At 37.8% G+C, this 125,777-nt stretch overlaps 2 protein-coding genes across 2 annotated transcripts; both read right to left on the bottom strand.

Moving 5' to 3' along the window:
* Nucleotides 1–14,533: 14,533 nt before the first annotated feature.
* Nucleotides 14,534–27,507, bottom strand: LOC121374439 (cytochrome P450 10-like). Its single transcript, XM_041501541.1, has 11 exons — nt 27,373–27,507; nt 25,080–25,301; nt 24,264–24,460; nt 22,794–22,987; nt 21,296–21,516; nt 20,089–20,235; nt 19,215–19,381; nt 18,144–18,222; nt 17,338–17,509; nt 15,854–15,897; nt 14,534–14,914 (listed from the first exon to the last, which is right to left on the bottom strand). The coding sequence occupies exons 1-11, from the start codon at nt 27,505–27,507 to the stop codon at nt 14,798–14,800; spliced, it is 1,695 nt and encodes a 564-aa protein (XP_041357475.1). The 3' UTR covers nt 14,534–14,797.
* Nucleotides 27,508–54,359: 26,852 nt separating this feature from the next.
* On the bottom strand, nt 54,360–116,201 carry LOC121374438 (atrial natriuretic peptide receptor 1-like). The gene is made up of 20 exons (XM_041501540.1): nt 116,166–116,201; nt 99,965–100,073; nt 98,908–99,058; nt 98,155–98,492; nt 97,030–97,181; nt 89,269–89,842; nt 80,888–81,017; nt 78,710–78,796; nt 77,110–77,253; nt 76,857–76,978; nt 75,501–75,700; nt 71,090–71,197; nt 67,642–67,761; nt 67,143–67,236; nt 63,463–63,690; nt 61,357–61,506; nt 59,437–59,535; nt 57,833–57,924; nt 56,684–56,819; nt 54,360–55,470 (listed from the first exon to the last, which is right to left on the bottom strand). Exons 1-20 carry the CDS (start codon nt 116,199–116,201, stop codon nt 55,439–55,441), a joined length of 3,102 nt encoding a protein of 1,033 aa, XP_041357474.1. The 3' UTR covers nt 54,360–55,438.
* Nucleotides 116,202–125,777: the final 9,576 nt, after the last annotated feature.

Raw genomic sequence — 125,777 nt, 5'->3', positions numbered from 1 at the left:
GTGCTGCCCCAGTTTGAAACGTTACTCCTAACACCAGTGTACCCAACTGAAAAGATGTATTATTATGCACTAACTTGTACATTGTTTGCAGGTGTCTGTGATATATATATATATATATATATATTATTAATTACTATTGTTAGTGTAACCGTTAGTGACTAGGTTATTTTAGTAACAAGTAATGTATTGTAATTATCTGTTGTTTGTAAATCACTCATACAATTAAAACAGTTTGGACACACTTAAATATATTGTTAACAAGGTAACAGTACTGAAAGTAGATACTAATGCTTGAATGATATATATTCTTGCCAACACTTTATGACTCTGGATAAATATTAGAATAATTGACGACTGTTAGTGGTACATTAATTAAGAACACAAAGATTTAGCATTTACTTAATTTTATATTTTATCATAGAACTTCACTGGACTGATTCATTAACTTCCATGCATTTGATTATCATAAGTGTTGTATTGTATTAATGCCTATGAAAGCTCATATACGTGTGTGTTTTCAGTACTTGTAATTGGTTCATTTGGGCATTGTAATGATTTTAATATTAATTAAAAAGGGCATTTTAGATTGAGAAAAACTAAAAACATTGGGATTGGTTATACAGTCAAACCTATCTTAAGCGGTCACACAAGGGAGTAGATAAAAGTGGCCGCTTAAAACAGGTGACCGCTGATTACATGTTGCCATATATATAGTCTTTAAAACATTTGTTGTTACTTGTTTTACCGTCTGTACTGCTAATCAACGGATGTGTTCTTCACAGTTGACTATAAATCAACTTATGGCATGTCGTCTTCAGAAAAAATGCAAATGGAATGTCTTAAATTAACCGTTCTCAACAAGTTTGTTTTCTTTTTCTATTTAATTATTTAATTCCTACTTTATGCGGTGTATTGTCATAGTAAGTGAATCTACAAATGTCCAGAGTAGCCTGCCCAGAGGCAGTTAGATGCATTGCAGAGTCATTCTTTCTTAATTGATACACAGTAGAGATGTCGGGACTGAATGGGTACTAGTATTCCTGAAGGTGTGAAGATCGGTTATTTGTTTCACCTTATCGCTGTTGTTAAAATATCCCTTTTATATAATAGTAAACATTTAATGTGGCCGTTTAATACAGGTATTTTAGCGATTTAGGATCTGATTTGGGTGACCGCTGGCCGCTTAAGGCAGGCGACCGCTGGCCGCTTAAGGCAGGCGACCGCTGATTACAGGTGGCCGCTAGGCAAGGACAGGTTTGACTGTATGTATTTATCATTGCCCAGTGTTTTTGCAGACTGCCAGTTTGTTGTAAATAATCCTACTTTGTAGATACGTGATCAGACTCTTCTGTTGAGGTTGTTCATATTACATGGTTGTCTTCTCTTTGAACGGTTTTTATTATTTCTTTTCTTTTTAAAACCATAATTCGACCATTTTATTTGTTCAGCGTTTCAAACACGACTAGTTTATATGATGTATTTTAATATAAAAATAATTGTTTTACTAATTTTTAAAATTATTTTTCAAGTTTATATTTGGCGCATACATACCATTAGCAACGTGCCCCTTGTCTTGTTTCTCGTACACAAAGAATATAATTTCAGATGTGATTATTGGTTTGGTTTGTTTTGTTTTACTTGTTTGTTTGTTACATGATAGGGGATGGGTGGGACATAGCCCTGGGTTGAGCGCTCGCTCTGAGACTGGAATCAATCTCAGTCCCATAGGGCTAATTCTCGTTCCAGCCAGTGCCGTGGTATGTGCTATTCTGTCTGTGGGATGGTGCATATAAAAGATCCCTTGATACTAAGACTATATATCAAAATTACCAAATGTTTGACATCCAAAAACCGATAATTAATATATCAATGTGCTCTAGTGGTGTCGTTAAACAAACGCTTGTTAGAGGACGGTATGTGGGTGTGACATTAGGTCTGTGGTTGAGCTTATAACCGTAAAAGACAAGGTGGTGGATTGGCGGCAATTAGTTAAATACAGTGGTTTTATTTGGGACAAAGATACCTTTATTAAATGGGTTTGAAGATCTTCGCAAACCAAGGTACATACAGAATGGTACCTTAGCTTTCAAACATGACGTCTTGTCACGGAACATGCTCTTAAATTTGTTTCGCCTGTGGCGATTTTAATTGTGTTAGAGGGCCGTGTGCAGTTTATTGCCCGTAGCCCAGATGGGCAACTTGTTACGTAATACTTCTGCGCGACAGTCCTCGATCGGTACGCCTAATACACACCCAGCCAGGTACGTAATATCTCCGGTGGTGCTGTTTATGGCCAGGAGATTGCTCGCGGTTGGCGACAGCCAGACTGACGATCAGAGAGAAATATACCGACTCTAGTAGATGTAGAATATGAGATGATACGTGAGGTACCGCCTTGTACCCCCAGGCAAAATCCTGATTTATAATAAATAGCTAGTGCTTTAGAGATATCGAGGAGAACGAATAGGAAGGCTCCGAGGGAACGTTAGTCCGTTTGGACTTTGGTAAATATATTTTCTGCTCTGTGTATAACCTTGATGTGATTGATGTGACTTTAAATATTTTAATACTGTATTATACCAATATTCTTTAGACAGTGTCTTCGGTCATCTGACGAAGTAAATCGTAGACTTCTTGTTCTAACATTATATGAGTATTTGGTAATATAAAGCTTAGCCAGTCATCCTAGAGGACCTAGGTACACTGTAGGTTATTGTCTTTATTGTGATAAGTATTAATTCTGTGTTACAAGGTTACTGAATGAGTAGTTAAGGGTTAATTAAAAATTAACCCGTTAGGAATAGAGCTGTAATTCCTTTATTAATTAAGTTCCACTGGAAGCGTTTCTAAATTCTCACACGTTACTGAACGAGTAGTAAGGGTTAATTAAAAATTAACCAGTTAGGAATGGTGGTGTAATTCCTTTATTAATTAACTTCTCCTGGAAGCGTTTCTCAATTATCACACGTGTTGGTGTGGTGTAACGGTGAAGTGATTCGCATATTGTGTAACTAGACACCTAGAGATTAACTAATTAAGTGATCAGTTCTGGGTTGTTATTATTGCTGTTATTAATTAACTACTACGGCTGTACATATGTCAGCGTAGATTAATACAGATTCCAAAGTGTATTGTGTTTTGTTGTGTTTTCTAGAGAACTAACGTGCTATAATAATATATACTTATATAAGATCGTATCTCTGATCATACCTAGAGACGAGCCATACTAGGGTTTAACAGCCTGTTACAGAGAGATCTAATAGATATACAAGTAGGAGAGACATTTTGATAATCGTGTTTTATTCGGTTACGGGAATTATAGAATCCCCGTGACACGTCTGTATGTAAGGCGATAAGAGTTGTCCACCCTTTGTTTACAAATCGTCTGTTTTTGGCATTGGAATGTTGACACACTTAAAGAGACATTCCCGAGTTTGCTGCCATTTTAAAGATGTTATCGACTAACAGAGACTTTTTAACGACTGTAATTACATATCAAATGTATTTTTCTGCATAAAATATTAGTGGTTATATATTAAACGTGTTTCCTGTCTAAAACTATATGCCAGAATTACAAAATGTTTGACATTCAATAGCCGATTATTAATAAATCAATGTTCTCTAGTGGTGTCGTTAAATAAAACAAAGTTTCAAATAGTATGCACAATGTTTACAATGCATAGCCTTTTTTAGATGGGTTCTATGGTGAAAAAAGAGAACTGAAAGGTACGATGAAAAAAACACTTTTAAATGGTGTTTTATTCATACAGAATCTAATATTAAACACATTCCCGGACCTTTGTAGAAGAATATATATTTGCTAGGCTTTACCACAGAAAATATGTTCGTCTTATATGATCAATCATCGACAGTGAGATGCCGACCTCGGCGGAGTGGTTAAGCCATCGGACTTAAGATTGGTAGGTAGTGTGTTCAACTCCATGGGTTGGTGTAACACCACTACACCGACTTCCTTCTCACTAGGAAGCGCAAATAAAAGACCCCTTGCTGCCTGTCGTAAAAGAGTAGCCTATGTGGTGACAGCGGGTTTCCTCTAAAAAACAGTGTCAGATTGACCATATGTTTGACGTCCAATCGCCGATGATAAGATAAAAAATCAATGTGCTCTAGTGGCGTCGTTAAATAAAACAAACTTTACTTTACTTCCTTCTCACTAACCACCAACCCATTGTCCTGGACAGACAGCCTAGATAGCTGATGTGTGTGCACAGAACAGCGTGCTTGAACGTTAATCGGATATAAGCACGAAAATAAGTTGAAATGAATATTGAAATGAATGAACAAAGAGATAATGCCGAAAATTATTCTGACCTACCCATATATGATATATCGATTTCTAATTTATCACCACTCCAAACTGCTACAGTATTTCAAAACTTAACCACCCACCCACCTCCCGAATGACCTTTTAATGCAAGTTGTTCACCAATTTGAATGGATTTCATTGAAAAATATTACCTAGTTAAATCGCAATTGCAATTGTCTGATAGCGTCGCCGCCATCTAGACACAAAAAAGTATACGTATCTTGAAACTTGAAACTTTATTTCTGTACACTCAGGCCGTCAAATGACAGCATATGAGGAATTATTGTACAGTGGATATATTTATAGTGACAAGATAACAGGAGCTATTCGTAGAATATAAACAAACATAATTCAAAATAGCTATATACATTTTTGAAAATGAAAAAAAAAGAAAGAAATGTTTTATTTAACGACGCACTCAACACATTTTATTTACGGTTATATGGCGTCAGACCACACAGATTTTGAGAGGAAAACCGCTGTCGCCACTACATGAGCTACTCGTTCCGATTAGCAGCAAGGGATATTTTATTTGCGTTTCCCACAGGCACGATAGCACAAACCATGGCCTTTGTTGAACCAGTTATGGATCATGGTCGGTGCAATCGGTTTACACCTACCCATTGAGCCTTGCGGAGTACTCACTCAGGGTTTGGAGTCGGTATCTGGATTAAAAATCCCATGCCTCGACTGGGATCAGAACCCAGTACCTACCAGCCTGTAGACCGATGGCCTAACCACGACGCCACCGAGGCCGGTCATTTTAAAATGAAGACACATGGTATTATTAATATCACAGGATATTGTGATGCATTTGCTTTTACCAATCTTTGTATAATAGTATGGAGCAAATGTAAGCACTTGTGTTATTAACATGTTGTGGATCCTGACCCGTGTCATCATTTGGCTGAAGAAAATTAAAAGGTTCTCCAACAAATAACCTGTCACCCCTAAAATAGTAATGGACTTTATCAATTTCTTCTTTTTTTCTTTTGTTTAACAACACCATTAGTGTACACTAATTTATTACTCATTGGGTGTCTAACATTTAGTCATTTTGACATAAAGTCTTTTTTCATTTCTTAAACTGTGTCGGTGGTCCAAGTATGCATCATTTCAACACATAAGGATCATATTTGATCTGTTTTCATACAGTACACCTCCCCAATGACGCAGATCTAACGCTTAAGCCAGACTGTCATCCAGTGTATCCAACCATCCCAATTCACGAAACAGATTTCAAAGAGTGTTGGTTTATTTCACTAATATACATGTATACTAATAAAATAAACTATATATTAAAATATAATACACATGTAAAACAATTGCGTATTATGCAATTTGAAAACAGCACAGAAATCACACAACACACAATCAATAATACACTATGTTTCTGAGCTATGAATACGCAATGCTTTGTTTTAACCTGATTACGCAAAGCATATTGTGTGCGTATTTCTGTCATGAAGTTAAACCAAATGCTTCGTTGTATGTTTACGCAAAAACGCAACTGCGTATTCGTAGTGTATTGGGACGAAATACGTAAGCGTATTCGTGGCTTATTTGTACAGTATTGACGTGAATAGGTCAAAAATACGCCAATCTAATTAAAATTAGCTCCACTATTACATGTGGATCTAACAGCAGCCAGTTGATGTCCACGAATCAAAACCTTACTTGCAGAATTATGCCAGTGACATACTTGACTTGTGTTAATAAAGGTGTGCCGGTCCCTACATTTTCTAGTGGAGAGAGCTAATTGTTGCTAATTATTACGGTGACAGGAAGGGGCGTCGTTCAACGGTTTGTTATTATCCAAAGGTAGCAAACTAAAACATCATTGCATACGGTTTACTTTGGTTGAAACATATTTTATTGCAATTAAAAACAAAAGGGTTAAGCACAAGGTTTCCAACTTACTTGGCTTTCCATAATAATATCATATATGTAACAGAAAAATCAACCTCCACTGAGAGGATTCGAACCACGGACTCTCAGAACGATAGTCCAGCGCTTTGGCTAAAAAAAAAAAAAAAAAAAAAAAAAAAAAAAAAAAAGGGCCAGTAGGAGCACTTTATACTAACACTACTACATACTTCCCACTCCCCACTCAAGTGAAGCTACGTCCCGGAGTTGAACTGTTACAGTTCGTAACTGGGTTATAATTGTATTCTTGTGTTGAGAACACACCCAGTCCCTACGTCGGCTCCAAATGTAACATCGATGATATTGGTTTGGATTAAAGAAAAGCACAGCGATGGTTTCGACCTAATAAAGTTTTGATTTGCTCCAATGGCAAGGCGGGACGTAGCCCAGTGGTAAAGCGCTCATTTGATGTGCGGGCGGTTTGGGATCGATCACCGTCAGTGGACCCATTGGCCTATTTCTGTTCTAGCCAGTGCACCACGACTAGCATATCAAAGGTCGTGGTATGTGCTACCCTGTATGTGGGATGGTGCATATAAAATATCCCTTGCTATTAACAGAAAAAATGTAGCGGGTTTCCTCTCTAAGACTATATGTTAAAAATTACTATGTTTGACATCCAATAGCCGATGTTTAATAAATCAATGTGTTCTGGTGGTGTTTTTAAACAAAGAAAACCTTTCTGGGTTTTTTTGGATCATAGATGACTTCTAAACATCATTTCATTGAGGTTGGACTCTTGGTACACGCAAAATATTGCACATGCTGAGCTCTACTGCAGTACTGGTCTGACCAGTGGCGCTGATTTAATCAGGTGGAATGTTTCATGCATTAATAAAAATTACCGAAATGTGCATTTAATAAAAATGAGGGGCGGGACGTAGCTCAGTGATAAAGCGCTCGCTTGATGCGCGGTCGGTCTGGGATCGACCCCCTTCGGCAGCGGGTTTCCTCTCTAAGACTATATGTCACCATTACCAAATGTTTGACATCCAATAGCCGATGATTAATAAATCAATGTGCTCTAATGCTCACAGAGACGCATACAGACAGACAGACAGATTGAGAGACAAAGACAGAAACAGACAGACAGACAGAGAGAGTATATAGAATTTGTTTCCAGAATCCTTTCCAGAAATGTTAATTTTCCTTTATCTCACAACTTGATATGCAGGTAGTTATGCACATAAATAGCATAATAGTCACTACACAATTAGAAAACATAACAAAGAAAAACAAAACATATTTCAGTTATGAGTTCTTTATTGAATATTATTGATGTCAGACATGTACTCTGTGACAAGGGACCACACTACATTTATATAGTTAATTCCACCATTAACAACCACTATTACAATATCATTATTATCACTGTAAACACGTACATTAAGAAACTGCTCCACTCAGTGTACTAAAAGACCATCCTCAAAATGTTTTGTATGTATTAACCCGATACATCATAGCAGTAACGGAAAGCTATGACAAGTCCACGAGCAAAATCCAATGATCAAAGTCACATTTTACCGTTTTGAGAATTAACTGATTTTAAAGTTTGAAACTGCTCGAATGTGTTCACATTCACTGCACATTAGTGCCGCTCTTGTTGTCTTCTTCTTCTTTTTTTTTCTTTTTTTTTACTGCGGTGGCATGTTATTGATACACATGATTTAATGTTTTTATTTATTTAAAAAAAATAGTATTCTCGTATTTAAGGAAACAAACGTTAGTCTTGTGGACATTGATCATTATTTCATTACACTGAATCCAGTTTTTCAATAATGTAGGCTAGCTGAATAATATGTCCCGTTGTACAAATACACAATGGAACCATGCTGTCGATAGATTAGGATAGGGAAAACAAAAATCTCCATTTCATCAAAATGTGACTGATCGTTTTTGCTCGTGGAACAAAAAAAACAAGGTGTAAAAATGTTTAACGTCTCTTGCTGTAGGGAATAAGATAAACCCAATGCCCTAACTAGTAACATTCAGTTCCTGTAAAATAATGGAAACGAGGCCTACTATGGCCGAGTCCCATTATTTTCCAGGAATGGAGAGTTAGGAGGATACTCCGCTACTTAAAATACACTAATAAATAATTATGTGTCAGACGGATTTTTAATGCTTTCGCTAGCGCAGGTGTATTTTAATACCAATTAGAATCAGGGGGAGAAAACAGTACAGACAGGATCTATTAATTTCAATAATGAGTTGGGGGCGGGACGTAGCCCAATGGTAAAGCGCTTGGTTGACGCGCGGTCGGTTTGGGATCGAACCCCATCGGTGGGCCCATTGGGTTCATTCTCGTTCCAGCCAGTGCACCACGACTGGTGTATCAAAGGCCGTGGTATGTGCTATCCTGTCTGTGGGATGGTGCATATAAAGGATCTCTTGCTACTAATGGAAAAATGTCGCGGGTTTCCTCTCTAAGACTATGTGTCAAAATTACCAAATGTTTGACATCCAAAAGCCGATAATTAATAAATCAATGTGCTCTGTAAGAAACTTTCAATGATGAGTTGTGAAGTGATTCAAAATTTTTCACATGGTCGGTGCGTGCGTGTGTGTATGCGTGCATGTTTGTGTGTGTGTGCGCTAGCGACAAATTTTAAAATATATATCCACAGACAAAACCAAATTTCAGTTTATAGGTCTAATGAATCCAATCAACGCAGACAATCTTCGAAAGACCTCACCTTCCCTGATCTGTTGCAGACGCGACATGGATAGTAAATCGTCTGCGATTGTGTTTTCATAACACATGTTGATCTGCGTCGGTTGCCGACAAGTTACATATTTTATAGAACGCAGGTCACAGATTGCGATAATCGGTATGTGCTTGTGCGAATTTTTAGAACTTATGTTTTAAAATGGGTTATTTTTGTGTTGATAGCCAATGTGAACTGTATTAGTAATTCTAAAGAGACGACATGATTGCTTTAATTAGGTGATGCAGTTTTTGTTAAAGAAGCAATCTCAATTAAATATTTTAATAGTAACTAACATGTGGTATTTGCTATAGATAATCCATGCAAAAATTTAATTCACAATGTCTGCGCCATAGTTTTGCTATTTGAGTTTACAACAATATGCACTACGTATTATACGACGCAAAACATAAAAGTTTTATAATTAACTAATTTTCAAAATTGTAATGTTCTAGCATTCGACATAAACAGAGGCTTCCCTGAGACACATAACTTTAAAAAGTAGGCTTAAAAAGAATTATAGGTGCAAAAACATGTACCTCGCAATTGTGATGTCACGGAATTGTGAGGTCACGACTTTAACCTTTCAGTCACCCTCAACAGATTTTAATTAAAATTAATTCTTTCCCATTGATAAATGAATTTTTTGTTGTAATGTTTTATAGGCATGTAGTTCAAAAGATAATATTTGCAAAAATTAATAAATATGAATAAATACCGACACTTTGCAATTTCAGTAGAGTCCCTTTAAATGAGACTTGCTATGATGAGGTCCCTTGTCACGAGTACACAGTTTCCAGTATTGTGCTTGGTTGATCATATTCTGGTGTACTACGGGAGTCTGATCCTGGACGGAAAGGAATAGCATCCCAAATTCAACAACACCAGACACGGCACGTGAAAATTGATTTTGAATTGAAATATTAGGTGTCCGCTGCTCAAAAGTACATTTCATACAACATAAAAATATTTAGTATTCAAATGATGTTCTCAGTTCTACATTATATATATATAGAGAGAGAGAGATATATAGAGAGAGATATATAGATATAGATATATCTATATCTATATATATCTATATATATATATATATATATATATATATATATATATATATATTATTACGGTACACATCCTTGTTCAAATCTACTTTAATTTATTGTTTTTAAATCCAATAACACCCAGAAGGAAAACATGAATTTCTATATATACAGGTACCGTTTATCGTGTTGTATAATTTCGTATAGGTGCTATACCAAGCTATTCAAATGGGAGAAAGACGCCAGACATTCCATGTAGTATCACCACGAAATTTAGCAAGCTCTTCTTACAAAACTAACAGACATTCCAGACATCATAACAAAGGGTAAGGGTTGGTGAAGTAGACGGCCAAATTATTGTGTTTTGGATAAAAAAAAAAGACTGGCGAATGAATTGAATTATTATTCTAAAAAAATGACTGTGCATGTATTGTTCGAGGTATATATTTAACGGTATTGAAGGAAAAGCCAAATCCTTTTCAAAGAAATTATTTGTTGGTCATTCGTAAATATTATGAGATGATTTGCACAATAATTATGATGTGTTCACACGTGACAATCATTTACAAACTTACCATACGGTTATACATCATTTGTTTTGGTGCACATGAACGTTTTTTTCGCGAGTATGTATATATTTTTAATAATAAATTGTGGGTATCTCGAAAAATATTGAAACTTTACAATTAACTTCAAAATACATTTAGTACGATACTCGTGTCAAAGACTAAACTCGTTCGTAACAGGGGCACATTTCACAAGACACCGTGTCCCGAATTTACGAAGCCTGTTTTTCTTAAACGCTGATGTTTAAAAGCATAGTAAGTGTAAGTCTACGCGTCTAAGTCTCAAACAGGTTTTGTCAATTCAGCCCCGTAAGTTTACGTCTGTGACTAGCAGTTATATCGGTCATACGTTTACACGTGTATGGCATCTATTTCACGCATAAACTTTGCAAGGACAAAACAGAAAAAAGGAAAAAAAGAAGAAATATGTGTACTTCAAACTATATTTGTTGTACTGTTACTAGTAATAAGAATTGTCGATTTGTCGTAGATTTACGTTTACGTGCAAAACTAGGCTTACGGTGTTTTGTGAAATTCGGTCCAGGTTATCAATATATCTGTGGTTACTCTCTTGGACCCCTTCTCCACCACCACCCTTTTCTAGACGTTCCAGCACCCACTGCAAAAATAGGTGTTGGCTTTGTCCCTTATGTTACCATTTCTGGAACCTCTGTAAGTGATTTCTTGGGCAATGTTACAACGAAAGTTATCAAACTTGTCGAAAACAAGTGATGACCCCATTAGGTATCACTTGGATATTTATGTTCAAGTTGTTCTTGCGAAAAGTCATTGGTACGGGGTAAAACCGAAGAGCGTCGAAAGTTTAATTATAAACGACTGTCACTGTATTCCTACACGTGAGTTGAGAAATACATTTGTTTTGCGTAAAAGGTGACATAACACATTTCCGAACATACAAATAAAAGAGATCATAATAGTTAATTAACCTTACAGTTAACGAAGCAACTATTATCAGAAAAATGAAAAAACAAATTTAAAAAAAGACAGAAAAAATCCTTAATTGCGGCATTACTGGATGCATTTTTACATAAACAAATTAATACAGTGTGTCGTTATTGCCACTGGAATATACGTAACAGGTGAAACATTTTGCAATGCATAATTAAATTAAAGACATATTACTACATCATCACAGATGACATTTAAATAAGACAAAAATCTCACAGAACTGGTATAGTATTATTAATATAAAATTATAGCATTTCGTGCCAATTTAATACGCCCCTCATACAATGAACCTAGAACTGACTTATTCCTGAAATAATATAATCTATTGTAAACAAGTAACAATAGATATGGATATTCAAGCACTTAGAATACAATATAGTCCATATTAATTACGTCGGCTGCCATTACTCAGTCTAATCGTACACTGCTAGTGTTTGGGGGCTAAATGTGTTATATGTTTAATTATGCAATTTATTTTTTAAATTATGCACTGATGAGTTTATTAACACTGAAGTGTTATTTGCGTTTTATGTTACATATAAAGTTTATAAAGGCGAGAATGCAGTTTTAATTAAAAAAATACAATAATAATAATAATAATAATAATAATAATAATAATAATAATAATAATAATATAATAATAATAATAACAATAATAAACCCAACCCCCCAAAAACAAAAAACAAAACCAAAAACCAAACCAACAACAAAAAGTCACAAAACAAAACAAAAACAAAAACAGCATTTGTGAAACGTTAGAATACCTGAACATTTGGTCACGTGGTATAGTTGGGTTTTTTCTTCATATTTGTTTTCATTTTGAAATAAAGTGCCGAAATGAATCGTAATATTTCTATGCGTACAATTAGCGGTACAAACATTAGACATTTACAAACATGTACTGATTTCTTTGTTACTAAACAATAAGCAATATAAGTTTTAACAATATTTCTTTGTTTAAATTCTGTACTAAATCTAATTAACGCACGGTTATATCCTAAAACTCCTAAATGCCAAAACTTCTACAAGCCGAGTTCACCCATTATTACAGTAAAACAGTTTAGAAGATATTGTGCTGAGTTATGATGAGAGCTTAATTAAAAAACACAGAGATCAGGGGCGGATCCAGGATTTTGTAACGGGGTAAGGGGAGGAGGTCCACTGAATTCTAAAAGAGCAAGTTTGAGTTTGCCGAGAAATATAGGGATTCAGGGAGGTGTGTGTGTGTGTGTGTGTGTGTGTGTGTGTGTGTGTGTGTGTGTGTGTGTGTGATATTCTCCCAAATGTTTTTAAATAAAGATGCTCAAAGACGCGTTTTCCGCACAAGATAGTGCTGTATAAATATATATATTTTTAAACTCACAAAGAGGGCCACTACAAACTGACGGTGGAAATCACAGGGCCCCTTTGACATCTCCCTCTGGATCCGCTAACGTGAGATCGAGCACAGGCTATATGGACTGAAGGACCAGCTTCACACAGGTGTGAATACAAATCGTAGTTAACTCATTAAACTTGCTTAAAACAGATATAAATTTTAAAACATCTCTGTGTATTTTTGACACATTGTGACAGTTTATAGTTTATTTTAATATAAATAAACAGTTTGTGCTAAGCTGTGAATTAATAACCGCTTGTAAATTGTCAACTGCTAGACATGTGAAGGTACTTGGCAACGAATTGTACTCACACCTTACCATCAAATGTGTTGTTTTAAACTGTGGCAGATTCACATGTAGAAGATTTGGGAACAGAGCAACGTTTAATAGTAAATACAGTAACAAGGGGCAGTTCGCCAGTTATCAGAGTTTAATGAGCGATGAGGGGTGGGAGGGTTAACTTCAACATACGCTTTTAAATCATGACCCTTCAAAAACCATCAATAACAAAAAAAAATACAAAAAAAATACATACACATACCAAAACCCCCAAACAAACCCCCACACCACATCCCACCGCACACCCGACCCCACCCTCACCCTCACCCCCAAAAAACAAAACAAAAAACACTGCAAAACATCGATAAAAATATTCCATGCATATTCCACATTTTTACGTATACTTTTAGCAAGGAGAGTTCTCTTTCCCTGCATGTGAAAATATTGACAGTCGAGAACGACCACTAAGGAAATCCAATGACAAAACATGTTTCCATGTATTTTAACTCCATGTCCATTTATATATTAAGAGATATACAAAAACATAGTTACCAAGTTAACTGTTAGTGGCTATTTAGAGCATAAATAAGATGAAAGAGAAGAAGAAGATGATGACGACGAAGAAGGCAGCATAAGATAAAAAAGAAAAGGATGGATAGGACAAAGAAGAAGAAAAAGAAGAAGAAAAAACAAGTGTGGGAGGAAAAGAGAAAAAAAGAAGAAAAAGATTATGACAATGGAGGAAGATAAATGATAAGAAGAAAAAAGAGGAGGAAAATAAAGAGGCGGAAGAAGATGATGATGAGAAAGGAGGGAGGGGGGGGGGGGGGTGAAGAGGATAGGGAAGAAGATCAAGAAAAAATATATAAAGAAGATGAACGAAGAGCAGAATGAGTAGAAGAAAAAGAAAATATAATAGAAAAGATGATGAATAAACGCGTCCGAAGAGCGGATGGAGACAAGTAGGCCTAGCCTATGGTGATGATGATGATAAGAAAGCAAAGATTATTAATATTGTAGTTACTAATAAATATAAAGTGAACATGTCAGTTGACTATAAAGGTAATTAACTGAAGTCAAAACATGTAACAGAGTTGTAGCATACAAAAGTTTTTAAATTATCCATATTCTAATTAATATATTGAACAGCAATGACCACCTTAAGCAAAACATGAGTCTTGTTTTTATTATTGGACATTTTGATTTTATATAATAATAATAATAATAATAATAATAATATTATTATTATTATTATTATTATTATTATTAACATTAAGTAAAATTATCCTGAAGTATACTGTAGTGTGTTACATCTGTTACTTTTAATTTATACAAAATTAGCATTTATTAATTAACGCTTAAGTGAGATTTTCAATGCTGTTCGATATGATTATGTTTAAGATTTGTAATTTTTCTCTTCTATTATATATAGTTTGCACAAATATTTGCACTAAACGAGCGTGTAAAAATAATAATTGAGTTGAACAATAGACTCTCTCCGAAATAATTCCTAAATCTTCTTATGAAAAAGCAGTGCTGTATCCTTGTCGAAAGACCGGTTCATCACAGTTGTGTAGCAAGGGGCGCTGTGTTGGTGACGTCACTACGAGGACGCCCTGGGAGTAAAGCTGATTTTGACTGGCTGATCCGGAGTCATGACTGTCATAAGAATAGGTTCTACGTCATCGTGATTGTACCCCAGCTGGAAGTTCTGCACGATCTAATGAATGACAAAAACAAAAACAAAATAAAGTGATTCTTCATTCACAATGGCGAATTCCAAGTTGGGGTATTTGAAGAGTGCCTCCCCCATCCCCCTTTTTTGTGGCACATTCTCAAAACGTTGGCTACATTTCAAAAGACCAATAAAAAAAAAGAAAGAAGGAAATATTTAAAGGTGACATACAGTGATACATCCTTCCAAATGTTATTCCCCCAGCGGTTCATTCATTAATGCATCTTAATGTTTCCTTTATTTTTCACTTCCTTTTTGGAAGTTAAAAGCCATAATTTTAAATATATTTTAAATACACTAGTAATATATTTATTCCTGTTTTATTACTTTATCCTTCTAATTTCGTACTTATGTCACACCAAACAAGTTCATTACCGCACGTACGTAAAATGTAGTCTTGTAATCGGAAATAGCAACGTTACTTTGATAAATGTTACATATATTTCTGATGTTGAGTGAGAGAATGTGCCATAAGATAATAAATCGAGTACTTCATAGGATGATTTCTCAGCCAAATATAAAACCGTGTTAGATCATCTGGATTTTAGTAGTAGTAGCATTTGTAAAATGGAATACAATAATACCGAGGTGTCATGTTTTACCATTAATTTCTTTCTAATGCAAACGTCATTTTTTGGCCTAGATTGAAGGAGGAAGTTTCAGCTTCCTACACTCACTACAATACATTAAAGTACCCTTGGTGTTTTATGGTTTCTTGAACTTTGATTTACTTTCATTTCAGTATTGACAAACAGATTTCTGCCAAAGAAAGTTCAACCAGAAGATATAAAATAGCTGCATTTATTTATATGCATTTGTTCTATTAGGACAAGTAGTTAATACACATATGGACAAGCTATGTTCTTTGCAGCACCACACTCATCTGTATATATTATGTCCGTGTAGCCACGGTCTTCAACTTACCTTTGATAATGCCATATGCATTTCGTGTTCAGCGAAACGTCGGCCTGCAAAATAGAATACACTGTTTTGATATGACCACTTGCAGTGTTCCACAAACGTTTCAGAAAGTCACTAGCCCTCACAGAAGCTTTGGTTAATGCTCAATGCATTATAGTAATGTCGTTGATAATTTCAACCATCCCACACCAAACGATCTAAAAAAACTCACTTGCATGTGAATGATATGTATAGAATACTAAACTAGCTTGCTTGTCATACCCATTTTTATGAAATGAGTGAACAGTTTTGGTATCTGATTAGCGAAAGCGAGTCAGATACCAGCACTGTTCACGAGTTTCATAAAAATGGTATGACAGGCAAGCCAGTTTAGTATTTGATTTATTACAGACCAACTGCAAACAAGCCGCAACGCAGAAGTAAGCAGATGTCGAGACCTACTACACGTTATTTGTCTACGAATTGGGTCAGCAAGTGATCTACGTCACGCTCACGTCACTAGTTAGATATTGAGTGATTATTATGGCATGGACACTATTTTTACTCTGGTGTGTAATAAAGACAAATAAGGTATGTTTGAGGGTGAATGCACTAGTCACACCACCATTTATTTCTTACTTGTAGCAGGTTAATACAGTCTGGTTTAGGATATAGTTTTTCATTAAAAACATATATAAAATACTGAAATGCCTTTTCAATTTGTTTTTATTGATTACATGTAGGTTGGCCTCTGTAGTAGTTAAATATCTTATTTGTTTGAAGTTACTTTTAATACTAAATGATAACAACTGTGCAAGCATAGCGGGCTGCCAGTTTTGTAGAGGGGTGGGGGAGGGGGCAGGCTGGCTGTTGCCCGAATTAAACAAAAATGCCAGAATCTGCACAACAACGTTTATTAATATTAGAATTAGTACCAAACAGCTATATAGGTTTGCAAACGAATCATTACGCATTTTTACATGGATTACAACTAATTTTGAGTGTAGAGTGATGGAAATACATGGCAAAAAGGTCTCGGGTTAGCACATTTTGCCCGAATATCTGCATCATTTTTGCCCGAATTTGAAGTTTTTCTCCAGCATTCTTCTGCCCCCTGTCTCGTATGCCTATGTGTACAAGTATGCCGCCATTTACTGGGGAGATACGCTGGAATAAGAATGGATATCTTAAAATATCCGTGACCAACCTATGTTTATTTCTTGCATGGGAGTTATCAAGGGAGAGTACTTCCTAAGCAGTCACATAGCCTTCGCGATAGTTTTTTTCACAGAATATATTCTGACATAAAAAATGTTTGAAATGCACATAAAAGTAAATGTTCCTGTAAAACATGACAGGACATGTTTTTGTAGTGAAGTGTAAGGTGTATCTTTATATCTTTAAAATAACGTTACCAATTTAATTGTGTATCACAGTCTATATATTACACCTGTTCGATAAAGATTGATCTTTCTTAACGAGTTAAATGAATTCTGAATATGCCTTACCAAGGCACATGCGGGAACCGTGTCCCCACACGAGATTCAGCAAGCCATTTTGTTTTGTCAGGTTGGCGCCAGAGTTTTCACTTCTCAGCCATCTCTCAGGTTTGAAGGACTCGGGGTCGGAGAAATACTGCGGGTCTCTGTACATCTTCCACAGATTGGCCTGTACGTGTGTCTATAAAAGAAACAGCAATCGACATACAGACCCTAGTTTCAACCCGTGAAAAGGGACACTTAAGTTTAGTTAATCAACAAACGTGCGACACACAATTGGACGAGGTTATAACAGAGAGAAGCTAAAATCTGTGATATTAAACAGGGAAAATAACGTTTAAAAACAATTAGAGCTTGTGTCGAGATGAGTATTACTTCTCAGACGAACGTATATTTTTGGAAATTAGGGTCTGTCACTTTAAGATATTCTAGCGCCTGTGCACAGGGGAAGGGGTTCGTGGGTTGACTCCCCACCCCCCCCCCCACCCCCCACCCTCCGTTCATAGCGAATATTCTTATTTTTCAATATATGATTCAATGTAGCATGACTCAACCCCAATAAAAAGTTCGCTCGCCATAGTACAGACTCGCTAAACGCCAGCGGCAGATGCATCGGACGTTACAGTCGGACCGACCGCACGCACGCGCCGCATCCACTCCATATGAACATTTACTGTGTCGTGATTGCGGCCGGATTCTTTTTATTATTACCCCATTAATCTATCGGCGAATCATTAGACGAATACTTTACTTGCCAATTACAATAGTCACATCCTTACCTCGTTAGTATGAAAACATTTTAGTAATACTCTTACCCCCTTGGGAATGTTGTAACCGGCCACCTCCAGATCTGCAGGTAACACTCTACTGGTGGCATAAGTAATCGGGAATAACCTGTAAAAGTAATGTATTACATTGTATGCATGTGACATACGTGATCGAGAACAACCTGCAATTACAATCTATTATATTGTATATTTGTGGAAACTGTGGCATACCTGATCGGAAGTAACCTGCGAGCAACAATTAATGTACACCTGCGGAATACGTGATCTTGAATAACCTGCAAGACCAATGTTTTGCTAGTATATTGTACGCGTATGGCATTCGCGGTTCGAAATAACAACAATATACTATGTTGCAATTGTATACTTGTGGCGTATATGATCAGGGCCCCGTTTTTCGAAGCGATCTTAGCGCTAAGCTCACCTTAAGTGCATAATATAGCTATGCACTAAAGGTGATCTTAGCGCTAAGATCGCTTTGTAAAACGGTGCACAGGAATAACCTGCAGGTGAAAATACTTTATATTGTACTAGCTTAATCCGCGCTTATCACGACAAAACTTGGACAGAGTGTGGTGCCATTACACTGGGCTTTCCCTAAAAATAGGATCGTCATCTCTCATTAGCCGAGGCTATAATATAATCGGCCGCCTTATATATAACTACGACTGTCATGATCACAAAAATGACGGCGCCCATGGATGTTGTATTTATGGAATTCATCTTTGTACACAATATTTAGCGTGATGTGTGCACTGTAATCAACTGAACATCAGCGCAAAACTATCCTTGCGTTATGAGGCATCGAGTAAGTACAAAAATGACGGTGCCCATGGATGTTGTATTTATGGAATTTGTCTTTGTACACAATATTTAGCATGATGTGTGCGTTATGCGGCATCGGGTAAGTACAAAAATGGCTGTCGGCAGTGCAGATCGAAAGAGGAGAAGCGATTAAAATGATCAAAAACTGTTAAAAAGGCCTTGCGTATAATACTATAGATACTTTTGGCGTAAGTGATTATAAATATAACCAGTGGCCAAAGGGTATTTCACTGTACCCATGCCGCACTAAATGACTACAGCAAGTTCATTACCCACCTCAGCGTTTCTTTCAATACAGATTTCACGTATGGAAGTTCAGACAGTTTGCTGGCCGTAAGAGTTTCATTATTTGGCAGAGCTTTGTTGATTTCAGTCACCATCTTTGACTGGACGTCTGGGTGTTTTGCCAGGTTGTACAGGCACCACACTGTGGCATTAGACGTCTGAAATAATAAACAAAATTAGTACAATTTGCTTAATGACTCCACTGGAGCTAATTGATTACGGTAATGAATCATTGGCTAATGGATATCAAGCAGTTGATAATTCTGACACACAATTTGGAAAGAAAAATCGCTAAAAAAATTGCTCTACTTCTACACCAAACCTCTTAAGTTCGTTTTGTTGACACAACTAGAGAACATTGATTTATTAACCATCAGTTATTAGATGTCAAACATTTGATAATTCTGACACATAGTCTTAGAGGAAATTACCAGCAAGAAATCTTTTATATGCATTTTTCCACAGATTGGACAGCACATATAACGGCATTTGATATACCAGTCGACCGGTACTGGTTGGGATGAGGAAGACTCCCAATCAGGGAATGGGTCCACCGAGGGGCTTCGATCCTACAACCCAAGTACATGAGGTGAGCGCTCTTCCGAATGAGCTACATCCCGCTCCTGATCAATCAATCATATGAGAGAGAGAGAGAGAGAGAGAGAGAGAGAGAGAGAGAGAGAGAGAGAGAGAGAGAGAGAGAGCGAGCGAGAGAGAGAGAGAGAGAGAGAGAGAGAGAGAGAGAGATAAGGGAAAGAGAGTGGAGGGGGGGGGGGGTCCGGGCGGGAGAGAGAACTTGACAGGAAGAGAGAGCGAAACACAGAGAGAGAGAGAGAGAGAGAGAGGGGGGGGGGGGGCTGTTTACCGTTTCGACAGCACTCATGAGTAGTTCCACCGCCGTCTCGACCGCTTCACTCGGTGACAGGGACTGCTGGGAGAGCAGGTAGGTGAGGAACGACGCTTTGTCGGGTGTCTCACCGTTTTCTTCTGAAACCTGCATAGCTCGCACTTTCTGAAATATTCACCATTCATGTGACGTTATCTAGCAATACAGTCAAACAAAAGCAAGCCATATTAAATCGCAAGGACGAATCAAAACTTGGAGTGGGGGTGGGTGGGTGGGGAAAATGAGAAAATCTTTGGATAATAACAAAACTCAGACTCTACTTTCTAGAATGACAGATATTCCAACCTTAGCAACTAGAAATGTAGGGATTGTCTGGAATCTGTTAACACATCATAAACTTAATATCACTCAATACATACTAGCACACCTTAAATGTCAAGTAAGTGTTAATTCCTAAGTGTTGGTTGGAACATTCGACATCATGTACATCAATATCTATGCAAGAGGATTGTCCAACAGCCTACAGCCTTGGCTCGAATAAGCGCCTCTACACAAACTGAACAGAAAACAACCAGGTTATAAGAATGGTTGGTACTGGGTTCGTGTCCCGTAGAACCTCTATTTTTGTTAGAGACTAGTTCCCCACGATTGGCGTCTTAAAACCGTATATAAAATATGGAATAAGCACAGAGCTGTGTTCAGCCAGACCGAGCAGGAAAACGTCCGCTAGACTGGTTTACGCGCTTCACGTTAAACCGAATAACCAGTCAAAATGTATAGTTCGCAAACGTTAGACAAAAACGGCAGTCTGAACTTATATTTGGGTTGGTTTATTGGTCGCATTGACTTCGGATGCATAGTAGTGAGGTAATGAGCCTTAAGGTTGGTAGGTATTGGGTTTGTATTTAGTACAGATTCCACCGAAATGTTCAGAGAGGTGTAAAAGTACTAACACAACTTCTGTCTCACTAACAACTATTATCCTATTGTCCTAGACAACCTAGCTAATCGAGGTGTGTACCTAGAAAAGCCTGCTTAAACATTAATTGGATGTAAGTACAAAATAAAAATTGGAATGAATAAATGAGAGAGAGAGAGAGAGAGAGAGAGAGAGAGAGAGAGAGAGAGAGAGAGAGAGAGAGAGAGACACACACACACACACACACATACTCATACAGAGTGAAGTGAAATATAAATATACCCTCATAATAGTTTTTTGACGTACCTTGTCCACAAAATGTGTTCCAAGGGTCAGGACATTGTCGAAATATTTTTCATAAGCCTTCCACAGTTTGGTGGGGAAATATTTGTACAGTGGCAGATTGTACATCAACGGTTGTTGAAGCACAAAGCAGCCTTGTAAATTGTCTATGAAAGCATGGGCCTCCTTCTGTGGCTGGTTACTCAGACAACCGATTCTTTCGTCAAACAGCAATGTTCCGATTGCTGAAAAAAAGGTGAAAAGTATGCTTGAAAACGTTCATTGAAAAACTGCGATGCTTGTAAACAGGGTTGTACCGGAAGTCGGGGGGTGGGGGGGGGGGGGGTGGGGGGGGGGACTGTATAAAAGAATCAGGGCAGAGTAATAGAGGTGCTTACTCGAGTATGATTAGTTAGGCACCTTTAAACCAAAAAGTGAGCTTTTTCGTAGGTTTCGGGAGAAGGTAACAGAAGCTGTTCTTGTGCCCACCTGGTACGGTTTTGGGGTCTGGTTTTAAGAAGTGATCTTAGCACTAAGATCGCCTCTAAAAGTGCACAAGGTAGTTATACACTTAAGGAGTAATAAAACTCCCTTAAGATGGATTAACTACAAATATCGATTTTCCTCTTTGTGATTTCTACATGTAAGTAATACGCGAACAAGCCTCTACATCTATACAACACGGGGGCGGGACGTAGCTCAGTGGTACATTGGGCTATTTCTCGTTCCAGCCAATGCTCCAAAACTGGTGTAACAAAGGCCGTGGTATGTACTGTCCTGTCTGTGGGATGGTGCATATAAAATATCCCTTGCTGCTAATCGAAAAGAGTAGCCCATGAAGTGGCGACAGCGGGTTTCCTCTCTATATATCTGTGTGCACCATAACCATGCGTCGTTAAATAAAATATTGCCTTTCTTTCTTTTACAACATCCACTTGTCACGGTCACTATTTGCAAGGGTGGATCCAAGAGAGCTCCCCTTTTGAACAATTTTACGTTGGGTGCTTTTTAAATGTATTCAACTATCTAGTATTAAAGGCACTAACATTAGAACTTCTAGAGTGAAAAAGCTCACAGAGACGCAGTTGTATGTAGTGCATCTGCGGCTTGTGTTTTGGGCATATTAAAACCGTATACAATTATTTCATTGCGGCTGGCCGCATATGTTTTGTAGACGCACAAAATGCACGCATCTTGTCTAGACGCTCTCATTGAAGCTAATATATTTCAAATTTCGTCCGCACGTACGCGCCGCATTCAGCCGATATAAGCTTTTAAAATATTTTCGATTGTTACATAATATTTTTTAAGGGTTAAAATAACATATTACATACAAATGGTAAATTAACTAAGTTGGTAACTCCAATGTGTTTTAGATCGATCTGGTGTTTGTAGTATTCCAAAGTACATTTTATGTGAAACAGAAAAAGGTGTGCATATAACTAGGAATCAAGTCATTAACGTTTGACGTTTTAAACTATAATACTGTAAGATAAATTGATTAAACACATTTCGTTCTCACATTCCATGGCCCATTTGAAGATTTCTTTCTCCAGCTGCGGCACCTCGTGATTGACGTCGTCTCTGATGTAGTTGAGTCGCGTCACGAAGTCGTCGCTCACCTCGCCCAGAGAACCGCAGTACTCCGCGATGGTTTTCGGCACCATCATCTTTTTGTTGACGGCGGATCTGTACTTGTACCATTCCTCACCTTGTCTGAAAACAGTCAGTGAATAGATGAATGGATGGAAAGATGGGTGGATGGATGGATGGGTGGATGAATGGATGGTGAATGAAATGCATGAATGGCTGTCTGGCTGGATGACTGAGTGACTAATTGGATGGTTGGATGGGTGATTGACCGACCGACCGATCGACTGACTGACCGACCCGCCGACTGATCGACTGACCCGCCGACCGATCGACTGACTGACAGACCCACCAATCGACCGACCGACCGACTGACTGACCAGTATACTATGCAAATGCAGTATACTATATCGAATGGTTCCTTGGCTTGCAAAAATGTCGACTGTGTGAATTGATGGATGAATATGGATGGATGAATGAATGAATGAATGAATGAATGAATGAACTGGTTATGTCCACTCATTTTGAAAATAAGAGTCCACAATTTTGCATTTGTTCTTCTGTTAATGTATTTTTGGGTGGTGGTGGTTACATGTTACAGGAGTGATATAAAGCTATTTAATTTTTTAAAAATTGTTTTGTTTTCTGATTTTTCTGTTTGTTATTGTTTGTTTGTTTAGGTTTTGGGTTTTTTTTTTTTTAAACCATGTCTTTGGACACAGCCAGTTCTGGTTTAATGTGGTTGTATGTTACTTCGGAGTTGACACTGAATTTAATATGGTACCGTCTTCCTTGCTGTAGTGGTAAAGCCATCGGACATAAGGCTGGTAGGTATTGGCTTTGCACCCAAATACCGGAGCGAGTTTAACGACTCAACGGGTAGGTGTAATACTACAACACCGACTTTTCTCTCACTACCACTAAACCCTAGATGTCTGGGGCCCAATTTTACAAAACATCGTAAGCCTAGTTTTACACGTAAAGGTAAACCTACGACTAAACATTATTATAGTACAAGAAATATAGTTTGAAGTACACATATTTTATTTTATTTTGTCCTTAAAATGCTCCATCTTCCGTAATGATGTAAATGTCTGCGTAAAATAGATGTCAAACACGTGTAATGGTATGACCGGTATAGCTGCTTGTTACAGACGTAAACGTACGATGTTTTGTGAAATAGGCCCCTGAACACACAGCCCAGGGCCCCGTTCCACGAAACGATCTTAGCACTAAGATCACCTTAGTGCATAAGGTAGCTATGCACTTAAGGTGATCTTAGGGCTAAGATCGCTTTGTGGAAGGGGGCCCAGATAGCTTAGGTGTTTGCCAAGAATCTTAATTGGAAACAAGTACAAAAATAAGTATAAATAACTGACTTAATTATTATGGTTTCACTTACGAGTTGACGATGCCCAGACCAATGCCTTTCTTTGTTCTGTAGTGGGCCATAGGTTCCATCTCTCGCCTGATGGGCGTCTTGGTTTCCGCTCGTATCACAGCGCTGTAGATTTCCGGGTCGCTGATCACCACGTTCTGAAGGGGTCCAATCTTCTCCTTGTAAATAGGCCCGTATTCTAAACTACGTTGTCGGTAAGCCTAGAGTACAACCAAAGGAAGAAATGTTTTATTTAACGACGAATTCAACACATTTATATTGCGGTTATGTGGCGTCAAACATATGGACAATAATGACCTGGGCGCCGTTCCACAAAGCGATCTTAGCGCTAAGATCACCGTAAGCGCATATGTTAGGTGTGCAGATACGGTGATCTTAGGGCTAAGATCGCTCCGTGGAACGGGGCCCTGGGCCCTGTTTCACGAAGCAATCTTAGCATTAAGATCATCTTAAGTGCCTAGCTACAGTAAGCACTAAACGTGATCGTAGCGCTAAGATCGTTTCATGGAATGGGGTCCAGAAAGATAATTAGAGACGGAATCCACTTCCGCCACTACTCTTTTAGATTAAACTAGTTTATATGCATCATCCCACAGTTAGAATAGTAGCCTACATACCACGACATTCGATACACCAGCTGTGGAGCACTGGCTGAAACAAGATCTAGTATACAAGACAAGAGAAATAAAAAGATTCTGGCTTCCAAAGTTCAGGATTTTAACATTATGTTATTGTTGTTCTCATTATTTTCTCCCTTTTCTTTGTATTACACTTTTGAATTAATAAGATTGTGCTTACAATTTCAAAACACTACTGTACCTCAAACATTTTATCGAACCGGAGACCATCCTTTTTAAAGTAATCAAACAGAGTTCCGATTATGGGGAGTCCTTTAGGCCCGGGGATGGCTTCGAACGGTTGAGCAGCTGAGGTCGACTTCGATTCGATCTGGCAGTCCACTGGTTCCGCGTGCCGTTCCGCAGATTGTATGGGAGATTGTACGAGTTGTTCTATTGATTCCATTGTTCGATGCAGTGGACACTGAAATTTGGAGAAAATCGAAAATTAAAGACATAAAAACCAACTTTTCTCATGATTGAAATGGCAAGGTCCTCGATCAATTTGAACACTCGACAAGCAGTAAAATAGCGTTCCAGTTCTGAACCAGTTAACCAATATTTTATACCAGTGTAACGGGTATATAAAGCGTTTTTCCTGCATTGTCTGGCTGAAATCGTCCTTTAGCAAAAATAACGCTAGTATTTGTGAACAATTTGATTGGTTCCTGGTGTAGTCACTCGGTATAACAATAAAAATCACTGTTGCGAGCGGGGTTTTTCTGCTCTGTTGGTTAAACACAATTCTGGGTTGCGTTCAGCAACGCAGAGCAGAAATTAGTTCGCCATAATTCGCCATATGCGTTTCACGTTAAACTGATGGATCCACAGTCCACATCGGTAACCAGTAAAATAGTTCGCGAACGTTAACGTCTCTCGCTGTTGCTGAACTCAGTCAGATTCTGAGCCCGAGTAACCTGACCGTACGAGAACAAGGAAGACATTTGAATATTAGTAAAGTAGTATCGTTTATTAGCTTTAAGCCTTCAGGCTCTTAGGCATAGATTTCATATACAAATTAAGAAAAGTTATAATGCTGTCCAAATGTCAATCTTGCTAACTTACGGTCAGAGTATTCGGGCTGCCAGACTCTCTGCTCAACAGAAATGTTTGAAACAACTGCTACTTTGATATTCCAAAGCCACAGTTGATGACGAACTGCATCTTATCACCATATTCATTTGATGACCTTTAGGTAAGGTCTAGACCCCTTTCGTACCTTCCTTCATAAAATCCAGGATCACACATGATGACTAGCTTTAGGCAGAGATGAAGAAGCGTTTTATTTAACAGCGCACTCAACGCGTGTTTATTTACGGTTAATATATACGAAATGCATTATGGTATACGGAATGGTGCACTGGCTTGCGAAGATGCGGTTAATATAACGTCAGATATGTAGTTAAGGACTACACTGTCAGTGGGTGAGGAAACCCGCCGCTGCCACTCCAAGGGCAACTTTTTTTTTATTAGCAGCAAGGGATAGTACAAACCACGATCCTTGTTAACCCAGTTGTGGAGCACTGGCTGAGACAAGAAATACTTCAATGGATCGATCCTAAATTGACCGCATATCAAGCGAGCGCATTGCCACTGGTGTACGCCCCAGCTTTAAGTAGAATGGAAATGATCCATGTAAACTGCATTTAAGTAAGGCTGCTGCAGATAGTCTTCATGGGGTAGGGGACGGGGTAGAAAAGAGGATAGAGAAGAGAGGACACAAAGGGGAGTATCCAGTAGCCGTCGATTAATTAAATCAAAGTGCTCTAGTGATGTCGTTAAACAAAACAAAATTTAAATTTATAATTTCAACAGAGAAGATATATTTATAGATTAAAGTTAAAGTTAATGACACCACTTGAGCACATTCATTATTTATACCCGGTTAATGGGTGTCAAACATTTGGTCATTTTGACATATCAATGGCGTAGCCAGCATGAGGCAGACGAGTAGCTTGCCTCGTTTGGAATTTCCCCAGAATTATTTTATTTTCCCCACTATTTTACAGGTCTAGGTTTGTCTCAGCGTTTTTTTTTTCCTCTCTGGCTACGCATGTAGTCTTAGAGCGGAAACCCGTTACATTTTCCCATTAGCAGCAATGGATCTTTTATATGCACTATCCCACAGATATGATGGTCCATAGCCCGGCCTTTGGTATGCCAGTCGTAATGCACTGGCTTTAACGAAAAATAGCCCAAAATGCCCACAGCCAAACCGACCGCGCATTAAACGAGCGCTTTACCACTGGGCTACGCCCCGCCCCTCGTCCAACAGAGAATATATAGATTAATAACATATGAGATACCCCTCTGTATGCTATTCTCTGAATCAGCTCTTGGAGAAAATAATTATTAAGACTCACTCTTTTGATATCCAGAGTTTCTACTGCCGCCACTCGTCCAACAGAGAATATATAGATTAATAACATATGAGATACCCCTCTGTATGCTATTCTCTGAATCAACTCTTGGAGAAAATAATTATTAAGACTCACTCTTTTGATATCCAGAGTTTCTACTGCCGCCACTCTTGCGCTTCTACTGGAACATGATGTGGATACGACCCGTTTGGCAAGCGACACTTCAGGTAAGATTCTTCTCATCAGTCTAGCTGTTGTACTAGTAGACATGTTGTGTTACTGGAAAATAATAATAACAAGCTTGTTAAACAATCAGTCTAGCTGTTGTACTAGCAGACATGTTGTGTTACTGGAAAATAATAACAACAAGCGTGTTAAGCAATCAGTCTAGCTGCTGTACTAGCAGACATGTTGTGTTACTGGAAAATAATAACAACAAGCGTTTTAAGCAATCAGTCTAACTGTTGTACTAGTAGACATGTTGTGTTACTGGAAAATAACAGGCGTGTTAAGCACAGAATACATATAAAACACAATTATTAACTGATGGCAAATAAAGCATGGGAATAAATATGATGGTGAGTTTATTCTGCAATGTGATTTGTTAGTTACATTTGTTTTTTGGTATCAAATAGACAACACCTGCAAAGCTAATGACGTCATTAGGAAGTGGGATTGGCTAAGTTAACAAGTATATGGTCTACTGTTAGATTGTAGTTGAGTATTTCTTTAAAATAAAAACAAAACAAAAACCCCAACAAACATGCGACATTTGATTGGTTCCATGGGGAAAAAAACATTTCAGTTTACAATCTACATAACCAAATGGAGTTTTTTTGTGGAGTGGATGAGGGGGTTTGGGGTATAGTTTGCGGGTGTTACGGCTCAAATAGACGCATCACTTGCATCCAGTCTAGACGCTCTCAATGAAACTAATGCATTTCGATTTGTTTTCTGCCGAACCGCACGCACGCGCCGCGTCTATATGAGAGTCTATACGAGCCTTTATTGTCTATTTGATGTCCGCAAATGTTTAATTGTTGCTAATGCAAATCCAAAAACTCCTTATGGTTATGTCCTAAATAACAAAGAAGGCAATGTTCGTAAATGCTGGTCTGATAGTAAAATAAAATAAAAACGTATTGACAGTGAAACAGTGGGATGGTACATATAAAAGATCCCTTGCTATTAACGGAAAAAATGTAGCAGGTTTCATTTCTAAGACTATAATATCAAAATTACCAAATGTTTGAAATCCTATAGCCGATTATTAATAAATCAATGTGTTCTAGTGGTGTCTTTAAACAAAACAAACTTTAACGTTATACTTTAACTCTTTACTGGGAATACAAAGTATACAGTAAAATAGATTTAAATCGTACGGTTTGCGTAATGCCTTGGTCACAAATGGCCTGCGGCGTGTTGGCGGCGGCCATAAGTCCCAACAATTGCCATAACCGTGCGGTGGCCGCACGGTGGAATACGGTAGCCGTGAGGCGATCTCAAGGTTTTTTGCTTGTCGCAGGGGCTTACGATTTTTTTTAAATTTAACATTAAACTTTTTTTCGGAAATCACAAGGCCGTAGGCCGCAACCCCGCCGCATGTAGTATCGCAAGGTCACCTCACTGTTTTCACCCTGTCTGGTGTGCCTAGAAAATCGTACGGCAGCCGCAACAACCGTGAGGCCTCCTTACTGTCACCTAACGGTGGTCTTGCGGCCTCCGTGAGATGGCCGTACGATGTTCTAAATATCGTACGGCGGCCGTGCAGTGACTTCAGGGCTGCCGTACGATGGCCTAACGGCAACCGTAGAGTTGACGGCCGCCGTACGATCATCTTTCTGAAGAGGTATATATTGCCTGCTGTGAAACTAGCCAGATAACGAGCTACTCTCGACCCACTAACGAGTTACTCTCGATTCAAAACCTATACTAGCTCGACCATTTACCTTTCGACCGACCGTTCAAAATTGCGCCAAATTTCCTCAACAAAACTGCGCACCTTTTCTCTTTGGCATTAACGGCTCCATTCAAATTCCATAGCACCACCACCACCCCCACCCGCCTGCTACCGATTCAATCGGGCTGCTGGTGCTCCCTTGCACCTGCCAGTGTAGGCGGTCCCTCCTCCCCCCCCCCCCTTCTTTTCTTGGACAGGCGTGCGCTACAACAGCTTGCTCTGAATGTGCACGTAAAACCCTATGACCTGACCTGACCTGACTAGCCAGTTCGTCAAGATGGCCATGCGATTGCGATCACCGTGAGGGCGCCTCGCGGTTTGTTAACTAGAGCCTTGCGGTCTCCTCACGCATTTTGATTTCATGACTTTTACGATTGCCGTGCGGACCCCGTAACATTTGTGAACACTGCTTCCGCAGCCCGCAAAGCGGTACGATTTGTAAAAATCCCATCTACAAACCGCAGACCGCATAACCGTGCGGCGGCAGCATCATATGTGACCGAGGCATAAGCATGGCAAATCGTCTCACAAAATACGCAGTAATGATTCAGGGCTCTTCCACCGTAACATTACCACAATACGAGATTCTTGAGGTAATAAAGGTTTTCAAAATTATATGCAGGAGTCATTAGTGTTTAATCAATAGTACTGTTATTAATAATCAAGCAGTTCTTAATTAGGGACCACTTGACCATTTGTCGTTTTTCTTATAACTTGGAACCACTTACAGTTCTTGCCATATTTTATATCTGAAATCGCTTATTTTGAAAACACATTTGTTATTGCAAATGCCATAGATTATCAGTCGTCATTGTTAATAACTAATGCCAGTAATACATACAAGTGTGATAACAATGTAAAGACACACGACTGACTCCAAAGAGATGGCTAGGTCGCTACTGCCATACCATTTGATGAAGAAAGCAATCGATTATGCTCTGACGTTAATATAAGTTAACTGAAACTAATTTTTCTGTGACGCTTAAGTTAATTGCATGTGGTGTGTGTGTGTGTGTGTGTGTGTGTGTGTGTGTGTGTGTGTGTGTCTGTGTGCGTGTGTGCGTGCGTGCGTGTGTGTGTGTGTGTGTTTCACCAGTTAGATACGTTTTAAAACAACTATTTGTATGATAAATAGTATTTAATGACCACTCATGTGGAATTCTCTATTTAGGGTCTTAGACGTACACACATTATTTTATTTTCATGGTGCAACAATTGTGGCCAAATCTCTTTCTAAATGTGAAAAATGTATAGACCCTAGAGTATAGGTAATTCGGTTGTTATTTCGGTAAAACTAAGTAAAACTTTTTAAAGTGTATTTAAAATACCTTATAATAATTATGTGAATCACACATACCCATTACTTCCATTGAAAGGGTTTGGAAAACTTTAAACTTATTCAGTCAATACAATGTCTATACTATATATCTATCGAAATCAACCTTACCTTTTTATCTTGCTTTTGTGAGTTAAGAAAAGTTCTTGGTTGTTATAAAAATTCTTGTCTTTGTTTTCTGTTCCTCAGATTTTATAAAATATTGTTGCCAAAACCGGGTCCACCTCCTATCCAATATCCACACCAAGCACTGAAGCCCTAAGAGCGGTTATTAAATACTCTTCATCCTTTTATATTGCTTGTGTATTACGCACCACAGCTGGAAACAGTGCCTAGATACCCAATCACATGATTTTCTGGTCAGCTGAAATAAATGATGGCAGATGTGCTGAAAAACGACTCTTTTGATTGGTTGTTAATGTGTCAACTCCTGCGCACTCAGCATCCCTCGATTATGAAGGGGAATTGTGAATGGAAGATTAAAACTGCTGAGACAAAACAACGCGATGGACGATGCAAGAAACCATGGGGAGATTGAGCTAATCTTTATTTAACATTGTAACATTTGGATCACCATAAAAATAAAACAAATTAATTTGCGTTGATTGTTGTTCAAATATGGGAACGGTATTTTCTTTTCTTTAAGACTTATTAATGAGCTTAAGTTCTAGGATAATAATACATTATTTTTCACGCTCATAACTGACAAATAATAATCATGTGCTTATCTTTTCCTTAAAAAAAGAGAGAAAAAAAGTTTTCCTTAAAGATGGGGGACGATAAATATTCAAAAGATTGATGGGGTATCAAAATTAGGCGAGTTTTCTTTCTGCCCACCTCATTACGCATTTTAACGTAACGTAACTGTTGACCAACCCGGTGGTCTTTATGTATAGGCTAAACTACATTGTCGAAGTACCATTTATACCTTACGAGTTTCGCAATATGCTAGTAACGTATTTGTTCTTATATCCATCTAAGTACAAGCACGCTTTGGTGGAGCATGCAACTCGTCTGTTTGAGCGGTCATTATTGGTACCACAGAGGAACTCAAGTGTTTGTCACATAGGTTACTCTTCTCAACACCAAGAGACCATTTTTCACAACCAGGATAACATTGGTATTTGATATATCAGTATGATGGATCACTGGTAATTTGCTGGTTGTGGGTACGGGACATTTGTGGCGTGCTTCCACCTATAGAATATTCAAATCATCACATTCATATCTTTTTCATTTACCGGAGAAACTATGGACAGTCTACATTCGATTCAGGACTAGTAATCATTATTTACCATTTGAAACTGGTCGATGGCAAGACATTAAAAGACAAGACAGAGTGTCCTCTTTGTAACACTGCTTTAGGTGACGAATATTATATGTATCCCGTCTAGAGTACAGTAAACTGCTCTGTCAAAATACAATGTATATGTCTGTAAACCACCTCAATGTATCGCCGTTTGGTGATCTGAGAGAAATAAAGTTCTGTTCTGTTCACCAGAGAACTGTTTCAGCTATTTGTTTCAAATGATGTCTTTTGTAGTAGGTTCGACTGTAATAATAAGAAAATTTAAATAACAAAGTGGCTGCATTGTGATACTTGACGGCGTTGTTTGCCTCGGTCTCGGCCAGGGCGATGTAGTGGTTAATTCACCGGATTTAAAACTGATAAGTACTGGGTTCGCCTCTCGGTACCGGCTTCCACCCAGAGCGAGTTTAACGACTCAGTGTGTAGATCGACTTTTCTCTCATTAATCACTAAATACTAACCAGTAATCCACTGTCCTTGACAGGCAGTCCAGATAGTTGAGGTGTGTGCCCAGGCCAGTGTGGCTGAACCTTAATTGCATGTAAGCACGAAAATAACTTTAACTGAAAATGCATTTTTCAGTTGTTAACTCTCATTATGTCTTCCGCCTGTAAACCAGTTCGCTAGAAAGTACTACAAAGTAATATGTTAATAATTGCGGTGTTTTTTGTTTTTTTCAGTGTTGATACCAAATTAAAATATGTGATTGCTGGTGACGTTAATTATATCCTGTTGACACTATACTTTTAATTTTTATACTGATTAAATATTTAGTAATCACTTTATTGATGGGGTGTCGTTAAATATTTATTTATTCATTCATTCATTCATTCATTCATTCATTCATTCATTCTCCGACGCCATATAACCGTAAATAAAATGTGTTGAGTGCGTCGTTAAATAAAACATTTCCTTCCTTTCCTTTCATTCATTCATTCATTCATTCATTCAACAAATACAATATTGATACAAAAGAAGGATTTATTAAAATTTTCGCGAAAGTGCACATATCTTATCATACAGTGATAAAGACAATCAACCTCAAACATTGTAATATTACATTTAGTTCTTAAATAATAACTATATTACTATATCATATGATTTGTATTACACGTATTACTTTTAGTTCTGACTTTTTAGTTTAACGACACCCGACCTACAGTTTAAACATGTTATGCTATTCTTTTATCCACGTCAATGGGCCCATTGGGCTATTTCTCGCTCCAGCCAGTGCACCACGACTGGTACATCAAAGGCCGTGGTATGTGCTATCCTGTCTATGGGATGGTACATATAAAAGATCCCTTGCTGCCAATCCAAAAGAGTAGCCCATGAAGTAGCGACAGCGAGTTTCCTCCTTCAATATTTGTGTGGTCCTTAACCATATGTCTGACGCCATATAACCGTAAATAAAATGTGCCGAGTGCGTCGTTAAATAAAAACACATTTCCTTTCCTTTCCTATTCTTTTATGCGAATTATTATATGTCGTTTGGATGCACTTCCTCAAAGACAATAAAACATACCACAACCAAAAACTATACGAGTCATGGGACACTGATTGAAGAAATATACTTCTGAAACATTTACTACTGCCACCACCGTTATTGGTAATGCTGCTGATACTACTAATACAACCATCACTGTTACTGCCACTGCTGCTACTGTTGTTATTGCTGCAGCTGATACTACTACTACTACTACTACTACTACTGCTGCTGCTACTGCTGCTGCTGCTGCTGCTGCTGCTGCTACTACTACTACTGCTACTGCTGCTGCTGCTGCTGCTGCTACTACTACTACTACTGCTACTACTACTACTACTACTACTACTACTACAATTAACTACAACTACTAATATTACTGCTGCTACTAAACTAGCATATTAAATATTTTACAGTTACAATTTTCAACAGTTTTGATTGTTTAATATGATATTATTATGTTATATTCTTACCTTTCCTAAAGCTTATACAACATACAAGCAATCACAGACATTTCATGATGTCCCTTGGAAACCAGTTTGTGTCGTACTACTTCCCCACAAACCGATTGTGATAAAGCGTTAAGTACGAGTATTTCACCCGCGGCTTGCCACCGTATATATTCATAAAGAGGGCAATGACAACACATTCTCTGTTTTATTGTTCTCTATTCTACTATTTTTGTTCTAGGAGATTTCTTTCGCTTATACAGTTTTATCGACGAATTCTGTCATAAAGAGAAACGCCTCGTTCATTTTGTGGTATGTGTCCGTTTGATCGACTGAAGCCATAATTCTAGATGGACATGAACAGGACTAAATAATCTCCTGTAAGACGAATTCGCCAGTGTCAGAACGATGTTGCTAAACATTTGACCAGTCTCAAAATAGATAGAGGAAGAAGAAATTTGTTTTGATTAATGACGCTACTGGAGCACATTGATTTATTCATCACTGGTAATTTCGACGTGTAATCTTAGAGGGGGCAGGACGTAGTCCAGTGGTAAAGCGCTCGTTAGATGCACGGTTTGGGTTCGATCCCCGTCGGAGGGCCCATTGTGCTATTTCTCGTTCCAGCCAGTGCACCACGACTGGTATATCAAAGGCCGTGGTATGTGCTATCCTGTCTGTGGGATGATGCATACAACAGATCCCTTGCTACTAATGGAAAAAATGTAGCGGGTTTCCTCTGTCAAAATGACCATATGTTTGATATCAAATAGCCGATGATTAAGAAATCAATGTGCTCTAGTGGTGTCAAACAAAACAAACCTATTTAAAGTCTTAGAGAGGATACCCGCCGCGCGTGCGTGCGTGTGTGCGTGCGTGCGTGCGTGCGTGTGTGTGTGTGTGTGTATGTGTGTGAAAGGGAGCACAATCTGTAAATAATCTATATGTTTGGGTGCACAGCCTCTAGTGGGGGACAAGTCATATTTTAGGTTTCATCTCTGTCTATCTGTCTGTCTGTCTGTCTGTCTGCCCCACATTTTTTTCAAGATGTTGATTTGAAATTTTATGTATAACATTTTCAAATGCTGTTACAGATCAAGTTTGACTTTCATGGCGATTTAGCCATTTTTGACTGAACTTAGGAGATACGATCATTTGTTTTCCGGACATTTTTTTCAGAATGCCTCAAGATATTGAGCAGAGATTTTGTGTATACCTTTATCGTGTACTGTTGCAGATCAAGTTTGTATTTCATGGCCCTTGAACGTATGATATATACAAACATTCGTTGGGCCCGGTAGTAGTTGACACATGTTGTTTTAGCAGTACTCTCACAATCAATGCTTGTTGTTTTTATTTATATACATTTGGACAAAAAATACACGTTTTCGTCCTCAAGTGTGTGTGTATAGGGGGTGGGTGGGGGGGGGGTGGAGGGGGGGTGGAGGGGGGGGGTGGAGGGGGGGGGCTGGAATAAGATCAATTACAGTTGTGCTGTGTGCTCTCTGTATCTTTTAGTCTCCTATCTCTCTTGGTATTTCTGTCTGTCTGTTTGTCTGTCCGTCTGTCCACTTCTCTGAGTAATAGGTTTTCATTAGACATTACACACAGATCGAGATGTCAAAGTAAAAGTAAAATTTTTTTACTTTGTTTAACAACACTACTAAAGCACATTGATTAACTAACTATTCATCCACTATTGAAAGGCAAACATTTCGTACTTCTGACACCAGTCTTCAAAGAGGAACCCCGCTACATGTTGCCATTAGCAGCATGAAATCATTTATATGCACATCCCAAAAGATAAGACGGCACATGCCATGGCCTTTTGAAATACCAGTCGTGTGTGTGTGTGGCGGGGGTGGAAGGTGGGGGGTGGGGGGACTGAACGAGACGGGTGGGTGGAATTCAGAGAATGGGTCTGCTATTTTGTTTATTTCGCAACTGACTTTCGTGACCTAAGGACTCTATCGTAATTTAGGGACGGTATTTAGTTCAGTTCTTAGGATCGAACTACGTCAGTGGAGCCAATCCCTCTGATTGGGGTTTTCCCCATCCCAAACAATGCCCCACGACTGTTATATCAAAGGCCTTGGTATGTGCAGTCCTGTCTGTGGAAAAAATACATATAAACGAATCCTTGCTGCTGTGTCATAATTACCAAATGTTTGACATCCAGTAGCCGATGATTAATAAATCATTGTGCTCCAATGGTGTCGTTAAACTATACAAACTTTGAAGCAAGATACTAAAGTGTCCAATATGGTCGATAAAAATGAAACAGTTTGACAATGAACACCTAATACCTCTACTTAAAAAAAAATAATTGAACATTTTATTTTGTTTTCGTTTACTCTGATATTTATTGTAACATGGCAAAACAATAAGAAAGATCTCTACAATAAGAAGTGAGCAGCTGTTTATTACAAAACCATCTGTCAACAACAAGGACGAAACAAAAATGATGTAAACAACGCTATGTTAGTTAACACTAGCTCCATGGTAACGCTTGGCCCGAGTTGAGATGGACACCTGTCCAACCTACTTCAGTGAACCTGTATGATTGCTTCCGATTTCAGAAAGTTTTCTATAATACGTGCCACTATCGGTTCAATGGGTTGATTTAAAGCCTGAGATATGTTTGTTTGTTTTGTTTAACGACACCACTAGAACACATTGATTAATGAATCATCGGCTATTGGATGTCAAACATTTGATAATTATGACTCATAGTAATCAGAGGAAACCCACTATATTTATTCTAATGCAGCAAGGGCTCTATTGTATGTACTTTCCCACAGACAGGAAAGCACATACCACAGCCTTTGACCAGTTATAGTGCACTAATCAGAACGAGGAAAACCCCAGTCGGCTGAATGGATCCACCGAGGTGGTTTGATCCTACGATGTAAACACCTCAGGCGAGCGCTCAACCTACTCAGCTAAATCCCGTCCTGCCTGAGGTATGTGCCACAGACAGGATAGCACATACATCAACATTTATTATACCTTTGGATGGGTCCACCAAGGCCATTACACTGACTTCTCTCTCATTAACTTCTCTCTCTCTCTCCTGGACAGACAGTTCAGATAACTGAAGTGAGTGCCCAGGACTGCGTGCTAAAACCTTATTTGGATAGAAGCACGAAAATAAATATAAATTAAACTGAAAAGAAGTCTATAGCGTTAAAACTTGTTTTATTTAAAGATACCACTAGAATACAGTGATTTAATAATTATCGGCTATTGGATGTCAAACATTTGATAAATCTGATATATACTTAGAAGAAAGCTAGACATCGTTTATACGCATTTTTCTATAGACAGGACAGCACACACAGCCACCTTTCATATACCTTTGAATGGGTGCACCTAGGGTTCAGTCCTCAAGATAGATCCCACACATTAGCCCATGCGACAGGCTAGGTTTCATTTCGCGTTCACCGGATGATACCGTAGTGTAGGTTTCATTTCTCGTTCTCGAGAATAACAACAGTTTATGTTAGCTTTTATCTCGCGTTGGCTGGACTATACAACAGTCTAGATTTCATATTGTGTTCTCTGGACTATATAACTATCTAGATTTCATCTTCCGTTCTCTAGATTACACAACGCTTTCTCTTGACTGACAATAGTCTATGCTAGGTTTCACCTCGTGTTTTCTGGACTATATCACATTCTCTGTACTATATAACAATCTATGCTAGGTTTCATCTCACGTTTTTTGGACTATACAATAGTCTATGCTCGCTTTCATATACCTTTTCTGGACTTTATAAGAGACCGACTCTGCAGCAAGCCTTTGAACGATGAGGTTGTGTTTAACACCCGTCTCACTGGATCTCCCCTCAGCAAGCCTTTGAACGATGAGGTTGTGTTTAACACCCGTCTCACTGGATCTCCCCTCAGCAAGCCTTTGAACGATGCGGTTGTGTTTAACACCCGTCTCACTGGATCTCCCCTCAGCAAGCCTTTGAACGATGAGGTTGTGTTTAACACCCGTCTCACTGGATCTCCCCTCAGCAAGCCTTTGAACGATGAGGTTGTGTTTAACACCCGTCTCACTGGATCTCCCCTCAGCTCAGCAGACGAAGTATAACAAGAAGAAGAAGCCGGGGAGACGCACGCCAGAGGCGGTACAGGGGAGGTAAAAGTTGGCGTCTCAACCGCCACCACCAGTCTTTTCTGCGTCCCGCTATATAATGATTTAGGTTCTCACGTTCTCTATAAGTCAAGGTTTCCTCTATCGTTCTCTGGATAATACAACAGTCTATGCTAGGTTTCCTCTAGCGTTCTCTGGATAATACAACAGTCTATACTAGGTTTCATGTCACGTTCTCTGGACTATGTAAGAGAATATGCTATATTTCCTCTCGCGTTCTCTGGACTATATAACAGTCTATGCTATGTTTCCTCTCGCGTTCTCTGATCTATATAAGAGAATATGCTATGTTTCCTCTCACGTTCTCTGGACTATATAAGAGAATATGCTAGGTTTCATCTGGCGTTTGCTGGAGTATATACGAGACTATGCTAGGTTTCATCTTGCGTTCTCTGGACTATATAACAGTCTATGCTATATTTCATCTCGCGTTCTCTGGATTATACAACGGTCTAGGTTTCATCTCGCGTTATCTGAACTATACAACGGTCTAGGTTTCATCTTGCGTACTCTGGACTATATAATAGTCTATGCTGTGTTTCATATCACGTTCTCTGAACTATACAACGGTCTAGGTTTCATCTTGCGTTCTCTGGACTATATAATAGTCTATGCTGTGTTTCATCTCACGTTCTCTGAACTATACAACGGTCTAGGTTTCATCTTGCGTTCTCTGGATTATATAATAATCTATGCTGTGTTTCATATCGCGTTCTCTGAACTATACAAGTGTAGGTTTCACCTTGTTTTCTGTGGACTATATAACAGTCTATGCTAGGTTTCATCTCACGTTTGCTGGACTATATAACAGTCTATGCCAGGTTTTATCTCGTAGGGAGACATATCACCACCATCTAGGTCTAACCACTGAGCTACTCTCGGCCTACTAATTTCCAAACCTATTTGTAGCTCCCCACCTTTTCCTATTAGACCGACCGTTCCAAATTGCGCCTAAATTCCTTCATCAAATATGCGAACCGTTTCTCTTTTGCTCAATCCTACGGGACATTCCAAATTCCATAGCACCTTACCACCCCGCCTGCTCCAGACCACGCTCGGGCTGCTGGTGCTCCCTTGCACCGGCCAGCGCAGGCGGTCCTTCTTCTCTGGACTATATAGCAGTCTAGTCTGGGTTTTCTCTCTTGTTCTTTGAACTATACAACAGTCTATACTAGGTTTCATCTCGCTTTATCGGGATTATACAACAGTTTTGGTTTCATCTTGCGTTCTCTAGACTATACAGCGATCTAGGTTTCATCTCGCGTTCTTTGGCCTATACAACAATCTAGTATTAATCTCGCGTTCTATATAACAGTCTATAATAATCTATGCTGTGTTTCATATCGCGTTCTCTGAACTATACAAGTGTAGGTTTCACCTTGTTTTCTGTAGACTATATAACAGTCTATGCTAGATTTTATCTCGCGTTCTCTGGACGATATAACAGTTTATCCTAGGTTTCATCTTGCGTTCTCTGGACTATATAAAAGTTTATTCTGGGTTTCCTTTTTCCTTCTCTATACTATGTACCAGTCTATGCTAGGTTTTCTCTCGCATTCTCTGGTCTATACAGCACTCTATGCTAGGTTTCCTCTCGCATTCTCTGGACTATACAGCACTCTATGCTAGGTTTCCTCTCGCATTCTCTGGACTATATAGCACTCTATGCTAGGTTTCCTCTCGCATTCTCTGGTCTATATAGCACTCCATGCTAGGTTTCCTCTCGCATTCTCTGGTCTATACAGCACTCTATGCTAGGTTTCCTCTCGCATTCTCTGGTCTATACAACACTCTATGCTAGGTTTCCTCTCGCATTCTCTTGACTATATAGCACTCTATGCTAGGTTTCCTCTCGCATTCTCTTGTCTATACAGCATTCTATGCTAGGTTTCCTCTCGCATTCTCTTGACTATATAACAGTCTATGCTAGGTTTCCTTTTGCGTTCTCTGGACTATATAACAGTCTATGCTAGGTTTCCTTTTGCGTTCTCTGGACTATATAATAGTCTATGTTTGGCTTCATCTCGCGTTCTCTGGACTATATAGTACTCTATGCTAAGTTTCCTCTCGCGTTCTCTGGACTATGTAACAGTCTATGCTTGGCTTCATATCGCGTTCTCTGGACTATATAACAATCTATGCTAGGTTTCCTCTCGCGTTCTCTGGACTATATAATAATCTGTTTGGCTTCATCTCGCGTTCTCTGGACTATATAGTACTCTATGCTAGGTTTCCTCTCGCGTTCTCTGGACTATACAACAGTCTATGCTTGGCTTCATATCGCGTTCTCTGGACTATATAACAGTCTATGCTAGGTTTCCTTTTTGGTTCTCTGGACTCTATAATAGTCTATGTTTGGCTTCATCTCGCGTTCTCTGGACTATATAACAGTCTATGCTAGGTTTCCTCTCGCGTTCTCTGGACTATAGTTTGAGGTGTGTTGGTTGTAAAAACAAAACAATTTCATCTGGGCAAAAATGTTATGCAATTTTATTTCATCTAGTACCAGTGTGTCAAGTAGCCTTGCGTTTGAAACATGTAATGGGTACCTATAGAAACAAAAGTACTAGGGTAGTCATAGACGCTACCAATTTTTTCTGATTCACTTTAGGGGTGAGAGGTGGTAGTATTTATATCCGTGGCGTTTATGTCGATTGATACGCTGCACGTAGGAGTTTTAGCCACACATGTTACTATTGTTGTCTATGGGATTTGATTTGGTAGTATACAACCTATAACATTCAAATAGTAGGGCAAGAAACACCGTATATATATATGCAGATACTAAGTTCTAAACAAGAACATTTATTTAATACGTAATTTTAGTTACCAAAAGGACTCTGTTGGTGGAAAATATGTTATAATGACAGCGAATTCAAACAGTCTCGTCATTATATCTATGTTTCCGAAAACAATACATGCACAGACTGCTTTTCTCGCATTGAAGAAAGGAAATAAAGGAAATGTTTTATTTAACGACGCACTCAACACATTTTATTTACGGTTATATGGTGTCGGACATATGATTAAGGACCACACAGATATTGGGAGAGGAAACCCGCTGTCGCCATTTCATGGGCTACTCTTCTTCCATTAGCAGTAAGGGATCTTTTATATGCACCATCCCACAGACAGGATAGTACATACCACCGCCTTTGTAACATCAGTTGTGGAGCACTGCCTGGAACGAGAAATAGCCCAATGGGTCCACCGACGGGGATCGATGCCAGACCCACCGCGCATCGAGCGGGCACTTTACCACTGGGCTACGTCCCGCCCCTTCTCGCATTGAAGATATGAGCTTTAAACTATGCCAGTGTTCCATAATAACAAAATATTTATAGGAAGTGTATAATTTGACATTTATATGAAGTCATAATCATATCATTCAGTGAACTTTAATATTTTATCAGCGAAAGTTAATATTTGTGCAGACCTCAGGACGCTGGTGAACTAACAGAAACACAACCGAGTACTTAAAGACTTATAGAGCTAGATGTATAGGTGACATTTTCGTTGGATGGTCAGCCTAATCCACGCCAAGGACTACAAGGTCACGTTTTGTATGCATTAGCCACACGCTGTTTAACATAAAAAGCAGCAGCTTGTATGAAAATCGTATTAAGATTGACCTTAAATGGCACACGTTGGACATAAGCGCATTTTTCAGATTTAACCATTTTCTCGACCATGTTCAGTCCGCGTGATTCATGGGTGAAACGTGGGTCAGTGGTGACGTGCAGCATCGCAGCACGGGGCGTCATCCTGTCATAAGAAAACTGCAACAGTTTGATGACGCGCTATCACGTGATACATGAAGTTTGATGTCGAGCTATCACGTGATACATACAATTATATGTCTTAAGATTCCGACTATTCTGTTGCTGGAAATCAGTCTCGGCGTGATTATCGTCGATGGGCTAAACATATGAACAAGGTTTACAAGTTAAAGTTCATGTTGTTTAACGACACCACTAGAGCACACCACAACAACTACCTTCCCTACCCCTTCCCCCCAAAAAACACACAAAAACAACAACAACAAAAAACAACAACATATAATAAATACAAATGGAGTATAACGTGTCAAAGTCAAAGTTAAAGTTTGTTTTGTTTAATGACATCACTAGAGCACATCAATTTATTAATCATCGGCTATTGTATACCAAATCTGGTAATTCTGACGTACAATCTTAGAGAATACCCGCTAACTTTTTTATTAGGAGCAAGGGACCTTTTATATGCACTTTTCCACAGACAGGACAGCACACACCACTGTCTTTGATATACCAGTTGTGGGGCACTGATTAGGACGGGTGAAAACACCCAGTCAGAGAATGGGTCCACTGGGGCTGTTCGATACTGCGACTCAAGCAGCTCATGCGAGCGGTCTACCAACTGAGCCACATCCTGCCTCCAGTATTTGAAGCGTTGGTGAGCCTATTGGGCTATTTCTCGTTCCAACCAGTGCTCCACAACTGGTGTAACAAAGGCCGTGGTATGTATTATCATGTCTGTGGGATGGTGCATATAAAATATCCCTTGCTGCTTATCGAAAAGAGTAGCACATGAAGTGGCGACAGCGGGTATCCTATCTCAATATCTTTGTGGTCCTTAACCATATGTCCGACGCCATATAACCGTAAATAAATTGTTGTCTATGGGATTTGATTTGGTAGTATACCACCTATAACATTCAAATAGTAGGGCAAGAAACACCGTATATATATGCAGATTACCAAATGTTTGACATCGAATAGGCGATGATTAATAAATCAATGTGCTCTAGTGGTGTCGTTAAACAAAACAAACATTAATATATACTACATGCACGTTGATTGTAATGATTAAGAGTAAATATTTGACAAACTCATGTTAAAATTAATAATAGCCCATGGGTAATATTTGACAAACTCATGTTGAAGGTAATATTAGCCCATTGGTAATATTTGACAAACTCATGTTGAAGGTAATAATAGCCCATTAGTAATATTTGACAAAGTCAAGTTGAAGATAATAATAAATAGCCCATTGGTAATATTTGACAAACTCATGTTAAAGGTAATACTAGTCCATTGGTAATATTTGACAAACTCATGTTGAAAGTAATAATAGCCCATTGGTAATAAAATACTCGATTTTGAAGATAATAACCCATTTGCTAAATGTATGATATCTATGCACTTTACTGACCCAGTGAATAAATATTTGACATACTTATATTGACCTCATGACATGAACCAGTGACCAAATGTCTGATGCTTATGTTGGAGGTAATGGCCCAACAGCTAATCTTTTGACATGCCTAGACACAGGCTATAAACCCATTTACAAAATGTTTATCATATGTAAAGTCACTACACTGACGTCTTTCTCACTAACCATTGACCCATTGTCCATAGCCGATGTGTGTCTAGGACATCGTGATTTATCCTTAATTGGATATAAACATGAAAATACATTGAATGAACGACTTAAACCCTTTCAGTCCGATTCCACAGAAACACATTTCGTTATTTGCATATATGAAGCATTAAAGGGACTTCTCCGTATAAATACACTGTACAATATTTCCTTCAAATGTTTATGCATGTAGGTCCTTTTATTTCTTGAAATATTCTATGCTCATCTGTCTGCGCCGTGCATTTGTTTACTGATGCTATATAAAGTGTGTGTGTATGTGTGTGTGGGGGGGGGGGGGGGGGGGGGGGGGAGGGTTGAACGTTATAAAAGTGGCAGTCCTCCTATATTGTGCTCAAGTCCCGCCCGAAAATTGCATAGCTAACATTGCTCACTAACAACTAGCAACTAACCACTAGACAGAGAGCCCAGATAGCTGATGTGTGTGCCCAGGCCAACATGCTTGAACATTAATTGATTTAAGCACGAAAATAACAAAATGAATGAATTACTCAATGAGCCCGAGTTCACAGAACTGTTTTTTTTTTTATTGTTGGGATTTTGGGTGGTTTCGGTGGGGTTTGTACATATAAACCATCAAAGGTGCTTCTCTGTTAAATCAAAAACAAGAAAAGTAAGAAATATTTTATTTGATGAAGCACTAAAGACAAATATGGTTATATGGCGTCGGACTATATATTCCTGTCAAATACATATAGTTCCTTTCTTGAAATATTACTCTAAATGCACATCCACACGTTTAATTAATGATACTAATGAAGCTAGGGTAAGTAAAACACACGTATTGTCGTGCTCGAATGATTTCTTGTTTTTGTTTCTTAAAACTGCACGTGGAGTGGTTAACAAGGCTTTGTCTGTGGTGTTTAATTGGGCTGGTCTCAGGTGTTCGGAGGCTGTCATCGTATGTTCGCTATAACGATGAGAAATGATTTTCCGCATGTCTGTCAAGTACGCCCTTTGTAGAACATCTGAACCAGGAGACGACGATGCAAACCAGTTACGCGACCTTGACATACTGTGGGGAAAACGTAAACAGGAACACATTTTGTTTCAGTAAAACCAAAACAAAACAAGACAAAACACGATCTCATGGCGTTCAATGCTGGAACCCGGGTAAAACAGTCAAAATAACTTCAGCTATCGGAATCGGATTTCTTTTCTTTTTTTCACGAAAATTTAATGTTAGATTATACCAAAGTTAAAATTAAAATATACTCCCAATATTTACCGAATCACGCACGCACGCACGCTTTCCATTCACTTTTATATAACACTAAGTTTTCAAGCACGCCCATCATGGGCTTAGCCTCTGACATCGCCAATGACTAAGTCCCACAGGGGATAACCGCATGCGGGTAACTGTAGTTACTCGCATCCAAGATGGCGATGAACGCAAATGATGAGTATTAATCAATGTGAATTTCCATTCTTAACGTGCATTTTTTTTAGATATTCATATACAGAGACTTCATGAAATATATAAAATATGCATTTTTGAAGCATACGTTTAAAAAAAAAAGTATTTGGGAATTAAATAACGGGCATCAAAAATCGCGTGTGATGTTGGTGACTGAAAGTGTCAACATCATAAGGATGTGGGCATCTGTTACGGTTGGATGAGGGTAACTGTTCGTTGCAGAATGCCGTTCAAATCACAAATAATTCAAAATTGGGTGATTGATTACTTTATTTTGAATATAAGACGAAATGACTCGACGGTAAAGTCATACTATAATATAGCTTTATGTTTTTATAGTCTTCGTGTATTAACTTTCAAGATTGAAATAGTCCGACATATTACCCAAACTCTGAAAGAAAATTTAATGTTAGATTATACCAAAGTAAAATTAAAATATACTCCCAATATTTACCGAATCACACACGCACGCACGCTTTCCATTCACTTTTGTATTTTGTTGTTGGACATCAAAATGCCCCGGCAAGGGAGAATAAAAAACAAAATAAAACAAGACAAAATAAAAAACAATAACAAAACCCCCCACAAAAAACAACAACCAAAAACAAAACAAAACACGCTAGAGCTTAGCTCGTCAGCAGCCAAATGTGCGAAGCTGTCCAACGTCTTTAGGTATGAGTGCTTCAACTAAACTTAGTTTTGCCATTTTTGTAGTTACTAGCTATGGACTTGCAGAGCGCAGGTTGGTCGTGACCGCGGGCTGCAACCAGAAGACATTCGAGCTACTGTCCATTCAGTACAAATGCATGACAACCACACACATATCAAGGCATCCGTATCCAGTGGTGTAGGCAGGATTTTGTATTGGGGGGGGGGGGGGGGGCACCTGGCATCCAAGCTCTCTGGACCCCCTGGCTACACCTAATTTCCCGGGATTGGGGGACATGCCCCCACCCCCACCCCCCGGCTACGCCACTGTCCGTATCCAACGAACTGCATAGGCTAGAGTCCAAGATCATAAGGTGAAATGAATTAAAAATTTTCTGAGAAACTTGATAAAAAGTAAGTTGCCTTCGTGCCACTCTTTTGAAGGAAATGTTTGCCTTGGTACCCCTCGAACTTGCCTTAGTGCCCTAATGTTTTTTATTAAATCAAAGACAACACTCGCCGCCCCCCCCTCCCCCCCCCCCCCCCCCCCCCCCCCCCCCAATTATTCAAGATGGGGCCGTTGAGATATTACGTAACGCTATTATATCAAAATTAGACACCCTCCCTCCCCCCTTTATTACATGGCGGTGGAAGAGATACACATGTGATATTTATCGTCTCTTCACATATGAAAATACGTCTTTCGAGAGGTGCCACACAGTACAATTCCGCATAGATGTTATATGACAAGTGTGTACATAGTTCTTTCGATTCATATTTTTAAATCGGAAATATACTTGTTGTATATAATTAATGTTAGCAGCATAATTTAACAAAATATATATTTTAATAATTTAGTTTAGCCGTGAATATATTTATAATATTGTTTGTATAAACTTCATTGATAGATGTGTTGCGTAGGAATGCAAAGTTTCATTGATAAATAGCTAAATGAAGTAGCCACGGCATGACATTATTTTCCCTTTTGTAACGCCACACAACGTTTGGCGCTACACCCATCAACACCCTCGAGCGTTACGTAATATTTGAATGGCCCCAGTGTACATTTTGATGTATTAACTCGGGCGGAGGATGTATCGCACAAATAGCACATGTAATAATATGAAAAAGAAAATGAAAGGAAAAACATAAGAATAATGTTTTTTTTTACTAATATGGCGACCATTAGTTATAAAGAGATAATTACTGTAGATACTCTCATCCTACAGTTACGCTCATAATTGCAGTTGCCCGCATCCCTTTTGTCAGATACCCACATCTCATCAGAAGCTGACTAGAGAGTTACCTACATCATCACTTCGAAGTTACCTTCATCATACCTAACTTTGTGATTTAATTATCAGCAGAATGACACTACTTCTCCTTAGTTCATTGATTCAAAATATATTCATACTAAAGCAACTGCCGATACGCTCTATTAAAATGTGAATGTAATGCTGAGAAATACGGAAAATCACATTGATTAATACTCTTCGTGTGTGTCCTCCGCCATATTGGATGCGAGTAACTACAGTTACCCGCATGCGGTTATCCCTTATGAAGTCCGGGACAGAAGAAGGAGGGTAAGTTTGAGGTGGGCGGAATTTGAAATAAATTTAGAAGTTAGGTCAGAGACCTAAAGCGAAAAATGGAGAATAATAATTCTGCTTATGTCTGGAAAAAAGGTGAGTCCAAAAAATAAACTTTAAAATTTGAGCAATTTAGACGAGCTACCAAAATAAAGTACGTCGGAATATTTACCAAAAAATAAATAAACATAATTTTTTGAACAGGTGTCCGACTAAACCCTTACCTGCATCAGCTATAATGACTTTGAAACTTAGATGGACATGAACAGGGAAATATTAAAAAGTAAAATCTAAAATCGTCACTGAGTTCGTTCTCTAGATGCAACGGAATCGCGTTTGAAGCCATAAAACAATAAAAGAGAACAAACATTTCAAGGATGAGTATGCCCCGCATTTCCTTTTCAAGGCCTGAGTTGGTACATATTCTTTGCCTGTTCATTAACAGGCGCGGATACCGAAAAACACGGACTCCATATATTTGGTCAAATAATGGGGTGAGGAATATTGTTCTTTAAAGGGACATTCCCAAGTTTGCTGCAATTTTAAAAATGTTATCTAACAGAGACTTTTTAACGACTGTAATTACATATCAAATATATTTTCTGCATAAAATATAAGTGGCTGTATATTAAACGTGTTTCTGATCGTTCTAATATTTGTACTAGGTTAAATTTCATTTTATTCCTTTAAAAAAAAACATTTTTTCGTAGGTACGGAATTATTTGAAGACAAAATCCAGTTTGAGCTTTTTACAAATATTAAGACAACCAGAAACATATTGAATATACCGACTCTGATATTCGAAACAAGAAAATATATTTAATATGTAAGTTTAATCGTACAAATATTGTATTAGTCGGAAAAATCTTACAATGCAGCAAACTCAGGAATGTCCCTTTAACGCCACCGTATGTACGTAATCTCAAATCAAAGTATTCTGTGGTAAAGCAAATCTACAGACCGAAGAGAGACGAGAAGCGCTACGACTTGTCAGTTTCACCAAAACTGTGTTTTAATGTGACCTACTATCTAGTATTTAAAGGAAATTGAATATAAAATTAAATGATCTATTCGAAATGTTTAAATATTAAAAATATTCCTGAGATTATAGTTTTAATATACTAATTACTTATATACTAAATTGAACTGAATTATTTAAAAATCACATTTAATATTTAAATGACTCAGTTTAATTTAATAAGTGGTTTACTTCATTTATATTTTACACACATTTATTGATCGCCAGCTATTGGAAGGAAGGAAGGTTATATGGCGTCGGACCGGCTACTGGATGCCAAACATTTGGTAATTCAAATATAATAATAGTCTTAGAGAGGAAACACGTTATATTTTTCCATTAGTTGCAAGGGATCTTTTATATGCACCATCCCACAGACATGATAGCACATATCACGGCCTTTGATATACTATTCGTGTTAAGTATTAGCAATGCATTAATTAACTTTATATATTCATACGAATTTGAGAATTAAAAATACATTTGGACATTTTCCTCTTTTCTCGTATATCTTCATGATATAATTTTATGCTAATAAATAATTAAGGTACCGTGACACATATAATTAGACACGTCATACTGACGTGCTAGTCCCAGGTGCGTCGACAGTGGTCACTGGGACGAGTCATTACGACGTGTAAAATATTTTACTCCCTTAACTGGGGTGACTCATTAACCGGCCTCCAGTCATTATCAACGCATGCGTGCCCTTCATGGCCACGTATTAACCCACGACCCGTCCACCAGTCTTCACGCCTTTGGCGGATTTGACTTGTCGCCATCTTGGTTGAAACCGGTAACGTGCTGTGATTGCCCGTAAGTAGCTGATATAGCTGATATGAGGATAAACCGTGATTAAATAAGTTCTTCAAAACTGTTCTACGGTGATTCTGGGTGGGGTTTTTTTTTACGTGCATGCAGATGTCATTTCACTGTAAGGCGTACTTCTCTATTTTATCTTTTCGTAGGCCTACGCATTCCCTTGTTAATAGGATGTTAGAAAAGCTGTCTGAAAATAGTTTTCTATGGATGTGCTTGTTTGGCAAAACCCATACTCATGAATCGAGGAATCCAGGTCCCACGCCATTTTATAAATTTTCAAATTGGAAAATAAAAAACGGTACAGGCCTAAACTCAATATTAATTCCATAAAATGGTGTCTAAAGGTGTGGGGCTTTTTTCCTAAAACTATGAGACAAAACATTGCAGATTTATCTTCATATTTGCGTAATGAGAAGAATTCTATTATATAACTATCAATCGACTTTGTATAAATGCATTTTGATCTTGGACTTGATATTGGACACCAATATTAATGTGTTCATTTTCCTTATTCTTCTTTCAAATAATTCCAATTTTGGTTATCTAATAACTGACTTCTTTTCTGTCAATACAATGTCAATATAATGATAAAGTAAGAAATATTGGACCAAAAGAATAATAAATAAAATAGGCTATAAAATATATGAATGTGGGGTTTTTCCCATTACCCAGCGGGCGTTTGACCTAATAAACCATATTTCAGTATGTTCTCTTGTTTGAGTTTATCTTTTAATCCCCCTTCCGACAAGACATATCAATCTATAATATAATACAAAAGGCCGTTTTCATAGTTTCCCATTGTTCTGACCGCTTCTCCTCTGATTCAATGTTGCTCTTCGCGAAAAACTTTTTTTGTGTCCAGTCGACCACGGTACAGACATCGTTCTAAATATTGCGTACAAAGATGAGTTCCATAAATTCAACTCTGATGGAACCCGCCATCTTTGTTACTTAACATAAAAGTGGCTATATACACGACGACCATGTATAATATAGCCTCGGCTAATAATAATAATAATAATAATAATAATAATAATAAATTCCTTATTTAATGAGGGTAACACAGTTAGCAAAAGCTAATATTCCCTGAGGCCCTCAAACAATAAAGAATTACAATACATACATTTATGAACAAATAGAAAATACATATATATTTCAACAAACATATGTACAAATTATATTATTTTAGAAAATATTCCTTGAGTCTATATTTAAAAACAACAGTATTTGGCGATGTTAGGATAGCTTTAGGTAATTGATTCCAAAGTACTGGTCCAAAGTAACTGAAAGCATGTTTAAGTAAAGACATTTTAGGTTTTGGAATTAATAGGTTTCTATCCTCTACATTTCGAAGGTTGTAGGGATTGTTTTCTCCAACATATATTAATAGGTTTGAAAAATAGTTTGGGGCTTCATTGCATAGCCATTTATAAATTTGTGAACATTTGTGATAGTGGACTCGTGTTTCCATTGTCATCCATTTTAACTCTTTACATAGTGGGGGCAGATGGCCTCAGACCACAATTAATTTCACTATGTATTCTCATGTAGCCCCAGTGGCTGTAGCACTTTTATTAATTTCACCAGGCCATTAGCATTTCACGGGAAACATTACCTGCCTGGGCCCATTGAACACTCGAAAGGAAAAAGTAAAGTTTGTTTTATTTAACGACGCCGCTAGAGCACATTGATTTTTTATCTTATCATCGGCTATTGGACGTCAAACATATGGTCATTCTGACACTGTTTTTAGAGGAAACCCGCTGTCGCCACATAGGCTACTCTTTTTACGACAGGCAGCAAGGGATCTTTTATTTGCGCTTCCCACAGGCAGGATAGCACAAACCATGGCCTTTGTTGAACCAGTTATGGATCACTGGTCGGTGTAAGTGGTTTACACCTACCCATTGAGCCTTGCGGAGCACTCACTCAGGGTTTGGAGTCGGTATCTCGATTAAAAATCCCATGCCTCGACTGGGATCCGAACCCAGTACCTACCAGCCTGTAGACCGATGGCCTGCCACGACGCCACCGAAGCCGGTTCACTCGAAAGGACGACATCTGTTGTCCAGCTCTTTTCCGCGTTATATCAATGTAAACAAACACACGTGGGCTAAGGGACCGAATCACACCCATTTCTCTGCATTTTACACAAATTTTGCATGACTTCAATGTGCTCTGGGGGACATTATGCAGTATCCAGTGTAAACCAAGTGCACATATTCACTAACTGCATCCTCTTACCTGTCAAACCCAGTGCAACAATCCAGTATACTAAGCAGCTCCCCAGCCATTAATCACATCACAAGAAAACTATATTTTCTCGCATTAGTTTCCGTATTTTGGACAACCAAATGGGTGGATAACTCTAGTCTGAGGCCAGATGGAGTAATAGGACCTACATCTAATATCACCCTTGCAGCTCTCTTTTGCAGTTTTAGTAAACGTTCTAATCCATCCTGATTACAGTTTCCCCAAATTACACAGGAGTTATCGATAAGTGGTAAAATATACCCATTGTAGAAAAGTTGTCTTGCATCTAAATTTAAATACCTAATGATTTTCGATAAAAGATACAGACGTTTAGAGATCAAGAAACACACATGTTTAACCTGATTTGTCCATTTTAAATTATTATCAACTGATTCCTAAAAGCTTTTCACAATCAGTGCGTTGCAGACGTTCTGAATTTATTATAAGAGAAATATCATTTTGGATTGTAACTTTTTGTCTTGTTCCTATAGTCATATATTAAAAAAAAAAAAAATTGTGTTTATGAACATTTTATTATAGCAACACCATTTTTCTACACTATTCAAATCTTGCTGTAGTTTATCTTGAATTTGAGTAACTGTTTTCCCTGACATGAACATTGTTGAATCATCTGCATACATACTTGTGTTACAATGTTCAATGTATAGGGTAAGATCATTTATGTACAGTATAAAGAGAAGAGGTCCTAGTATTGAACCCTGTGGAACACCATAAATAATGGACTTCGGTTTTGATTTTCCCATTCCTATAGTGGCTTGCTGTGTTCTGTTACTTAAATTAATAAGATTGGAACAAGTTAAGGGAATTCCATTTGCAGCCATAAATGTTTAACTTTTGAATCAGAATTAAATGGTCCACAACATCAAAAGCTTTTTTGAAATCAAGAAATATGACATTTAGATTGCCTTTATTCATTTCATGTAACCATTTATCAGTTATATCAATAAGTGCTGTTTGGCATGAGTGTTTAGGTCTAAAACCTGATTGGGATGAGTCTAAAAGTTCAAATTGTGTTAAGTAATCATAAAATTGCTTGAAGATATGTTTTTCTATTAATTTGGACAGCGTTGGCAATACAGATATTGGCCTATGATTTGTAGCTTCAGTTTTGTCACCAGATTTGAAAATTGGGGTAACCTTAGCATTTTTAAAACATTGTGGATAAATACCACTATCTATTATTTTGTTAAACATAAATGTTAACGAAGAAGCAATTGCCAAGGCACCTAACTTAAATATTCGTGGACCTGATTTACTGACAGTTTAGTTTTTAAGCTCATTATAAAGCTCATTTATTTGTACAGGAGCTATCATAATGAGGGCTGGCCGTCTACGCGGTGGTTATATTATGGTGGGGGCAGGGGGGGGGGGGGGGGGGCAGGGTAAGGCTACCACACCCCATCTAAATGTTCCAGTAATAAATAGAGGATACTCCCCGAGTGTCTTGTGATATCATAATTTATCAGCACGAGTTCATAAAAAGTATAAAATCCGAGCATGAGGTGGGGATTATTTTTATCAATGCAGTGATTAAAATTTGACCAATCAAGATTACAAGAAGCGATATGTTGTAGGAGAATATCGCAGGAGATATCACAAATTATAGTACCAGCGATATCTCCTACAAAAGTCTTTAATGAATGATAAACACGGTTAAGATGAGGTGTTTGATATTTTACCCTGCCGTCTCCTACCGATCGAGTTGAGTGCGTCGTTAAATAAAACATTTCCTTCCTAACGATCGATCTTCTAAACAAAAAACTGTAGATAACGAAGTTCGTCTGAAACAGAGTTTCAAAATTTGGTGGGGGTAATATCACATTATGTTATGCAATGTCTCTAATACCATTTTAAACACAGAAAACATAATTTCAGTTGTATAAAAGATATTGATTTCATGTCCTTCAGCAATATACAAGAAATAAACTTCAATCCTGAGACATATTTATATATATACAAAATATTGGAATTAATTATATTGATGTACTTACCTTTGTTTGACACCCAATAGCCGCTGATCTCTGTGATTGTGCTGGGGTGTCGTTAAACATACATACCAGCTTCACTAACTTAAAGCGCAGTGGTGTTGGTTCCAAGTAGGTTATTTGGCTTAATACCAGGATGCTGCTAACACGACTTTATATATATATATATAAGCGATGCTGACGCAAACTGTCGAAGACTCACCTTCGGAACCGCATGTCAAACGTAATGGGCTAAAGGTCACTGGGCTTCTTCGATGCGAAACATATAACAAAAAGTTAAACTAATATTGAAACCCTTCCAAACCGGACAAAAAATCCGGTTTATAGGGTGACCGGTGTAGAGAGGTTCTGTTTTATAGCGATATTTGAAAAAGGACCATCAAAACCATCAAAAACGCGAAAAAAGTGGGGTGGGAGTATCAGAAAAATATTTTCAAATGTCCTGGTGTTTTTCCCTGTCCTCCCCCACCCCTAATTATTTTAGGAACACTGGTTGAAAATTGATAGACTGAGGCGGATCGGCCATGCAGCTTATTGCACCGCAGGCGGGTTGCTCTACTAGATGATACACTCATATAGATGAGGACTAACTGGGTATTAGTTGTGTGGCGAGATGGTGTCATTATTTTATACATGCAGGCACGATTTCGGTGTGTGTGTGTGTGGCATTAGAATACGCGCCCATCACCAAGAGAGAGAGAGAGAGAGAGAGAGAGAGAGAGAGAGAGAGAGAGAGAGAGAGAGAGAGAGAGACACAGATAGAGCCAGACTGCGAGAGAGAGAGAGAGAGAGAGAGAGAGAGAGAGAGAGAGAGAGAGAGAGAGAGAGAGAGAGAGAGAGAGCCAGCCCATTGTAATTTTATAGGTCACTTCTAAAAACAGTAAGGGTTTCCGCCCTACGTTCTGACAGATGACTTCGTATGTGAAACTGGAACTCCAGTTTTGACATTTTAAACGAGGCCATTGTAGCGCTCGATGTATTGATTTTTGTTTTAAATGTCTTCAACACTTTGCATCACTGTAAACACATTATTTTTCTTCTTAGTTTTCAAAATAATATTCTTAGCTAGTTTAAAATAATCCGGATTTCTGTGGGGAAATAGGAAAACAATGTGTTTGTTGCATTTACTCTTGATCAGACTGACAGTGTTTAGATCTTCCAAAACTTTGCACGACAATACAACATAACATGACACAAAACAAACTAAAGTATAAATTTCATTAATAAAACTGTTTTTATTAGATGCCACTGTCAGCAATGATATATGTTACATATGTTCTGAACTTGGTTACAGCAGGGCAATACAAGTATTTAATAAGTATTATTTCCCCCATATAACTATTACTGTTTTATTTGACATACGACGTTGACAGGCATGCGGGGGGGGGGGGGGGGGGGGGGTCTAGACTGTGGTGATTGAAGTTTCTAGGGAGGATCGAGTTCTGCACCCAAGGAAAATTTTTTTTTTTAAAAGAAAAATATTCGATATGGTCGAGGGTGGGGGGGGGGGGGTTGGGTGGCCGGATAATATGTAAAACTATGTATGATGCCGACATTATTAAGATTCAGTATGCATGTTGCCATTGACACGCCCCCCCCCCCCCCCCACCCCACCCCACACACACACACTGCACACCCCCCTGGTTGATGTATGTATAAGTGACAGTTGTGATGGTGATTCCTAGAATATGGTTTATGTAAACGGGTGAAATATACAAATGAGACGTAAAACAATGATTATTGTACACAGTACAACGCAACATGATGCTTTGCAAGTATTCCATGAAGTCGTTCTTTTTTTTAATGTGTATCAGCATTTATGATACGTTTTATTGCTAGAATGACATCATGTTTAATGACAGCTGCTGTTATAAAGACCACTAGCAAGCCCATATAAAGACCATGGTTGGCGCTGAGAATTCGACGCATAAGTACAACATCTAGATATCTTAAATTTAATGCTATGTAGCACCCGCTAGTTTTCACCAAATCGCTTTTGGGGAATTTCCCTATTAGCTAAGTTGGTAGAATGCTGGAATCTCACACAGAGGGTCTGTGGTTCGAATCTTTTTAACAGAGGTTCATTTTTCTGTTAAATTTACATAACATTACAAACTGTCTGTGATAACGTGCGTGATGCTGACATTAGAACGAGCCAGTCTGCAGGTTGCCGTTGATGACGTCATGATATGTATGATGTAACATAACATGAGCAGGAAGCTTAGCAGTCGTGTAATATTAAATATAGCACTCTTGTTTTATTCACATCTCCTGTGAGAAATTTCTTCCAGTCTGTGTGCGCTTAATATCTTCTCTGTGTGATGCAGTTTAACAGTCCACGCTTGTCAGTTCGTTTGTGCCTGAAAATATTAAACATAAAAAGTCTTAATTGTCACACCAGCTCAGTGGTGAATCAGCAGCTGTTATAATTAGATCTTAAGGCGTAGAATAAGGTTTAGTCCATAAACTATTACAGGGCACTTACAGCAATAACAACATACAATAAAAATACAGGTTATAAACAGTTAAAAGTTTGTTTTGTTTAACGACACCACTAGAGCACATTGGTTAATTAATCATCGGCTATTGGATGTCAAACATTTGGTCATTCTGACACATAGTCATGAGAGGAAACCCGCTACATTTTTCATATTGCAGCAAGCGATCTTTTATATGCACTTTCCCACAGATAGAAAAGCACATACCACGGCCTTTGACAAGTTGTGGTGCACTGGTTAGAACGACAAAAAAATCCAATCAGTTGCATGGATTCACTTCAAGCGAGCACTCAGCCGACTGAGCTAAATCCTGCCCAGGTTATAAAGAGGTCAGGTCAGGTCATATGGGTTTACGTGCACATTCAGAGCAAGCTGTTGTAGTGCACGCCTGTCATGGGCACAGGTACCAGCCTTAAAGTGAGTCGGTAACTAAATAAGTTGACTGAAGGCAAATATAGATATACAGTTGTGAAGAACAATTAAGCCGATATTATAGCTGTGAACTAAATCTCTGCATAGCAAAATGTACAAAATATGGCTAAAATTAATACAACTTTAGGCGCCTATAAAACGTTTGGGCATTATGCTATCAATTATAAATTGTTATTGTTTTTAAAAAAAAAACGTTTCTTGGAAATCTCTATCACTGGACGTACTAAAACAATGTGATAATCATTTTCTACAATTTGCAAGTTACATAATTTACATAAGCTCTGGAAGAATATTCTAATATCTACCAGTTTCGCAAAATAAGGTCGCCTAGTGGTTATGCAATCGCATTGAAGCATGATAGGTACTGGGGTCGCACCCGAGACAAGTAATTGTCCTACTGGATATATAGTATTTAAACTGGGTTCTCTGCAGAATTATTTCAAGCTTAAGGCTATGGGTTCGAATCTTAGCCCAAACATTGTTTACTGGATCAAACTATTTGGTACGCGATATATCCTCTCAGACATGTCTCCATTGTACACAAGTATGTGGATTGCCCGTGCAGTCTGTGGGTGGTATTTTATACACAAGTTTAAGTTTATAAGAAAATTAAAAACAGTTTTAGGAACTAAACTGATCTTACTTGAATATGCATCCCTATTCAGAATAACGCTATTTTGTTGTGTTTTTTCTTGCGTGGCAGAAGACAGGTTGCTGGTTTGTCGAGATCGCGTTTCAGTTCTGCCTGTAACCCACCACGTCTTCATGTCACCCTTTCCCTTCAAACAATAAACAAAAAAATGTTTTAGTATTTCAAAATCTCTTAATTTCAGAATATTACCACTTTTTTATGTCACCAAGCAACAGAAAATAACCATGTTTCAATACTTTAAAATATTTGTTTAAAAATCAGGTTTGGCATGTTATAATTTGAAGGGTTTATTTAGTTAATGTTGCTTTCCACGTTTTAAAGTTTATACCTTGATATGCAATTATTTTATAAAAGGTTATTTTGCTTTGAATTCTATAAATTGATGTTCTAATAGTTATATTTCTTATATTATAAGACCAATCTGTAACAATAGGTTTTCCAGATGAGGAATCAAGGCTCATGTATTGTGATCTACTTAATTAAACTATCGGTAAATCAATCTATTCTTCAATACGTTGCCGTCAGACAAACCATGAAACAAAATTCATTATGACCTGGGGTCTATTTCACTAAACATCGTAAGTTTACGTCTGCTACTAGCAGTTATACTGATCGTGCGTTTACACGTGTTTGGCGTCTGTTTCATGCAGAAAATTGCATTATTACGGGAGATGAAGCATTTTAAAGAGAAAAGAAAATGAAATGTGTGTTCTTCTAACTACATTTATTGTACTATAATAGTAAAAGGAATTGTGGTTTAGTCAGATATTTACGTTAACGTGCAAAACTAGACTTATGATGTTTTGTGAAACTGGGCCCTTTTTTTTTTTTTTAACGAATTTCCCATAATGATCCCACGTTAATAGGATGGAGGGTGGGGTATACTAGTATTAAAATGGTTTCAATCCTGTCACGTCTAAAGAATTTAGTTTTTAGTGCATTTTTTTAAGTTAAAAAATATATATTCTGTTATTTGTAAAAACTATAATCTTTTATTTTGTTTTTCACACCACAACAATTACTAGAACCACCGCGTAGGGGAATGACTGGAATTATAAAATACAATAAAATACATGCATATGTAATACATTTTATTATATTATGTTATCAGTGACTATGACCAAATACATAAGATATTACCTTTATTGGAATCACTCCTCGTAACGTACAAACATGTCCTCCGCACGCTACAAGTTGCCGATAGGCCGAATCACTGACGTGTATTTTGTATGCTGCAACAAATACATTGAGGATACTCCAAAAGTGTCTTGTGATATCATAATTTATCAGCACGAGTCTTTTATCAACGAGTGCTGATAAATTATGATATTACAAGACACGAGGTGGGTATTCTTTTTATCATCCATTATCATTCTTTTCATTTGCGACAATTGTAAACAATGTCAGTAATGTGGGTTGAATGTCACTATATTTGACAGGGGTAGACTCGTTAACTAGCAGAACGACAGTGGCGTGACGTCACTATTGATACGTTTAGCAATGAAACATACATAGTGACGTAACAAAATAATGTCTTGTGATTAAAATTTGACCAATCATGATTATAAGAAGCGATATCTCCTGCGCATAATATCGCAGGAGATATCGCAAATTATAGTGCCAGCGATATCTCCGGCAAAAGCCTTTAATGGATGATAAACAGAAAATAGTTCACATGAAAAGCTTAAATACAAATAGCTTAATGCAACAATATCTTATAAAGTATTATAATGTTAATGGCTTAGTTGGCAAATAAAAGTTAATCTTAAATACATTACATTAAATATATAATGAAACCTTTTGTATCAGAGTTGTATATTTATACTTGTCAGTACATATTATTGTATTGACAATACATTAGTATCTTCAGTATTTAGTAACTTTGGCTGTTCTTGTGCTGTATCATACAATATGTCTATTTAGTTGCATAAAATGTTACATTATGTACCGGTACGTAAGTAAAGATAACCATTAAGAAAATAAAACACTAAAAGCAAAACTTGGCACCCTCCAAAAACTAAAGAATAAAATAGCATACAATTAAACAGATGTACAGGCAAATAAAAACCAACAAAATATGACTATTAATTTAAAGGGGCATTCCTGAGTTTGCTGCAATTTTTAAAACGTTATGGACTAACAGAGACTTTTTAACGATTGTAATTACATAAAATACTAGTGGCTGTATATTCAACGTGTTTCTGATCGTTCTAATATTTGTACTAGGTTAAATTTCATTTTATTTCCTAAAATATATTTTAAATAAATTATTTGAAGACAAAATCTAGTTTGGGCTTCTTACAAATATTAAGACGACCAGAGACACATTGAATATACAGGCACTGATATTCTAAACAAGAAAATATATTTAATATGTAAGTTTAATCGTAGAACTATACCAGAGCGAGATTTAACGACTCAGTGGGTAGGTGTAAGACCACTACATCGACTTCTCACTCACTAACCACTAACCCATTATCCTATCCATACAGCCCAGACAGCTGAGGTGTGTGTGCCCAGGGCAGCATGCTTGAACCTTAATTGGATATAAGCATGAAAATAATCTGAAATGAAGGAATGAAAGAGTTATCATTTTGTCACAGGAGCTATGTTTTTCGCATTTTTCCTATTCCCACCTCGAACTGTAGGTGCGATGGTGCACAAATACGATCGCTGCCTACATGAACAATAGATGGTGCACAGATACGATCGCTGCCTATACCAACAACAGATGGTGTACGTACGTTCACTGTTGGATTCCATCCTCGAGGCTGTGTTCACAGTGTCACCGAACAGACAGTACCTGGGCATCTTCTGACCGACCACACCTGCACAGACTGGGCCTGTCAACAAATCATCATTTACTGTATTCATATTCTCTAAATTATTCTAATCATTCATACACTACATGGGCATCGTCTGCCACACCACACCTGCACAGATTGGGCCTGTCAACAAATCACCATTTACATAAACTTAATTATTGTGAATGCATGTTTTTTGTTTTTTTACATATTCTAAATGTTCAAACAGTACTTAGGCATCTTCTGACCTATCACATCTGCAGAGACTGGGGCTGTTAATACATATCATTTACAGTTTCTTGGATATTATCTACACAAAATCAGATCCGAGGGGGGAACCAGGGGACCCCTCTACCCTAAAAATAATAAATTTTCTCGAGTTAGTCAATGTACCCTTTTGCTTAAACAATATTTATTTGTCAAAACAAACTGGGATTGGTCAACAGGCTTAGCCTACATGTTACAAGCGGATACATGTTAAAATACAGCAGACCTACACAGACTTGAACAAAGAAGACGAACAAGAGTAGAGATGTGCCCTTTTCCCCTTTAGTCCCCCACTCCCCTCCCCCACTACAAAATATTTACTGGATCTGCCTCTGCTGCATATACTAGGCCTATATAATTTGAAGGTTCCGTTAGTCAAAAACATTTCAAAATGTCATCAAACTGAAGACAGTCTAACAATGGGGGCGGGACGTAGCCCAGTGGTAAAGCGTTCGCTTGATGCGCGGTCGGTTTGGGATAGATCTTCGTCGGTGAGCCAGAAACATTTGACAATGTCATCAAACTGAGGACAATGTCATCAAACTGACTCTGTAGCAGTCAGGCGCGCGATTTACCTTCATCTGTTAAGTTCTCGCCTGAGGTGCATGCGTCGCAGGATCGAATCAACTCAGTGGATCAATTCGACTGATTGATTTTTTCTCTCGTTCCAACCAGTGTACCACAACTGGTCAAAGGCCATGGTATGTTCTTCCCTGTTTGTGGGAAAGTGCATATAAAAGATCCCTTGCTACTAATGGAAAAAGGTAGCGAACTTCCTCTGATGACTACGAGTCAGAATTACCAACTGTTTGACATCCAATAGCCGAAGATTAATTAGTCAATTTGCTCAAGTGGTGTCATTAAACAAAAGAAACTTTTTAACATAATTTTAGCTGTTACAAAGGCTCTGTTAGCCAGAAACATTTGACAATATCATCAAACTAAGGACAATGTCATCAAACTGGGGACAATGTCATCGAACTGGGGATAATGTCATCAATCTGAGGACAATAACATCAAACTGTTGACAATGTCATCAATCTGAGGACAATGACATCACACTGGGGACAATGTCATCACACTGGGGATAATGTCATCAATCTGAGAACAATGACATCAAACTGGGGACAATGTCATCACACTGGGGACAATGTCATCAGATTGGGGACAATGTCGTCAAACTGAGGACAATGTCATCAAACTGGGGACAATGTCATCACACTGAGGACAATGTCATCAATCTGAGGACAATGGCATCAAACTGGGGACAATGTCATCACACTGGGGACAATGTCATCAATCTGAGAACAATGACATCAAACTGGGGACAATGTCATCAAATTGAGGACAATGTCATCAAACTGGGGACAATGTCATCAAACTGGGGACAATGTCATCAAACTGGGGACAATATCATCACACTGAGGACAATGTCATCAATCTGAGGACAATGACATCAAACTGGGGACAATGTCATCACACTGGGGACAATGACATCAAACTGGGGACAATGTCATCACACTGGGGACAATGTCATCAAACTGGGGACAATGTCATTACACTGGGGACAATGTCACCAAAGTGACGCTGTACCTGAGTGGATCCCGACTCTGATCTGAAGAGGTTCTTCTGGTCGGTGGGGGATGACGAACTCCCTGCACGCCTGCACGATGTCGATCGCCATGTCCGCCACTTCTTTGGCGTGGTAAGGGATGATCTTCGGTACTCCGGAAACCACCATATCTGTCATAACAATTGGAAAATCGGCAGGTTGGATCTACTGACACCACCATATTTGTCATAACAGATTCTAGGACATCCCCCCCCCCCCGGACATTTCCCCCCAGGATATTTCCCCCCAACTATTTCCCACCAGGACAATTTCCCCTGGTATATTTCTCTCCCCCCCCCCCCAGTAAATTCCTCCCAGTTTTGATATATGACATTTTAAAATGTTTATGTATTGTTTGCTTGTGTTTTATTTCTCCTGTAAATGTATTATATTTGTAATCTTGTTTATAGAGATGAGCTGTATAGCTAAACGTTAATAAAGAATTTAAATGAAATTGATTTTATACAGTAATAGAGAACCTTTGAAGTAGAAAAGTTACTTTCTTGTCTACCAAAGAGCAATGTTTGAAGTTGCAATTTGTGAATTGTTAATCCTCTTAATTTGATTAGCAAGTAAGGACTACATTAAAGAAACAATCAAGCAATACAACAACCGGCCAGTGTTGGACTACTTACAAGGCATTGCACACAAGCTGCAAATGTAGACTGTTGAATGTGTTCATGTGTTTGTTTTTAATGTTTCATATAAAATATTATAAAATAATAATGTTATTTATTTATACCACTAATGACTGGGGGGGGGGGGGGGGACCGGGGGAAATGACATGGGGTGGGGGGGGTGGGGGTGGAGAATACCAGGAGGAAAAGACGGGGGGAGAATACCAGGGGGAAAGACGTGGGGATAACCGGGGGGACCATAACAATTGTAAAATCAACGGTTGGATCTACTGACATCACCATATCCGTCATAATAATTGGAATCAACGGTTGGATCTACTGACACTACTATATCTGTCATAATAATTGTAAAATCAACGGTTGGATCTACTGACACTACTATATCTGTCATAATAATTGTAAAATCAACGGTTGGATCTACTGACATGACCATATCTGTCATAATAATTGTAAAATCAACGGTTGGATCTACTGACATCACCAAATCTGTTATAACAATTGGAATCAACGGTTGGATCTACAGACACCACCTTGGCTGTCATAACAATTGGAAATCAACGATTGGATCTACTGACACCACCTTGTCTTAAATTCTGTAAAGTTTGTTTGCGTCAAAGGAGATCCAGTGAATTGGCATGTGATTCCACAATGAATAATATTAAATCTCATTTTAAACATATTATTAAGTTTTAAACCCATTCCAAATCCAATAAAAAAAATATTAAAATCTGTGCAAAAAAACAAAATGTTTCTTAACAAATTACCATCAGATAATATATATTAAAGTTATAATATGCCTTCATATCAGATTTAACATTATTTATTGAAGAGTTACATGCAAGTTCATCGGTTTCCTTTGGACGTAAACGGACTTTGCATCCGGCGTGTTCTGCTTTTGGGATGCTAAAGACAGAGGTTTGATGTGACCTGGCGTGATAAAAACAGCAACTTGATCTGACCAATAATAATAATCATCTGACCGTATGGTTAAAAATATCGTGGTACATATCAAAGTGATACGTCCCACTAGAACGCCAAGTGGGACGTAACACTTCGACGTCAAACGATGACGTCATCGATTGACACACTACAACCTTACAGGAACGTCAGCCAAGCGAGTTGAGCGATATAAATTAAGATTGACTATGGCTAATAAATAGGATATTAAACTCGCTACCATCTCGTATCATGTTTATGTTCCTCGTGAAATAATTTTCATTGTCACTCGCAAAAACTCGTGACAATTAAAAAATTAAAAATATTTCACTCCGGGCATAAACATGAAACGAAATGGAAGCTCGTTTAATATCCTATAAGTATGAAGCAAATTTGACCGACCCCATCACCACCACCACCCACCACCCCACACACACACGATACCCCACCCCCCCCCTCCACCCCACACGAAAAAAAAAAAAACCACGATACTCGTTTTGGCAATATCTTGACATGCATCTCCAATAGTCTCCACTTTGTAGACGTCGTACTCCTCGATGATGCTGTCAAACGTCGTGTACAGCTTGTTAAGCAGGCTGACGACGTCCATGGGGTCACAGTTGCTCGATAACGTCGTAAACGAGACGATGTCGCTGAAGTAGATGCTACAAGAGTCGTAATTTTCGGCGTTCACTGGTTTTCCTATGCGAAGGTTATCAGCGACTACCTTGGGCAACATGTCTGAAAAAGGGAAAACAAGGAAAAACTAGCATCTGTTTAACGAATCTAACAACTGTTAAATAGAAATTAAAATATTAAAGTAAATGGAATTATTCGGTTGTAATTTTGTATAATATTATGTATATAGCTGAAGCTATAAACTTTATACTGGCCTCGGTGGTGTCGTGGTTAGGCTATCTAGCATAAGGCTGGTAAGTTTTTGGTTCTCAGCCCGGTACAGGCTCCCACCCAGAGCGAGTTTTAACGACTCAATGAGTAGGTGTAAGACCACCACACCCTCTTTTATCTCACTAACAACTAACCTACTGTCCTAGACAGACAGCCCAGATACCTGAGGTGTGTGCCCATGACAGCGTGCTTGAACCTTATTTGGATATAAGCACGAACATAAGTTAAAATGAAATGAAAATAAACTTTGTTTCAAAGTAAAAGCAAACATGTATAAATATTTTTGACGGGAACCGCCATTATTGCAACCATGACGGCACATTTAAAGGGACACACCCTAGTTACGGCTATTTGTTAACCATTACGGCGTTGTTTTTCACTATTAAACCCCATTTTTCACAAATAAAATTGCACTTTACTTACATTTTATTATTTAGAATACAAATTTCCATTCACTTGAAGTGCTTTTTGGTAATCCTGATGTTTGTAAAACCACGAAATGCATTTTTTGCATTTTTTCACAAGACGTTCTGTCGAGAAAAAACCGTTAAGCAAGCGAGGTCCAATCTATTTTTAGAGGGGATATTTCCATTTCAATGTCACAGACGTTGGTATATCACATGACCGTTATCATTTTGGTTCGGTTTGTTTTCTCGTGCACGGTTCGCGCAATCAACATCCGATTTGTTGTTGTTCATTTGTGAGATTTTTCTTCACAGTTCGTGAACATTTTCAGTAACAATAAAGTTCAAACAAGTAAGTGTCTCAATACAAAACGTTACAAACCCTTAAAACCAATACTTTTGCTAAGTCTTACGATATCTGGAGAGGGGATACAACCAGGACAGAACAGTTGGAACATGTCCAGGAGAGGTGAAACGAACGCACCCCAAGTCTGTGAAATTTGTCGTGACGTAGGCATTGTTGTGCTTCGAGCGACATCTACCGGTGACATCAGAATACTAACTTTCAAAATTATTTCAAGCAATTGGGACATGGGGATTCCCATGGTATTTATCGATATAAAACCTGCTTTTTCACTCCATTTGATAAAAACGTGATCTAAGTGTGTTACAAGTTTGTAGATTAACCAAATTATAATTTATTTTCGCTGGATGGAACTAGGGTGTGCGGCTTTAATGCATTCCCGTGAAACAAAGTTTGTTACAGTTTGCTTTACAATGCATCTGAACAGCGAGCACATAAAATGTATTAATCATCCACTTTATATAATTCTAACATTTGATCCTAGAGGTAGTACTAAACCAAATAACTTTCGGCTGGGTCAAAGTTCGTGGTGCACCCAACTTTTGATAGAGAAGTGAACACCACAAGTCCTGTGATTGGTTATAAATGTGAGTTTGTTGGTTGTAAAAAATAATAGTTTCATCTGGGTAATAAAAATATGCAATTTTATTTCTTCTAGTACCAATGTGTCAAGTAGCCTTGTGCTTGAAACATGTATGGGGTACCTGTAAAAAAAAGTATTCGAATTTTGTGCAGAACTAGGGTAGTTATCTCAGAAACGAGCAGCTTGACCCCCCAATTTGTTCTGATTCACTTTAAGTGTGAGGGGTGGTAGTATTTATATCTGTGGCGTTTATGTCGATTGATGACTTGCACCTGCCAGTGCAGGCGGTCGCTCCTCTCCCCTCCCCCCACCTTTCCTGTCATGGACGGAGGAGTCGGCCAAGGCCGGCTCTTGTGCCCACGACGGGCGTGCGCTACAACAGCTTGTTCTGAATGTGCACGTAAAACCCTATGACCTGACCTGACCTGTCGATTGATACGCTGCAGGTAGGAGTTTTAGCCACATATGTTATTATTGTCGTCTATGGGATTTGATTTGGTAGTATACACCCCGGAGGAGACCCGCTATCATTGGCTACATTTCCCTGTAAGCAGCAAAGGATCTTTTATATGCACTTTTCTAAAGACAAGAATGCACATACCATGACCCTTGATACACCAATCGTGGGATATTGTCTAATAACAGAATGTTGTACCTAGCCTAGCATAACACACAAGTACCCCGAAACAGAAACTCCTAGTACTAATAATACTACATATATATGTACTCATATAAACATATGTTCATGTTGAAGTGTCCTACTTATACTCTTTATTATATAACATACAAGTACCCCCAAAGAGAAACTCCTAGTAATAATAATACTACATATATATGTACTCATGTAAACATATGTTCATGTTGAAGTGTCCTACTTCTACTCTTTATTATATAACATACAAGTACCCCCAAAGAGAAACTCCTAGTAATAATAATACTACATATATATGTACTCATATAAACATATGTTCATGTTGAAGTGTCCTACTTATACTCTTTATTATATAACATACAAGTACCCCCAAAGAGAAACTCCTAGTACTAATAATACTACATATATATGTACTCATATAAACATATGTTCTTGTTGAAGTGTCCTACTTCTACTCTTTATTATATAACACACAAGTACCCCGAAACAGAAACTCCTAGTAATAATAATACTACATATATATGTACTCATATAAACATATGTTCTTGTTGAAGTGTCCTACTTCTACTCTTTATTATATAACACACAAGTACCCCGAAACAGAAACTCCTAGGACTAATAATACTACATATATATGTACTCATATAAACATATGTTCTTGTTGAAGTGTCCTACTTCTACTCTTTATTATATAACACACAAGTACCCCGAAACAGAAACTCCTAGTACTAATAATACTACATATATATGTACTCATATAAACATATGTTCATGTTGAAGTGTCCTACTTCTACTCTTTATTATATAACACAACTATTACGTGTGATTTGTGTGTGTGTGCGTTCGAACATTCGAGCGTGTGTGTGTGTGTGTGTGTGTGTGTGTGTGTGTGTGCGTGCGTATGTTCAGTTTAGTTTAGTTTTGTTTTAGTTTTGTTTTGTTTTGTTTTTCAGGTTTATGAAAATAACTATTTGCTAGTATTACGCACCAAGTGCTAAGATCCGGAAATATATCCGTGCAAGTAGTCTGCTGTTTGACTGTGATTATTTCATGGCAGACAGCTTTGAATTGGTAATTAGTAGACTGAAGTTATTGGTTGGAGGTACCTGTGATATAACATGGGGAAGAAAAAAAAGAGTGTTGCAGGATCTTCTCCAATTAGACAAAAAGAGCGCTTTTAATCTAAAATGAAAATTGTTCTTATTGTGTCATAGAAGACAGCTGTCCCCTGCTCGCCGCAAGTAGAATCCTAAGAACAAGACTCGATAAATATGTACTTACTATAAAGCAACCTGTCAGTCTTTTGTTTCTCTGCCATCAGGTCCTGGGTACGTTCGGCTACTAGCACCTCTAGGTTTTTAGAATAGTTCTGCATCTGAGGGGCAAAACATCTCATTTAGTCGAACATTTGTCTAAAATGGCATATTGTATCAATACTGATGTGAAATCCTTTATTTTCGTGGGCTTAAGTTTTCGTGGTTTTAATATATAATGGGGTTTTTTTTAATGCGTAGATGGCATGAACATTAGACCACCACGTAGAAAAGGGAGACCCTCTATAAACTTAGCTGTTCACAGTCTAGACCTCCACCACTGCTGATCTTCTTGCATACGCACCTGTTTGTGGGTGATCTGCTGTGCGATTTCCTTCTTTTAAAAATTGAAATTTTAGATTAATGAGGCTAATAAATTTGTTTTCGTGAAACAGAATCTAAAGTATCACATAAAAATAACCGTAAAAATTTCATTTATTTGCATTTTCAGAAAACATTAATTTTACCATGTCCATCATGAGATCCACGGGGCTGAGTTTAGTAGGATTTATCTTGTACAATGTTTTCTTGACCATTTCAAATGTCGGACGATCTGGAGGCCATTCCAGGCAGCAACTCTCAATTAACTGAAAGAATAACAATTATAATGAAATATAAAAAGTAATTAAATATTTATATACTTTTGATTATGGTTTTAAAATTATGTCTATTAGAAATAAAATATTACTCTAGTATTACTGGGTAAGGAGTAATATTTTCCACTGATAATAAAACTAGACTGATCACTGAAAAGCAATAGGGTGAGGGGTTATGTGACTTCTATTCGGTGTACGTTACCTTTAGCTACTGTTTCTTAATGCTTCAATTTTGAAGGACGAAATTACAAAAGACGAAAACATTAATTTTCCGGTTAAGACATGACTTCCGGTTGTGAAAAAACTTCGTTCGAACTTTGTGGACAAATGTATATCGTCGTTGTAAAGTGTTTTATTTTGTGATGAAAACTTTGTGTAACAAAATAAATCGTAAATAATTGAAACGTTTGCATTATTTTATCAAAATACTATATCTGAATGCATTAAATGTAATCTCAGGCTTTACGAAACTGCATTCTCTTTACACACTGAGTAGTAAAAGTGTTCTGGATTCAGATATATGGTCAATACCTCTTTCAGAAAACTGGCTTTAGGCTTATACTCATATGTTAATTACAACCAGGACCGTACATAGCTTGAATTAAGTAGAGGACATTAAAAATCAAGGTACAGTAATATAAAGTCTTGTTCAGCTAGACAAACAGGGTACTTCAAAACGGGTACGGCCCTGACAACACTTGGTTTAAAGAAAAGAGATAAAAACACGCTACATTGACTACTCCTTGCAATTAGAAGCAAGGAATATTGTATATGCACTTCATCACAGACGGCACAGCACATACAACAGTCAAGGCACATTAGTCATGGGGCATTGATTAGATCGACCAATAAATCAGTAGATCGGTCTGTTGATGGTGATCGATCCTGTGACCTATGGCGCATGAAGCGAACTCTGTAGCACCGTGCTACAGCCTGTCCCTGGTATGACTCACTGGACACTAATCGGCTTCCAGAATAAACTGTTCGAGTCTCCAGTGGTGAGCACGTCACTGGCGTCCTTCAGACAAACGATGAAGACGGATTTCTTTTCAACGAGTTGACCCATTTGCACTGAGAATGTTAACAACTATAGGATGGCTCCTCGAACAGAGGGTGGGGATGAGCCACAGAAGAGTGGTTGGGATTTATTTCTATGTGTAGGATCGTAGGTTTAACATACAGACCATTGATGTCATCACAGTGCTGATTAAACTAATGATCTGCGGTCTGTGGTTTTCTTAATGTCAGTAACATGGCCGGATGAGACATATTCTGGTGTTTTTTCCGCCCCCTCTCAACGTGTACTACATACATACGTGTATGGGACGTCACTTAATTAGGGATAGGGTGGGGGATGTCTAGAGGAGTTTACATTTAAACTGTTTAATGTCCCATAAGGAGAATATGAGGTATAAAAGGATCCACGTTAAAAGACGTTGGAGCCACCTACACCCTATGTCGTACACATTATATATCTATGTTCTGCATTTTATCCATATGACCCAAAACAAAGAATTAAATATGGTTACTTAATAATGCTTTACTCTGTTAATAAATGATTTGCGTAAAAAAGGTAAGGCGTCCTCTTAAAAATTCATTGCATTTATTTTCTATTAGTTATTTTGTTCGACGAATTTATGTCGCTTACTATACTGTATTATGCTATGCTATGCTATACTATACGGATTTTTTTTCTGGGGTTGGGGCAACTGCCCCCCCCCCCCCCCCCCCCCCCCAAGCTACGGCCTGATCGTCATCATTATCACCACTACCATTATTATTGTTAACAACATTGCCGTCATCAACAACATCGTCATAATCATTGTTCACCAACATCATCACCATCGACATTATCAACATCATCGTCATCATCATCATCATTATTATCAATATCGTCATCATAATTATGAACACCATCATCATCATCATCATCGTCGTCGTCAACATCAACAACAATTCAAAAGTCAGCCAATCAGTGGCTTTAGAAGCAATCGGGACACTGTGTAATTGTCGATATATATATATATATATGAGTAATAATACCATTATAGTTACGACTGTATCATCAATCAATCCTAACTCAGAAAACAGGCCAAGAGTTAGCATCTCCTTTTTTGGTCATAAATGATAGTGCCCGGATGCTGGCCCTTCCTTCTAAATCTACAGATCTACCGGATCTTCGTTTTCCTGCCAGTTCCAAGCAAGGACTTATATATATGTATAAAGTGTTGAACACATTCAGCAAGTGCTAACTAATAGCACAAGTAAAATCGGAAGGCACCATCCTCTTCAGCCATCTTATGCAAGGCAAATTAATACTGGTCAATCTAGGTCTTCTATAACATCACATTCATATAAAGGCTCATATAGACTGCATGCGGTGCGTGCGTGCAGTGCGGCTAAAAAAAATATCGAAATATATCAATTCGTCTAGACTGGATGCCTGCGTCTGAAATAATCATATATGGTTTATATGACCAAAACGCAATCCGCAGACGCAACAGTCGGACCGCATCCAGTCTATATTTAGTAAAGTTAAATTCAACAGTTCATATATTATCATTATCATCACCACCACCACCATCATCATCATCATAATCATAATCATCATCATCAGGGCCGTAACTAGGATTTTTTGTCGCGGGGGGGGGGGGGGGGGTGGCAACTGAGTAACTGAGTAGTTAATAGTCTAAAACTCCTTAAACGGTTATGAAGATAATTTTCTTTAAGTTTCTATAATTTTGCTTCCCTTGCCCCCCCCCCTCCTCCCGCTAGCTACGGCCCTGTATATACTATGCTATGCTATGCTATGCTATGCTATGCTATGCTATGCTATGCTATGCTATGCTATGCTATGCTATGCTATGCTATGCTATGCTATACACTAGACTGGACTGTACTGTACATGTTTCCAGTGCATAAATGCATGAATCAATACAATATTTGTGAAGAAAATCACATCAAATTATTCAAATAACATAAATTCTAGAATACAATTTTTGTTCAAGAAGTTAAGTTTTGTGCTAAAACAACTACATGAAGTTATTGCAATTTATGTTTTTCTAAGTAGCACATGGACATCACCAACATATCTTGCCAGGGGCTTCGGAACGGGAGTGGGGGCGTTGGGACCATGCTCTCCCTTTTCCCTCTAATTGTGCTCAGAAGGCTGACAGTGCCGTATTTGATCACATAAAATTCAATTCTTCTAGTGAAGTATGACCCCAAAACCCTAAACAGATATGAACCCCTCGAGATATCACCCCCCCCCCCCCCCTACACACACACACACACACTCCACCCCGTGGGTCCTGCTTACCCCTGAATATTGTTGTGGACAAGGACACGACGTTTCCTGATCCTTCTCATCTAGCAGGCTCGGCAGTGGCGGTCGCCATTTCTCCGGCAAATTATTCGGATCTTCATTCTGATGAAATAAAAATTAATATTGAAATATCCAAACAGTACATAAACTAATATATGATTTTTGTATTACAGCTTAAATTTTTGTAATTCTAATATATTTTTCAAAGACAACTTAAACCCAAAGGAACCATAGGCGTACGGGCTCCCATTTTTGTGGGGGGAGAGGGGTCAGGGTAATTTTTTCCCGAATTAAATGAAAATGCCCAAATCTGGATAACATTTTAACATTACTGCCAAACAGCTATATAGGATTTCTAATCGAATTTTACATGGATTATATCTGATATTGTGGGTAGAATGATGGAAATGCAGATGGTAAAAAGTTTTCAGGCCAGCACATTGTGCCCGAATAGCGCTATCGTTTGTTCCCCGAATTTAAGGTTTCCTCCTTCCCACCGTCTCGTACGCTTATGGCAGCAACGATAAGTGAAGTGGTGGGTAATTATAATCATAATAACATTCTCGTCATAACCAGTGTCCCACGACGGACCGGGTTTACAAAGTCCGTGGTATGTGCTGTCCGGTATGTGGTAAAGTGCATATAAAAGATCCCTTGCTATGTGTCACAATTACCAAATGTGGTTATGTTTGACAATAGCCGATGATTAATTATAAAAACAGACGAGTCAGACGAACATTTCAGTTCTTACTTATTGCAACATACAATGTATATATATATATATATTTCTTTATTTTGATATAAATTCATGCATCCTGGGTTTTATTTTTTTATATATAGAATGTAAAGTAGCAAGTAGGCCTACAGTAGGCCTAACGTATTGTGTCAATTTTATCGTTTGTTTCGCATTATGGACACATTTTATGCAATATGTTGCTTTGAGCATTATTTATGAACCTGATATTTAACGATAATAAGAGATTTTGGTTAATTATGATGTACTCTGGCATATTATATTTCAGACTCAAAGTTAGGAGTCTGGGTGGCTATCAGTCGCAAACTTTACAGAATGGATGCTCGATTAAAGTCTCGAGTCCAGACTCTAAAGTTTCAGACTCGAGACAATAACAACAACAACTATTATTATTATTATTATTATTATTATTATTATTATTATTATTAATTATTATTGTTATTATTATTAATTAATAATAATGGGGGGGGGGGGGGAATCCAAGGGCAGACACCCAAATTTTCGTTATGGGGAGATTCATTTTTTTAAAATGTTTTTCACGATGTACATTCAATTGTTCCATTTTGATTTGCTGAATTTTCATAACTGGCCAATTCGATCTACATGTTCAAGGACAAATAAAGGTAATTTATTCTGAATATGTAATATCTTGAAAATTATATAAATCTTTTTTTTTTTCTCTTTTTTTTTAATTCTTTCAACCAAATCCAACATTTAACCAAAGAAGGAGATTTTTGGAAAAGTGATAGCATGATTTGTTAGAAATGGGTATCCATAGATACTGAGGTCTGTATTGGGTGGCCAGGCAACGTTGACCTTTAAATGCTATTTAAATATCATCTTAGAGTCAGTTAATTTCAACTTAAAGAAAATTGTGTTTAATACGTTTCATATCTTTGAGGGAAGGGCTTTTGATAAATATGCAACTTTAGGTTCATTCATCATAAATATGATTATAATGGGTCATTATGTTACAACTTTAGGTTCATTCATCATAAATATGATTATAATGGGTCATTATGTTACAACTTTAGGTTCATTCATCATAAATATGATTATAATGGGTCATTATGTTACAACTTTAGGTTCATTCATCATAAATATGATTATAATGGGTCATTATGTTACAATTTACACAATGTATTTACAAATGTCTAAAATATCTTTTTAAAAGTTAACGGACGCGCTTTGTTAGAAATGGGTACCCATGCTAACTTAGGTGAGGGTAATTATTCAGGTGAAACTGACCTTTATTGAGATTTATATAGGGTAAGGTTTATGGTTAGATGTCGATAGGCATAAGGGAAATAACTCCAGTAACAAAAGACAGTCAACATGAAGTGTGTCAATGTTAATACGTATATAACCAATAGTTTTATCTTCTGTAAACAGGCGATTTGCTGTTATGATATGACTATACCAAATAAAATCCCATAGACGACAATGTTAACGTTTGTGTTTAAAAACACTATATCAACCAAACTATGACCCATAAATATCAGTACTACAACCCCTACCTCAAAATATTAACTGAAGAAAATTTTAATACTTTTTTACAGGTACCCCATACATGTTCCAAGCACAAGACTACTTGACACAGTGGTACTAGATGAAATACAATTGTACACATTTTTAGCCCAGATGATTTTTTTTTTTTTTACAACCAATACACTCACATTTATAACCAATCACAGGACTTGTGGTGTTAACTTCTCTATCAAACGTTTGGTGCACCTCAAACTTTGACCCAGCCGGAAATTATTTAGTTTAGTTCTACCTTATGTGTAAACCCCTTTAACACACAAACACACACACACACACACACACACACACACACACACACACACACACACACACACACACACACACACACACACACACACACTCACGTACAAAATCATTAATGTTTTTTGTTGGGATTTTGTTTACAGATAAAATCCCGAAAATGTTGAGCTACGCCCCAGTAAATGTATATATAAAGAATGGCATACAAAACATATCGTCCAGTATGTTCTTCTGGATTCTTCTATCTTGAATGTAGGTCGCATAAAACCCCACTTAAAACCTGCGAGGGATTGGTATTTGTGAAATGTTACTGGAACAACCATTAACAAGATGCCAGCAATGCAGCTGGATTTATTAAAGGGACATTTCTGAGTTTGCTGCAATTTTTAAGATGTTATCGACTATCAGAGACCTTTTAACGATTGTAATTATATATATCAAATATATTTTTCTGCATACAATATTAGTGGCTGTATATTAAACGTGTTTCTGATCGTTCTAATATTTGTACTAGGTTCAATTTCATTTTATTTCCTAAAATATATTTTTTCGTACGTACGAAATTATTTGAAGACAAAATCCAGTTTAGGCTTCTTACAAATATTAAGACGACCAAACACACATTGAATATACAGACACTGATATTTTAAACAAGAAAATATATTTAATATGTAAGTTTAATCGTAGAAATATTTTAGTAGTCGGAAACATCTTACAATGCAGCAAACTCAAGAATGTCCCTTTAACAACTTCTACGTTTTTAGTTCGGTGCGACAAACTACTGTATAGGATGGTTACTTGATATCGAAAGATGTCGACAACCGAAGTGGTCAGTAATATAAACAACAATAAGGCGGTCTCAAAATCTGCTATGAGGGGTTCATGTATACCAAACATGCAACTCGTAAACATCTTTTATTATTGTGGTGGAAATGCGTCAAAAGATCAAGTGGTAGTTGTTTCAGTGAATTACTGGTAAATAAATTAAATCCTGAGTTTGCAACCATTGTAACATATTAACACATAAAAGGTAGAATGCAAATACGAATAAGACAGCAACTGCAGAGGCACCTTCTTCAGATTAGTTGTATAAAAGTGAAAACTATTGTCAAGTTTGGCAACTATAATGAATTATCATCTGAAATAATTGTGTTTACTATCCCACACTGTTCTAGTGTGTAAAATATAAATATTTGACCCCAAAACATATATTTGGACTTCAAAACCATCTTTATACGACAAGCAGAAGCTAAAAAAACTTATTTTTATCATTTTCTTGGCCATCTTGGATTTCGCCACCTGGCGGAGTTAGCCTACACTTTTGAGAGGAGTTACCCCGCTACTTTTATTCAGAAGGCTTTGAAGATATGAAAAACACCTTCAAACCTTTGTCCCCGTAAACTGGTCACGGAACTGTATTATTATGCCTCTATTATAATGTAAAAAATTAGCAGGTTTCCTCTCTAAGACTATACGTAAAAATTATCAAATGTTTAACATACAATAGCCGATAGTTAATAACTCAATGTGCTCTAGTGGTGTCGTTAAGCAAAATAAACATTAACTCGTATTATTTTTAGCTATCATCACACTTTCTACGTTATTTATGAATAGAGAAAATAACATTGGTGAGAGTGCTTCTCCCTGCATAAAAAAAGTCTGACACATAATTTGACGTCCTCGTAACATCGTATTCGCCACAATGACGCCACAATGAACTACTTACGCCACAGTGATGCTACTTACACAATAGTGACGCTACTCACACCACAATGAGGCTTTTTACACTACAATGACGCTATTTACACCACAATGACGCTTCTTACACCACAATGACGCTACTTACGCCAAAATGACGCTACTTACGCCGTATGGGTCATTTCGCGTGGCGATCTCCACGAGAATGACGCCGAACGCGTACACGTCCCCCTGGAAGGTGGGGTAGTACTCCGCCATCCCCCAGAACTCCGGACCCTTGTAGACCCGGAGACGTCTCTCCTTCTGGTCGTACTGATTCTGCTCCTCCTCGTCCAAATCCTCCAGTCTAAACCTCTCCAGACCGTAATCTACAAACACACACGTCACAGAAATACAGTCAAACCTGCTCTAACGGCCACCTGGACTAAGCAGCCATCTGTCTTAAGAGAATACACTTTTAATCTCCCAATAATCTAATATAGTGTAAACTGACCTATATTAATCAGTCACCTGTCTTAAGTGGCCACATTTTTATTCTCCCAATAATCTAATATAGTGTAAATTGATCTATATTAATCAGTCACCTGTCTTAAAAGGCCACATTTATATTCTCCCAATAATCTAATATAGTATAAACTGACCTCTATCAAACAGTCACCTGTCTTACGTGGCCACACCTTTATTCTTCCAATAACCTAACATAGTATCAACTGACCTCTATCAAACAGCCATCTGTTTTAAAAAGGCCACTTTTTGAAACTCCATTTGGTAGACTTTTAACACATGTTTGATTGTACACTCAGTACTATTACCGTTAAAACTTTTAAACAATCACCCCAAGTAAGGGCCGTACCTATCCTAAAACATCAAGGGCAGTAACATTAAATAATATTGCATATGGCAAAAAAGCCTCATAAACGTGTTAAGGGAAAACTTGGTAGTCCGTGTGTGTGTGAATGAAAAACGAGCCCCATGTGCAATTTTGGTTTCTGGCAAATAGCTATTTTATATAGCTGCCATGTTGAATTTGAAAATGTCTGTCATATGAGTCAGTTGGACTAGGCCAGGACAATGAGGGATGATTATCACGTTCTCCATTGTTTGGAATAAGGAACTCAGATTAGCTTTCATATGAGACCGAAATTACTGAAGTTGTAACTTTTCTAAACAACAGTTAAAGTCGTATAAGCAGCATGCATGCATGGTTTTCCCGTTCCAACCAATGCCCCACGACTAGTATATCAAAGGCCGCGGTATGTGCCGTCTTGTCTGTAGGAAACTGCATATAAAAGATCCCTTGTTGCTAATGGAAAAACCTGTCATGGACAGAACTCTCTGGAGAAGTCAGAGGTTGTGCCCACGACAGGCGTGCTTGAACAGTTCTTTGATGGAAGAATTCCAAAAATTACCCACGTCCACACCACATAATGGAGAAATGTACCAAGTGTTTGACATCCAGTATCCGATGATTAATTAATCAATGTGCTCTAGTGGTTTCATTAAACCAAACAAACTTAACTCTACCTGTAATTTTCACCGTCCACCTATCATCCACCACGCAGTTGTTGGACCGAACACGACCGTGCACTATTTTATGTTGGTGCAAATAACCCAGACCTCGCGCAATGTCCGAGGCAAACGAGAATCTACAAGAACAAGGAAAAGTGAAAGAAAATAAATGATACGAAGGAAGGAAATGTTTTATTTAACGACGCACTCAACACATTTTATTTACTGAATTTAATTTACTGACATAAATTGAGTTTATTCAACAGACCTGAAGGACCAGTTGAGATTGACGTCGTCGTTGAGCAAGACGTCGTTGATGCTTCCTTTGGGGCAGTACTCGCTGATGATGCAGATGTTGGGAAGTTCAATACACCCGCCAATAAACCTACACAGGTTGGAGTGATCGAGCTCTCTGGAACAGAATGTCAAGTAAGTGATTGAGTCAGTGAGTGAGTGAGTAAGTCAGTCAGTCAGTCAGTCAGTCAGAAGTAAGAAAGAATGTACGTAAGTAACTAAGTAAGTATGCGTTTAAGTATGTTTGTTTGTAAATACAACCAGTGTCCCACAACTGGTATATCAAAGGTTGTGGTATGTGTTGTTCTGTCTATGAGAAAGTGCATATAAAATGACCAAATGTTTGACATCTAATAGCTGATGATTAATAAATCAATGAGTTCTAGTGGCATGGTTAAACAAAGCAAACTATTTTAACTGTTAAGTAAATAAATAAGATAATAAGAATGTATGCATGTTCGTAAGTACGTACGTACGTACCTAAATAAGTATACATCCTTGCTATACATACATCAGGTACACGGATTTGCTTTGTTTAACGACACCACTAGAGCACATTAATTAATCATCGGCTATTGGATGTCAAACATTTGGTACTTCTGACACGTAGTCATCAGAGGAAACCCGCTTCATTTCTCCTAATGCAGCAAGGGATCTTTTATATGCACCATCCCATAGACAGAAAAGCACATACCACGGCCTTTGATATTCCAGTAGTGGTGCACTGGCTGGAACGAGAAATAGCCCAATGAGCCCACTGACGGGGATCGATCCCAAACCGACCGCGCATCAAGCGAGCGCTTTACTACTGAGGTACGCTCCGCCCTCACATTAGGTGCATTACAGACTGCACACACACACCCTGTCGATCCTGCAATTCATCGTATCGCGAGGGATCCAAACACGAACAATACTAACATTCCTAGTGTCAAATAACTAGGGTTTTTAAAGGGACATTCCTGAGTTTGCTGAAATTTTAAAGATGTTATCTACTAATAAAATATTTCTACGATTAAACTTACATATTAAATATATTTTCTTGTTTAGAATATTAGTGGCTGTATATTAAACGTGTTTCTGATCGTTCTAATATTTGTACTAGGTTAATTTTCATTTTATTTCCTAAAAAACATCTTACAATGCAGCAAACTCGGGAATGTCCCTTTAAAGGTGATACGTGGTAATATGTAAGATTAATATTTGGCATATGTGTGGTTTGTTTTGTTTAACGACACCACTAGAGCACATTGATTTATTAATTAACGACTATTGGATGCCAAACATTTGGTAATTTTGAGGTATAGTCCTTGATAGGAAACCCGCTACATATTTCTTTTAGTAGCAAGGGATCTTTTATATGCACCATCCGAAAGACAGGAGAGCACATACCACGGCCTTTGATATACCAGTCGTGGTGCACTGACTGGAATGAGAAATAGTCCCAACGGGCCCACCGACGGGAACTGATCCTAGACCGACCGAGCATCAAGCGAGCGCTTTACCATTGGGCTACGTCCCGCCCTTCGTGTGTGCTATATATGTGTTGTCATATAAATTGGACAGAAATCACTCACCTGACTGTTTTTACCTCCTCTCTGATTTTCTTTGTGAGAAGGAAATATAATTTTCTGACTCTTCGTACAACCACCACACGACCATCACTGAAATGAGTTCAAACCACTGTGTTAACAAAGTAATAATAACCTTTTAACCCCCCCCCCCCCAACATAAAATAATAATTAATGAATATATGAACTGATGAATGAATAAATAAATGAAGGAAGGAAGGAAGGAAGGAAGGAAGGGAGGAAGGGAGGGAGTGAGGGAGGGATTAAAGAGGAAGGGATGGATAGATGGTCTAATGAACAAACAATTGAGTGGGTGTGCAACGAGAAAGTGAGCAAATGAATGAACGAAAGAACGAACGAAAGAACGAACAAACGAACTAACGAATAAATGGTCACAAGATAACATATTGTGGATTAAAGGTACTTGCCCGTCAAAACGAAGGTGTTTGGGTTTGGCTTGTTTTAGATAATTTATTATAATATGCGTCAATATACTCTCCAATAAGACACAAAAAAACAATACAAAACATATTAAGTATGTAATAGATACCACAACATATATAACGATTTTTAAATTTTGCTAAAATTACATTAATGACAAAGTACCTTAAAGTTGTCGTTTCTATTAATTAGCAGTTATGTCACGGGGATTCTATAATACCCGTAACTGAATAAAACACGATTATCCAAATATCTCTCCTAACTGTATATCTATTAGATCTCTCTTTAACAGGCGGTATATACCCGCTGTATGGCTCGTCCCTAGGTATGATCAGAGATACGATCTTATATAAAGTATATATTATTATAGCACGTTTAGTTTACTAGAAAACACAACAAAAACACAATACACTTTGGAATCTGTATTAACCTACGCTGACAAATGTACAGCCGTAGTAGTTAATTAATAACAACAATAATAACAACCCAGAACTGATCACTTAATTTGTTAATCTCTAGGTGTCTAGTTACACAATATGCGTATCACTTCACCGTGACACAACACCCACACGTGTGATAATTGAGAAACGCTTCTAGGAGAAGTTAATTAATAAAGGAATTACCACTCTATTTCTAACTGGTTAATTTTTAATTAACCCTTAACTACTCATTCAGTAACCTTGTAACACAGAATTAATACTGGTACCTATCACAATAAAGACAATAACCTACAGTTTACCTAGGTCTTCTAGGATGACTGGCTAAGCTTTATATTACCAAATACTCGTATAATGTTAGAACCAAAAAGTCTACGATTTACTTCGTCAGATGACCGAAGACACTGTCTAAAGAATATTGGTATAATACAGTATTAAATATTAAAAGTCACATCAATCACATCAAGGTTATACAACAGAGCAGAAATAATATATTTACCAGTCCGGACGGACACGTTCCCCCGGGATACCTTCCTTTTTGGTTCTCCCCGATATCTCTAAAAACTAGCTATTTATTATAAAATCAGAAATTCGCCTGGGGGTACAAGGCGGTCCTCCCCCTATCATCTGATATTCCACCTCTCCCAGAGACGCATTTTTCTCTTTGATCGCCAGACGTACTGACGCCATCGTCGCCAAATCACGGTTGTAAAAACCGCACTCGCAGAAGTATTACGTAACAAGTTGCCCACCAGGCTAAGTGCAATGAACTGCACACGGCCCTCTAACACAATTAATATCGCCACAGGCGAAAAGAAATTAAGAGCATGTACCGTCACAAGTCAGATATGTTGTACATATTGCTATTATATGCTTTGCCCACAACGGAACGTACGCCCACAAGACAAAATGTTTGGCATCAAACGGCTGCTAGAGACCCGTAGAAATGGTAGGGGGGCGGGGAGGGGGGGGGGGGCACAACCTCCTCTGGAGGAGGGTAGGGGGACCTGTAGATAGTTATGTTAAGTCGCAGACTCTAGTTTTAATATACTAGAGCTCGTCTTCATAACCGTTGCTTCTCAGATGTACGTGCGATTTTAGAATGATAAAGCATGCATTTCATAGTATTACAAACAACGGGACGACCATAAACACTTTGGATGTAGGAAAATGGATAATCTAAAACAAAACAATGCAAGTAGTGTGTAATTTCAATTATCCAAAAAGTGCAAAATACGCCAGAGTGTTTAAAAACTAAGGACTGTCAGTGCAATCAAGGTAACATTCCTTTCTTTTCCATACTTACTAAGAGGCTGTGGCAGCGAACATTTGGTTCCTAGGCGCCTCTCCCATCAAACTCTCACCAGTTCCAGAGCCAACATTACTGGTACTTCGTGTACTTATAAAACTAGCGAATATCCCTCGCCTTGCAGAATCTGTAAAAAGAGTTAAACGTTTGTTGTGTTTAACAACACCACTAGATCACATTGATTTATTAATCATCGACTATTGAATGTGAAACATTTGGTAATTTGGTAATTCTGACATATAGTCTTAGAGAGGAAACCCGCTACGATTTTCCATTAGTAGCAAGGGATCTTTAATATGTGCCAACCCACAGACAGATAACACACCAATATACCAGTCGTTGTGCACTGACTATAACAAGAAATAGCCCAGTGAGTCCGCTGATGGGGATCGACCCTAGACCGGCCGCGCATCAAGCGAGCGCTTTACCAGTGGGCTACGTCCTGCCCGAATCTGAAAAAGGATCTCATTAATGAATAATCACTGGGATTCCTTTTCGTTTGACAACTATGGGAATGATTTGTTATTACAGACCACACACTTACATGGTTTTATAAATCCAGACAACTTTGTCTAAATACCACCTCGACTCTGTCTTGTACGGACATACGATTATGGATTTACTAATTATATATAATTATTTGACAAATCCATTAGCAAATTCAAAGTGGGTTTTTTATGGGATATTTATACAAACAGAGCTAGCAAAAATACTCCTCTTCGCAAAACACGAAGAGAGCTTTATCTGAATTTTATTACAATCAACAAAGAGTGATTAGTTAAAAGAGGTATCTCATCAAAATTAACGGGGGGGTGTTGTTTGTGGAGGGGGAATAAATCAGTATATAAATCAGTACATAATAACATAGTATACAAACTGGTCGTATTTTCGTATTTTCCAGGAGAAAAATTTCCCATGATTTTTAGCGGGGGTGGGGAAGGGGAATCGATATGCAACTACTTAAATGGAAGTTGTATATTAGCAGTGAATGCACTTAAAGATAAATGGAAAACACTTCTTTTTTTTTCGTCGTCGACGGGTGGGACAGATCCAGAGCCCCATTGACCACCTCTGGACCCCACCTGTCCTTACCTCCACCCCGTTAAGTTATGTCTTGAATTATCACGCACTTGGGTGCCATTTTTCGTCTTTAATTAATGCTATTATGCTGTGATATACCAGTGTTATTACATGTATTATAATATGGTTGTTATACAATTATTGTAATACATGTTGCAATTAATATTGTCTATATACTGTTAAAAATAAGTAGGGGATATTCCATTTCAAATATCAATAATTATAGAATGAAATGAGATATAAACCTCAAAATAAGTGCACAATAATATAATAATGTTCCCAATCAAAGAGCATGGGAAAAAACGCACCGATTCTTGTGATCGCGAAGCATGTGACGTGACGTTGCACATGCGAAGGGTGTGATTTGAAATTGAACACTTATTTTGTATGTATGTTGTGTGTGCACTATGACAATATTCTTTCTTGTTTATTACTGGAAACTGAATCATAACCTTGCTGTCACATTATTTACAACATTGTGTAACTTTTCAACAATGCGACGTCTCCAACATCAGGAACGTCTCAGGGCTGTAGGCATGCTCTAAGTTGACACCACCCAGCGAATTGTGGCCCGTAGACTTAATGTGTCACAATCAGTCATTAGCTTATTGTCGGTCCGATATTGGCAAACCAGAAATGTGGATGATCGTCCCCGTTCAAGATGGCCAAGGGCCACAACTCTGATTCAGGACCACTTCATTAGGACTTACACGTTGAGGAATCAAGGTAAATCAGCCAATCAGATCGTACGTAAGAGAACTCCGTGTTACAACTGACGTTACAGCAGACTATTCGTAACAGACTGCATAGAGGTTCTAATAGACCAAATCAATTCCATTTGCCGATAATGTTAACGTTTACTAATAATACTCATATAAGCAGCATTTCAACACATCAAAGAAGTACAGCAATAAAAAGTGTGGCACCTCACATCTAATCTACCTGCAAGAAAATTAGGGGTCACATACCATTTAAGAGATTTAATTGTTGTTTTTAATAGCAACCGTCAGTTTTGCTGAAAATTTTGAGGGGTATCCCGCATAACAACTGTATTACAAATAAAAGGGTATTTATTTATTGTCAATGGATAATAGTATTTGCACAAATAATCAATGTCACATATTACTACCAATCACACCCACAGCTGTTTTTACTCCGTAAATATTTGACGGTGCACACATGGAACTCTCTTATTTGGTCCCGACGCCATATAACCGTAAATAAAATGTGTTGAGTGCGTCGTTAAATAAAACATTTCCTTCCTTCCTTCCTCTTCTTTGGTAACCTAGATGTAACGTCGACGCATGTCGACCCTACGTTACCCCCACATTTAGCTGCGAGACACATTGCTGCCAGACGCCAATGGTGTACACATGGTAGACATTGGGCTAACAGGCCATGGGTTCGGATAATGTTTTCAGACGAGTCCGGATTCACACTAGACTTCCATGATTGACGACAGCGTGTCTGGCGACGTCCCAATGAACGCTATGCCAACATCAACGTTCGTCCTCATGACCGATGTGGAGGAGGGTCCGTTATGGTGTGGGCTGGCATCACCATGATTGCCAGAACCCATCTGCATATTGGTCATGGGAGGGTCACTGGGTAGTATACCGTGACAACATCCTTGCACCTTCGCACATCAGGCTGGACGCCATTTTGTTTTTCAGGACGACAGCGCCCGTGCTCACCAGAATCAACTGGTCACTGCGTATCTGCAGCAATAGAACATCACCACATTACCGTAGCCAGCCCTAAGCACATACTTTTTACCCATTGAGCACATGTGGGACATCGTCGGACGACGTCAGCCAACCAACTTGGCTGAATTATGCGCCGCTCTCCAAGATGAATGGGACAGGATCCCCCTAAATATTAATGGACGTTTAATCAGGAGCATGCCACGTCGGATTCGTACGTGTTTGGAGAACCACTAGGGTTTTACCCGTTGCTAGTGCAATATTGAAAATGTCAAATTGACAAGCACCACCTTGTTGCCTATCTGTGTCTCCTCCGGACCCACATCACTATCCTGGCTATAATCTTTAATGCCAATCTCTTGTCACATGAGTGCTTGTGTTTTACCATTAATTAATATTGCAATACAAATTAATACATGTCAGTTATATTGTGTTATATTTGAATATCCCCTACTTATTTTGAACATTATACTATACTTGAATACAATTATTCTCACCTGGTTTAAGCTCCTCGAATGGCAAAATCCAACTGTCATCCCATAGTAGTTTTCTTTTGTGGTACTGAATGTACTGGGGAAGATATAAAATAAGTACTGAATATTTTTAACAGGCCTCTGTGGTGTCGCGGTTAAGCCATCGGACATAAGGCTGGTAGGTACAGGGTTCGCAGCCCGGTACCGGCTCCCACCCAGAGCGAATTTTAACGACTCAATGGGAACGTGTAAGACCACTACACCTTCTTCTCTCTCACTAACCACTAACAACTAACAAGTAACCCATTGTCCTGGACAGACATCCCAGATAGCTGAGGCGTGTGCCTAGGACAGCGTGTTTGAACCTTAATTGGATATAAGCACGAAAATAAGTTGAATGAACTCTTTATCTAACAATATACTAATTTGCTAATTTTTATTAAATATACATGTACTATTTGAGACAAAAAAACAAGTTTAGGAATTTGGTATTACTGCATTCTACTTTAAGCACCAAATGATATTCAGCAGCGAGATAGTTACACATTTCATTTATCATTGAAAATCGCCTGTTAGTTACACTGACAAATGTTTGTTTTGTTTTTGTTTTGTTTTTTATTTAACTACACACTCCAACACATTTTATTTATGGTTATATGGCGTCAGACATATGGTTAAGGACCACATAGATATTGAGAGAGGAAACCCGCTGTCGCCACTTCAAAGTTGAATTTAGAGAATAAATTTCATTATTAATTCGCCAAAAGCCAATTTGAAAATAAAACTAATAAATATATATATATTTAAAGAGCCTTAATCTTGATATATTTTGTCTGACCAACAAAATCTTGAATTTGACCAAATTCGCCAAAAGTGCTAATAAAATGTTGGGTTCAGCCGCCCCACCTACTACCGCCGAAAAAATCAATCGTCAATCACTTACAGAAAAGGTTTCGCTTTAGATACATCACATGCTTTATGTTCGCTACTTGCTATTAATGGGTAGCAGAATTTTGCGCTTAAAATGAGTAATTTGCAAACAGATTTTGTAATTAAGTCTGGCAAACTAATGAGTATTCTCTCAGGGGTGGCCAAATTTGCATGCATTGTTTTGTCAAACAGACACATCACGAAACTGTTAACTAAACAACACAATACATTAACCGCGTGAGTTGCTACACTAATGACCCTGGCCGTGAAAAAGGAAGCCACAAAAAGGAGTCCTACAATATACCATTTAATACGTGGATCCCCGGAGATTACCGAACTTGCAGCCGACAACAAATCAGTTTATGAATCATTCTTATTCCTCACACTAAAGCACTGCTAATGACAGGATCAGCTGGCGCATGTTATGATGGCTTCCGACACACTTTCCCACATAAAGGATATCACATACCACGGCCTTTGACACACCAGTAGTGAGGCACAGAAACCCACAACAAAAACAAACAAACAAACAAACAACAACAACCAAACAAATAACAACAACTGAGAATGGACAGACAGACAGACAAATTCTTTATTTACGTCTCACCTTGTGTAGAGATTAAAAAACAAGTGTTCATCAATACCAATACCAATAATACAACAATGAAGATACACTAGCCACTCCTAAGTAGTTATGATAGACTTTAGAACTATTAAAGACTATCAGAAATATTTTAAAAGTATTGTATTTAAAAAACAATAAAAATAAAAAGCATTAATTATGAATGTGTCTACATATATAAATCTTTGGCGACGTACTAAAATAAGATGGCAACTTTTGGCTATAATTTTAAGTAATGACACTGTTTTCTTTATCTAAAATACTATTAAAGTTTACTACAGCAGCTACTGGGTTGGGTTGTTTTTTAATCTACTCTAATATCACCATACAGAGGACCATGGGCGTACGGGCATGCGTATTAATATTCAAGTATTTGAATTACTGAGGAGGTTGGATCTATCAGTGAGTATCAAACTATATATATTGTAAGGCAATTTCTGTACGACAGTTTAACGCACAAATTAGAATATTCAACATATAGTATTACAATCGCATATACAAATGATCAATTATTCAAAAGAGTATTAACGTGATACAACTCTATGCATTTTAAAATTTCAAAGGAATGTTCCAATAAGTGACGAAAATGACCATATAAACATCAATATTCCGTTGACAATGCGTTTAAGTTTAATATGTTTATTGATTTCAAAGCGATTGTACGTACATTTTTAAAAATATAGTTTAACTTCAGAAAAGTGCGTACAAAATCTCTATTTGACATTTATAAACATATTTAATGTAAATTAAATATCTGTGCATGGATATAATACTACTAAATGGCAACAGCTAACAGCTGTGCTGTTTTGTTTTGTTGCAATGTTTTACTCAAGTGCTGAGAGGATGTATCAACATAGGTAAGTGTTTGATTGTTGTTGTTTGGTTGTTGTTGTTTTGTTTTTGTTTTGTGTGTTTTTAATCAAAACCACTGAAGTCGGAGGTGGGGTGTGTAGGCATTGGTGCAACCAGGATTTTATATTGAGGAGCAGGCATTGGGATAACCAGGATTTTATATTGAGGACAGGCATTGGGATAACCAGGATTTTATATTGAGGACAGGCATTGGGATAGCCAAGATTTTATATTGAGGGGCAGGCATTGGGATAGCCAAGATTTTATATTGAGGGGCAGGCATTGGGATAGCCAAGATTTTATATTGAGGGGCAGGCATTGGGATAGCCAAGATTTTATATTGAGGGGCAGGCATTGGGATAGCCAAGATTTTATATTGAGGGGCAGGCATTGGGATAGCCAGGATTTTATATTGAGGGGCAGGCATTGGGATAGCCAGGATTTTATATTGAGGGGCAGGCATTGGGATAGCCAGGATTTTATATTGAGGGGCAGGCATTGGGATAGCCAGGATTTTATATTGAGGGGCACCAGCATTGGTTGGAGTACCTACACTGTGTATGAGTCGTGTTATGGGGCTACAGGCAAATATAAAAGACAGTGTATGTGTGTGTGAGGGGGAGAGCTACGCTAATGTGCGTATATGGGTCATGCCCCTAAAACATTTGGGGAAAGTTGAAAATCCTCAGAAAGGTATCATGCTAACTCTCGCAAAGAAAGGATTTTTTTGCGTGAGGAGGGGCACCCAAACAAGTCCCCACGTTAGGAAATCTTGTTTGGCTTGAAAGACAGGCCACTATGTATATATAATTAAACGTTGTGACTGGGGTTGGCAATCTGCAATCTGGCCAAAGCGTACTAATAAGACACGGCTACAAGAAATGTTCGTGAAGTAAATTCAGTTCAGTTCAGTTTATCGCATCAGTTAAACCATAACACTTGGCATCAAGGGACTGCATACTCCCCCGCACCTCCGAACTCTGAAGTGCCCCATTACATCCAGTGTTTATTGGCTTTTCGTGAGGGACATGTTTACAATCGTCAGCTTGATATTTGTGTGGAAGATTACTGTATAGATAATATATAGCTGGCTTGGGATAGCAGGATTTTATATTGAGGGACAGGCTTCAATTTTGTAGTTTTCATCTACATCGGCGAGTGTTTATGATTTATTATAAAATATACCCCATTAAGGTAGATTTAGTATAATTTTAATGAGATTCCTAATTTAGTTGCTTGCTCTTTGGATTGTCCTTCTAAAATGCTCCAAATTATAAAACTATTCAGCCGAGCAATCAGTTCTTTTATTTTTAGCTTGTTAACTTTTTATTTTATTTTTTAAATTTTAGCTTTTTCCCCTAAATTCTATGATATTAACTTTTTCCCTAATTGCTATTTTCTATTCTGTCCATTTTCAACTTTTTATTTTATTTTTTAAATTGTACTTTTTCCCTAATTGCCCCCCCCCCCCCCCCCCCCCATCCCTTCTGTCCCGGACCCAATCACTGGCGAAGTCGGATATTGTGCCCGGGAGAGACGTGCTTGAACCTTAATTGGATATAGGCACGTTAATATGTTATCCAATCCAGTCCAATCCAAATGAGAGGTCACGGTACCGTTGTGATCGCCCTTGGGTCCGCGCCTGCATAGAGACAGACATAGAGAGAGAGAGAGAGACAGAGAGACAGTCAGATAGACAAAATATAATTCTGATTACAGACATCAACGTAAAAACAGTTGTGTGTAGTGATTAACTGCTCCCCTAACATATGAATAAGGGAGCGGGCATTTAAGACATTGCCCCATTGGGCTATTTCACGCTCCAGCCAGTGAACCACGACTAGTACATCAAAAGCCGTGGTATGTGCTATCCTGTCTATGGGATAGTGCATATAAAAGATCCCCTGCTGCTAATCGAAAAGAGTAGCCCACGAAGTGGCGATGGCGGGTTTCCTCTCTCAATATATGTGTGGTCCTTATCCAGCTTTCCAGACGGTTCGTCCACTGGACAATTCGTCCACGGACGGTTCGTCCACCGGACGGTTCGTCCACGGACGATTCGCCCACTCACCTCGGACAATTCGTCCACTCGATGAGTGCATTTTTTTCAAACATATTAATAGTTATTTCTTTGACATTGTAATCGTTTCTTAACATTATTTTGTGGTATACTATAACCAAAAAAGTAAAATAGAGTTAGAATTCAACATTAATATCCAGTTTTTATTAATTGTTTGTACAATCTAATTAAAATTAGCTCCACTATTGCATGTTTCGTGTGAATTACGAATGCCTTAAAACAAGTTTTATTTTATAAAATAAATAATTGTTAATGTAAAAATGAAGACATATTGGAATGGTTCGCTGTACTGCGGCCACTAAAATAGACTCGCCCGATATTTTTAGAATTTGTATGCTCGCAAATACCGTTATAAAAGGCGAAGTGTGATTGGTCAATATTTAAATTATTATTCATTCCCAGTCATGCAGCCCTTGGAGTCAGACGTTGTCGACTGTGCTGTGCGATTAACCCCCCCCCCCCCCCCCCCCCCCACCTGGGGGGACGTATCGCAACATACGGCGCTCTACTGGAGTATCGAATCTCGTACACCGGGTCACGGGCAACCGTGACCTTGGTGTACGGAGATAGAGTTCCGAAGAAAGGAAGGTGGAGGAAGGGGAGACGTGCGCCAGCGGCGGCGCAGGGGAAGTCAAAACCGGCGGCTAAACCGCCGGCAGCGACTCCGTCTGCTGGACCGCCCCGAAGAAGAAGACGAAGAAGGAAGTGGCTCCGGCTCCAACCGACGCAGTCTCTTCGATGGAGAACGAGGATCTGAACGAGTTTGACACAGCGATCTGTGTCACTCCCTACAACAGACCCGATCCATCGGCCTTTTCTTCTGGACCTCCGGATGTGTCGCCAATTAAACCGCCGACGCCCGTAGAGGTCCCGGCCCGGAAGACGGCAGTGGTGAAGAGGAAGGCGACCACTCCCCCGAGTGCCACCCCAGACAGGCCATGTCGCCCTACTCAACCGCCGAAGCCAGAGCAACAACCAGGAAAACAATGGACACTGAAGGCCAGCAAGCTCCACCCGCGTTTCCATCAACTGATTAAATCCAATCTGGAGGACGTTCGCCAGCTCATCAGCGAGCCCAAACACAAGGCGTACCACCCACTGCCAGCCAATCCCGATGAAGGGGACTTTGCCGTCCACCGCGTCCAAGTTGATGTGGATATCAACGCAGTTTGCGTCACCATCCGCCGGAGGGGAAGATACAACCAAGCGCTGCTACTCAAGGAGATGGACAACCCCACCCTACACCGCGTCCTCAAAACCATAGCGGGGGACGACTACCGGTTCATCACCAAGAGTTTAGCAGCCTCCCCCTACCGGCCTGATCTTCCACATCTGGACACCACCGACTTCATCGGATCGCCATAGACGCCAACCTTTGCTAGGACAGGTATCAACCTCCTTTATTGGGCTAGTTGGACTTTAAACATTTCGATGATTGTTCAAAATTCTTATGTTTATTTTTTTATAAATAGTCCGACGCACTTTATTTTGGCGCCCGTTCAATTGCTCACAATCACCTTTAAACCTTTCGACCGAGCAGTCTTAACTAATTTTGGCTTTAATTTTAGTGTCCAGACATGCTTTTGGATGCAGTTATTCTCGGTAGACGTAGTTTGTCAAGTTTTCACCAAGGAATCGAACTTCAGCCAATCACAGCTTGGCCCCACTTGGTGCTACGATTTGGTCCGCGCTTTCGCTGGATTCAAACTGCAGACTTAGACTTTTGACAAGTTTCCCAAGGAATCGAAATTCAGCCAATCACAGCTCGGCCTCACTTGGTGTCTGCTATTTGGTCCGCGTTCTCGCTGGACTCTACTAACTGGCTATTTTCCAAATTCTGCCCACCTCAAACTTACACACCCCCCCCCCCCCCCCCCTGCTCCGGAGTTAGTCACTGGCGAAGTCAGAGGCTAAATCCGTAGTGGGCGTGCCTGAACCTTCGTGGATAGGGGCACGTTAATATAGTTGCCTATTGCCCATAAATTATTATTTACAGACGAAATGTTACTTGGACATTGGAGACTACGCAGTATTGTTAGCAATCTGATTAAAATTAGTTCTACTGGTCTAAATAAGGCTATCGTAATTCACATGAAACATATCGTATACCCTCAGAATAATTCGGAATATTTTCAAATTATTTTCAAATCACTGGCGTGATTCTGCAAGTAAGGTTTTGATTGGTGGACATGAGCTACAACTGGCTGCTGTTAGATCCACATGTAATAGTGGAGCTAATTTTAATTAGATTGCTGTTTGTATTCATTATCATGCGGATGATTCGTCCACTCGCTCGTACATTATCTCACATGTCACGATGAGGTAAATAGGTAATGCAAGCCTCCGCGTCGGAAGACTTTATTACCATGTCATGTTCTCCTTCAATGCCATAAATTCTATCCACTGTACCCTCCCTCGTCACATGTTATCCCCATATGCCTAATAACCTCGAAATAAAATAAAAACTTGTTATCTTCAATTCCAATTTAATTAAATGTTGTTTTAGACGCTACTGGATCCAACTTGGTGAAACAAGCTTAAACTAATTACTTCACAATATCACAATAGAGAACACCTGTACACTTAATTGGTAAAGCAAACGGAAACCAAACAAGTTGAAAGGTAAGGGCTAAAGATTATCTTTACTGGGTATATTGTACTAAAAACATCCTACGACATGTAGCGTGAAAGGCGTACATTATAGAAACAAACAATAACCGAATAAATAGAAACGCCAAAGAATTATGTCTGCAGAGCATTGTTACAAAAACATCTACTAAGCGTAATATAATTTATTTTCACCTTTGTAAATTTATGACACAGCAAAAAACAATACGGGGTAAAATATATCTAATAGTTTATTTAGCCCCTACGTAAATGTAGTACACATTATTTAGTCCGTGGACGAAATGTACTGGGGAAATAAAAACCCAGTGGACGAATCGTCCGGAACTGTGTTTTTTTGTAGTGGACGAATTGTCTCGAGTTCCTCAGTGGACGAATTTTCAGTGGACGAATCGTCCGTGGAAGAATTGTCCAGTGGACGAATCGACTGCATCCCCTTAACCATATGTCCGACGCCATATAACCGTAAATAAAATGTTTTGAGTGATTCGTTAAATAAAACATTTCCTTCCTTTTTTAAGACATATTAATACAATATAAATGCACACAAACTACTCTCCTTGAACCTCCGCCTGTTACCGACTCCGGTCGGGCTGCTGGTGCTCTCTTGCACCTGTCAGTGCAGGCGGTCCCTTCTCCCACCCACCCCATCCCTTTTCCTGTCCTGGATGGAGGAGCCGGCCGAGGCCGGTACCTGCGCCCATGACAGGCGACGCTACAACAGCTTGCTCTGAATGTGCGCGTAAAACCCTCTGACCTGACCTTACTCTCCTTGAACTAGTCTCACTCTCAGGGATGGGGAGTGAGAATGATAGCTCCCCTTAAACAATAACAGTTTATCGGCGACTGTCAATGCGAATAACTCCCCATTCACTACATGTGTGTACTAGTACTATAGATTTCTACATCCGTCCCAATTGATTACTTTCCGCTTATTGTTGAAATGTTATACACGAACACTTACAAGTAAACGGTTTTCAATTTCCAGCTACAAACAATATTGGAAACCGATACGAACTGACTGTCCATCCGCACACAACTGTTTGTACATTATAACCAAATTACTATCTCTATCGATTGTCACAGTTCACGCAGATTAATTGAACCCAGAATGTCCAGCAGTCTGCAGTTTTTAATTTGTAAGGCTTTCTGTAATGGACGGCACTCTATCTGTCCACACAAACACTGTATAGTGTTTATAGGTATAATAATGTACTTTACCACTATTACTGGTACTTAGCCTCTTTCCCACGGCATTGTTTAGCGTGAAATAGTAATAATGACTAAAGTATAAAAGTTTATTGCTCTCAGATTCACACTAACAAAAAGGTTTACAACGCTACAGCATTAAAACGTCTTCTTCTTTTTTCATCTTTTTTTAAATTCATGAATGAATGAACAATACTAAAAGCACTAGCCACCAGCCTCCATGGTGTAGTGCAGTGGTTAACGTGTCGTACTTTAAACTGTTAGTCGTCCAACATGATTATCATTGAACGTAAGTTGCAGCTTTGTTTGAATAAACTTCATCAATGGGCAACTGACAATGGCTTTAGATTATCAACGGCAAAAACGGTTTGTATGCATATCTGCCAGAAAAGAGGTATCCACTTAGATCCACAGTTGTTTCTGGACAAAAATTCAATTCCAGTTGTGGAGGAGACCAAATTTCTGGGGGATATATTTGATAGGAAGTTATCTTTTGTGAACCATCTTAAATATGTTAACAAGAAAGGCTTAAAAGCTCTCAATATTGTAAAAGTTATTGGTAATACGGAATGGGGAGCAGACCGAAAGGTTATGCTCCGTCTGTATAGATCTCTTGTGAGGTCTAAACTTGATTATGGATGCATTGTGTATGGGTCGGCACGCAAGTCTTACTTGCAGATTCTAGATCCTATACACAACCAGGGACTTTTGCTTTGTCTTGGTGCATTTAGAACATCTCCTGTAGAGAGCTTGTACGTTGATGCACACGAACCTTGTTTGGGTGCTAGACGTGCAAAGCTTTCTCTGCAGTATGCTAGCAAGATTAAATCTTTACCGAAACATCCTACACATGATGCGGTGTTTGATAACAAATATATGAAGTTGTTTGATGCAAGGCCAAATGCTATTGGTACATTTGGTTTTCGCATTAAGCGTTTTCTGTCGCTTTCCAATAATGATTTTACTGACGCTTTGGGAACTCCTTCATATTTTGTTTTACCACCTTGGTGTATTACACCACCTAAAACTGTGTTTGATCTGGCGCATGTGAAGAAAGATCGTACAGATGCTGTTGTTTATAAACAGTTTTTCATGGAAATTCAAGACAAGTATCGTGATTACATTCCAGTGTATACAGACGGATCACGGTATTGGAATTCTATGGCTTGTGCTACAGTTTCTACATCAGACACAATACTTTCCATGAAATTGCCTGACTCAGCATCAATTTTTAGTGCTGAAGTTTGGGCAGTCATTACAACCTTAGATGAAATCAAAGATTCGATGGCATCCAAATTTATTATTTTTACTGACTCACATTAGTGTCTCCAAGCTTTACGCAATATGAAGCTGGACCATCCCCTGTAGAGAGCTTGTACGTTGATGCACACGAACCTTGTTTGGGTGCTAGACGTGCAAAGCTTTCTCTGCAGTATGCTAGCAAGATTAAATCTTTACCGAAACATCCTACACACGATGCGGTGTTTGATAACAAATATATGAAGTTGTTTGATGCAAGGCCAAATGCTATTCGTACATTTGTTTTTCGCATTAAGCGTTTTTTGTCGCTTTCCAATATTGATTTTACCGACGCTTTGTCTGCTTTGGATTTGCCTCATGCCAGGGTTGTTGTGCCTTATACTGATTTTAAATATAGTATTAACCAAGTTATCTTTTCGACGTGATAACATGATTGGGTCGGTGCGGTTGCGAACAAGCTTCATGCTATCAAGCCAGTCTTGGGAGAGTGGCGGTCCTCCTATAGACAGTGCAGGAAGGATGAAATTGTCTTGTGTCGTGCTCGCATCGGTCATACATATTTGACCCATTCATTTATCTTAAGGAAAGATCATCCATCTCACTGTGAGCACTGTCAGTGTACTCTGACGGTGCGCCACATATTGGTGGAGTGTAAGTATTTGAAAGAAAGTCGAAAAGATATATTTGGTCAGAGAAATGTGATGGAATCATTTCGATTCCATCCAGAACTTTTATTTCAATTTCTTCGAGATACTGACTTTTATTATAAATTTTAATTGTATCTATCTGTGATATTTGTATTTTTGCACAGTCCTTTACAGTGTTTTTATTTAAATTTTGAATTTTTATATTGATGTGGTTCATCATTTTATGTTTTGGTTTTACCATAGTTTGACACCCAATAGCCGATGTATTTTTCGTGCTGGGGTGTCGTTAAACATTCATTCAAACTATTAGGTACTGGGTTCTCCTCTCGGTATCGGCTCCCACCCAAAGCGAGTTTAACGACTCAATGGGTAGGTGTAAGGCCACTACACCGAGTTATCTCTCACTATATAACCACGAACAACTAACCACTAACCCATCAGTGCACCACGACTGGTATATCAAAGGCTGTGGTATGTGCTAGCATGTATGTGGGATGGTGCATATAACATATCGCTTGCTACTAATAATCAAATGTTTTGGGTTTCATTTCCAAAACTATATGTCAGAATGACCAAATGTTTAACATCCAATTACCGATGATTAATAAATCAATGTGCTCTAGTGGTGTCGTTAAATAAAACAAACTTTAACTTTCAAGTGTCCCAGATTAGTGTTTGACACTTGCAGTATAGAACAAAACAAAAACAATTGACGTCACGTAGGCTACTGGAGCCCATTTCACAAAAGATCGTAACTTTAAGTCTGCCACTAGCAGTTATATCGGTCATACATTTACACGTGTTTGACATGTATTTCACGCAGAAAATTACATCATTGTGAAAGATGGATCATTTTAAGGATAAAAGAAAACGATATATATGTGTAATTCAAAGTACATGTATATTAGTGTTCTATTAGTATTAGTAGTAATAAGAATCGTGGTTTAGTCGTAGATTTACGTTTACGTGTAAAACTAGGCTTACGATGCTTTGTGAAATTGGGTCCAGGTTTAGATACGTCGCAAAAGCTATTTTCTATACACGACCGTTTAGTCAAAAGTACGAAACAATATTCTTAATTAAAATAAATCCGATGTATCGCCATCATTGCTATTTCGGATATTTAGTTATTACCTGTTTTCAGCTTTAGATATAATCACGTCGTCCTGAAATTATGATATGGAATCTAGCAATATATCCTGGCATTTTAGATACAGATAGTTACAAATCAGAATTATTATTTATTGTAAATGTTGGGATAAGTATCACTGTCATGCTATGCGCCGATGGTTTTATAGTCCTTGGGGATTCCACAGTAACATCACACGAATAATGGTTTATGGTCTGTCGGGTACTGATCAAACAGGAATACAAACTGTGTGCAGCAATAACCATCATGTACGTCAATATAGCTTCAACTCAATTAATTTGAAGTTGTTTATGTTAATGTATACATCAGTACATTACCCTATTTCCCTCACCCCCACTAGTTATGGAACCTTGGAGGTAAAACACAACAACAAAACCAACTGCATCTATAACAACAACCACTATCAGTCCAAAACAACAATCACGTTCCCTAAACAAACAAAAAAAAACGTATAAAAAATACAAATGAAATATAACGTGTCAAAGTAGAAGTTAAAGTTTCTTTTCTTTAACGACATCACTAGAGTACATTGATTTATTAATTATCGGCTATTGAATGTCAAACATATGGTCATTTTGACAGTCATAGAGATGAAATCCTTTATAAGCACCATCCCACAGACAGGATAGCACATATCACGGCCTTTGATATACCAGTCGTGGTGTACTGTCTAGAGAGAAATAACCCAATAGCCTCACCGACGGGGATCGATCCTAGACCGACCGCGTATCAAGTGAGCATTTTACCACTGGGCTACGTCCCGCCCTTTGACAAAACAGAAGATACAGTGACTAAAATATGCTTTATTTATGTGAACAAATGTTTAAACAGTATTGGAATTCAGAGGCCGACCAACACCTTTATTTTTATATTGTGGGGATAGACACCGTGACTGTGAGGCAACAGATCTGTAAGCTGATAAATGAATATAAACAATATGTGTTGCCGGTAGTAATCAGGTTGAAAGTGGCATGGATTTTTGTTACTGTTTGGATGCTTAATTTTATTGTTTGAAGCATGAAGTGTATTTTGCAATGCCCGCCATAGTTTTATTTATTTATTATTTTTGGGGGGTAGGGTGTGTGTGTGTTTGTTTGTTTTGTTGTTTTATTGCTGTTGTTGTTTGGGGTTTTTTGCTTCCATCTCTTAACTCCTTCTTACACGTGTTATATCAAGATTCGTTACAGATCAAATAAGTAAATTGATATTGCTAGTTTACAATACTTTTTTTTAGCTAGTTTACAATACCATTACACATTTGTATTGCATCAAACAATAAAACAAAATAATGCTGTAACTGTACTTATAGATCATTAATAGCAGTATCGATGGACATTTAAAGAAGAAGTAAAAGAAAGAAAGAATTAAAGGAAAAAATAAAGAAACGGAAAAAAACTATTTTTATGAGTAAGTTGGCCTTGAATTTTACTTTGGTTTTTAACACCCAATATTGGTACCTGTATGAAATCTAATCACGACATAGGAACAATAGTTACACGTCATCTTACCCCGCATGCGCCTATGGGTACGCCCAGCGCTACCAGACAACCAACGATGATGATACTGATCTGCCAGACCTTGAGAGGGCACGATCCACAGTCAGCGGGGCAGTTGTGACACGTCTCACCCTCCCCGCCCTCGCAGTTACCGTCCCCACACACTGAAATACACGTGTCAACAGCAACGTCACCAAATAACGAACAATAATATTTTAACATTTATAATATATAGTTTATACATATTTAGTTTAATTATGGTAATAAAGGTGTGCGATATAAGTAAATATAGACATATTATATTGCTATAAAGGTCACTAGGATATGGTATAGAGTTTCAAAACACTGTCATTTTTCTCAGCAATGCAATAACACTTAATACATATTCCCTGACTTTTTAGTCACCTACCGGTCCAGCCGGTGGGGACTATAGGTTTCGTCTCTGTCTGTCTGTCTGTCCGTCCGAGCGTCCGTGTGTCCCACATATAGTTTTCCGGATGTATTTTTTTCAACAATGCCTCGAGATATCGAGCTGAAATTTTATTTATAGCTTCATCCTGTACTGTCACAGATCAAGCTTGGCTGTCATGGCGATTTACCCATTTTTGATAGAAACAAAAATGTATTTTTCGGCCTTTTTTTGCAATACCTCAAGATACTGAGTTGATTTTTTCAGTTATGACCCTTAAATATAAGTGATAAGAAATTTGTTGGGCCCGGTAGGGAACATTTATTGCTTTAGTATGTCTCTCCGAATGCTTGCTATGTTTATTTGCGAAGTCCAATACACATCTTAATTTTTCTGTACATGCCTTTTTATCTGTGTTTTTAGGACTATTTATTGGCCCCTGTTTTCTGTGTGTGTGTGTGTGTGTGTGTGTGTGTGTGTGTGTGTGTGTGTGTGTGTGTGTGTGTCTCGGTCTCTCTCTCTCTCTCTCTCTCTCTCTCTCTCTCTCTCTCTCTCTCTCTCTCTCTCTCTCTCTCTCTCTATTTTGTATGTGTCTCCTTTTCTATATTTAATGGGGAGCTACAAGCATAAACTTTTCTGGACAAACATCCCAGATAGTTGATGCATGTGCTTGCGTGGATATATCAACACGACAATGAATTACAAATTACCCCAAAACTAAATCTTACCAGTCCTTGGCAAAACTTTTATTTGTTTTTCAACAGCTATATGCATCTTGGCCAACTTGAAGTGAGCGATCATCGATACATCGCCGGGTTCGTACAGACCGCCAACACCGCTCGTCCAGTTGCCGTGATCCACGGGGCCGACGTGGACCTCCGAGTGGGTGAATATCGACCCGTGAGGCGGGATCCACGGCCCACAGAGTCCGTTCTGGACAAGGGCCGTATTATCGAGAGGACACGAGTGGACGTTCACGTGATGGATACAGCAGTTCTCCTGGGTGGCGTCTTTTGGCAGTGGGCAGATCGTGTTTTTACACCAGTCCTCAGCTTCTGTCGCGTTGCTGAAACGAGGGAGGGAAAGGAATAAACTGAAGGAAGTTAAAGTTTGTTTTGTTTGAACGCATTACTAGAACACATTAATATTATATTCATCAGCTATTCGATGTCAAACATTTTGTCATTGTGACACGTAGAGGAAACCTGCTACATCGTTCCATTATAGAAGCGAGGGATCCTTTATGTGCACTTTCCCAAAGACAGGGCAGCACATATCACGGCCTTTTTCTTACATCCAATAGCCGATGATTAACAAACATCAATGTGCTCTAGTGGTGTTGTTAAACAAAATGAACTTTAAACTTTGATATACCAGTCGTGTTATTCCAAATTGTCCATAATACCCCCTCCCCCCCCCCCCACCCCACCCACCCCACTTCTCCCGTCTTCCCCTTTCGTTTTAGGTACAGACAGACTTACCTAATGCCAGTCCCTCCTGCTTCGTTGAAAATGTTAAATGACACAGCCCAAGGAAAGAATTGTGGACCCAAGGTCAGTTCATACGTCACGTTAAACGGCTCCTGAGCTCGAATTTCGTCAGGGGGCGGTACTACCCAACGGATGTTCACACCTGTAAAGTAAAACGACTCAACTCAGTTCTTCATATACCTTTATCAGTTTATTATACATGACAATACAAAATATTTCAATACATTTGTAAAGAATGCTGATGTTGCTGCTTCTTGTGTTGTGATGATAATGTTGATGATGGCGGTTACGATAAAGAATAATATGGTCGTTGTCATGGTCACGATGATGGCGATAATAATTATGAGTATAATTAAACAAATATGTGGCTCATGTACGCCTAGCCTGTATAGACCTATTGCAGCGATGTATTTAATGAAACACAACACTGACGTTGTATACTAAAATAACATTAGACGGGTGCGAATGGTTAATATATCACTTCAGAAATAACCAGGGTATGTATATGGTCTTAAACAAAACAAGGCAACAAAATAAATCTAGAGAATTTACGACGTGTGTATAATTTTAAAACGAAATTATGGGATAAAAATGTATCGAGACAAATTGAAATGCATTTATGATCCGCTGACAGAAATATAGGAAAGAAAAAAATCCAGAAAACGTTAGTTACAACCTCTAGTTACTTGGTCAGCTTACAATACGGAGAGCCATTTCTATCCAAGCGTTTTTGCATCTAGTCAACTCCTAATCCACAATTTTCAAATCTTATCCGAAACAGCAAGGGATATTATGTACGTTTCTAAAGACAGGATAGCACATACCTCAGCCATCAGTCGTGGTGCACTGTCTAGAAAGAAAAATAATCCAATGGGTACACCAAGGGGGATCGATCCTACATCGACCGCGCATCAGGCGATCACTAGCATTGGGCTACGTCCCGCCCTTGAGGATGGTGGAATTATATATCATATATAAAGGTACCTTCTACCTGATCAACTTATAAATGGTTTGGTGTGACGCCCACCACCCTAAGGAAACATTGTACCTGGACAACTGGTGAATGGCGTGGGGTTGGCGCCGTTGGCAGATAAGGGCCAGCAGTGGTAGTCGACGTTGGTCAGATCATGCCATCCGCCCACTTTCCGCTGAAACATCTGTAATAAATTCAAACAATTAATTATTTGTTACAATTATTTTTTGTTTGTCTGTGAAGTGTGATGACAGCAAGTGCATAGAAAAGATCATACAAGCTGCCTTGTTGATAATCTTCTAGGCAGAAGTAAGTTTTTTTTAACATTATTCCGAAACACACCGTCTGGACATGTAAGAAAAACAAACAGAAAAAAACAACAACTTCTTTTCTAATAAAAAGTTCGAGGTGCACCCACCTTTTGACAGAGTTCACAAGTCCTGTGATTGGTGATAAATGTGAGAATGTTGGTCGTAAACAAAAAAATAGTTTCATCTGGGCAAAAAATTTATGCAATTTTATTTCATCTAGTATCACTGTGTCAAGTAGCCTTGTGCTTGAAACAGGTAAAAGAAAAAGTACTCAAATATATTTTTTAACAAAATATTCAACTTTATATAAAATCACCCCTTGCAAGGGACATGAAATTTCGGCATAATTTCTGAAATAAAAGACTGATTTTTTAAAACTAATGTCCGAAATATATTACAAATATGTGTGGTTTAATTTAGAGCCGGGACCCAAAATGTTACCATTTTTTATATTGATCCATCTCTGAAATGAACACCTTCACACCCAAATGTTTTATTCACTTTAAGGGTGAGGGGTGGTAGTGTTTATATTCGTGCTGTTTATGTCGATTGATACGCTACAGGTAGGAGTTTTAGTCACATATGTCACTATTATCGTCTATGGGATTTGATTTGGTTCTATACACCATACAGCACAACAAGGACAGAGCGAAAGGAAGTCCTTTGCCGCCACTCCATGGGTTACTACTTTCGGTTAGCAGCAATGGATCTTTTACATTCACCATCGTAATGATTGGATAGAACATACCACGACCGTTATTACACCATGTGTGGGGCACTGGCTGGAATGGGAAGTAGGCCAATTGGCTCAGCAACTAGATTAAATGTTAAAAATACACTGCAATTAATATAAGCACGAATATAAATTGCCAGCATCACCATCATTGTCATCATCATTATAATCATCATCATCTATACTAATTTATGTCTTTATATTTAATAGTTTGTGAGAGTGAGAGTGAGAATAATTTCCACAAAAAAATGTGCCATTAAGCCAATAGTATCATGGACAGTTCACTTATTAAGCTGTTCAGAAACGTAGTATATCCGAAAATACATGTTTCATTTATCCCGAAATGTTGTTGGGGTTTTTCAGTCAGTTGCAAAGTCCTTCTATGTCATTTGCTATCTGTCTCACTTGTTATCGATATTTTCGTATATAATTAAAATAAAGTTACGGAGTATGAATCACAAATATAATCATACCTTATTACCTCAGACGTTGTTATGAATCGCAAAATTAATCATATCATATTACCTTAGACGTTGTCATGAATCGCAAAAATAACTATATCGTGTTACCTTAAATATAGTACAAATTACACAAATAATCATGTTATTACCTCTTCCGCGTATCACCTAGAGTCAAGTAAGGCTTAAGGTGTACGAAATATGTCTAGTCACGTGAATTGACAGACCTATTGAGTGCTCATTTGTATCGAAAGCAAGGCAATAATCTTACCTAAATATAGATTTGGCGTCACGAGAAGGGCTACCCCGTCTAGTGCACATATTATATTGAAATCAAGACAAGAGCGAAGCTATTTAAAATTGCCGAATATACTATTGTGCGTGATCGTGTGCCTTTAAAACTTGAAACGTCCGTAAAAACAGACACCGGTATATGAGGAATTGTTGTATAATGAATATTTACAATATGATGACAACAGCTCTTGTTAAATATATCGTTAAACTTTGTTTTGTTTAACGACACCACTAGAGCACATTTATTGATTATTAATCGGCTACTGGATGCTAAACTCTTGATACTTTTTTGAAATTTAGAAAGAATCGATCCCCGTCGGTGGGCCCATTGTACTATTCTCGTGCCACCCAGTGCACCACAAATGATATACCAAAGACTGTGGTATGTGCTATCCTGTCTGTGGGATGGTGCACATAAAAGATCCTTTGCTATTAATGGAAAATGTGGCGGGTTAAACCGGTTTCCTCTATATATGTCATAATTACCACATGCTTGACATCCAATAGCCAGTGATTAACAAATCAATGTGCTCTAGTGATGTTGTTAAACAAAAGAAACTTTAACTATTTAACTGTTCACGAGTTCATCGGAGTTCAATGACCGGTCATTAGCTTATATCAATTAGTTAAATATTTGTAATTGTCCTAATTGTGTTTATTTTCTGTATGTTTTGTCAGTGGAACAGCTGAGCCCGTTCGGTGGTGTGCGTCAATATTTAATTATATTCAAACAAGAGAATTTTGCTGAGAAACAGTTCAGTATGATAAATTGATAATGCCACAAAATGGAACGGGGCTGTTGATAACAGTTCAATGCAGGGGAGGAGTCTAGAGCGAAGTTTAGGTAGGGGGTCGAAACATGCTCCCCTAGAAAATTAATTGAGAAAACCTGTTTCGATTCCCAACACCTGCACCTTACATATGCGCCTGAGGTCGTGAATAACCGATGAAACCGATTGGCAAGTAGCTCTAAATGATTCGTAAAACTGACGTCATCAAGTACCTCTAAGATTGCAATTTGAATAAATAATACATTGAATAAATAAATAAATAAATATATAAATACATTTATAGATACATAAATACACATTAATAAAATTATAAAGACATAAATACACAAATAACGAATACAATCATGCTTAATGTATATGGATAATAAATAAATAATCACACCCACGTAAGTGACACATTTTTTATATTAGTTTTACTGTACCTTATTAGTATTATCGACAATGCGAACTCTTTCATGTCATAGAACCTATAATTAGGTTAATGTTCTAAAATTGGAAAGAATACGTTTATGAATTGCATTCTAGAACAGTTTTATTTCCAAAAATATACTGCGTTTATTACATTCATTCATTTCAACTTATTTTCGTGCTTATATTCAATTAAGGCTCAAGCACGTTGTCCTGAGCACACACCTCAGCTATATGGATTGTCTGTCCAGGACAGTGGGTTAGTTGTTAGTTGTTATTGGTTAGTGAGAGAGAAGAGGGTGTAGTGGTCTTACGCCTACCCATTGAGTCGTTGAAACTCGCTCTAGGTGGGAGCCGGTACCGGTCTGCAAACCCTGTACCTACCAGCCTTATGGCCGATGGCTTAACCAGGACACCACCGAGACCGGTAATATACTGCATTTATCAACTACTTATACATGGTCATTATTAAAACAATACACATTCACTGGTTAACTTCTTGGATTCTCCATTTGAAGTAATAATATATTGACAGTATCGATAGATTAAACTAAAAACATTTCTGAATACCTCTAATTTGTTTAACATTTTTACATGAGATTCCGTTGTGGAAACTTAGTGTCATCAGTATAAAATGGCCGTAGATCAATAGTATACAATTATTGGGTTTGTTTACAAAAAGTAAGTGAAAAAAAGCAGAAGTTCATTAATTTTATGGCTTGCTAATGTCCAAAAAATAGGTCAGCATCTAAAGTAATGTGCAATAATTATATATTAAACATTTACTCACACATGGAAGTAAATTAAGGAACCGACTTACTTGCTATTTTATTACAACAGTAGGTCAGTTTGTGGGGAAATTGCTTTCTGTATTGCGTTAGATAAAGATATTTACGGTGCTGTTATATCTTGCAATATACAGTTTTACAGTGTATAGCAAATATTTGATTGTTTATAATCGGTACACTGTATTATAGTTAGTTTAGGTTTGTTTTTCGCTTCATTGTTAATGTGAAAGACTGTATTATTAAAATCGAACATTACGGAGTCCTGTGTAATTGCCAATATACTCGTAAATTGAGAGATTACACTGCAGTGTTTGTTATATCAAATCATAAAACACGTTTGTGAAATGTGTTATTGACCGAGCAAGACCGAGAACAATACATTTCTCAAACAGGTTCCAGGACCCAATTTCACTAAACATCGTAAGTGTAGTTTTGCACGTAAACGTAAATCTACGAATGAAGAGCATTTCACAAAGAAGTGTAAACGTAAGTTACGAGTAAAGTTAGACGTAAATCTAAGAGTGCCCTCGATAACTAGTGGCACACGAAAATTGCTACATCCACTTCGATAATTCATAAAATAGTAACACTTTTGGTTCTTGTAAAGTGTTTAACAAATTAACTCTATTTATTAATTCAGTGATAGCCAGTTTTGTTAACTGTGTCATTTGATCCACTCAGGGAGGGATTTAGCTCAGTCGGTTGAGCGCTCGCTTGAGGTGCCAGCGTCGCAAGATCGAACCACCTCGGTGGATACATTCAAGTGATTTGTTTTCTTTGGTTCCAACCAGTGCATCACAGCCGTCAAAGGCCGTGGTATGTGCTTTCCTGTCTGTGGGAAAGTGGATATAAAAGATCCCTTGTTGCATTAGGAAAAAATGTAGCGGGTTTCCTCTAACAACTACTTGTCAAAATTACCAAATGTTTGACATCGAATAGCCGATGTATATTAAATCAATGTGTTCTAGTGGTGTCGTTAAACAAAAACAAACTTTTTTTAGTGGTCTCGTTAAACGTTCAAAGACGAGTCCATATTTTTTATACAAATGTATCCAACAAATCTCATCCCCCCCCCCCCCCCCCCAGTACCTATTTCCTGTACCAGCTCCCAGTAAACGCAGGACCATACCGTCGTCTGCACATTGGGGTGTGGTAACCTGTCCTGAAAACGCGTCTCTTCTCGTCTTCATTACGAATACATGTGGATCCCTTTCGAACCTCGGCTCATTTGCCTTTCACAAACTCAACTTGCTCCGTTTACAATTCTGTGACACCCCTTTCCCCTTTACAAATGTCTAGATCCGCCTCTGCTATCAAACGTATTATTTTAAAACTTATATTTGACGGACTGTACAATGTTTTACTTTTATAGTTTTTAAATTCAACTTAATATTTTCTCTACAATTTTATAATAAAATATATATCCACACACAAATGACTGCCTGCTTAACTGACTATTATTTTGATAGGGGTGAAAGTTGTCTAGACAAAAAAAAAAAAAAAAAAAAAAAAAAAAAAAAAAAATAATAATACGCACACCCAAAATACACCCATTTCCAAACGTCATCTTGCACATTGCCTACACACATAATAACCTCGTTCATGACATGGGGAAAATTTTAGTTTGCGGATCCAAGGGGTGGACATGACATTTTTATTCAGACCCTTTTTGCAGTATATCTACTACTTAGTTGAAAAACACGAATTAAAATCACTATAAAAATTGTTGTGCTTTTTTGAAAGTGCACATTGACTTGTCCAAATTTAGGGAATTGGCCCATACTATAGTGTTTTTAACTACAATGTAGGTTAACATTGTCGCCTATAGGATTTTATTTGGCACAGTACAACCATGTGTTGGTATACCGGAAACTGTGGTTTCCAAACTTTATCAAGTTTATTCGTTCGTTCTTTTAAAAGTTATAAGTTTGTTTTGTTTAACGACAGTACTAGAGTACATTGATTTATTAATAATCGGCTTTAGGTGTAGAATTTCTGCTAAATGAGTTGCAAAAGAAAACAGACGTAGATTTACGTGCAAAGTAAGTTAGTAGTATTTTTACGGACGGCTTCGTGCAATGGCGTAAACGTACACGTAGACGTAGACGTAGACGTAGACGTAAGACAGGTGTAAGTTTTACACATAAAAGTAAATTTACGATGTTTAGTGAAATAGGCTCCAGTAATTTGTTACAGGCATTCGCGGTTCATTTCGTATTAGAATATGAATGTGGATACATTCGATTACACTGCTGTTGAGTTGATCGAATGGTACCAGACACACTTTCACAAGTCTGCGTGAAAGCTTTATTTTGTGTATTATTTTGTGTTTTATTGATTTCAAAATAGCTTCTGATTCCATATCCCATAATGTGTATGGTGTAAGTTAATAAGATATGGTGCTAGAAATAAATGGATAGCTATTCTAAAGAATAATCACGTACGAAAATGTATCAGGATATTTTAATGTTAAAATGTATCGATGTGTTATTTGAAGTTAAGCAAGGTGTATTTTTATCACCTATATTATTTATTATGCTTGCTAATAATATGTAGTCTGAATTTGCTGATGTTACTGATATTAGATGACGTTTGTCATATAACTCGATGCAGTCATGTGTATTTTATGGTGGTTTCAAGTCAAATTTATTTCATGTTAAGCAATGAGTTGGTACAAGGCAGAGTAATATCTGCATGGATATTTACACTTTATATTAATGACGTAGTATATCACCTTAATTATAATACTGTTTGTGGACTTAATCTACCATGGGGACACGGTCCTAGCATACTCCTTGCTGATGATACAACATTACTTAGTAGTAGTCCAACAGCTACTACGATATAATACAAGTAAAAGTGCAATACTGCAATTTACGTGTATAAGAAAACCACTATTCTCTAATGATTTCCATCTGGGTAAAATTAAGCTCCTTTTAAAGAATCCATTGTAGATGCTGGTGTTTTTATTAGTGCAGCTAAATCCACATTAGACTGAACAAATAGAGCTTGTAAGAAACTTCGAATGTTAATTAATGTCAATCATGATTTTGGCCTATATTGATGTGGTTTTAATCCTATTTCTTCTGTGAAGATCTGGAAAAGAGTTGTTTTACCATGTGGTTTATACGGCTGTAATAGCTGGGGAAGACTATCGCTGAAGGAATATGAAATATTATAAGTAATACAACGTTATTTTTGTATAAAAAAAGGTACAGGGCTTTCCTAGACATACACCTAATGCAATTATTACGGATACGGTTGGACTGATATCTTAACAAGCACTATTATTCTTAGGTAATCTCTGCAATACACAATCAATGTTTATTTTCAAAAGAATGCTTTTAGCTAGGATTTGGCAGTACAGATACAAAGCAATGTTTGTCCAGAAACGAAACTGGGATACCAAGTCTCCAATCTTTAATACACTGCAACTTGTTTATAAATATAATTTATGTGATGTAATAGATGACTATGAATGTACCTCTAAGTTTATATTAAAACGTATATGGGCGCAAACTGTCAAGAAACAAATACACTCCCATGAAGCAATGTCAACAAAAAGACAACTCAAATCTAGACTCTCCCTATGTCGATACTATACAATTAGATCTGATAATGAACACAGATTATGGAAATTTGCATTAGGAAAAACACAAAACTGTCATGATATAGCTAGACTTGTACATGTTGGATCATTACCATTACAATCAAAGGAATGCTTATGTGGCACAGCAGTGGTACAGCGCTCGCTCGATGCGCGGTCGGTGTAGGATCGATCCCCACTGGGCTATTTCTCGTCCCAGCCAGTGCACCATGACTGGTATATCAAAGGCCGTGATATGTACTACCCTGTCTGTGAGATGGTGCATATAAAAGATCCCTTGCTACTAATCGAAAAGAGTAGCCCATGAAGTGGCGACAGCGGGTTTCCTCTCTCAATATCTGTATGGTCCTTAACCATATGTCTGACGCCATATAACCGTAAATAAAATGTGTTGAGTGCGTCGTTAAATAAAACATTTCTTTCTTTTTCTTTTTACGTGACACGGTTGCTCATGATATAATTAAACATGTGTTCATGTCATGTCAATTAAACCTTAAAGAAAGAGATATTCTGTTTAACAATGTATGCGACGTACTTGATGTAGAATTATTTGTGACGTTATGGTCAGAAGAAGATTTGTTTTTGTGTTTCTTACTAGTTTGATTGCCTGGAAACTGTCAATTCTGTTTAGATTACAATGTATAGGGGCATATAATGTTAATGGTTAGCTACACAGTACGAAATTGGAATAATCTTCTTCAACAGCCATAATTATGAGTAATGTTGTTATTAGATGTATTTCGCATTACTTGGAAAATGTTATTATGCATGTTGTATATCTATTGAAACTATATTATTCCTGTACTCTGTGAATCATTTATCAATCTTCATTTTATGGAGGAAATAAAGAATATCTATCTATCTATCTAAATAAATTTGCCAATGTATTTATATGACATTATAATGATACTGTGTTGAATATTGTTGATCAGTTTATTTATTTACGAATTACCTATAATTACCTATAATTACTCTGATAATTTCAAATTAGCATGTATAGCTTTGTCAGAACTGTTCCAGTTATATACATGTGTATAATACAATAGTTGTGACAATTTTACTGTATGGTTCAGAAATGTGTCTAATAGCTATTACATATTACTAGATGCTAAAATTATCCGTACTGTAACAACAAGGATACACAATAGCGTTGTCACATGAAAGCTTCGAAAGTTATCTATTTGTGTTCAATATAATAAGAAAATATTAATGTATTGCTTAAAATATAACACATGACAAGGATTATCTTTTTCAAACTGTATACAGTAGACTACTCACAGTGAAAGTGCAAATACATATATTATTATTAAATGCAAAAAGCCAGGCAATGTACATTATATGTTTGCTACAAGAATTGTTTTATGTATCTTTGTGATTCTTTTAGATATCAGTATTGCTAATGGCAGACTTATCATCACTCTTAGAGAACAACGGCTATATATGTACATTTTATAAATTAAAAATGATTGAAGGTGAATATAACCTTTTATAACTTTGTCCTGGTTTTCACGCTATTACATTTGTAGGTCACGGTCACGTATTATTGTGCTTGACCATCCTATTAACAAATTTGTAAATGTATTAACAACACACCGATACATCTGTAAACTAGATTATTAATATGTGTTTAACATACGGTTAGTGCAACACGTTGTTTAGTCTGTGACAGATGAAACTCGTTAATGGCTATATGTATACTAAACAACAAGAGAAACAGGCATCACATATGAATTTAGTTTTCCTTAATTTAATTAACATTATTCACTTTGAATCCCATTATTTTCTGTGCCAGTTAAAAGTATTACTATTTTGTGAATATTTTCGGTGCATTTTGACAATTTTATTACCGAATTAATTGTACCAAGAATAAAAATATGTATTAAAATATTCGAGCTTCTTTTGTTGCTCGGTATACCGAATACCAGTAAGCGATTATATTCATTTCACTACAGACAGGGCAGAACATACATATTAGCTGGGTTTCTGAAATGGCCATCACATGTTGTCATACAGTATAGACATCAGACTAACTGGCTTTTAGTCCCATTTGTGGTAATCAATTTGTGCCTGACTTATGGACTATGTATCTCGGCCTTTTGAACTGGCAGCACATAAATCTGCCAATTGTGTTTTTAAATTTGATATGCCAGTTGAGATGGAGAAAATTACAATGGGTGCACCGAGAAGAGTTGATCCTACTACCCATATCAATCAATCAATCAATTCTCGATTGTATGTAAGGCCATAAGCCCATATATACAGGAACTCATATATTGATATTTTGGGACCAGTTGTTCAAACGATTAGCCAGCTGTTTTGGCAACAACACAAAACACAAATATTTATTATTGCATGTTACATTTCCAAAAATATATAAAAACAAAGTCCGTTGTCAGCTTAGCCATTCTTTGAACAACTGGCCATTGGTGCAGGTGACAGCATTTTCAAGTATAGTATCATATAATTATACATACATGATACATGTCATTATAAATCAAGTATCTACCTCAACACATAATGGTTCCGTTTAATGTAATGCAATTACCTCTTATATACACTTTAATGATTTTACCACATAGATTCCTAACATTTTAAAAAGATTTTCATTCCCTGTTGCCATTAAGTTAGTAAACATATAAAAGGATCTGGTAATGTAATACTTTCTAGGAATATACATAGTTCTTAATGTCTCATACAGTGAACAATTTATAATATAATGAAATTCATTTTATACTTCTTTTCTATTACATAATGTACAAATTGTTTCTATTTTATTTAAACCAACATATCTCCCCTCATCAACTGCTATCACCTCAGACCCATATTACCTCGGACCCATATCACCTCAGACCCTTATGACCTCAGACCCATATCACCTCAGACCTATATCAACTCAGACCCATATCACCTCAGACCCATATCACCTCAGATTCATATCACCTCAGACCCATATCACCTCAGATCCATATCACCTCAGACCCATATCACCTCAGACCTATATCACCTCAGATCCATATCACCTCAGACCCATATCACCTCAGATCCATATCACCTCAGACCCATATCATCTCAGATCCATATCACCTCAGATCCATATCACCTCAGATCCATATCGCCTCAGACCCATATCATCTCAGATCCATATCACCTCAGATCCATATCACCTCAGACCCATATCACCTCAGATCCATATCACCTCAGATCCATATCATCTCAGATCCATATCACCTCAGATCCATATCACCTCAGACCCATATCATCTCAGATCCATATCACCTCAGACCCATATCATCTCAGATCCATATCACCTCAGATCCATATCACCTCAGATCCATATCACCTCAGACCCATATCATCTCAGATCCATATCACCTCAGACCCATATCATTTCAGATCCATATCACCTCAGACCCATATCACCTCAGATCCATATCGCCTCAGATCCATATCACCTCAGACCCGAGTGATTTATTTCTGAGCTAGATCCCTTTACATTTAATACTGGAGAACATGCTTGAACCTCAGTTGGATATAGGCACGTGATATACCATAAAAGCAGAAGTAAAAAATTGGAGAAACTCCGTCTAATTAACCTATATGATTGTATTAAACCAGAAGATGAATCTGCATTATACAGAACACACACAAAATAAAATTAAAATAAAAAACCAAGATGGTGACACAGTTTAGAAAATAACCGTCTGGTGACGTCAATCGTCGCATGTTTGCTGATTTTACCGTGTCCTATTTCGGATCTGTTCGTGTATATTGGAACAATAAAAGACATAACGACCGATGCAAAACGAAATGTACGCTAATGACCCTATTTGAAAGGACTAAATTAATATTGTTACTGGATGATCAATACATTACGTCCTTGGAACATCAATACGTTATGCCCTTGAGTGATCAATGTATTAAGTCACTGGATTACACGACAAGAACATCTGGAGTACATATGCGACATTTGCGTAGCTATCTTTCAAAACTCATTAATCAGCTGGTGAAAAAAAAAAAACTTCACGAAATCTTGTCACAAGAGTAGCATATAAACCCGATATAATAGTATGTTAAGACAATGCAAGCAAAACGTAAGCCGCATGGATATAGATATTACATTTAGGAAAGTTGTCTTGTATATTTCTGCTTTGAATAAAAGTGTCCTTATTTGCTTTCAGAAGTTCATACCTAACATTGCCAAAACCTAATACTAAAGTAAATACTTAACAAAGTATTCTGACGATGAAACATAATCTTCGCACAGACGTTTTTAAATACAAACGTTCACGCTTGTATTTAACAATTCCTTTTTCCCCAGTCCCAACAAGCGTCCAAGGAATTATATATTAAACACCGTGGTATGTGCTGCCCTGTCTGTGAGAAAATGCATTTAATAGAAATGGAAAACGTAGAAGGCTTCTCTCAAGACGAGGTGTTAGAGTTATTAAATATTTGAAGTTAAATAGTCGATGGTTAATAAATCAATGTGATCTAGTAGAGTTGTTAAACAAAATAAACTTATTTTAACGAGTCTGATTTTTTTTTTACAAAAATGTAACGGCAATCTTTCCAGGTCCTGTCAAAAACTTACTTTAAAAATACAATTTAAAATTGTGCTTAAGGTTTAAGCACGCTCTTCTTGTTACACGCCTTATACCCTGGGATGTCTGTTCAAGTCAGAGGTTAATGAAAGAGAAGTCGGTCTTACGCATTCCGATTGAGTGTGGTAAATCGCCTGATGAGCGGTTGGTCTAGAATCGATCATCGTCCGTGGCCAAATGGGTTATTTCTCGTTACAGTCAAAGCTCCATAACTGGTATATCAAAGGTTGTGGTATGTGCTATGCTGTCTGTGAGATGGTGCATTCAAAAGATCCCTTCCTACTAATGGCAACAACGTGTAGCGGGTTTCCTGTCTAAGACTATATGTCAAAATTACCATAAGCCGACGATCAATAAGCCAATGTGTTTAAGTGGTGTCGTTAAAAAAACCAACCTTTTCCGAATGAGCAGATAAAACGCTGAATTGGTGTGGGTACTGCGATTCGAAACAATCACCTACTATCATGGTTTGACCTTTTTCGCCAGCACATTTACCATAGTTTGACACCCAATAGCCGATGTATTTTTCGTGCTGGGGTGTCGTTGAACATTCATTCACTCACTCACTCACTCACTCACTCACTCACTCACTCATTTATTTATTCGTTCGTTAATTTTTTTTCGCCAGCAGTGCCTGTTTATAACTATGGAATGGAATGGAAGAAGGTCTTAACGTGCACATTCAGAGCAAGCTGTTGTAGCGCACGCCTATCTTGGGTACAGGACAGGAAAGGATGGGGAGGGTGAAGGAGGGGCCGCCTGCACTGGCAGGTGCAAGGGAGCACCAGCAGCCCAATCAAGGTTGGTAACAGGCGGTGAGTGGTAGGTGCTATGGAATTTTGGAAGTCCCGTAGGATTAAGCCAAAGAGAAAGTGTGCACATTTTTGTTGAAGTAAATTTGGCGCAATTCTGAAGGTCGTTCGAAAGAACTATTACAACTGTTGAACTTAAATACACAACACAATTAACGTCGTTATGTAGGCGTCATTACATCTGTTTTCTGGACGAACGAACGTTATCATTAATAATCAAGAAAAGGACTGCAGCTGCTAAACGACAATCCTAGCGCCCTGTCTAATCAGCTGTCATTAATAAAAGGGTGTCGCGTATAATTACGGGACATCGTCAATAATGTGAGATATAGCAAGGACAAGAATATTTATTTATTGAACGATATTCCAGTACTTATTAAATTACGGATATTTAATATTCAGCATATGGAGAGAGAGAGAGAGAGAGAGAGAGAGAGAGAGAGAGAGAGAGAGAGAGAGAGAGAGATCCCCGTCGGCTATTTCTCGTTCCAGCCAGTGCACCACGACTGGTATATCAAACGCCGTTGTATGTGTTTTTCAGTCAATGGGAAGGTGCATATAACAGATCCTTTTCTGCATTAGGACAAATGTAGCAGGTTTCCTCTGATGACAACGAGTCAGAATTATCAAATGTTTGACATCCAATAGCCGATGATTTATTAATCGATGTGCTCCAGTGGTGTCGTTAAACAAAACAAACTTTAACTTTATCACGAACACTGGTTTTCTCCTCAGCAAATTTAGTAATATCGTATTTTGATAACATCGCATGAAGGTCATGGAGTGTTTTTATTAAATCTTCTTTAGAATCAAAAAAGCTTTCTCGAAATGTCTTGGTTTCCAAAGCAATGCCACACGTGTATGTTAATACAGTTACGTTATCCTTTTGAATTTGATTCATACTTTTACTAATAAAATTTCCATTTTCCAAATTACAAGAAAAATATTGGCTTACGTTTTCACCTTTATTTAACGACTTAGCCCCTGAGCGAACAAGACTGTCTTCTATTTTTTTCCTCTTAATATTTTCTAATCTGTCTGAACGACAAAACCGTAATACATGGTCAGGGCTATATCTCTGCACGGTGCAGATTGGAATGGGCATTTGGCAAAATAGTAGTTGATTCTAGTGCGTCCTCTATAGGTGGACCGCCACTCCCGAGGAGATACTTTATTGGAAATTTCATCTCTCTTGCACCGCCAAAAAGAGGACTGCCACTCCCAGACGAGCTCATTAGAATCACTATCATAATTCAGTCTTTGTTGCCTCTAAAATATCAAAATTAATGGATGGTTCACTTTCCAAAATATTAATGCCATGAATTAAATTTTCTTCCAATTATTATTTTTTAATTTATTTTTAAATGAAGCCTAAGAAATTGTTTTACCTCGAAATTTTAAAAGATAGGTTTCCATAAGTGATCTATCACTGACTTTAAACTGGGGGTTTTCAGCAGGAAGAGTGTCTTTAAGGCTACTACTTCCATGTTCATTAAGTGCATAGCCACAAGTAATGTTAACATAGGTTTTATCTCTTATCTGTTGAATTTACAATACGTTTATGTCATATCCTGACTGGAAAAATTAAAATTTAAATGCATTGGGGTAATTTGTTCTGTAACTCGCATTGATATCTGAACCGATTATGAAAGAATGTTGACTTTGGGAGACCAGAAAGAAATCTAACCTTGTCTGCCTTAATGGAATTTGTCTTAAGCAAGTATATTTTAATACATCTGGATTGTGATGCCTCTAAATATCAATTAAATCTAGCTCACCCGTCATTGAGAGAATGAGCACTTCATCTCTTGCCTTGAGATTATTTTATTTTGTTCAACTTTTGTTCGTGCTTATATTCAATTCAAGGTTCAAGTACGCTGTCCTGGACAGACACACCTCAGCTATCTGGGCTGTCTGTCCAGGTCGGTGAGTTAGCTGTGAGTGTTTACTGAGAGAGAAGATGATGCAGTGGTCTTACACCTACCCATTAAGTCGTTAAAACTAAGGCTGATCTAGTATTATTAATATTCTGGTAACAGCCCTCTAAATTTTTACTTTTCCGTCCAGGAGCCAGATGGCGCCTACTTCTATTTTTAGGAGCCAATTAGCAAAATTAGGAGCCAAGTAATCGTATTTATATACATCTAGACATTGTTCTAAAATCATATTAAAATCACCAGCCAAGAAACAGTGTTGATTACCAAAAATCTTGAATTTTATGGTATATTACAGAAAAAAGCCATAGACTGATCAGAATTTGGCCAATATAAATTTACAAGCGTGAAGTGTAGACTGCTAACTGAAATATCTCAAATTAGTAAATTACCATCTTCACCACCCCAAGAGTTGTGTACCTTATAGATATCAGTATTGCCAAACCATTACCACACTTCGGGTTCGACTATTGTTACAGTTGACAATACACTCATTACCCCTAAGAGCTCTCAAGAAAAATTCCCTAAACTTTGTAAAATGAGGGTCTTACACAAAATTAAGCCATATTGAAGGTGTGTATCCTACATTGTTGATGAAATATCATATTTCTTTATTACAGTTTTAATATCTTCTGAAATAACCCTGTTCAAAACATTTTGGTCAAGAATAAAACAAAATCCTTAGAACACCTCCCTTGCGCCCCACCCTCACCCCAACCCCATTCAGCTTCATATAATGATGTGTGTACATACACGGTATTATGTGGACTAATATAAGTATTTCCATTGTATTCAAATGATACAATAAAAAGCTGTAACCTCACCGTGGTGCAAAACATTCTCTTTGAGAATGGCCCCACAAAAAGTTTTGAGTTAGCAGTTGTTTATGTTTTTGTTATCGTGAAAATATTGTAGATCATCACTTTATATTTGCATTACAAGTTCCCCAGTATATTTTTCAAACAATTCATTCATTCTGTTCAAATGACAATAAAAAGCTGCTCAAACAAAACCCCCAAAACTTGTAATTTGATGAATTTAAAATATGTAATTCAAGCTTTTATTCGCAAACTGAACATTAAGGCTCATTAAAAATGTAACTTTAATTTGTAATTAGCTGAGATTAAGCCAACTTTAATTAACTTATGCCAGGTGACCAGACGTTTACCTTACTATTAACAGGACATTATGACTCTACACACACACACACACACACACACACACACACGCGCGCGCGCGCGCACACACACACACACACACACACACACATACACACACACATACACCACCACCGCCAACAACAACAACAACAACACACAAAACTTACTTCTGTCACTATCACAATTTTCAATATTTCCAACGTATTCGGGAAACCAATAATCCCATACGTTGTTAACAACAGAACAATAATGTAAAAAGTAAAATGTACTTACTTCTGTCACTATCACAATTTTCAATATTTCCAACGTATTCGGGAAACCAATAATCCCATACGTTGTTAACAACAGAACAATAATGTAAAAAGTAAAATGTACTTACTTCTGTCACTATCACAATTTTCAGTATCGCTAACATCTTCCGTGTCAGTATATTAATTAGCATTTGTTTTTTAAAATCCAAAGATACGTCTTTACATTTCTTTTAAATTAAAACTTCTCCATCCTATAACAACACATAGTTTCGTTACAACCTGAGATTTACATCAACACCAATCAAAAGTCGTGGCAGTTTCTAGATGACTGAACAGACAAATACCAACAGCAAGAACAAACGGCAAGTGAAAGCTCCCAATCAGAGATCAGTGGGTGGAACGACCAACTCTCCAGGTAGAGGAAGACACTCGTTATTGATGGTGATCACCTTGTGGCGGGTTTCAATCAGGTGGGCATTGTACAGATCACCACTTGATTATTGATCACGGGTAATATCTATATTTATATTCGTGTTCAAACAAGCGCCAGTGTTCGCTTCCAGAGTTATCAACAGGGCCGAGGGTAGCATATGGGTATCTCATGTCATGTCATGCCATAGGGTTTTACGTGCACATTCAGAGCAAGCTGTTGTAGCGCACGTCTGTCGTGGGCGCAAGAGCCGGCCTTGGCCGGCTCTTCCTTCCATGACAGGAAAGGTGGGGGAGGGGAAGGAGGGACCGCCTGCACTGGCAGGTGCAAGGGAGCACCAGCAGCCCGATTGAATCGGTAGCAGGCGGGTGGGGGTGGTGGTGGTGCTATGGAATTTGAATGGAGCCGTTAATGCCAAAGAGAAAGTGGTGCGCAATTTTGTTGAGGAAATTTTGGCGCAGTTTTGAACGGTCGGTCGAAAGGTAAATGGCCGAGTAATATAGGTTTTGATATTAGTGAATCGACAGTAGCTCGTTACTTTTAGACCTTTACGATGCTGTGGTGTCTCCCTAGGCTGCCCATCTCACTATTATTGTTTTAATATTGGCGGATCCACAGGAGGGTCACATGGGTCCCTTGAACATTGAAGTGCCTCTTTTAAAGGCGCAGACCCTAGTTTCAGCGCGTGAAAATGGACACTAAGTTTAGTTAATCTACAAACCTGCAACACACAGCTGTGATAAGGTTATAGCTGAGAGAAGCTAAAGTATGTGACGCTTAAATGCGGAAATACCGTCTAAAAATTAATTAGAGCTTGTCTCGATAATCTTTACTTCTTAGACGAACGTGCGGTTTTTTTTTTAGACTTTTGGGGTATTACGAAAATCTGGATGACCATAACCACTTAAAATGTACGAAAATGAATATTCTAAATAATAAAATGTTAAAACGTCTAATTTAAATTATCAAAAACGGCTTTAACAGTTGAAAAATACGCCATTAGTGTTTAAAAACTAGGATCTGTCACTTTAATAACTTAAAACAATGTCTTGCACAATATACAACACTAGGCATATTTATTTCAAAATATTCCGGGGAGAATGCCCCCAAACTCCCTTACAAATCTCCCTTACAAATCTCGCTCCTTTTGGGAGCTCAGCTCATTTGACTTCGGCAAAATCAAACGTGTTGGAATGTTGGAACTCCCCTTACAAACTCCTGGGTCCGCCCTTGGTTTTAGCATAGCCGGGGCAGCAAAACGTAATTGGGAAACAGAAATATATGGTCTTTTTCAGCTCGATAAAAAGGAGCACTTTAAAAATAAAAATGGAAATTATTGGTATGTTTGTTGTTTTGGGGTGGGTTTTTGTTTTGTTTGTTTTATGGGGGAGGGGTGAACTGCTCCTGTCGCCTAGCAGGATACGGCCTTAATAAAGCCTGCATGTATTTTGCCATTGGTTTTGTTAGAAATTACTGCGTTAAGTTTCAGATTAAGTCGTCTCGTCCTGTGCAGTATTTAATACCATTCTTCCCGTGCTTTAAAACTTAATGCATTAAAACAGGCATAATTTACCGAGCTACGAAATTTACTTTAGTATACTTACCAGACTTGCAAACCAAAAGAACACCCAACAGCATAACACCAGTTTCATATCTTGATATCTTGACAGAAAGTTAAATGAAACTCTGGCCTGCAGAAGTAAAAGGCAGTAAGTAATAATCGAGTACAAACTGAATTGTGCTATTTTAAAAGGATAATAGAATTAACATAGCTATAGTCTTTCCCACAGGCCTTTTATCATATTATGGAATTTACTACAAGCTATTTATTTCTGAGCCGGTTTTTTTCTTCAATTTCACACAAAACATTTTTTGTTTTTTTATTTCCAAAACACTTTTCTTTTCTTCTTACGTCAAACCAAACTGAAATTATTCACAAAACAAAAAACATTTGTGTAGAAGAATGGGACGGACTATAGATACAAGTGAAACATCTTCCTGAGACACTAAGCTTGAGAAACAAACTAATTCATACATCTTAATAAAACGTGTAACGAAGAGTAAAACAGATTTTCTCGAAATTGTTAATTCAAGCCTTTTTGACTTTGCAAGGTAGAACTGTCCAACAAGATAGCTTCCTTTGTTGAAACATATCCATTTTCAATTAACCGAAAAAGCATTTGAACATCCACAAAATCATCAAAACAGCCTGAGTGATTTTATATCGACCATCCTGCATTAGGTTTACTCTGCAACGGATAGTCATTTGTTGGGACCCTCTTGGGCATTCTTACCTAACCATCACGGTTGGTATTACGTAACCGATTTCTAGTTGTTCAGGCAATTGCAATTCGTGTACACAATCGTTTTCAATGACTGCCACAGTGTCGCGATGCCCTCTGCGTGTTCAGTAGTACTACAGATATGTTTTGTTATGGCATGCCGTATTATACGTAACCGTGGGACGTGGGGAAATGAAAAGTCAATAGGTCTAGATGTCGAGAAGTCCTGCTCAGGGTTGTATCTACAGGAGTGAGAACCTCAACAGCGAGGAACAATCGTTAGTATTATTTGATAACAGTGATATCGTGTTTTTATCTGAATGCTGGTTAAATATCAATACCAAACTAAGCCTTGAAGGCTATAACAGTGTAGAAGTGCCAAGGAAGAGATGTAGAGGTGGCGGATTGGTATTACTATATAAAGAATATTTAAATGATAAAATTAAAATTTGAACATAGAACATGATAGTATAATTTGGATAAGATGTGATAAATCTCTGTTTGTTGACAATGTAGACTCTTATATCTGTTTTGTATATTTACCCCAAGATCGAAGTGAATTTTATTCAGGTACGATTGTGACTTATTCCAAGTGCTGGAAGAAAATGTTGAATATTTTAAAGATCAGGGGCACGTTATACTAATAGGTGATTTTAACGGTCGCTTCGGCCACGAGAGTGATTTTATAGAAAATGATAACACACGTTTTGAAGATATCGGCTGTGTACCAAAGCATTTTGATTACGAAAGCGATATATATTATAAAAGAAACTCCGAAGACATGAAAGTAAACACCTTAGGAAGATCTATCTTAAACCTATGCATATCGTCTGGTGTTAGAATAGTAAACGGCCGGTCAGCTAGTGATTGCACTGGGAAAATCACATTCTATAACAAAAACGGCACTAGTGTAATAGACTACTGTATTGTAGATAAATATTCTCTAGATGTTACACACGATTTTTATGTTGGAGATTTTAATATTCACTCTGATCACGCACCTATATTCATGTTATTAAGAAAACCGTATGGTATAAATGAATGTACATGTACTTGTAAAAAAGGCAAGCAGAGCATATGTATATGAGTGGAATGATGATAAAAAAGAAACAACACTTAACAATGCTATGTCTAGACAAGAAGAATTAAGTGCTTGTATTGACGACCTTATTCTTAAAAAGACTTCTGTTAATGAGTGTGTAAATAATCTAACAGGGGTGTTACATGATATATTTTACGAGACATGTAAGCGCGAAACTCGAATAGGTAACAACTACTCAGTACACACTAGCAAACGCGGTATCGTCCGTGAATACAAGCCTTGGTTCAATGAGGAATGCACAAAGCTATACAACAGGTATATGTGCGCTCTCCGGCAATTCAATTACAACCGTAGCCATTTAAATAGATTCAAACTATCAGATGCTAAAAATAAGTACAAAGTGTTACAAAAGAAACTGCGTTCATCTTACCTAATGCAGGAAGGAAATATGATTGGTACTCTTAGGAAAAATAACCCTGAAGCATTTTACAAAAAATTTAGTAAATCTAAAAAAGACCATAACTGTGATATAACAATAGACACATTTATGAATCACTTTAAAAACCTAGCTTGTTCTACACAAAACGATGATACACAAGGGACTAACGACTGCATTAATCAAAATAACGAAGCCTTATACGAAGAATTAGATAAGCGTGTTACCGAACATGAGATCCTATATGTGTTAAGCAAAGCTAAGCTTAACAAAAGCCCCGGCATTGATGGCCTATTATATGGCCTCAGACCACAATTAATTTCGCTATATGTTTCTATATAGCCTTAGTGGCTATAACATTTTTATTAATATCAGCAGGCCCGTGAAGTTTTGTATGTACCTTTGCCTGCATGGGGGACACATACCCTGAAAAGGACAACTCCTGTTGTCCAGCTCTTTCTCCCAGCATATTGGTTTAAACAGACACACCCTCTAAACCAGGCCGGTGTACACCCATTTTACACAAAAAGCACTACTTTTGCATGGGCCGGAATTACCACAAACAAGTCTTCAATGTCAGCAAGATACACATGTTTACAAACTACATGCTATCCCCTGTCACTTCAGTCAAACAGTTGCCACTTCATAGCTGTCTGCCATGAAATAATCACAGTCAAACAGCAGACTACTTGCGCGGTCAAATTTCCAGATTTTGGACAACCAAATGGGAAGATAACTGTAATCTGAGGCCTATCTATGAGAATTTCGCTGAATGTAAAGATATAATGCTGCCTATACTATGTAAACTTTTTAATGTTATTTTAGACTCTGGCATCTTTCCAGAAAATTGGTGCAATGGCACAATTATTCCTGTGTTTAAAATGGGTGATGAAAACGATGTAAATAATTATAGAGGTATCACGCTCATTAGCCACTCATCAAAATTGTTCACAACAATTTTAAACAATAGATTATTGAATGTGAGTTCAACCTACAATATTATATCTGATGCTCAGTTTGGGTTTAAGCCCGGTTTTAGCACAGTTGACGCTATTTTTGCTCTGCAGAGTCTTATAACTATGACACTTGGCAGTAAGAAAAGACTCTATTGTGCTTTCATTGACTTTAGTAAAGCATTTGATACAGTTGAGCATAAGGCATTGTGGCTAACAATTTATAAATTAGGATTAAATAGTAAGCTTGTAAATGTTGTAAAATCAATGTATGGTCAGATAAAATCATGTGTGAAATATCAGGGAAATATATCTGAATCCTTCTGGTACAAATCCGGTCTAATTCAAGGAGAAGCTCTTTCGCCATTCTTGTTTTCTTTATTTGTTAACGATTTAGAAATGGAACTGTTAAATTCCACCGACCGACTATATCAGTTAAATGTGCTTAATCTCTGTCTACTGATGTATGCCGATGATACAGAATTGTTTTCCGAAAGTACGCCTGAATTGCAGAGTATGTTACACACTTTGTATATATACTCAAACAAATGGAATTTTAAAGTAAATATTAATAAAAGTAAAATTGTAGTATTCAGAAAAGGTGGAAATGTGAAACCTGAAGAAAGGTGGACATACCACGAAACCGATTTAGAAATTGTTGACAGTTTTAACTATCTTGGGGTCTGTCTTCATTATAATGGAAACTTTAATACCGCTCAGAAGGTAATATGCAACCAAGGTAGAAAAGCTATGGCTGCTCTATTTGGTAAAACTAGTAACTATTTCTTAAATGCAGAAACATTACTATCACTGTTTGATACATATGTTAGTAGTATTTTAAAATATGGCTGTGAAGTTTGGGGTTTTAACAAAGCAAATAGTCACGAGATCCTACATTTACAATTCTGTAAACGTATTTTAGGCGTGAAAAGGAGCACTACTAATATGATGGTCTATTATGAATTAGGTAGATCACCTTTGTACATAAGTAGGAACATCCGTATGGTTAAATATTGGATAAATTTGTTGAATACAGATAACTGTATTTTGAAAGAGTGTTATAACACCCTATATGACGAGTGCATAAGAAAACCACGTTCTGTTAACTGGGTTAGTCAAATAAGAGAACTGCTTCTCACTAATGGTTTTGGTCACATATGGTATAATCAAAATGTTGAAAATCGCAATACATTTATATTACTATTCAAACAGAGAATGACTGATCAATTTATCCAATCTATGTATGCTGTATTCAACAATTCTCCAAAATGTCTGTTATACAAATTCGTTGTTAATAATTATTGCTTACAACCTTATCTTCAGAAACCTATTGCCTTGAAATACAAACATATTTACAGATTATCTTCCCATAATCTGTTTATAGAAACGGGCAGATACCACAATATTGACAGGAATAATAGAATTTGTCGTCTATGCAATATGAATGTTGTAGAAGACGAATATCACTTTGTTCTAGTGTGTCCTTTCTTCAGTAACATAAGAGATAAATATATTAAACCTTTTTATTACAATAAACCATCAACATTTAAATTAACGCAACTACTGTCCAGCGACAATTCAAAACAGCTAATTAAATTGTGTAAATATTTGAAAACTGTTACCACGCATAGAACAGACAACATTGATACATGACATATGTTATTATTGTATATTATTGCTATGCATGCATTACCCATTTACTATAGAATTTTATCGGTTGTAACCCGATGCTACATACCATTCCCCGCAGGGTGCACATTATATTATTTTATATATAAATATGTATGTATGCCTACAAAATGTATATTTTTTGGCAAAAATAAAATGTGTGTTTACATCAGTATTAAGCTGTCGTATCCTGTGGCATCTGTGATGTACATGATTGTACGAGTAGTGATACTGACGATGATGTGATATTGGTGATGATAATGATGATGATGATGATGATAGTGGTGAGGGTGGTGGTGGTAATGATGATGATGATGATGATGATGATGATGATGACGATGATGATGATGATGTAGTCAATGTGGGATTTTACATTCCAGTACCGGCTCCAATCCTCGGCAACGACTACCGGAGTGGCATCACCATCCTCGCCGACCAGAGATGGAAGCACTTCATCCCCGCCTTTGCCGGTTCTCCGCCCATCAGCTCGCCGTAGGTCAACCTTTTAGAACTTTCGCCTCCAGATAACTGGGCTTACTCGGACTTAAACAAATTTTGGCCGTAGTTCAAAATTTAGGTTTATTTTTTTTATAAATAGTCCGACGCACTTTATTTCTGATAGCCCGTCTAAATGGCTCAAATCACCTTAAAACCTTTTTGGCCGAGCACTCTAATTTTATTTTTGGACTTAAACGTTTTTGCCAGACATTATTAGAATGGATTAGCTGTCCCTTTTAAGCTTTAGGTCTGTGACCTAACTTCTAAATTCTTTATTCCAAATTCCGCCCACTTCAAACTTACTCTCCATTCCTGTCCCAGATTTAGCCACTGGCGTTGTCAGACTAAGCCCGTGATGGGCATGCTTGAAACCCTGTGGTATATAAGCATGTAAAACTCCACCAAGTTCCATGTACCAGCTCATTGTGAATGCACTGCACGGCTCAATGGGGAGCACACAAGACCACATACACAGAGTATCATCCACTTCACTGGTGCGATTATTCTAAATTTCTTTCTTTTATCGTGTTTTCGGCTAATCTAATCTCTTTTATAAATTCAGCTTACAAGCTACATATAACTGACACATAAATCAGTTATTGATACAATTACAAGTTATTTTAATACGGGCCGAGATTACCGAAGTCCGAAGTTACCACTGACCTCTCCCGAGTGTATTACCCCTACATGGGGGATGATTACCCGGCATTCGTTCACTGCAAGGTCCGTGTGCCCCGAGCTCCGGTGATACGAAATGGTTCAACTGAGAGCAGGTGTGGATCACGGCTCTTGTCTATTAGTCACATACCGAAACAGAAATACTATAATGACATTTTACCATTCAAAACGCTCGCTTGATGCACGGTCGGTCTAGGATCGGTCACTGTCGGTGGGCCCATTACGCTATTTTCCGTTCCAGCCAGTGCACCACGACTGACATATTATGTGCTATCCTGTCTATGGGATGGTGCGTATAAAAAATCCTTGCTACTAATGGAAATATGTAGTGGGTTTCCTCTCTAATATTATATGTCAAACTTACCAAACTGGTGGTGTCGTTCAAACAAAACTAACTTTAACTCTACCCCCCCACAAAAAAAAAAAAAAAAAATAATAATAATAATAATAATAATAATATAATAATAATAATAATAATAATAAATAAATAAATAAATAAAACATAATAATAATAATAAAACATAATAATAATAATTGTTTTTGTATCTGGGTCAAATGTTAAATGATGATGATAATGATGATGATGATGATGACGACGACGACGATGGCAACATTCAATTAAGGTTAAAGTACGGTGTTTTCAACTCAAAATCCTGCTAGTTTTGGTTTCTTCAAAACAGGATAATGAGTGTGGATCTAAGGTAAGGATGTTGTGCGTATGCATTCCACCCGTCTCCCGAACGGATTTATTGATTTTATTCATTTGTATCTGACAATTGTACAGTGAGGTTTGTTTTTTGTTTTTGTTTTTTGGGGGGAGTTGGGGTGTGTGTGTGTGTGTGTACACGTACACGTGGTGTTAGGTCTAGGCAATCTTTGAGTACTTACTGTACTATTACAGCGGCAAACTTGATGTAACAGCAAACTTATACCACAGCAACCTTGGAATTTGATACAACAGCAAACATGATACAACAGTAAACTGGATACAACAACAAACTTAATACATCAAACTTGATATAACAGTAAACTTGATACAATTGCAAACTTGATATAACAATAAACTTGACGTTTCGGCAAACTTAATATAACAGTATATTTGTTACAACTGCAAACTTTATATAACAGCAAACTTAATACAACAGCAAACGTGATATAACAGTAAACTTATATTGCAGTTCCGGTAGTGGTAGGTCGGGCACTTTCTCGTAGAAAGTTTATATGACAGGACTATCAAGTGTTCCAAATTCCATGTTTTGGTCCGGACACAAAGTTGGCTCATATAACAAAAATCGATTATTTGTCGATATATGCTGTGATACGATATGATACGATACGATACGATACGAATGATCCGATATGATATAATATGATACAGAGAATAGTACATGGGTGGCAGCTAGATACAATTTACCTTACAACAAATGGTTTAAAAACATATATCCAACGAGCGAAGTTTTTAAATGATATCTAACAAAGTCGAGTATAGTACGTATCATGTTTCTTACGTATCCGGATGTTTATGAAATGTAAAATATTGACTCCACTTTAAAACAGAAACCGTATGAGTTGCCTGATGAAATAAATATGGCTTCCTTTCCCTTTGTGTACTGCAAGACGATGATGAAGACGTGTTTTGTGTATCTGTGGTCTTCATAAATCATTGAAAACAAACAGTGACACACGTACCTGTACGTACTTTATCAAGAAGTCGCACAAATCCCTGCGAAGGAGCTGCAAGATATAATAACAT

The sequence above is a fragment of the Gigantopelta aegis genome, chromosome 6, assembly GCF_016097555.1.
Source record: "Gigantopelta aegis isolate Gae_Host chromosome 6, Gae_host_genome, whole genome shotgun sequence".
Taxonomy (NCBI): domain Eukaryota; kingdom Metazoa; phylum Mollusca; class Gastropoda; order Neomphalida; family Peltospiridae; genus Gigantopelta; species Gigantopelta aegis.
Note: the sequence above shows the minus strand (reverse complement) of the source record. Positions and strands in the feature narration are given on the sequence as shown.

What these genes read in the sequence shown, in the direction of transcription:
- LOC121374439 (XM_041501541.1), bottom strand. Translation starts at nt 27,507, where the DNA reads ATGTCTACTAGTACAACAGCTAGACTGATGAGAAGAATCTTACCTGAA. An exon ending in GTATTGAAAGAAACGCTGAG is followed by an intron (nt 18,223 to 19,214) that starts GTGGGTAATGAA and finishes TTACTTTTACAG; the next exon opens with GTTATTCCCGATTACTTATG. An exon ending in GTTACAACATTCCCAAGGGG is followed by an intron (nt 17,510 to 18,143) that starts GTAAGAGTATTA and finishes TTTCTTTTATAG; the next exon opens with ACACACGTACAGGCCAATCT.
- LOC121374438 (XM_041501540.1), bottom strand. Translation starts at nt 116,201, where the DNA reads ATGTTAGCGATACTGAAAATTGTGATAGTGACAGAA. An exon ending in AATCTCAACTGGTCCTTCAG is followed by an intron (nt 76,979 to 77,109) that starts GTCTGTTGAATA and finishes TTGTTCTTGTAG; the next exon opens with ATTCTCGTTTGCCTCGGACA. An exon ending in CAGAGTCGGGATCCACTCAG is followed by an intron (nt 59,536 to 61,356) that starts GTACAGCGTCAC and finishes ATTTGTTGACAG; the next exon opens with GCCCAGTCTGTGCAGGTGTG.